Source organism: Lutjanus erythropterus, chromosome 10, assembly GCF_056507025.1.
Source record: "Lutjanus erythropterus isolate fLutEry1 chromosome 10, fLutEry1.hap2, whole genome shotgun sequence".
Taxonomy (NCBI): domain Eukaryota; kingdom Metazoa; phylum Chordata; class Actinopteri; order Lutjaniformes; family Lutjanidae; genus Lutjanus; species Lutjanus erythropterus.
The window spans coordinates 7,543,027-7,685,977 of NC_139326.1; the positions used below are offsets into that span (position 1 = coordinate 7,543,027).

Genomic DNA, 142,951 nt, shown 5'->3' on the forward strand with positions numbered 1-142,951 from the left:
TATAGCCAAGCATTCATCAGGATACGTCCTTTCTCGTCCCTAGATTACTTTCTTCAATTGCTGTTTTGTTCATTTAATTACAACTGACCACATTAACACCGTAATGTATCTTATCACTTGTCATTGGTTCGAGTCTCATGTGTTGATCACAGCTGCGATTAAAGGTTTGGATGAGCCGCAGAACATTTTCAGATTTCAAATTAGGCCGTGGCATTCTTAAGTTTGGGATGGCTGATCTAACTTATAATATAGCTGCTCCCTTTTCCTCTGTTATATCTTGACTCTAGTAAGTCCTTACACACATGAGGCTTGTCAGTTTTCATTAGATTTTATTGATCTGTGTAAACTCTCTGCAAAATCTTTACATGCAAAGTTATTTGCAAACATACATATTTCCAGTGCATGCACTATCTATGTACAAATACAGAGATAAACCAAGAAACATTCCACTGGACTGGCAGAATCAAGTAGAAGACAGCTATAGGTTTAGCTCAGAGAGAAGCCTGTTTAAAAATAAAACTATTGATTATAATTTATGTTGATCATCGTCTGACGATCGCTGTAGCTGAAGTAGCACAACGTAGGACAGTGTGTGATGCTACCGGTGGGTGTTTGAATCGCTGCCACAGGGTTGTGCAGAGAAAACAAGACACTGGAGAGATTTAAATGTGTATGTACAGAAAGTCTCATTCAAAGAGTGAGATTCACCTCAACGTCTGCTACCGATAGAATTGTTTTCATGTGCTCAGTTGATTATCAGTCTATCCTGTGGATGCTATCAGATCAGATTACAACATAGTCACCATAGTCATGCAGAATATGGCCTCTTGTATATAAAGTATTAACAGGAATGTTATGGGGAAAAAGTGTAAACATTAATGGAATTACAATAGCATTAATTTCTTACAAAGTATATATATCTTGAACCACAAGACATTTCATGCATAGGATTTTTTGTTTTTGTCTGTTTTGACATTGGAATAACTTGCAAACAGCGGTATAAATTGAGGTCATTCCACTTTGTGAGGTGTGCTTTCCTTGGTTTGCTGTGATTAGTGAACAAACACACACTAAAGCCTTGAATGATTGGGGCGTGGCAGGAGGGGGAAAGAGCCCTGCTTTGTGCAAAGGGTGCGTTGGGGTAAAAGCGGGCCACGACTGCCCCAGGCACACCAGAGTCACGAGCACAGTGCATGCAGGTAAAGCTGCACATACTTATGACACAAGCCGTTCCAACTTCTCTCTCTCGCTCTTTGTCGAGTGGAGCAGCCACATTTTGTTAAGGAAACCCTGCAGAGAGACCTGGCCGTGTGCATTCAGTGTAAACACTACAGTAGAAAACCTCTGAGGTGTCAGAGTGAACCGCAAGCTTCAGACGAGCAGAGGTAGCAGGAGGAAAATCTTTTTTTTTTCCTGCCAATTCTAACTAAGAAAGAAAAGAATGTTTACTTTTCAGTTCCTCTAATCACAGTTAAGACCAACAAATCAGGATTCACAGCTTGACTAACCGTACATAAAAACTCCTAATGTTTAACGAGGTGTGCTCTAACTTTAAATCACAAATTAACAGCAACTGATGAAAGATTCATCTAGCTCATGGTCCACTGATTTTATGAATCATCTGTATGTCAGATGCCTATCCTAACCTGAGCAATGTATCAGTATGTAAACATTTCTTCATGGAAATATACAATATGTTCAGGACAGTGGGCACAGTTGAAATATCTGAAGGTGCAGCTGCTGCGTGTTTTCTTATGTCTGTGGCTTGGCATGCTTATACAGTTCAAGTGTTACACTACAGCATTATGAAATCACACAAGAGATTTAAAACAAAAAGAACACCCTTATGGTCTAATGGACTTCAGGCATGAGCTCAATTGAGGGTTTCATGACTTTTTGAACGATGCCATAACATATTGCTTTTTCTTGTCCTGTGCCAGTGCAATTCAAACTTCATTTTCTTTTAGCAAAGAATGCGTCAAGTTCAGCACACTACATAACATCACTGACAGGCATGATGGTCCTTGTGCAGCTGACGGACGTCTTGATTACATTGGTAAAATCTCTAATTCATTTATGCCACGATTTGTCCCAGAGGCAGATTAAGTATCAGCACAGGCAGAGAAATTGTTAATAAGAGGAATAAGAGGAAAGAAGAGATATACATCAGGGGAGAGGATGTGAATAAGCCTGTGTGATGGTCAGGTAGTGAAAGAATCGATTAAACAATAAAAGGGTGTTTCTACAACTACAGGTATTTTTAAGTCCCAACAGTTAAACATTTGTCATATGATTCTTGATAAATATATACACAGGGTTAATACACATCTTGACATAAAAACAATAATCATCTCACAACTGTGGTGTTCAGTGTTCAGATATGTAAAATGTTGGGCTGCGCATTTAATCGCAGTATTATTTAAATCAAAATATGGCCATGTGCGAAATTGCAGAACCAGAAAAAAATTGCAAATTTTTGAAAAAAAAATATATATATATACAATGACATTTATATTACTGTTGAACTGATGTATATTAGATCCTCGGATTCAAAGCTAACATATGAGACCTTGCTAGTTGCCATTTATCTGCAAAATTAGCAAAAACGTAATATCCGCAACACGTCTTTATCGCAGCAGTTTTAGGTGTTGTGGCCTTGTGCTGCGTTAGACAGTTTTACAAATGGTAAATGTAGTATTCTTCAACCTGGAGCCTAATTTCCAATATTTTTGTGTCTAAGTGAGCAATGGGGACAGTAATTTGGAAACTGGTCCAGTATTGTGCGAGACCTCAATGTGCTTCAGCTAATGTAAACTATAGCTTACTGTTAAAGATGACATTATTATCATTGTGTCCTTACCAAAAACAATATGCCATTACTGCTTCATTTTAATTATTAATTTGTAAATAATACCTAATTTATACCTAAAGTTACTGTCTAAATTTGAGAAAATCATGAAATCCCCTTTTTTTTTTTTATTTCAGCATTTACAATGATGCATTTAAATGTCTTAAAATTATATAGAAAATAAAAAAAGGGGAAAAATATAAATGTTTGTCCTGACATTATGTTGTGGTACAGACAAATGTTTAAAATTAAAAGCTATACAGGTTGATTTTTTTTTTTTTTTTTTACCAATTTTGCAGAGTCAAAAATGCCTGTCGTTGCAGAAACACCCAAAAATGTTAAAAAGTGCATTAGGAGATGAATGCAAACCAAGTTTGAAGGAAAGAGAGGTTTTAGATCATGCTGTACGGGGTTAATCACTCGCAGTGTGATTCTCATTGTACAAGGTGTGCCAACGCTCAATCTTCTTGTCCTTGTTCTTCAGACACTCATACCAGTGCTTCAGCCGCTCTCCCTTGGCAGTGATACCCAGCTGACACCCACCTGTCGGGGAGGAAATGAGGTGTGAAAGGCAGGTGGTGAGCAGGTGAGAACTTCAGCTTTGTTTAATTAAGGCAACAACACTTGTCAAACATTTACCGATGTAGTCGTTGGACTTCCCGATATCATAATCCCACACAGAGATATCTAAAGTCTTCTTGGCCAGTTCACTGTGTTTGATGTCGTAGCTGAATTCCTGAAATTTCATCAGGACATGAATAATTATTAAGACTATTTCCCAACTGTTTTTTTTTCACACAGATAATGCAAAGTACATAATCAGACTTACTCAATAATAATTTTAAGATTATGGGTTGCATTATGGGAGCATTCATTGTGTATTTTAATGCATTAATAATAGGTGATGACTTCCTGTTGATCCTGTTGCTGATCCCTCTCAGTCGATCACCTGATTGTCACACACCTGAGCTGATTGGTGGGCTGAGTCTACGTAGGCCGGCCCTTTTGTTCAGCTCACTATCTCCCCATCCAGCTGCAGCAGCAGCACAAAGGTGCTCTGTTCAGTTCTCATCCATTTATTTCAATAAACTTTAATGCAGTAAACTGCTCTCCTAGTGTTGCGTCCATTATTTTGCTCGGTGCCAACTCAAAGAAAAGTGAACACCATGAAAATAAAGAATAAATAAAAGTAAAATAAATATCTAAACAAGCATAAACACTGTTCAGTATCAGTGAATTGCTGAATATTTTGATATTGTCAGTCAGTTAGTGGCTGAACAAGAAGTATAGCTGCTCAGTATTTACACCTGCCAGCGAGCTCCTCTTGTCATCATAAATGTTCTGTGCTAATCTAAAATCACCACAAGCATCGTTCCCTGCATATGTTCTGTTAAAAACGTTTTCATATCTGTGCATATCGTAAATATGAATATATCTGTGATAGACTCATATCAGGTGAATTACAGGGCTCTACTTATAAAGCATTAATAATGCATTATAATTCACTATGAATGCCCTGCATAGTCCATCAGTTTTTCCCAAAGCCCAAGGAGATGTCTTTATGTGTCTTGTTTTTCCCACAACCCAAATATATTCAGTTTACTGTCATAGAGGAGTAAAGAAACCAGAAAATGTTTACATCTAAGAAGCTGGAATCTGAGAATTTTTACCCTTTTTTCTTATAAAGTTACTCAAACTGATTGATCGATGATCCAAATAGTTGGTGATTAGTTAAATCATCAGTTTATAACCGATTAATAATTGCAGTTCTACTAACAAACCTCATTAAACTCTGGGTTTAAGGTCCTCTTCTTGATTTGTGTTTTGCACTTGCCCTTCTTCCCCATGTCAGGTTTCAGACATCTGTGAATTGTACACGTATAAAAGTTCATTTACATGTTTTCTAGTGATTTCAAGAGTCATGCCTTCACAATCGTCTCATTCTGCTCTACCTACATTTTGACATAGGGGTCAGAGTAGCCATTGGCATCCATGGCAGCCAGGTGAACGCAGCGCACGACACCCACAATGAGACGGTTCGTCTGGGAGCTGTACATGAGGGACATCAGGATCCGGCCGCGCTCCTCCACTTCTGCACCATCTTTCGGTGGCTAAAATAGAGCAGAGGCAGGAAAATATAGTTCAGCGGGACTCACGGTGAGATTTGTGTGAACTTCTGGAGGAATCTGTCCTGTTTAGACATGCTTGGAAATAAAAGCATTGCCTCATCTTCGTAGAGAGCGATGCCCCTGGCACCCCCAGCTGTTGCGGTTCTCTTCGTCTGTGAGGAGATTACAGCAGGTCAATAACAGATTCAGACAAGGAGAACAAAACATCGTTTGAATGTCACTGAGTTCTCCACTCACCGGGACGACTCTCTCGAGGCACACATTGAAGTTTTTCTTCTGGTTCATCTTCAGTTTCTTCAGTGCCACTCGGGTTTCCCCAATAAACTCATTATGCCCGAACTTGTCTTCATCACAGACAGACACCCTATGCAAATCAAAAGAGGATCATAATCATACAGATCTGTTCAACCTTCAGCTAAAGGCAGAGTAAGTTTGGAACATGAATACAGGGCTGATATAGATAAGTGATTTAAGCTCACCTGAGGGTCTTACGCTGCATGTCCTCATCTGTCAGACCGTGGTAGGTGAGAGTCTCATTCCACGCAGGGTTGCGGGTGTTTCTCAGGGTCTTTGTGCGCAGCTTGTTAGACTGATAGATGTGGGGATAGATCAGGGCAAGGAAATAGAAATATCTCGAGGCAAGTTACCACTACATAAGATCTCAGACATCCGTGGTTTGTGCTGTTTTATTGCAGGCATCTACATGATGCCGTTCCTCATCAAAACATGCTGTTGCAGCTGAGACCTGCCCCATTTTCCACTATGACAGACAACCCACAGTGTGAAGGAGCGTGGAGCAAGTCCAAAAAGTTGGGATGTTGTGCAAAAGGTAAATTAAATGCAATGATTTGCAAAAAACCTTTAGACCTATATTCAGCTGAATACAATACCAAGACAAGATATTTAATGTTCAAACTGATAAACTTCATTGGTTTTTTTTGTGAATATAGACTCAATCTGAATTTGATGCTTGCAACATGTCTCAAAATGTTTGGACAGGGGCGTGTTTACCACTGTGTTATATCACACTCAGTCAGTGTTTGGGAACTGAGGACACTATTTGTTGAAGTTTTGAAAGTGAGATTCTTTCCCATTCTTGCTTGATATGAAACTTCAGTTCAGTATAGGCCAGAGTCTCCATTATATTTTACACTTCATAATGCCCCACACATTTTCAAAGGAAGACAGGTCTGGACTGCAGGCAGGTCAGTCTGGCTCCTGAACTCTTTCGGCACAAAACCACATTGTTGCAACTCGTGCAGACTGTGTCTTGGCATTGTCTTGCCGGAATAAGCAGGAAAAAGATGTCATCTGTCGTCACAGTTTTGAAGTGAATGTCACCCCATCCATGCTTGTGAATGACTGAGCCTTTCAGTCATGATACTGTTACCTGTTACCATTTCACCTGTCTTTGTGCTGTATTCAGTTGAAAAGGATTTGCAAATCCTTGTATTCTTTCCTTATTTATATTTTACACAACATCCAAGCTTTTTTAGAATCAGAGTAGTAATAATATAATTACACTACACTAGAAATGTACATTCACTACAACTTTTATTTTATTCATAATCTATCAATATCATTTTAAAGATATCATCCCCATTCCACCTCTAGGGTTTTGTCAATTCAAACCACAAGGTGTCAGGCTTGAGCTAGCAGAAAGGCCTCTCATCAAACAAGGGGATCTAAAGTCACCTCCCTTCCTTCTCTGCTTAGCAGGGTATTAAGGTAATAAATCTTTTAAAAGAAGTAAAAGCTTAATGTAGGAAAGGTGTGTCTCTTACCTTGCTAGCCCCGGGGAGCAGATGAAGCTTGACATAAGGATCTGCCAGTCCGTTTGAGTCCATGGGCTTCAGTCCCTGAGGAGAGATGGAGCGCCATGTCCATCACATCATCATGCACAGCCGAGAGCAATTAACCCAAAGTGCCATTCAGGAGCATTTTAACATAAACCACTTGATTGTAATTGTCCCTTTGTGCGAGAGAATGAGGAGAATAGCGGTACCTTTGCTTTGAGGATGCTACAGATGAGGCTGTTGCTTTCCTGTTCATAGAGCAGACTGAACTCTAGAGAGCCCAGAGTGGCTGAAAGACACCCAGATCAGTCATTACATTAGACTATGGAGAAACAGCAAGTCTGCTTTTGAATAATTAACAGTGCAAATACAGGGAAAATACTCTTGTAATTAAACAACAAGACTTGTGAACAGAAGTGAGAGGAAGTATCAGCCCAGATAGGACAGAAAGGATGGGAAAAAAAATCTACAAATAAGCCTTCTTTTTACCTTAAGTAAACAACAGAAAAATCTCATTACAAAGCAGGAGCATATAATATGAAAGAATCAAATAAACACTCAAATCTCAAAGGAAGACATTCAGAAAATAAGGTTCTGGGTAAGGAAAAAAAGAGTGAGTGAAAGAGTGAAATGCTGCCCACACACATTTTCTTTGGAGGAGTTTCATGGCTAGTTGGGGGGAGAAAATTATCAAATGTCATTTCTCAATTTCGCTTTTATAACTGTTAACTTCTCTGGGCTGAGATTCACCACCGACTCGCTGCTCCAAAGACGCTAAGAGTCTGCAGCCATGCCAGCAACTCTGCAAGGCTATACAGTACACTGGCACAGCAGTACTTTGAGCTAAGTCAGTTTGCTAACATGCTCACAATGATGCTAACATGCTGATCGCCCAGTGTTGCACCTATTCAAGACGCCATTTTTCTGAGAGCCTGTTATCCTAAATATGAAAGCCCACTGCTCTAAAGGCCCGTCTCGCCGAAAAAACACAGTTAGTTCAGTAATTGCCAGCCCTGTCCATGGTCCTGAATCGGTGAAGGTTTTGCCTTTAATAGACCATCTTTCTGGCCTTACACCAAACGCAATTTCAAACACTTTTACTGTCGCATGTAAATTTAGGGGTGCATCACTGTCATCCAAGTCGTTAGATACTAAAATCAGCCCCTGTAATGTGAAAACATCTGATTTTCACACAGTCAGAGGAAGTAAAAGTGTGTCCCACTATAGTTTAGTTGTAAAATCCCAGTGCACCGTGTCAGATGCCCTGCATGCTCAACGCTCCTTCACGCTGTGAACTGGCAGCCTCCTCATTCACTCTCTGTGATCTTTAGTTACAGTCTTTATTGGACAAAGTATATTTGGAGTTGACAGTAGCAAGTATGCATAATGCTAAACAACCAACCATCAGTGTCTGGGCTTCCTTCAATGACAAAGTGAAAGATCTTCTGTTCATACACTGGATCATAGAACCTATGTCATTATTGTTATGCAAATAATACCATGCAGCTATCTTTGCATGTCAACTTGTCATGTAATCATTTATATTTTTTTCTTTTTTTTTTTCTTTTCTCCCTAATGATTTCTTTATGTTATCCTTTTATTTTGATCTTCTAAAGCCAACTGCAAGGTGATTAGGTTACTGTCAGGGGCTGGTGGTGAGGGTTCATTGTAGTTTATTTGTTTGTCTGTATTTTTATTTCTTTTATTGAACAAACAAAAAACAAACATGCCCAATCAAATTCTATATTACTTTTACATTATATCACTTTTATTAAATTGAAACAACCAAGAATCATGATGAAGTTATAACTACTGAAGTCTCACCACCACATTTCCATAGTGAACCAGCACATGAAACCATTGCTATTTCTGCCATTTCCACTCCCAACACGGGGGATTGGGTCAAACACAAGGGGAATCTATATCCTGTTAGCCCCGTTGTATCTGAAATTATTTGCACAGCTCCGTATTCCCGGACCTCAATAAAATAAATTAACACCCAATCCCCCAGAGAGAGAATAAAGGCCGCCTGGCGCTTCAGGCGCAGAACATGAATGACATGGCACCATTCTCATCATGAAAATGGGATATGGGATACATGGGGGAAAAAACCCAGCTCACACAGCTTATGTATCAGTATTGATTCAGAGATTCACGTCCTGATTCTTCCTCTGCTTTAGTTCCTTGGATATTGATTATCTTGCTTCAATGACAAATGGTGGTTATCATTTGTCATTTTCCACCCAGCTCGATAGACGCAGACAGAATGATACTTTGCTAGGACTATTGGGCAATTTATAGATATGAATTATTACCAGCAGACTAAAAGGCAGGAATCAAGAATCAACATGGTATGACTCAGAATCCCTAAGGGGAATAGAGATGCTGCCAAATGAAGGTAATCTATGGCCAATACTGTATGCTGCGTGACAGACAATATGCTCTGCTTTATTAAGAAAAAAACCCATCTGGTGCCATTTACCTGAAATGAAATGCCAAACTGTACGTGGGGGGAAAAACACGCGACACATCAGCCACCTTACTCCAAGAGGAGACAGCAGATGGTGTACTCACTGGCTTCATCGGAGTCATAGTCGTTGGCTTCCTCCTCCTCCTCAGCTGGGGGAGGCTGCTGTCGGGCGGGGGGAGCGCTGTAGGCAGTGGGCTGCCTCCTGTCGACTGCGGGAGGCGCTCTCTGCTCTGGAGGAGCTGCACCAGAGGAGTAGGCCCCTCCATCTCCTGCCACTGAACCTGCAACCACATTCAATCATCTGAGGCTGCACACAATAACACCACTGGGGATGCAATATGTGATGGAAGGGATAGTTTTGATTATTTGACGCAGGGTTGGATGAGGTATTTATCCATAGCCAGTGCATTGTGTCCAGAAGATGGCAGTTGGCAGGCTTCCAGTTTGGAGAAGCAGAGACTGGCACCAGTACGGAAGCTATGCAATGAACTGTGTGTGTGCAATATACATACTTATATAAGCCAAATATTGCTATCTCCAAACCAACCAAACTCCAAAGACAAAACGAGTAATTTTAACTTACAGAACACGGGAGTTGCTGGTCTACTGCTGTCTTGATTGGTTAGTTTGTTTGTACTGTTGTGTGGCTTCAGTGTTTTAAAAGGAAAGTCTGTGTTCACAGAAGTTGGACAATAACACAAACAATCTGGCAGATCGAGGCAGCGGTAGCTGCGTCATGTGAGGGAAAATTACAGATTTTGCATATGAAGTTTGGCTGGTTTGGAGGTAGCAATATTTGGCTTGAATAACAGAGGTTTCCCATCAGAAAAGGCTACCTGACTGCAAAGTAAAATAGAGAAAATATTCTAAATATAGCACAAACTTAAACTGGTTTTAATGTTTTTTTAAGGTGGATCTTTTAAATCTTTTAAAATACCTTTTGCTTAGCGTCCATACTGCTGACTGACATCCACTGATAGTAATACACAGACTATCAATAAGTACCCAATGCAGCCCCACTTCAAATAATCCAAACTCTCCCACGTTTCGTACTCTTCATAAGAACACTGTGCCACAGCTGTCTCTCACCCTGCTGGGCCAATATGGCCGATGCAGCAGGCTGTGGTCTGGAGCTCTGGACGGGCACCATCTTCTTCATCACCACCGGGCTGCCCTGTCCTGCCTCCTCGGGGCCCGCTCCGCCCGTGGCCATGCGCACAACTGACGGTTTAGGGGCCACAGGTGGGTAACCAGCACGGCCTTGTGGTTCCGGTCCTAAAAATAAGCGTGGACAGCATTTTACAGTAAACACACAGACACACAGTATACATAAGGGAGACATGCATAATCACACCACTTCAGGCTCCTACTGCAGTGGAATCTGTAATACTCCCTAGTCTCTCTGGATACTTTTGATGTTGCAGCTTTTTCGTTGCAAAGGCATTGACCTACATACACTACAACAAGCTGTGGCAGCCCACTACTGTACATGCGGCAGCTATATGGACTGCCTGTCTGCACAAGCTACCCTTTCTCTTTTATAGTGAAATCACATTGCTCAGGTAATCACGCTGAAAGTGTGAAATGATACAATGCGGCCCATCATGCCAGCACCACCTGGAGGCTCATCCCGTGTCACAGCGTGCACCTTCCGACAGCTTAATTGAGCTCTTCATCCCCCTCTTCTGCAACAGTGGGCGGTGCTGCCAAATTTGGGAAGCGGATAAAAGGCCTGATGGTTTGGAAAAGAGCAATGAGAGGCGGGGTTGCAAGAGGACCTGTGTGCAGATGCTGAACTAATGAGACTGAAGATGGTGTTTGTTTTGACTTGTCTACTTATCTGGTCAAAACTGTAATTACCAATTACAAAAAAATAAATGGGGATAACACCGCCTATACTGGTGTTCTCAAGGGGGTGTGAAATATTGGTAGCAATGACAATGTTGGTATTGCTAATTTGATATCTAGGTGGGTGGGGACCTAAAATAGTTAACCAGCTGGAGGAGCAGCGTACCATCTGTGATTTGCACTACCTTCATGACTCCTTCAACTATACTCTGTGTCTGTGTCATAATTCGAGGTGTCATGGGCTATCAACACTGAGGAGTATTTAGACAATCTATAGCGCCGGTGCATGGTGCATGGTGCATGGGCATTTAAGACGTGTCCAACTCCACTTTGCTGTTTAAACAGCACACAATCTTGGCACAAAGTAAGGCACAAAGTGGTTGTATTAAGTCATAGGTGTATTTTGGGCTTAAAATGAATGAATTCAATGAAAGCATAACCTCCAATTCCCTTAAAGAGAGCCAGGTGCGCCTGCACGCAGTCTCATCTTACTGTCTGAATGATACATCTTTTAAATAGCAGGTGTTTGTTGGTCAATGGCACAGTCGCTTTCTGGTGCCTCAAGATAGCAATGCACCAGCAATGCACCTAGCCACAACTCATTGTAAGACCAACACACCCATGGGCCCATGGGTGCAAGTACATTTGCTATCTCCACAAGGAGGTATGCATTGGTTAGAAAATACCTAGTCTAGCTGTCTAGCACTCACCTTCCATGCTAACTTTGCATGAGAAATACAAATTTTACAGCATGCTGAGTCTTCAAAAATGTTGAAAAATTACACTTGCAGGTGCAAATTGATGAAATGCAATTTTGAGAAATAATTAGAAAAATAGCTTTATTATTATTTAGCTTACTTCCTCACACAAAAAGTAAGGAGAATTCAAATGTTAGTTCAAACAACAGGTAACACAGATGAGAAAAATGAAACCTCAGAAGCAGCTCTGGGAGGTTGGCAGATGACGTTTTAAAGACTTTTACATATTGGAAGGTTGCCTGAAACCTGCTGCTCAGAGGCAGCTGGAGTCTCAGACCTTAGAGAGAGATAATGTAAACCATTTGTTTGTGAACACAATCTAGCAGTTTTTTTTAAAGTGGTGCAAAGGATCTGCAAGTCACTTCAGATAAAAATTCTTAATGGCTGAATGACTGCAGAATAAAGCTGAAGGGGTGACACTTGGCTGTGTCTACCTGGTGGTGGTGCTTGTGGTTGGGTTACTGCCTCCCTGGGCTCAGAGGCTGGTGGCGCCTCCCTGGTTTCAGAGGCTGGCGGCCCCTGGGGCTCTGCTGCGCCCTGGGAACTTGCTGTCTCTTTTGGTTTAGATAAGGGCATGGGTGATGGCAGGAAATGCTTAGGAAAACCTTTAAAGAACCAGGCACCAGACCTCTTCCACACCTGAGAAAACAGAGGAAAATGTATGTGTCACAGGGTTTCCAACACACAATCTAGTTCTTTTATTTGGTCACAAAGACGTGAACAGCACTAACCTCTCTTTGTTCTCTGCAGATCTTGCATAGCCACACAGCGCGTGGCCGACTGCTACACTGTGTACCACACTTGGTACACATGTTCTACACGACAGGAGAAAATAGAGATTTCCAGCTGCTCGACATTTACGATGCTATTACAAGCGTACAGCCCATAGACCATGACCTATTATGTTTTGTCAACTTTTGTGTGAATTGCAGCAGAGGAGAGTGTCTGACTCATTGCCTACCTTTTTGCAGTCCTCACACACCACTGAGCTGACCCCAGGTGAGCCCAGCTGCTCCCCACACAGCAAACAGCGGGACATTCCATCGCCGCACACAGTCTTCTTCATGTCATCCAGGCGGTTTATCAAGCGCCTGCAGCAGCACAGGGTGAGATCTTACTTAAAATGTCACCGTTCATTATCTCAGGTCCAAAATATATGCATGCAATCAGTCTCAGCGGGTGATTTCGTGTTTATATGCGCACATTTTGGAGAAACCACAGCATGTTTTACAATCTCTCACCCAATTCTCTCCTGCTCCATGGCCTCCATTTTCTCAGCACGGGCGATCACACTGTTTATAATCTCTTTTTCTTCATCTGTCAGGTCTGGACCAGGACCAGGGCCTGGCTGCATGGTCCAGTTGCCCCTGTCAGCCAAACATATTCTCCAGCTGAGGTTACACTGCTTCTAGGATTTTACTAAATCATATCTAATCAACGCATTTGCATGCACGCTTCATGTTCAGTGTCTGGACAAACGGAGCATACACAATGAATGGATGAATGTGCATTTACGCCATCAACGCATTACACTGCTTTCTGACCAGTTACAGAGCAGATATATGTGATGCAGATAAGAGAGGTGGAATAGGAGCTTGTCTACTTACTGCTCTTTATCACTGTGTCACAGATCACACAACAGAGGGATGCAGGTGAAACAAAGAGAGCACAGTGTAGGGTTAGTGGACTTAGAGAGAAGGTTAAAGGAGCAATATGTAGCATTTGTGCAGGCAAAAATGAGAATAGCAAGTTGGAGCCATAGAATGTGTATTAAATAGGTTGAAATCCTAATCAACATATGATATAGGGTTGAAGTCAATTGTCTGTCAATGTAAAGTTAAGCCTGTAATTCTGAAAACAAAAGCCCACTGCTCTGAAAAAACACACTCTGGGCTTTAAGTGACTACCTGTGTCACTGCCTGTCAGACTCCATTAACATATTGCTCAGTTAAACTGTTTTAAAATCTACGCCTTCTACAAGATAATCAATGATTTGTTACAACTCATAAACAGACACTAACTCATTCAGAGAACATTTGGCATTAATTTGAACTCTAATTCATGTGAAACAGACAAACAAACACAGAAATTTCAAAGGGTTGTTGTCAGAGAAGCAAATATTTCAACTTCATCTCTGATAACATATCATGGTCATTTTATAATTTATTGCAGTAAATATATTACAGATTTCTCCTTTAACAATATGAAAATGTTCTGACAATCTTGCTTACCTAGAATGCATGTTCCTCTGCCTGTCGTTGGACATCCAGCGATCTGAGCTGCTGCTCATCACTGTGTCTGTCATGCCGCACTATCACAGTCTGCAGGTCTGCGGACAGAAAGAAACACTGAGTCTAATTCAGCATTAAATAGTCAAACGTTCTTAAACTGATGCCCTGAAAAAAGCTTTTAATTTGGGCGAGCTTTGGGAGAACATTGCTGACCTTAAATTTGGCAATTCACCAGATACACCCATTGCCACACAGTGATGCAGGCCTAAATTAGAAGAGTCAGTAGAGTAGAACTCAGTAGCGTGCAGATCTCCACCAGGCAACAGATGGTGAAGCACCTACTGCAATGTCAGCACAACTGCAAGACGCAACCAGCAGAGATTTGCAAAGTATTATATAAAGTTTATAATACAACAGTATAGTGCAAGTTTCCTTATATAGCGCTAAAGTGTTTTCTGGAGAGACTCACAAAAGCTGATATACTTTATAATTTATAATTTACACTTGTTGTAGACTGTTCATCAGTTTATTTTTTTTGGAGCATGATGTTTTGGCATAGAGCTGATTAGATCCCCAGTAACTGAATTTAATTTCAGCAAGTAACTGATATCATGTCCAAATTTTCAGGTTTACAACAAATTATAATTAAGTTAGCTACTTTGTAATGAAGTCATCATCTCTCATTTGCTTACTAGCAGCACTTGAAAGCTCCAACACGGCAACCACACAAAAGCATATTAGCAACAGACAGCAGTGGTCAATGAGGTACAGTCAAGATGGCAGGGATTAAAAAATGTTAGGCTGATGGGTCCAGCGGCATATGAGATTAGCTGCAGCCACGATGGTCATGACGATTTCACAATAGTAACCACTATAAGTCACACAAACACTAGAATAGATCAAAATCAATTACAGTTTTCAGAAAAGTAATAATCACGTTTTTCCCTTCATCTACTCACTTCCTATAAATTTACATAATAAGTCTGAAATATCAACAAAATATCAGCCACCAATGGCAATGAAAGCACATTTCCTGGTGCCAGATTTACAGCCTAGTCGGTCCCATCTCCTCCTGCCAAGCCTGTTATCAAATTCTTTTCACAGACATATTCAAGCGATAAACGGACACAGGAAAACATTGCAAAGACATAACACAAACACAATGGATCTGTAAAATACAAGTGTAAACTGTGCAGACGTGCAGTGGTTCTAACAGGGGCAGCGTCGCTCAGCGTGAGTGCTGGAAACGAAACAAAGCGTATGACAAAGCAAGCCCTCCTGCACATTAGTGACAGAGTGAAATGATGCCGAGGAGGGTGGTGGTCTGGCTATTGTAAATTTGTATTTGCTTTCCAAACTGGGGGTGGCAAGACCAATTATTTATAGCAGCTTTAAGTGAAACGGTAAGGAACGTCTTCCAGTTTGTGACTCGACACATTATCAAAGAAACAGATGGTTCCATACAACAGGAGTGGCTCAATTATCCTACGATACAGCAGGAGGAGGAGGAGGAGGAGGAGGAGGAGGAGGAGGAGGAGGAGGTGAGTGTGTACTGACAGGCAGGGATGACTAAGAGTCTTTGTCTCCAGCGTTCCTGATCGTTCATGGTGTGTTCAAGGCTTTTACCCAAAGTGATGTCTGTATTTACAGTTTTAACCACTTTGAGTAATACTGGTGGGACTGGGTGTGTTGTCAGGTGTTACAGGAAACAGCTTATAAGTTATTGTCGCCCTGCGCGGTTAGATCGGGACTGGATTGTTTGTAGTCCAGAAGAGACTGTTGCCGAGGAGGCTGTGTCATCAGAGTATTTTAAGTACACGATGACAGGAGATAAGCTTTTGCAGTCACTCGTGTACAAAAACAGGCTGAGAGCCGAGCCCAGCACTAACGATGACAGTCTCAGAAATAAAGGTTCCAAAAGGGTTCTTCCTGAAAGGCTGAGGTTCTACCCAGAAGCACTTGCTTCTGAAAAAAGAACTTTTTTGAAGAAGGGGTTTGTCAAGGGTTCCATTAAGAACCCTTTTCATCTAAAGAACCCTTTTAGAAGAAAGAGTTCTTCACCGATTATCACAAACCAAAGTGTTTTAAATGGTATTTTTAAATGTCGATATATCTGGGTAGATGAAACCCTTCAAATATATAAGGGTTCTTGGTAGATTCCCCCTTGATTGGTTCTAGATGAAACCCTTGGAATATACAAGGGTTCTCAGTAGATCCTCCTTGATGGATGCTAGATGAAACTCTCCAATTATTAAAGGGTTCTTGATAGATCCCCCTTCATAGGTTCTAAATTAAAAGCTTTGAAATAAAAAAGGGTTCTTGGCACAACCCCCTGGATGTGCTCTAGATGAAAACCCTTGGAATGTAAAAAGGTTCTTGGTAAAACGTCTTTGCTGGGTTCCAGATGAAAGCCTTAAGCTATGCAAGGGTTTTTGGTAAATCCCTCTTGGTGGGTTCTAGATAAAACCCTTGAAATAAAAAAATGGTTCTCAGTAGAACCCCCTGGATGTGTCCTAGATGAAACCGTTGGAATACAAAAGGGTTCTCAGTAAAACGTCCTTGATGGGCCCTAGATGAAACCCTTCAACTATAAATGGGTTTTATATTTTAAGGGTTTCACCCTTAAAATAATAAAATCTAAAAGGGTTCTCGGTAGGATCTCCTGGGTGACTTCTTGTTAGAACCCCAGAGAAAGGGTTGGAAACATTAAACCATAGAGGAACCTAGGGGGTTGTGGGTGGAACCTTGTAGGTATAACCCATTCTTTTGGGCTATGTGTAAAACCCGCCTGGTGGAACCTTCATAAACGGTGCTACCAGGAACCAGAAAGGGTTCTCCTATGGGGAACCAAGCCAAAGAACCCTATGTGGTTCTAGTTAGCACCTTTATTTCTAAGCATGCAGCGAGTTGTCACTGTATCCATGTATGATACACCTGCAGTGTAATTTAATCTCAGAGTGACACAGTTACGATGATACAAAAGAAGTCAAGAGGAATCACATAGGCGAGCGCCCATGGGCAGATCTGCTCTGTGTGTGCGTGTGTGTGTGTGTGTGTGTGTGTGTGTGTGTGTGTGTGTGTGTGTGTGTGTGTGTGTGTGCGTGTGTGTGTGTGTGTGTGTGTGTGTGTGTGTGTGTGTGCGTGCTCCTGTGCAATTGACTTCAAGTGTCTGCCAGACAATACGTGAAGTGATGCTGCAGCAGCCACAGGCCGGAGGACACGGCAGCGTATGTCCTGAGGGGAAGTAGAGGACCAGCGGGCTCTGAGAGGGACCAACAAGAGGAGGTAAAAGCCTCTCTGGAGCCTGTAATGTCAAGATGTGATGGTGCAGGATCAGAGGAAGAGGAGAGTGCAGGTACTGAGATACAATAAGGAAGCATAATGATGAAGGCTAAAAGGAAAATCAATAAGTTTCACTTCTCCTCAGCTATTCACAGCAGGAAAATCTGGCACTATAGAACCTTGGAGAAAGTGAAAGAGGGAGAGAAAGGGAGGGGTGCGCCGCTGTCTCCCTCATTCAGCTGCTCGTATTATGCTGCGTAACGCCAGGCTACATACCTTTTGAGCTCTAATCTGTTGCTGCACTGCCTGCGGGGTTCACAGAATAACAACAAATTCGCTGTGCTATCAATAGACACTCTGGGTGTGGGCTTCTCCCTCTGATGCCGCTGCCGCCGCCGCCGCCACTGCTGCATCCAGCCAACAGTGGCAACACACAGTCCTCCGGGAGCATTTGTCTTTTTCCACTTTTTCAGCAGCAGGCTGACGTCTCAGACATCACTCTGACTGTACAATACAGATATTGTATACACAGAGGCTCTCAAGCGTGGCCATCCTTCACTTGCCAGAATGAATAATCCCACTTTTGTCTAACATGATTGTCCTGGAGAGGTGGATGGAGGGAAACAGATGGGAGGGGGCAGGCAGGCAGGCAGACTCGGGATGGGTAATCACTGACTCAGACAAGTCGTAGCTCTCTGGAGCCGAGGAGAGATGTTACCGCATCACAGGAGTGGACTCTTTGCTGAGGTGACAATCCAATTAGCATTCAGGAGATAGTCTAACAGATCACATACACACTCGTAGAAATAAGATTCTAACTAGAACCTTATATGGTTTATTTGCTTGTCCCCATAGGAGAAACCTTTTCCTGTTCCTTTTTATAAAGGGTTTGAGGCCTTTCAGGCGGTTCTACCTAAAACTCAACATAAAGGCTTATACCTAGAATCGTCTATTAAAGGTTCCACCCAGAACCCCCCATGTGAGGTTCAACTGAGAACCCTTCTATGGTGTAATGGTTCCACCCAGAACACTCTCTAGGGCCTTTTCGACCAACATGGAATCGGCCCTGTCCCAATTCAAGCACCTAATGGTTTGGAACGTGAAAAGTTGGTTCCCACATAGAACTCAAAATTCCTGGAAATACTTGTTGGTTTGCTAGATAGAACCAAGGTTCCAGAGATTTTGACCGGAATCAGTTAAAGAACCAGAGTTTATTTGGTGGAAAAGGGCCCTCTGGTGGTTCTATCAAGAACATTTTTACTTTCTGTGGGTGCTAACAAGAGCCTACCCAGGGGGTTCTACCAAGAACCCCTTTGTATCCCAAAGGTTCCACTACATATACACTGATGGGATGCTGTCAGGGTTCAAAAATTAGCTCTGGTTCTTGAACCAGTTCTTGGAACATTGCGAGCAAACCAGCCTGCCTTTCCACCAGTTTTGAGTCTAACCATTGTAATCAAGGATATCATCAACAGAGGGTGTTGCAAAACAACCTAAAGAACATGACAGAATCTACGGAAGACCCTTTCATATTCCAATGGTGTTATCTAGAACCCACCCAGGGAGATTTAAAAATAGCTTTTTTATAGAAGAAACCTTTCTTTTAAAAAAAGGGTTATTCAGAAGCAAATGGTTCTGGGTAAAACCTCAGCCCTTCATGAAAAACCATTATTTCTAAGAGTGCACACTTTTCTCATAAAGAGCTGTCAGTAGAGGCTTTGCTGCTTCAGACACAGGAAAGTACAGCTCGGTTTCATCTACTGTGCAGTCAGAGAGGGTTTGCGTCTCATGCACATATTCAAAAATGTATCCGAGGCCAATTATAATGGACTGTCTTGACCAAAATGTCATATTGAGCCTTGTTATTCTGCAGCTATGACGTCACTGTGACCCCCAGACTGTCATCCTCTGCGCTGTTGAGGTTATAAATTCAACTAATCTGCGTCATCTGTGCCTCTGATTTGGTGCATCTTGTACGTGTTTTCCTCCCATGTAAGATGACTCAGTCAGGTGGTGGATCCTTCTCTGGGGAGCAGCAGATATTTTCCTGTGTTTTCCTTTCCAAAATGTCATGGAGCCTCGGTGACGAAGCTGTCAGTGGCATGGTGATATGCAATGTGGAGCCCAGGACTGGGCAAGCGACCACAACAACAGAATTCACCAGGCATGAATAGTAGCAGATCGTGTGTGAGATGACAACAGGAAAGACCAGAGGGAGAGCATTGACTCAAGCTAGTCATCTGCCTGATCATCATAAGTCATCCGCCCAGCAGGATCTCTCCTGTATAGGATTTCATATGGGGGTGGAGAGGACCAATTTAGAAACCTGTGTCTCCTCCTCAGGGCCTGAGGGGATAGTCAATACAAATCTGCATCTGTACATCTTCAGGGATGCATGCAATGCATACACAACTCCCAGAGCACACCCTACACATCTTTTCTATCCATTTTTAGAAAAACAGCCATGCATTCTCCTTGGATGCTCGAGGTGAACGCTCGGCATGAGTAACTTACTTTATGTCTTATTATCAGGCACTTGCATAGATTAATGTTGTTATGTGACTTTCAATAGCAGGTGTATGAGTCATTACTGCAGAACGTACGACTGGAGAAGGAATGAGAGCCCCTCGTTATGGCCGACAGCCGGACTCGCTCGCGGAAACAAGAACTGAAGAAAGCAGGAAGAGTGACAACAAGGCAGCAGGGAATTGGTGGATTGATCCAACATGGGTCATTATGGATACAGCACTGAGAGCAGAAGGGGGGTTGGGAACAGAGGGAAGAGAGTCGTCTCCTTTTTACTAAGATCAGCAAAAAAACGATGTGTCAAAGCAAGGTTTTGTTTTTTTTTAAATCTTGCTATTTGTCCTATTGTGTTTTTGGGACTTTCTTTTTAGTGGTGTTTTCGAAATCCCATTGTGCAGGAGAACCTTTCCATATTACTTGCTGAATAAATCTGCATGGTTTCCCTTTAAATAATGAATATTGTGCATTTAAAATGCTGCATAAAAGGAGACTGGATTACTGTTAATTATTCCTCACAATCATTAATTATTAATAATGATTTACAAATCAACCATCTTTAAACCAGGAATACTCTATGGCATAGAGTGTTAATTATTTTATATATTGTTCAGACTGCAGTCTTTAAGGTAATAAAGTACTCAGCGCATGCTTTATTGACCGAGAAAATTGGGTTCTTCCTCTGCAAAATATTTCAGCTTGGATTTCTAGGCTCCGCTATGTTTTGGCCAACAAAAGTAATAGCTATAGATTCGATTGGTGATAACATGGCATGATGGCCGTGGGTGTCACAAATTCACCCGCAATGCATCCTGGGACATGCAAGCACTGCTGCATGGCAGGAAAACTTCTCGATGAATAGCGTACGCACTTATGTTACTTTCCCACAAGGACACACCCCCCTCAGTTGGACTGAGTGACCAACGCGTTCTCATCCCAGCTTGTCACATACCAACAAATTGTCACAACCTCTCAGAATCTGATGCTGAGCAGGAGTTACCCTTTAGCTGCTGTACCTGACGTGGTTAGACAGCTGTTTTTAACACGATTAATGCTGTGAAACTGCCTTTTAAAATGCAATCTCTAGCCAAAATGAATGGATTAGTCTAATCCATGTTCAACCAGGGCCCAGTGGTGGACCTTAGAGCACCATCTAATAGGTCGTGGAGGCAGTGGTTCTGCCAATGGTTAGATTAAGACCATTATTAATATCTCGGCCTGGAGGGGATCATGTAATCGCTTCTGTGTGTGTGTGTGTGTGTGTGTGTGTGTGTGAGCCTGCATCTTGTCTGTAGCTAATCTTGCATACTACCGGACCGATCAGTCAATTTTCTTTGTGCCTCTGTCATTCAAAATTTTTTTAAAAATCTTGAAAAATATTTTTACTGCCTGTATGCTTCCGACAACCACGGCTACAGGCATTACATTTTTGTAATTAAAAGGCATTTACGCCTTGATGGAATTTCTTGAGACTTGATCAAATTGTCCACTTGTCCATACATGTCAAAGGTCAAGATCACTGTGGCCACACAAAACACATTTTTGGCCATAACTCAAGTATTCATCAGCTACTTATGACGAAAGTGGCAAAAAGCAGTGCGGGAAAGTAACTGCTTACATGTAACCAGTCACACATAATTAAATTACAAAATAAATGTAATCGTAATTCATTACAGTTACTGAGAAAAAAGTACTTCTGTAAATTAGAGTTACTAATCAAAACATCAGTGATTTCAAAGGGGTTACATCCAGTTATTCTTTTTGGGTTGCCTGCACACTATTGAGTTTTTTAAAATTCACATTCTTGTCCAGCAGCCCACTTGATTTTCTCTCTTTTGTCATGTTATGTTTTTTCTAATTCGAAGATTTTTTTTCGAATTTTGCATTTGTTGGTAGTTTCTTATCTTGAATTTTCAGTCATCCTCAAATATCTTAAGTACTGATTCCCTCTAACATTTCTGTTTTTGACGCAGATAACAGAATCATTTCTGGAGTTTTGTAATCTATTACATATCCATGATACACTATATTAATCAAGTTACGTTCACTATCCTCCATTTTGCCCTATTTGTAAATGTATTGAATATAATGACATTGAAACACTACATAGCACTACTCTTAAATTCCAGGGCAACAATTCCCTCGCCATCCTCCAAGAAGGACATTTCTAAAAATGGGTTAATGAGAATCGGAGATCAATGCAAAGTCCCACAACTGGCTTCACTTTAATTTATCTTCAATCAGGCCTCCATTCGTATTTTAATGCCTCGAGGTACAACTTACTTGTGTATAATGGAGGTCGCCTTAATGCTCTACCGTAACCACAGCCCAGTCACCAACAAGGCTTACCATTGGCCAATGTAGAGTCCCTGTGGACTCAGATCAGCACTTTTTCTCCAAAACATTTACCAAGGTGCTGATGCTGGGTAGATGCCAGAGGTGATATTCACATTAGCGCAGCACATCCAGCCTACCAGTGATTTAATAATCCTGGTGAAACCGTACACACTTTTTTTCATGCTGCTGTGACCATTAACGTTTCATCGGCTATAGTTCACTGTGCATTTTCTATTAAAGACCCAATAACCTTTGCAACCCATACACAATTTTTCACAAGGCTGCAATGAACTGGCTCAGCCATGACGTTTTTTAAATCTAGCCATTACCAGGCTTACACGATTCAAGGCCTTGTGTGACTTTATTTTCTTAACGGGGTGATATGTAATAATTTTGCATGAAAAAATGAGTACAGCAGTTCAGCACAGTTGGAGCCACAGACGTTATATTAAAAAGGTTGAAATCCTACTTAATATACGATCTATATTTGAAGTGATTTGTTTGTTAAAAGGATCCATGGATGTTTGGCATAAAATTAATGTGACACAGTGTCTTCTTCTTCTTCTTTAGCATACTGTCAGCAATGAAAAATGTGACATTGCGAGTCCTGCCCGGGGCAAAACCTAAACAAAGAGAAGTGGCTTTTAGTCATTATGCAGCATAGTGCTGGAACCAACTGCTTGATGGTCTGAGGAATGCCTCAACCACTGTACACTCTTAGAGATAAAGGTTCTAACTAGAACTGTACAGTGTTCTTCGGCTTGTCCCCAGAAGAAAACCCTTTTTGGTTCCTTGTAGAATCCATTTTATAGGGTCCAACTGGAGCCCGAGAAGATTTTATGTAGATCCCAACATTAAAGGTTATATCAACAACCATCCGTGAAACCTTCTACAATGTAATGGTTCCACTCAGGACCATTTCTGGGGGTTCTATTCAGAACTTAAGGGTGCTAGCAAGAACCCACCCAGGGGGTCCTACTAACAGTCCTTTTACATTCCAAAGGTTTCGTAGACAACCCACTATAGGTGATCTAACAAGAGGTCTTAAATAGTTTAAGGGTTTCATCTAGAAGTTGGAGTTCTACTGAGAACCATTTTATATTCCAAGGGTTTCAGCTGTAACCCACACAGGGGGATCTACCGAGAACCCTTTTACATTCGAAAGGTTTCACTAAAACCCACCAAGGGGGATCTAAAAATATTCTTTTTCTAAGGGTTTCACCTATAACCCTCTTGTCTCCCAAGGGTTCTAAACAGAACCATATTGTATTTTACAGACGAGGCAAAAACAGACCACAAGCAAAATTCTTCTGAAAAGGGTTCTCTGGATGAAAAGGGTTCTTATTTGACAGACCAAAGAATACAAAAGAATTCACAAAAAGGTTATTCAAAAGCAAATGGTACGGGTAGAACCTCAGTGCAGTAAGAACCTGTTTGGAACCCTTTATATCTGAGAGTGTTGTCTTTAAATCCTGACTGAAAACCTAATTCTTCTCGAGCACTCTTCATTTAATTATTTTACTTATCCTTTTGCTTTTAATTTATTTCTCTATACATTTTCACTTTTAGCTTGTTTTTTTCAGTTGTGTTGGTTTTATTTTCTCTGTAAAGCACACTGAATAAACCTCTGTGTATGATACATATTTTACAAAGAAAGCTCCCTTTGTACCAAAATTGAGGAAAACTCTGAAATGCAGTACATAAATTTTCAGGTTCAATATTAAAACTGCAAAAGAAATCTAAATAGCCGGGTTAAAGAGGAGAAGGAGAAACACCATTTTATTTATACTCATTTTTCTCCCTCTGCCATCTGGCCTGGCGGTTACTCAGATTGTTTTATGTATTATGAAACAGAACACAGCCTGAGATCCTCAGACAGGAGAGTCTTGGCTGGTCTACAGTTTCAACTCAAGTCCTGTGGTGATCTGGAATATCGTGCCTGACAGGGAGAACAGATTTTTTTTTCTTTCAAAATCTCTCTCTCATTCACATCTAAAAATACAGACTTATTTGAAAGCCAATCAGAAGTCATATTAACCAATTTAGAGTTTCAGTTATGAGTCATTCACAGACATTCACTAAAATGTTCTAGAAAAACATGAGCTGGTTGACAGTACTTTGACTCACACGTGGGTTACATCAACTAGAAGAGTGCACAACAGATGTTGAACCTCCTACTGCAATGCCGCCACAACCGCCAGATGAAACCAGTGATGATATGCAAAGTTTTGATTTTGTTTTTCATTTTAATGTTTTTTGCGTTGTATAGTATGGTGTAAGTTTTCATATCTAGACATATGAAAAGTTTATAATTGAGTCTTTTTGAATAGTATGGTCTAGCTGTCGTTGCAAAACAGAGCAGTCAATAAAAAAAAAGGTTTTTCAAGGTTTTTTCAGAAATTGTGAATCACAGAAACCATGAGGGGTCCTTGAGCATACTGCCATAAATGTGCAAAAGAAATTTTCATCTGCTGGATCCAGCAATATGTGAGACTAGCTGTAGCCAGAACGGACATCAGCTCCAGCCTTGTTGGTAGCACGACCCATCACATGATCTCCCCAAGACTTGCGTCTGGTGGAGATAATAAAAGTACAGCCAGCTGCTTCTTCACATTCTGTGGTGACACGTGTGGGTTGGTGCCTCTAATAACAAAACTGTTTTTAATAACAAACAGTTTTCATAAACAACAAAATGTCCAGTCTTATAACTGGTACCAGCTTGGTGATTGGACCATAAACACAAGCAGTATACTGTGATGATTGCAGTAATAAAATTTAAAGGGTTAAGAGTCATGATCGACTTTCTGTTGAGTGGATTGTCACAAAACAGATCATTTGGTCTCGTGAACTAACTCCTCGCAGTAGTCAGCTGCTGATGTCTAATGCTGACACACCAGGCATGCAGGGCGAGTGTGGAGACAGGGTAGGAAGGACCAAAGAACACACGAGGTAGCCACCCACTCCCAGTTGTATTGGAACAACTCCATCCATCCCCCATAAAGGGACTGTGAGATGCCAACATAGCAGCACAGTGAGGCCTGGACCTGGGCAAGCTTGTAAAGCACTGCACCAAGAAGCCCTCCACTGCAGGAGGAAAACATCACTCAGCATTTCTTAATTATTTACAACTCCCACCACCCCCATTGCTTTTCACTCTGTGTAAGTCCCCTCTTTAAGGCATTAGTGTGCTCTTTATGTACTGGGATCTCTTATCAGAAATTATGTACGGCGCAGCGGATTTGGGATGAAAAAGATCACACAGAGGGTCGGACAGATTGAGAAATTATTGAACTCTATTTTGGGAAACAGTGAGGATGTTTGTTAGCCTTTTAGGTCCGTGGCATCGACAAATTATCCATGTTTTCAGTCAGACAACGGCGTTGACAGGGACCATCTGTGGAACCATCTGTGAGGACTCTTCACCTCTCAAATGTGAGAGTGTTGCATTGATTCAAATACACACAGCTACATCCTCTCGGCAGGCATGGCTCCAGGTCCCGCATGGCTGGAGAACAAACAGGAAAGACCATCCAGTGACCAACAAGCTACCGTGCTGTTATCCTGCTATCACTGTTGGCCCTGCAACAACAGACCCAAATGGATTGGGCACTGTGAATTTCATTCTTAAATCAACACTGAATTAGCTGTTCCTGTCTTATAGGTCTCAGTTTTAGTAATCACTTGGGTTTGGCCGATAAAGAAATGCCATCAATGCCATCCTCCATCGCGATGGCTGACAGTCATCGACCACTGAGCCGTCTACCATTGGAACATAGTGATTTACAAGCCTAATGTATTTGAGGTTGCTGTAAGGCAGGAGTTGTTGGCAAAGTTTCATTGTTGACATGTGGGAGAGAAAATAAAAGAAGCTGTTGCTGCTGGTCATTGCACTACACCTCCATCAGTGACAGACTCAGGCTGTCAGAGGGGCAGGGGCAAAAAAAATAAAAAGGGCATCAGCTGTATGTGGCGGGGCATCCGCACCAAAATTCATCATGTTTTATCAACTGGAAGGCTCTTCATCCCATTTTGTCCACTGGAAGGGCACTTATATATCTGACAGGGGCATCCAGGAGGATACTTTTGGGGTCTTTTGTTTTTTTTTAAACATGGGGGCACCATTGGTCCACCACTGGTCTCCATTTATTGTTTTCTTAAAACCTTCCCAAAAAGGCGAATCCAGGATGCACGATCGATGGCAGCTGTTTCTTTTCTGCAGGCTGCTGTTTCTGTGTTTCTTTCAATCAGGCTGCTGTTTCTGTGTTTCTTTCAATCAGGCTGCTGTTTTTTTGCATTACTGTTTTCCTCATCAATCAATGAGGAGATACACCTCTGTATAGTATTTACCACTACACCCCAACAGAGATAAGAACATTTGTTGTCTTTGTTTAAAGCTAGAATCAGGTGTGAGGTCTCTTGAATGTTTAATCTTGGGGTTAAGGCAAATAATGGGTTAATAAACAACTTTTTCAGGTTATGGTTTTACTAGTTTATCCAGAAAGTGACAAGTTGACCCAAAGACAGCTGACAAGAATGTGCATCAGTCCCATTTAGCCTCCTCTGCCAAACAACAATATCATCATCCATCATGATGTTTGACTGTGGACATCGTCATCTGCCAATTCGGCAGACATCACCCAATCCTAGTAATCACAATCAAATTCAGCAGAAAAACATCTGCTGACCCACACTGTTCCAGACATTTTGACGTAATTCAGAGACCTCTTTCATCCAGGCCTTATTTTAGAACACAAGTAAATGGCTATCGGACATGGAGGAGCACTCAATTAATTGCACTCCAGCAAGAGCCTGCAGTAAGTCTCAAATTTGCTCGGCTGATGGTGATTCATCCCTGTATGCCCCAGAGGTAAGAGGTGGGACTTTGAGAACTGGCTGCTGATGCATTGACCAGTCATGCTCCTTCAATTTCCTCCCATCTTATCTCCAGGAAACAAGTACTACCAGACAGGGGCATTAAATCAGCGCAGTAAAGGTCCGTTGTAAAGATTATTCCCCCACTAACCAGAAGTGACCTACAGCTGGTGGTCTGTTGAGATAAACCACATGGATCTCTTATAACATATGAAGAAACAAATCACATCTCCTATTGATCGGTCGTTCAGTGGGATGGGCATGATTCTGTCTCTGCAAAGATCTGGCACGGTTCAGCTGCTGGATATCCGACCCTCCCTCTTGTCCCACCAGCAAACTAGCAGGTACAACAATGCCCCTGGGGGTTTTTAGCAGATCTGTTGGCAACCGAAAGCCTGTTCTGGTCTGGAAACGCTGCAACACTAAAAGAGAAGGCCAACTTCTGAGACAGAACCCCCTGTTGGGAGGCTCGGTGGTTATGTGACTTGAAATGCAAAGTTTGTTTATTCAGACGTCACTCTGAGCTTCTGGGGCATTAATGCAGCTACAGCGTATGCACAGAGGTGACTCTAATCAGCTAGATATAAGTGTCAGAGCTTATAAATGGTAGGCTCGTGCTATATAGATTCAACCACAGCCCGATTCTGTTTCGGATTTTTCACTCCTCTCTCTCTTGGGGGAACTTTGTTTAAAGGCCACATTAATTATATCTGTCTTTTCCAATATGCCACAGTGTTTAGGCAGATCTAATCACCAGTTTCAGAGAGGCCGGTGAATCGATTCTCATCCAGCGTTCTGATGAGATTTTGAAGATGAAGCCACTCCCTTCTGAAGCAGAAAAATGTCTCTCATACAAAGAAATTTAGAAATATGCTCGCAAGCAGCAGGGGCACAGAAAGGGACAGATTGGAGTATAACATATGATTTGGGTTCTGAGCTCCATATATGGATTGTGAAGAGCTCAGAGGAACATGGAGTCATGCACCTTTACCAACTGTGGCCATGGTAACGGCAAGATCAGAAGACGAGAATCAGAATGATTAAAAGCCGTGTGTGTGCATGTGTGTGTCCACCAGCCTCTGTGTTTGTAGTAGACTGTACCTGCGCCAAATTTCAAAGCCCGAGCAGAACGGGGCATTGTTGCAGGAACAGTGCCAGTGGAGCATCTCTCATAGCAATAAACAGGGTTGAAATTTGTCAGAAATTATGCATCTTGCTAGGATGGTTCAAGGCAGCATTGTTAGAGAGGAAGACAAGCTGAAAAAGACATGGGATTATGGGTACAGTCGCCTCGTATCCTTCAGCTTTAAATAATGCAGTTAGTGTGCAGAGCACTTCCTCCATTTTTTTCACCTTTTCCCTAAACACCCATATTTCCTTAGTGCTCTCCATCTCTCGTTTTCTCTTGTTTTATGTGATATGTCCAACGAAACAATTTGCCCCTTTTCCCTCTTAATTTCAGTCTTTCTCTGGACAGAAATACATACAGAGAGGTACCAGCATAAAGGGTGTCGTCCAATCACTACTGTGGTTGCTCATGTGAGAGGAGGCAGCTGCAGATATCTCTCAGACTGGTTCATTCAGTCTTTTTCTCCCCTCCCCCATTTAATCCCCATGCTTCAGGTCTGTAGGAGGAGTTGGAGATGGTAGAACCGAGAGGCGGATTCTTTTTTTTTCTGTCCTCCTTCCATATTAACACCAGAAGCAATGAACCAGTTTTGGACCCAATAAGTCTGTTTACAACATGCTCTGCTCTAACCCACAAAGTGTAATATAACCTGCGGATGCAGGATGAGGTAATATCACAACAAGTAGGAGCACCTGTCCTGTGTGGCACAGCTGGAGTTGAGAGATGCCCTGCCCACATCAGCATCTGGAGGCATCAACTAATGTTTTCCTCCTTAAGTCTGCAAGCCCCAGTGTGTGTGCTCCTAAAAATCCTGCAGCAACGCCCAGGGACCGCAACCACAATCTCCCTCATGACTTACCAGGTCTGTTTTCTTATATCAGATCTGCAACAAGGAAGAAGCACCCAGGAGTGCAGCCAGCCACCAGCAAGGAGGATTTAACAAATCCTATCGAGCTGCACCAAGAGTTATATTTACCAGCCATTCATGAGTGCATAATCACAACACCAAAGCATGCTGTAGTAAAATCAATGCAACAATTCAAAATAAGAAGGTAATCAACTCTGTGAGCACCTCTTCATGAATGACAGGAGCATTCTGCTGCAGAGCAATGTTTTCACTGAGACATGTTTTCCATAAAACAAAGGAATCAATCAAACGTTCATTTACATAATTTGTACCTCACATAGGTTAATTAGCAGCAGCTCCATGCACACTGGGCTCCACTGCACACATTCACAAATGTTCCTTTTACATTCAAATGACTCAGTAAGTAACTGCCTCATAAAGACAAAAATGTTTCCCATCAAATTAACAAATAGAAGCAATGAAATGTGTTCCCTCATCAGTGATCATTACAATCCTTCTCTCTTGTGAATGAAATGCTGCATTCATTCAACTTGTAAATGAGAAATTCTAATGCACTGAGTCACTGGCCAAACGCAATATCCTCACAGAGATTTTAGCTTGAGGATGCAATGTTTGAAAATCCTTCGAAGGAGATGATTTATCCTACCTGAGAATCCAGCCCTGCTCTCCTCTCTCCTCTCTCCTCTCCTCTCCTCTCCTCTCTCTCAGGAAGCTGTCAGAGGAATGATGCGGACTAAATTTCTGTGCGGCGCTCGGATCCGAGCACAGAGTCAGTCATTGCGCATGGTGCCTGTCACCAGAACCCGTGCTTTTATTTTTTTATTTTTTGCCTGGAGGAGTAGTCTATTGCTAGAGGCACAGCGGACCTCCACAATGCGTGGGAACTCGTCTTCTCTCCTGCGTGGAGGAGGATGGAAAGCCCTTGGTACCCTGGGAAGGAAACCCCTGGATCTGAAGTGATAACACTGATGCTTTAAGTGGACAGTCATCACCTGATGCGATTGTCTTCCTAACAGCGCATAGTGTCTAAATTTGTCTCATCCTCCATGCAGCCCCATTGACAAGTAATTTTTTATGCTTCATGATGATGTATTGGCTGTGGTAATTTGTAACTGTGCTTTATTGCATTTTAACATACACATAAGAACAAGATCATATGGTTCTTTTAAGTTTTATTCTCATTTGAATGCAAGGGCTTTTAATAGTATTGTGTGACCATTCTATTTTTATCTTAAGTCGCTTTGCTTTTGTTTTGTGATCATTTTTATGCCCCATAACTATGGACCTGCAGAAATATTCTATTATTTTCCAGCAACAAAATAAACTACAGAATTTACCGGCACTTTCTTTCTAGTCACACGAATTGGGTTAATATATTCGTTTGCGGGAACAATTTTATCTCCAAAAAATAACCACTGAATTTTTAAGTGTCTCAGTCATAAGAGCATACCTCCACTTTAATTCCTACTGTGGAGACATTGCGCCATCTAACGGATTAAGTTTTCATTGCAGCAAAGAAAGGAAGAACTGCGTCTCTTTTGCTGTGTTACAAGACAGATTTCCATGTAATATAACTGGGATCGGTACAGAAACATACATTGTGAAAGCATTTTGGTTTTAGAATATTATATGTGGAGGTTTACGTTATTTTTCTATGATTTTCAGTGGTTATAATGAATGTTTGCCACACCTACACACAGGAAAAGCCTACGGGTGAAACAAGATGGTGCATCGTTCGTACTTCCGTATTCGCGTCCTTCATGAAGACTACTCAAATTGGGAAAACGTGCATTCTGATACATGTGATATAAGCAGACATATTATATATATGTTCAATTTACTGTTAGTAGTATGTATGGGAGATGCAGATATTCCTTAAAACTGGTTTTAGCGATGTTGTTTAACGAAAATTTATTTACGCATGTGCAATAGGAATTAGCTGCTTCAAGTCATGGAGGATAGCTATCCTGTTAGCTAGCTAATGAGGTAACTAGTTGGTGTTATTTATGATTATTTCGGACTTTTGCGATATGTTAAGACAATGAGCAGGAAGTTAGCGTGAAGGAATTACCATTCTGGCTAGGATACGGCATGAACTATCTTGACATTGAATCTTCTTTGGTCACGTGACTGAGTTTTACTGATGTGGTCACCTGATTTGTTGTGTTTCTGATAAAGAAACATGGCTGCCCACCTATCGTACGGAAGAGTGAATTTAAACATTCTGAGAGAAGCAGCACGGAAAGAGCTTCGAGAGTTTTTGGACAAATGTGCAGGAAGCAAGGTAATAAACATACAAAAATGTGAAACATGGCTGAAACTGCGACGGTGATCCAGAGAAGTGAATGGGCAGTAAGCTAGTCCCTTCAGCCTCAACGTTATCATGGAGCTGTCAATGGGCGACATAACTTTTAAAATACATAAATACTGCTGGTAGTGTGAAGAGAGAAATGTTTTGAGTGTGGATATATTCAGGCTCACAATATAGTTAGCTACATGCTCATCTGCACGTTGCATAGTTTCCTCAGAGTGACTGTATATCAGTTTCTTATTTGAGTCATTAGCTAATTGCTAAATCATTGGAAAAACCGACAGCAAACATTTCCGCATAAATATATTTTTTCAGATCTTGGCACTGACATACATCATTTAATTTACTTTTTCTCCTTAGGCCATAGTTTGGGATGAATATCTGACGGGACCTTTTGGACTGATAGCTCAGTACTCTCTTCTGAAGGTAAGTGCTTTCTGTGCACAATTTTTTTGTAATAAAATAGTCCAACAGACTAGCAGTGTTGCCAGATTGGTTTGATGTTTTCCAACCCAATTATTGCTCAATATCAGCCCAGAATGTTGCAAAAACACCTAAATCTCCTCTATAATGAATAGTACAATCAATTCATAAACAACAGCAACAGCTTTGTAGTTTATCACATTTTTTAATTAGGCCTGTGTCATATCAAAGTTGTGCTGGATGTGCTTGCATATCTAAGAAATACAATTTATGAATATCTCTTTAATATATACTGTTACTTTATTAATATGTTCAAGGGCAAACTATGCATGATTTATCCCCCCCCCCAAAATAAAACATTGACTTATACAAAACTCAAAACATTTCTATTTGCCATCCTGGGAATGAGACTCAGTCAACAGTGAACTGTCTGTCTGGTGCGTTTACAAACAGCACCTGACGAGTCCTACTTATTTTACCTGCAAATAACAGCCCAACTTATAGTAAACCTACACAAATCCTGTCCACCCATCCAAGTCTACTGGGCAGAAACCAGTGCAATCTGGCAACGCTGTAGACTAGGTCCAGATGACATATATCTGGCATCAAAGGCACAGTGTATAACATAGATTAGGTGTTAATTAATTTTAGACATCAAATACATGTATAATGTTCATGATTGTGTTTTTAAGGAACATGAAGTGGAAAAGATGTTCACCCTCAAGAGCGGCAGGCTCCCCTCTGCTGACGTCAAAAATATCATCTTCTTTGTCCGTCCCAGACTGGAACTCATGGACATCATTGCTGAGAATGTATTCAGGTCCGTTTATTTGTTCTATTTTTAAACCCCACAGTCATTGTGCCTGTCACTTTGCAAAGCCGTCCACAGTATTTAATACTTTTGTCCTGAATTGTGCACCTTTCAGTGAGGACAAGATGCATTCCTCTCGAGACTTCCACATTTTGTTTGTGCCTCGGCGGAGCATGCTGTGTGAACAGCGGCTGAAGGAGCAGGGTGTGTTGGGCTCATTTATCAACATTGATGAGTACATCCTGGACCTGATCCCCTATGATGGTGACCTGCTCTCCATGGAGTATGAAAGTGCTTTCAGGGTGTGTTGAACTTGTACATCCCAGAGTATATAGACCATTAGAAGTATCTCAGTGTTGTTATACAGTGAGGATTAGTTTCAAATCAACAGTACCAATATTTTGACATAACTGTCATGATATTTTAACTCCTTTTTGTCTGTTACAGGAGTGCTACTTAGAAAATGACCAAACAAGCCTTTACCACACAGCCAAAGGCCTCATGACCTTACAGGCGCTATATGGCACCATCCCACAGATATATGGGAAAGGGGATTGTGCACGGGTGAGTGTGATATGAGGTGGAATCATTCTGTATGAAATCTGCTGATCAGTATTATGCTGAAAGAAACTGCTTCTTGCACATGGACAGATGATCAGCAGCAACAAGGAATATGAATTTCTGAATGAAATCCTCTGCTTGTTCTCAGCATGTTGCCAACATGATGCTGAGGATGAAGAGGGAGTTTGCCGGCAGTCAGAATCAGATCCTGCCCGTGTTCGATACCCTGCTCCTCCTGGACCGTAATGTTGACCTGCTCACGCCTCTGGCCACGCAGCTCACCTACGAGGGCCTCATTGATGAGATCTATGGCATCAATAATGGTCAGAATAAACACTGCAACTCTTTCTTATTATGTATGAATGCATAGTTAGAGTTATATCAGCATTTTAAAACCTTTTTTGTTTTATGGTATGGGTGTCTAATAGGTACAAAAACCTTTGGCATTGGTCCACTAGATCCTCTGTCATAGCAGCTGCAAAGTCTGTCCACCAAAATGCTCGTTTTTGCCATGGACAGGCTCAAGTTATTATTCTAAGTGTCTGACAACACCATGGAAACGATAGCTACAGAGATATACCTTTATGTTAAAGAACACGAACCTTTTTGTTTAACTAGAAACAACCGCTATATCGCTCTCTTAAAAGCCATCAGACCCCACTGACAGCAACAGTAACAGTAATTTTAAACTGCTCTGGTTTTGGCACATTATAACACTCCCTTCAAAGTCACACAATAACACAAACAAACCAATTGATTGAGTCAGTGGTCAGTGGTAGACCACCAGCTCCTGTGTTCTGCGAGGTAAAATTTTCATGGTGTTGTCAGACACTTAGAATAACAATCTGAGCACGTCAGGGGCAAAAACAAGTACTTTTAGTGGACGTACTTTGATGGGTACCTTTGCCCCTAAAGGATTATGTTGCAGGCCATTTCACAGGTGCAGGCTGGGGAGATCTAGTGACCAATTCCAAAACTTGTTGTATTTATTGTAATTTAGACCCCAAAATGTGTCAAAAATGTTTGAATCACCCTGTAAGTCTGCATGCATTTGTGTGTTTATTTAATATCTTCTTTTTTCTTTGTGTTTTTATTAATTGCCAGTCCTTGTTTTCACTTTCTCTGACTCGCAGGTTATGTCAAGTTGCCTCCTGAGAAGTTTGCGCAGAAGAAACAAGGTGAGGCGAGTAAAGATCTCCCCACAGAGCCCAAGAAGTTACAGCTCAACTCAGCAGAGGAACTGTATGCAGAAATACGGGACAAAAACTTCAACGCTGTCGGAGCAGCACTCAGCAAGAAGGCCAAAATAATTTCAGCTGCCTTTGAGGTTGGTCTTGCCTCATCTTTAACCTATTATTCACACAGGATAAGTATTACCAGAGGACTTTGTGTGACTTGGAAATGACCCTGCACATCTGTTTTTAGTGTATCACAGTCACACGGGATAAGTGAAGACTGTGTTCTACTCGAATTTATTGACATTATCCCACGGATATGATGTCAAGGCTCCGCCTAACATCAGCTTTTCAGAGGTGGAGCGTCTGTCCTCCAGCAGCCAGATTAATAATATAGTTGAGATTTGTTTTGCCAACTTTCTACATGTGTTAGAGGCATAGATACAAATTTGCAGCTCATTTAGATCAAGTATCAGATAGTTTATGGCTCTACTTGAGCATGGCAAGCTTTTGTTGCTCCTAACCTTCACTGTCACTCATTTTAAAAGTCAATATAGCCAATCTCACAGGAGCTGTTCAGTTGTCTGACAACAAAAAACACATGTAAAAAAAAAAAAAACAGAAATAATGTGCAGTGGAATTTTCAGACATGGCCGATTTACATGTGACTAAGATTGCAGATGACCTCCACAGTTATTTACAAATCACCTGATATCCCCAGATAATACTAGTCCTGTAAGAAGAGGTCACTCTTGCACATTGCATGCACTAAAATGATTATAATGTAATGTTCATCACAAGAATGCTAAATAGATGTAGTTGCAGTGTCTGGTACTTCCAGAGAGCTGCACTAGATCACTTCCAGACATCCCAGCAGAGCTGATCTGATCTGATTGTAATCTGTGGCATTTCACCACAAAGGTCATAACAGAAATCCATGAAGTTAGGGAAGTGATGACAATCACCTGGAGATAAGATAAATTACCAAGTAAAGTGCTTAACAAGGCCAAACATCTTACCATTCTCTCATCAGCTCAGGACTCAGGTACATTGATTTGTAATACAAGTATCAGAGGTGTTCTAACCCTGGAAAATGGTGAGCATTAGCAGACTGCTCTTTGTAAAAGTAAAATGGAAAGACGCTTTCCATTAGAAAGGTTTTCAGGAACTTAATTGATTGTACAAACTAAAATAGTTTATTGAAGAGGGGTTGAACTGTTTTATCTGCAGATATATTTAGATAAAGGAGCAGCAGCTTCCTAACCTTGTTTTTGGTTTTATTTTTTTATTTTTCTTCCATGTCCAAACCTCTTTTACATCTGTTTGAATTTACCGGTGTTCTGCATGATGTACTTTTTTTTGTAATTAAATTGGATTTCATCATTTAAATTCTGTTTTTTTCTGAGCTGCAGTATCAAACATATTAATAGCTCAGTCAGTAAAGTGATATTTTTTGTCTTTCAGGAACGCCACAATGCCAAAACAGTGGGGGAAATAAAGCAGTTTGTGTCTCAGCTGCCTCACATGCAGGCAGCACGAAGCTCGCTGGCAAACCACACTTCTATAGCAGAGCTGATCAAGGACATCACCAGTGCGTAAATCACTCCCTCTTTTCTTTTTAAACTGCTTTTCATGTTTATTTTCTGATGGTTTTATGGATGGTAGAATCCTGTGTTGTCTAGGTTTGTTATAATAATGTGGTCAAATCTAACTTATGTTTCAGCATCTGAGGCCTTCTTTGATAATCTAACAGTGGAGCAGGAGTTTATGACTGGAGTCGACACAGACAAGGTATTCTTCATCTATGTACCCATTGTTTTTCCAAAGCTAATATGTCAGAGAAATGATTCTCACATAAGTATGTACATACATGTGCTATGGTTTCATATGATTTTACTAAATTTACTGAAATCCTCACAATAATCATAAATATTTTGTTGCATTTGTTATTAATGTTTTCTGGTTCTGATTTAATTGAGTGATTTATGTACTTGATTTATGGATGCACTGTAGTTCTGATGACCATTATGTTACGATCCAGGTGAACACATATATTGAAGACTGCATCGCCCAAAAGGATCCGCTGATCAAGATTCTGCGTCTAGTGTGTATGCAGTCAGTCTGCAACAATGGCCTCAAGCAGAAGGTGTTGGACTACTACAAGAGGGAGATTCTCCAGGTAGAGTCAAAGACATAAAGATTTGTTTTTTTGGAGGTGATGTCCTTTCTGTGTCTGTACATTACTGCTGCATTAACAAAGAAAAGTAGGGGCGATTTGCTTTGTACTGTGGACTTTAAAGGTGAAAATGAGATCTTCCCTTTCTCGGTTACCTATAACAGTCAGTGAACTGTTTCTTTCTACGTAAAAAGAACTCAGGACCTTTTTTTTTTCCAGGAAAATACAAAGGATATAAAGTTTGTATGCTTTCCTGAGTGGCTTGTCTGTCTTGTGCAACATTTGCTAAAAAAAGCTTAGAAATGGAGTCTGCTGACATTGACAAACGCCCACCACAGCACATGCCTAACTTTACTTAATTTATCTATCAACATGATAACTGTCAGTCATGTTTAGTCTCATGTATGTCAGGTCATTGTCACGTGCCAATGAAGTGCGAACACAAGTTCACATAAAGGGATAGTTCAGATTATTTGATGTGCAGTTGTAGGAGGCACTAATCGATAGTGTATTAGCTGCAGTAGATGGCGGTCAGCATGCAGGGAGGACAACCAGCATGGAAGCTAAGCAGTGTACCGTTGTGCACAGGGTTGCAGGAAAAGGTATTTTTAGCTACCTAAAAAAGTTTATGATGATAGCGATGAATCAATGATCAGTCCATCAGTTATTAAGAATAATGCAAACAAGTAAAATTTAATTGATCTGCTCTCAAAGATCTGAACTATAACAGAGTTTCTTTTTGTGAGCACACTCCATGTTATCAGATATTAAAGTGTGTGTTTAATATGTAGGCCTTCACTTCTTTATATGTTTCATTGGCAAAGTAATGCTGTCAGAGAATTTGCAACATGTTTCTCTGGAAATAAAACTTAAATTGAGGAGGAACAAAATACGTTTGATATAAACAATTTTTTTGTTTTTTTAATATCAATTAAGTGATTAATTGATTAATGTTACCAATGCTCAATTAAGGAAAGTGCCTACAGTTTTCAGCCCTAGTTAGTGAGTATTTTCAGTGCTTTTCTTTGGTGCTAACCCGCCTTTTCCAGCAGGAAACTGTGTGTAATAAAAACTGCTGCCTGACTGTTTTTTAAATAATTGCTTCTTTTTGTTTTTTGTGAAGACCTATGGTTATGAACACATGCTGACTTTGAACAACCTAGAGAAGGCGGGTCTTTTAAAGCCACAGACGAGCTCAAGAAACAACTACCCAACCATCAGAAAAACCCTTAAACTGTGGATGGAGGACGCCAATGAACAGGTATGAGATTTATGAATGAAGAAACAACTTTGAGGGTTAAACCCAGGCATGCTTGACGGTTTGAGGAGGACCGCAACCTGTTTGTGTTTTTTGATTCCTGCAGAACCCCAACGACATCTCCTACGTGTACAGTGGCTACGCCCCGCTAAGCATCCGTCTGACCCAGGTCTTGGCGAGGCCCGGGTGGCGTAGCATCGAAGAGGTGCTGAAGATGCTTCCAGGCCCACACTTTGAGGAGAGACAGCAGCTGCCTGCCGGGCTTCATAAGAAACGTAAGGACCAGTAAAAACTAGGCCTGCTACTGTTTGCCCCGCTGCTCACTAAACAGAATGAAAGTAAACCGCCTCCTGCCTGCTACGTGTAGATAAGACACAGGCTTTGTCAAATGCTGAACAGCAGCAGATTGATGACACAAAGCTGACAGAAGCACTGTCAGTGTTTGTGGATTTTCTATGCATCTGTGTTGAAGAGAAGGCTAGATAACAACATACTGTGACCACCAGCGCTTTCCTTCAGTTTTCCTCCATCTATTCGTCTTGGCAGTAGGAGGTGTTAAACTGATGTGAATAATGAATTTGATTACACACTCAATTTGAAATGTGCTAATTAGAACTGCGAGTTTGAGCATCAGACAGTTGACTTGTTTCCACATGCCTGCCTTACAGTGGATTTTAAAAGGTGATAATAAAGGACTGTAATCTAGGGGGAGGGTGATTGCTAAATTAGCGTTCTCACATTTCAAAATATGGTGCTTTAGCGAAAAGGCCTTGGTCCTCTTTTGAATTGTAGTTGTATTTTGTTAAAGGGATAGTTGGGATGTTTTTTAAGTGAAGGTTGTATGAGGCATTTATCCATAGATGCTGGCCTGATCCCAGTGTGGTCCCTAAAGCCTTATAAACCCTGAACCCTCAGAAACTTTAGCTGACATCAGTTCGTAGTCTTTGAGTGTCAGAGCATGCAAGGGCTTGAAATGGTATAAACAGGAATGGGACTGTATGACATTCTTTAAAACATTTCTCTAAATGCACCTCAAAAAAGCCTTTTATTAATTCAAGCATGTTTTATTGCCAACATTTCTTATGATTTATGAGTAATAAAACTTTAATTCATTAGGTTTTACTTCATTTTATGTTTGTATTGTTTTAATTGCCTGATATATTTGCCTTATTGCTGTTTTTTTAATCATTGTCAACCATGTAAAGCACTGAAGTAATCAGTTTACTTGTTTTTGTCAAAACAGCATCATACACTGGCATGTAAACTTTGTTTTTGTTGTTTGTTCATAGTTGCTTTTCCCATGTCTGTTTTTTGTAATGCTCCTTAATTCCCTTTGGCATAGTCTGCAGAAATGCGGTCTTATGGAATGTGTTTATAGAGGGCTCGCAAAGTCTGTAAGAGAGCCCACATGGACTTCATTATTTGAAACTGCGACAACACTAAACCCTCGCAGACTTAACAGGAACACACCGCAAAGTCTGTTCAATAATTAGGGTACACACTGGGACTCCGCCAATATATTACCTACGGTAGATGGCAGTCTGCAGTCAGCACACCCCCACTTTGGAGAAGTAGCAGGACTACCAGTGTTGGAAGCTAAGCAATGTATACCTGTGGACAGGGTCAGCAGCAAAATATATTTTAATTAAATGAAAAACACATTTTCAGTTTAACTGTGCACCATATTTAGAATATTTTCACTACTTTACCTTGGCGTCAGACAGCCTTTTTGCGACGGGGAACCATTGTTATATAAGCCAAATACTGCTTTCACCAAAGCCACCAGACTCCTCCAGCAAAAACAGTAATTTTATGTTGCAGAATACAGAAGTATACAAATATACCGAATACAGCAGAACACGGTAGAATGGCAAAACTAACCCTTTAAAACACAGAAGTCAAACAGTAAGACAAACAAACTAACGGATTGAGGCAGCGGTAAACATGCAACTACGGCTGTTCATTGCTTAGCTTCCTGCACTGGTACTCCTGCTGCTTCTCCAAACTGGGGACGTGCCGACAGCCATCTACTGTAGGTAATATGGTGCTCATCATGGATAAGTACCTCATACAACCTAAACATTCAAACTATCCCTCCCGTTAGTGAGTGAAATTTGATGTTTTTACCATGTCAGAGAGAAACGAAGGAAAAGCTGAAATGTCATTTGTCATGCTTGAAGTTTCCCCTTTTAATTAACTTAGCTTTTACATTTGGAGTGACATGCATCTCTTTTTACTGTCATACAGGTCAGCAGGGGGAGAATCGGACAACGCTCGTGTTCTTCCTCGGTGGAGTGTCGTACGCAGAAATCGCCGCTCTTCGTTTCCTCTCTCAGATGGAAGACAGCGGGATGGAGTACATCATAGCCACCACAAAACTCATAAACGGTACAACTTGGATCAAATCCCTCATGGACCGGCCTGAATCTCAGACCCCCTGAGTCACCTGTACACCCACCTGGCTACATCAAACACCTCATCCATCAGAAAACCTCAGCTGCTGTTTTCATGTCTATATCAGTGTACTGCAGGTGTTTCATTGATGTCTGTGCAACAGATGTTAAACAGCGACTCTTTAAAGGTGCCCAGTGGAGTTTTCTTCTAAACAAAAGCATGTTTAATCTCAGTGTTACTGACCTTCAGACTTTGTGCGTATGCTCAACACCCAACATGAATGCATTTCCTTCTTCATAACGTGTAAAGCTGACTTTTTTTTAAAAGCATATTTTAAATCGTGCATTGTTATATCCATGTTTTCTTGCTTGCCTTTTCTGATTCTTTCCTATGCCTCTTTGTATAGCACCACCACCAACTGTGGGTCAATGGAAAGGGCAGGCCAAGAATGATAACTTTAACAATTAGATTAAGCCATTGCTGCTATTAAAGACATAAGCAAGTCTACATTTGGAGGAAATGGACTCTCAGCCTGGGGACTGTGACTTGAGTCCTTTTGTGATAAGAAAAGTCAACCTGGAGTTACTCAAAGTTTTAAGTTGCATACATTTTGTCATGTATATGCTTATTGTAACACCATCCTATCCTATCCTAGACGTCAATAAGGACCAAACGAACTTCAACGCCTAAGACTGTTTTGCAGTATGTCAGGTAAAATGACATTTCATGTGTAATTTGCAGCTTAATATTACATCATGTAAGCGTTTGATAGGTAAGTTGTTAATGACAATATTTTGTGGATTTTGATTGGCTGTCAGTGTCTCTGTCTGAACATGATCCCAACAATATCTAACAATACTCCACCATCCATCTGACTTAGATTTTTTGAAACAATATATTTATAGTCATAGTTGTCGTTCTTGGTGTGGACGGCTCTGAAAAGTGAGACCGGCAGCAGAAATGTGTGTCACGTCACCTGCAGCCTCATGGTTGTGGATGATACAAACAAAACATGGACCCACTCATAAAAACATTGCTCCACAGTGCTTCTAGTGGTCATAAACTCCACAGGGTGCCTTTAATTTTTACCAGTCCTTGACTTGCACCAAGACAATATAATATAAAGCTGGTTAATGCTACTGTAATTCTGCATCCATTTACCCTCTGGCGCTACTGTATATATGTATGTATGATTAAAATCTTTGGGATGTTTGTGATGATGTCATATATAAGACAATTAAAGATGCACTTCTTCGGTTTTTGAAGGCTTTGTCGGCAGTTTTCTGTGGCTTTTGCTGGAGTAAAAATATGTAAATAAAGCCTGTAAACCACTGAAAATACTCGATCATGTGGGAAGCCATTTTGCCTTTTGTTTAGTAGATAATTTTCTGAAAGACAGGGTGATTGTGATAAGGGAGAGCAGATGAAAGGCAGGGATGGGAGTGTATCCGTCAGCAGTGGTCCAGCTCTCTGAAGGAGCAATTAGCGCCGTAACAGGCCTCCCGATCAGCCGGTAATGGCCCTGTGCTGTCTGGAGAGCTCAGCCCACGGCAGCCCATGATTTGACAGCGCAGGACACTGATTGAATTAGGAGGCCATTTGCTCCATGTTCCGGTAGAGGATAACTGTGCTGCGGGAGGGTGTTTGATCTCCTTTTCAGTCAATACCTTCTCCGTGCCTTACACTATGAACACATGGAGACCTGCTGACAGCACTCGGATATTTTAGTGAACTGGCTTAGGTAAATCTATGTTCATTTCCTAGATGTTGATTGGACTCTGATTTAATTAGAAAATACTAATTTTTTGTTTGATGACTAAAATCCTACACTACAATTTCTTTGTTTGAGGAGCAGGTGCGCTGAAGACTTAAACTCCCATTAGGTCAATCCCAGGGGATTCAGATCCTTGTGATCAGTTATTGCTTTTTGGCTCCTCCTCTGCCATAGGGGCTAGAAACGCTCAAGGCTGCACACACCAACTTGGACTTCAGGGCTGGAAGCACAGGAGCCCACTTGCTGATCAGCTCCTGTCCTGCTCCAACAACACCAAGGTATGATTGCTATTGTTTTTTTTATTTTAGAAAGTATACAATGAGCTTGTTTGTGATTCATGCACGTTTAATTTTTCTCCATTTTTGCCTTTACCAGGACGAGATATTAATGTATTTTTAGATAAGACAACAGGCGACACTGTACTGATGTATCTTTTTAAATTAGACATGAAAGTATATTTTTTATTAGCATCATTTTCTGACAAACATGTTTCATATATGAATTTGGCTATAACTGCTGCAGCCCAATGAATAACCACTTTTTCAAAAACATACACAAATATATTCAGTATGTCTCCCTGAAAAGTAGAATTGCAATAGTTGGTTGATTGATTAATTTGTTGATTGAAAGAAAATTAGTTGCAAACTATTTTGATAATTGTTTAATTCACTGTTGAAGCAAAAATGTCAAACATTTCCTGGTTTCAGCATCTTAAACATGAGGATTTGCTGCATTTCTTTATACTTTTATGATGGTAAATGAAGAGTTTGGGGGTTTTGAGCTTTTGGTTGGACGAAATAATTTTTAAGACATATCTCTAGTCTCTGGGAAAATTATGATTCTAAGAATATGTCATTATTATTTTACATTTTATAGAAGGGCCTGACGGATACTGGATGTTTTGGACTGATGCTGATACTGATATTAAGGCATAAAAAATTCTGATATTGATATATTTGCTGATGTTCTTTATACAGAATATCATCCAGAATATATATCAGTATATAGAATCTATCCATGAACACTTGTGACAAAGATATGTAATAGATGCAGGATAAATTACAGTTTACAATAAACGTTATTGTATGAAATGACATCTGGCCACTCAGTCAGTAAACTTTTGCTGGTATTTTTTTTATAATAATTACATTTAAAAAATACAAAGACAGCTAAAACATATGCATGAATGAAACCTGAACTAAGAAAAAGGATCACATGTGCACAAAATGATGCCTATAAAGGTAACAAATAAAAACAATCTGCATTGTTTTCTGTTAAACAAAAATACATTTATAGTCACATATTGGACAACATTCAAGCTCAACCAGCCAAAGGATTGCCTGAGGAAAGCTAATAAATCTAGAGTAATTTTTCATGCAAAATGCCGGGGGAAAAAAATACTGCTTTTCTCTGTTTTATATCATCTTAAACTGAATATCTTTGGACTGACAGAACAAGACATTTAAAGACATCACCTCGGACTCTGAAAAACTGGGAAGGACATTCTTCACTATTTGTGACATTTTACAGACATTGCAGGTCTAGATTAAAAATGACAAATAACTTTTTTTTTACATTAAAAAACTTTCTAGGAGAATAGTTTGTTGGTTCTACTGCAGAAAGAAAATAGTTCCCATATGAAACTGCTCACAACAAGATCTGTGGATTATCTTGAGTAACTGGGTCATGATTTCTGGAGAGACTAGTTTTGAAATTATATATATATTTTTAAATATAAATATATGAGTATATTTTGGTGCTTTGAGCCTCACAAGCCGAGTGCACCAAAAAAAACACAAAAGGCCAGAAGATAAAATATGTATTTTTGATTTTTGGGTGAACTGTCCCTTTAATGATGAACCCTGACATATATGCCAGTACCAATATAGACTGATATAGCTGTGATAGGACAATATTGGGTTGATAATATCTATTTTGTGAACCAAGCAACTGATCAATTAATCATGAAAATAATCAGCAGATTAATCGATAAATGAAGAAATCATTGGCTGCAGCCCTGTAGAAATATCAACAGAAAGGTGGATGCTGAAGATGTTCAGCAGTCTATATTGTTTGTGGCTGTACACAAACAAATCAGATCAATACTGAACCCACTTAGTGCAATTAACAGATAAATTATTAATTCTGCAGCCTCCTCAGCTTCTATAAGGCTGAAAACAAATTGATTTGCACCTCTACAACAGATAAACTTGAACACAATCAATAATACATAAAGCACTAAAAAAATAATGTATTTGCTACTTGAAGTCATTTTGTATTATATTCTGGAATTTGGCGAATGTGTGTTTGCAGAATGGGTCGAGGTGAGAACATGGGACACCTGACTCAACCTGGTCGCAGGCAGAAGACACAGCAGGAGCCTTTGGATGTGGAGCCTTTGTTCATCCGCTTCCTCCGGACGTTCAGGGAAATCCTCAAGTTTGTTCTCTTCAGCTACACGGTGCTGTTTGGTGCTTTGCTGCTGGCCAGATGGACCACTTATTTTATGGTGGGAAAGTAAAAAAGGAGACCCGACTGTGGAAGAATGAGCCTGTTCTCGGACTTGGAGCTCCTTAAAGACACAGACCTACTTTGGATTTGTGGTCCGTGCACTTCCTATAAATCATTAATGTCTCCACAGACAACAGTAACAGCTGGAGTGATCGTGTCTGCTTCCTTATTTGATTCGCACTCTGCAGTAGAGCTCACAGCTTTTGTGCATCTTTATAATTATCTAAACAAGGTGTTGCAGGCATATACAGCAACTCCACAGTGAAACTCATTTTAAACGAGTGAGCTTGCATCAGATGTGTTTGTTGGCGGTGCTTAAATGTGCAATCTAGAAACTGCGATATCTCCTGTGTTGGAAAATGACCACAATGAAAATGTAAAACATGTTTGTATAGCTGTGTAGCATATAAAATCAGTGTATTCTTGATTGATAAAAGCTTTAAAGTTGTTTTTTTTTCAAGGGAAGCACATACAAGGTTTGACAAGAATGTGTAAATAAGACATTTCAGCAGTGCCTATGTCATCGGAGACTGTCCCAATGTCTCCTGGGTGGATTAGTGAAACAATTATGATTGGTTCTGATGGGACATTGTGTGTCTGGGAAAGCTGAGTCATCAGGCAGGGAGGGAGGGACATTCCTGCTGCTCCAGGCTCCCAGAGGGCCTGAAGAGTCCAGGTTTAAATTGTAAATATGGGTGGCAATACTGTATGCACCACCAAAGCACAATAAACACTTACTTCATAATCACGAGGCCCTGTTTTGTAGAGTTAAAATCTACTCATTTCAACTTAAATTGTTCTTTGCAGAATTTTCCTAAAAGCAGTGCACATACATGTTAAAATAATACGTCTCAATCATCACTTCTGACCCACCAGAAGTGTGTGGTGTCGTCTGTTTCTGCAGAGACTCTGCCATCTCCTTCTATTCTCTTATCTCTTCATTATTTTGCTGTGGGACACTTGGGACCAACCAAGACCCAAGAGTCAGTATTTGACAACCTGGGAACAAGACTTAATAATTACAGTTTTTTCTTTTTATGATTGCTTGCGCACTAAAATTAAAAAATAACACACAGTTAGTGGAACCTGACACTCAAGGAGCAAAACCTCAGCCCAGATCTGCACAACCATAAGCACATTCTCAGCCTCACGCTTTCTTGTAAAACACTACACACACTGTTTTTCAAATCACTAAACACACTTCTCTACGTTAGACACAGAAATCTAATATCATGTTACTTCTTTGCCCTTTCAAAGCACTCAAAGTACAACACAGTTCAAACAATGGATCAAACACGGCATGCATGGATGAATTGTCTGATTTTACATTACAGAGAGAAATAATATTTTCATCAGTGTGCAGCACTGTTATGTGTTGTGTTTAATCCATATATTCATGTACTTTACCCGAACACAGTGGTTTCCAAATTGGGGGGCAGAGCCGCTGCAGGGGGGACGTTGAAGGCCAGGGGAGAAATATAGAGTGAAACAAAGTTGAATGAATATGATTTATGTAGGGGAAATAAACAAGTAAGTTTACGGATTCTATCCTTCTAAACTTTTTTTTAGCAGTTCCTCCCCAGATTACCATTAATGATTGATAAAAACTGTGAGGTTAGGGGGCGCAAACTTTGTTCAGCATATGAAAGGGGGGCTTGCCAGAAAAAAAGTTTGAGAACCACTGCCAATGAAAAGCAATGTCCCAACTTTGAGTCTGGTTTGTGACCTTTCCCTCTCCATAGTTTCTTTGTGTCTTCTGCTGGCATCTTATAACAGCTTCAAAATGCCCCCAAAATGATTACTTTTTAAAAACTAAATAAGACTAAGTCTAGACTTGACATAAGTGGTTTGACTTAAGTGATTTTCCTTGGGTATTGCAGTCAGTGCCCGCGGTGAGCATTAGCTTTATGAACAATGTGATAAGAATTAATTGCTGTTCACTCCCAAGCTAAGTGATTGGCTTTGTTTGTTAATCCACTGTTTAGTTCAGCAAATAATATGCGTTTCCTGGCTTCAGTGTCTTCCTCCATTGCTGTAATCTTGTCTTCAAAAATGTTCACTTTTCTCTTTTGGTCCATGGCTGTTCCTGACTAACCCCTCATTTGTGCTGCATTATATAAGGGGGGTTGCTGACTGCGAGGCAGTTGCTGGCAGTTTTAAGTAAACAAGATCAATGGTGCGTAAGTTACAAATAGGCTTCTTATATTCAGTATTTTGTATGAAATGAACATTAGCACGCTTTCGGAAATCTTAAAGCTGTAACGTAACATTTCTGCAGTTTGAAAACGCTGGACTGAGGGTCTGAATCACACATGTATATTGATAACTTCCATTTTGCCAGAAAAATTACATTTAATACCTTTTTTATATTCCCTCAAAGTTACAGGTCAATATAGTTGTTAGTTCCATATTAAACTCCTTTAAAGTCACTCTAAAGTTACTACAGACATTATATGAGTCTGGACAGATATTGATGTAAACTCCAACTTGACTGGTTGGTGGAGACAAACAAATGTGAGGCAGTAAATCTATTTTTTGATAGTTCTGTTTTATGTGCCCATTGACAGCTGACCTCTCTCTTTTCTTAACCAGCAGCAAGTGATCAACAACTGCTTCAGTTTGATCAGTTTCAGCTCAGGACATCGTATGTGGGGGTCATGTTAATGTTGGCAGAACTTTGCAAATCTCCACTGATTGCATGTGACAGTTGTGGTGGCATTGCAGTAGGTGCTTCACCATATGTTGGCTGGAGGGGATCTGCTCTTTACTGAGTGCACTCCTCTAGTTTGATGTATGAACAAAGAGTAAAACACTCCTTTGATGTGTGTGTATGTATGTTTTGGGTAGTCTGTGTTGACATAGTGCAAATATTTTGATACATGTCAAATATATTTCTAAGACATTTCTCCTGTGTTCAGTAAAAGAGTTTTTAAAAGGTTACATTGAATTTAAGGGTACATACATGAGGGGGTCTCTTGTCCCTTGTAAGAGGTTCTTGGCTTTGAAAAACTGAGAAACCTCTGGTCTAGACCATTTGTCTATTTGTCTCTGTTGTTTTTTCGGTTACAACAAACACAACCGGCGGTGACCATTGGTCCAAACTGACCCCCCCCCAACCTTTCCCTCATCTAATTCCAAAGGTTCCTGCAGACACACTATTTCTGTCTGACTGCCATCATGGTGAGTTTTTAAACTGTTAAGTTACAACATTGTTTGTTGGTAGCTGTTTTTGGGGTTTGACATGATAAAGTAGCGTAAATCATGGAGGTGATTATAAAAAGTGATGTTTACCAGTGGATAAAAGTCATATTTAGTTTTGACTCATCATGCTGAGATGAAATATTAAAACTATGATGTTTGTGTCCTTTTTCTTGTGAAGAAATATTTGGTCCTGGTTTTGCTGCTATGCGCTCTGCTGTCACTGTCAAACGCTGGATGTTTTGTCCCAAAACGAGGTAAACACATACCACACACACAGAGACGTACAGCATATTTATGGCCTATACACACAAAAGTTTCCATATCAGAACAATATCAAAAATTAACACATGATGTGATATCATGACTGTGCTGAAAAATATGTTTTTTCTTTCCAGTCTCTCCGACGGATAAGCCCATGACCCATTGTCAGGACCATGTTGACGGCACATGGCATGCTGTAGGATCTTCATGGAGAAACAGTCAATGTATGGACTGCACTTGCAGTGGATGTTGCTCTGCGTAAGTACACAGATCACAACTTGTTCATTTTTAATGGGACAGTTTTGACACATCAAATTGGGACAAATTATTGGACATAGAACCCAATATCATTTACACATAAGATTTTCTTAAAATCATATTTCATGCATTGGGCATTTATGAAAACTCACTGATCACAACAGTTTTTTCTTTTGGGAACAAAACAAACATTCTTCCCTGCTTTTTCACTGCATATTTTTTTTGATTCTTTTATATATATTTTTTATTTTACCTTTATTGTATTGGTATTCTATCACTCACCCGTTTTTTGACCTGTACTTTTCTGAGCTGCTGCAACACGTGGATTTCTCTGGTGGTGGATCGCTAAAGTTTATCTTATCTTATCTTTTGGGAAATGTGGCAGTCAAATAGTTTGGTTCATTTTTAATTTGATTTGTGGTCGGCAAAAACAGCTTGCTCACTATGATCTGAACTAGTCAATATAACAAACTATCAAGTTAGCCAAGAAATTATTTTAGTGAACATAAAAAATTATATTTATTAGCAAGTGCACACTCAGCTTGTGGTGCTCAAAGCACCAAAACATATACTTGAAAACCCCAACAGCAATTGCTTTTCCCAGAATTCATGACCCAGTTACTCAAGATAATCCAAAAAACTTTGTTGTAACAAGTTTCATGTATAGGAACATGTTTAACAATCTGCAGCCAATGACCGTATCACTGCACAGTTCTTTGTGTTGATATATTTGACATTATGAGTTTGGAGCACAGTGAACAAAGAACATGCATGGATAAAATAAGTAATTTAATAAAAACGTATCTTAAAAAAGGCACAATATGCAACATTTTCCTTAAAAAACAATATAGACTCATATAATCATAATCCCTGTCAGTCATCACTTATGACGCTCTGCATGAATTTCCTTTATTTCTCAGTATTCTGCTGTGCTCAGGATGTTTTACCAAATAAAAATGACAGTTCTTCATGTCCTGGGAATGAAACTCAACAATCAGCTAACTTTTTGGTGCGTCTCCGAACAGCTCAGACAAATCCTCCTGATTCCACCTTTAACTGTGTGTTTACTGTGTGATTGCAGGTATTCAACCCCCACGCGGATCCCTGATGACTGTATGACAGTGTTTGACTTAGAGGCGTGTGAATACATAGCGCACAAGAAGGACGACCCAACTGAACTCTGTCCAATTCTTGCTGGAGTAGGAAAGTGAAGATTTTTTTGGTTGATGTTATTGAACTGATGGGGGGAGAGAGACTTGTAAATGAAAATCAAATACTGGCACAAATGAAATAAGAAATAAATCATAGGCCTATGTTTCTTCATTACTGACTTCTTTTTGTGTAACTGTTTGTACGTGAAAGAGGAGAATTTCTTTTTCAGGAAAATCACGAGTCCTCCACTGATTTTAAACATAAAAAAATCAGTTAGGCCTGCTTGTCACAACTCAGGATGTGTAAACTATGGTAAAATGTCTTCTGTGGCTCAACAGGAGGTTTTCCAGACTTTGAAAAAAATACTCCAAACCATAAGCCTTTACACAGGGTTACTTTGGGCTTTTTTTTTAACATAAAGTCAGGATGAGCCAGACTCTTGAAAATCCTCAATAGTCACTGCATGTTAACATGAATCTATGGATGGACCCAGTTTTTCCAAAATAAGCCACCTGACAGTAACTGGATGTTAATAAGGAATTCAGAATGAGTAAAATTAAAAGCCCCATAGAATAACTGTATCTCAACAGGACACAAGGGACAAACCTTGCATTTTTCTAAATAAAAGCCCCAGACAGTAACAGTCTCTCAACAGAGAACTCAGGATTGTGCAGTTTTAATGATGCTTTGCCCCATAGATAAAAGCCCCCTGTATCTTGACAGGAAGCTCAGGATGAGTCTTGTTTTTCAAAATAAATGCCCCTAAGGGCCGCTGTATGTTAACAGAAAGTCTATCTTAAATGGAAAATCAGGATGAGGTTGTTGTCTCAAAATAAAATCCTTAGAAAATGACTATTTTGTGAGTTTTGTGAGATCTGATATAAACACAAAATATTACTTTGAAAAGCCTTTTTATGGCTCCATGACAGCAACATGAGTTAAGAAAAGAGGGTCACACTCACAGATAAAATGATTTCATGAGCTTTTACTTAGCACACTAAACTTTTCGGCCATGCCACCTTCATCAGCGTGATTTATGAACGGTGAAGAACCTGATGTCAACAGTGATGACAATAGTTGTTGTGTTTTCTTATGTGTGTCAGTTATGTTCATTAACAATGTCTGTAAAATCCAGTAGAACATCTGTGTGGAATTGTGAAGTGTGTCAGAAAGATGCGGAGGTCACTCTGTGTGGCTCCATTCTGTGTGAGGTCACCAACATTTGCCCTCACCTGGCAACTCACCTGACGTTTAAAACAGTGGCTGAAGACTTGTATGTGCACACAGTGATGAAGGCCAGATGGCCGAAAACGTTTTGTGTGTTAAGTAAAAGCTCATAAAATCATATTACCTCAGAGTGTGACCCTCTTTTCTTAGGACATGGACATATACAACTAGGATAACGCGCAGGAGGCCAGAGCGCAGTTGTAACCGTGCACTTGGATGCATGCTGACGGCAGTCATGACCACAGGCATCATGTTGTCAGGTCATCCCATTCATCCCATTCCCAGATATGTCAAGAACGCCTCTCTTCAAACTTGATGCAAATGACCACTGGGACTCAAGAATCAACTGATTAGATATTGGTGGCCAAAGGTCGATGTCACTGTGACCTCATGTCCATCCCGTTCTTGTGAAGGTGACATCTCAGGATTACTTGGGAGGGAATTTCTTCAAACTTGACACAAATGTGGTCAGTGGTGGTCAAAGGTCAAAGGTCATGGTTACAGAGGCCTCATTAAATACATTTGTGGCCATGATTAAAGAATTCATACATTAACTTTGACAATATTACAAACAAATATCTAATAGGACAAAATGATGAGGTGATGACGTTTTATATCCAAAAGGTCAAAGGTCAACTTCACGGTGACTTCCTAATGTTCAGTTCTCTATCAGTCTTCTGTCCTCCTCTTTAACAAAATGGTTTCTAGGTGAAGACAGCAAGTTTCTCATTGGAAATTATTCACTGGAATCACACATGTATACTGATAACTTCCATGCAGTAGAACAATAAAGGACACAATGGACAGGCATACAGACAGCGCAGACATGAGATGATAACATAAAGCAGTTCTGATGATGTCAGGAAGCAGAAATTAGGTTAGCTTAGGTAGTTCGTGTGTGTGTGTGTGTGTGTGTGTGTGTGTGTGTGTGTGTGTGTGTGTGTATTTGGATGTTTGGATAAGAGGCAGAGTAGACTTGGGTAAATGACATGTGTGGCATAGAGAGGGTAAATGTAAATTACTAATTTTGTAATGATTATATAATGATAAAATCATTCGCTAACAGCTAGGCTTGGATTTGAAAAACTGAGAAACCTCTGGTCTAGACTATTTGTCTATTTGTCTCTGTTGTTTTTTCTGTTACAACAAATACAACCGGTTGTGACCTTTCCAGTAAACCACTGGAACCAACCTTCCTCTTATCTAATTCCAAAGGTTTCTGCAGACACACCATTTAAAAGACAGACACCTTCATTAAAAATGCAACATATCTGAAACTCTTGCTTAAACACATCACAAACCAGACAAGTCTGACTGCCATCATGGTGAGTTTTTAAATTACTGAGTTATGAAATTGTTTGTTAGTAGCTGTTTTTCTGTTTTGACATGATGAAGTAATGTAAATTATAAACGTGGATGTGTTTATAAAATGTGATGTTTACGAGTGAATAAAAGTGATAATAATTAGTTTCTACTCATTTTATGGGATGGACCTAAAGTCATGGTGGTCAAAATGGTAACAATTTATGTAATCAATAGAGATTACAAATGCATGCTGGGACACATATCTTGATTCAGTATACTGAGATCAAACATTAAAATGATTATTTCTGTTTCTGTTTTCCTATGAAGAAATATTTGGCTCTGGCTTTGCTGCTATGTGCTCTGCTGGCACTTTCAGATGCTTTTTGCATTTCTAAGGCCGTTAGACCAGGTAAAGGAAAAAAAAACAAAACAACCCAAACTGTACACACACAAACATACAGTAGATTTATATGCCCAAGTTTCGTCATTGAACATGTCTGTGCTGAAAAGTATTTACTACTTTTTTATGTTTTTTTTTACACATGCAAGTTTTTTATGAGAACAATATCAAAAATTAACATGATGCTACATTATGACTGTGCTGAAAAATAGTGAGCGCTTTTTCTTTCCAGTCTCTCCGACGGAGAAGCCCATGACCCATTGTCAGGACGATGTTGATAACACATGGCATGCTGTAGGATCATCATGGAGAAACAGTGCATGTATGGACTGCACTTGCGATGGATGTTGCACTGCGTAAGTACACAGATCACAACATGCTCATTTTTAGAGGGACAGTTTTTTGTTTTTTTTTCACATCAAATAATTGCCCGAAAAATCACATTTTTCAATTTTTTTAAATATACATATATGTTGTGGGGGGTTTTTTTGGTAACATATTTTGATACATCAGACATTTATGAAAACTCACTGATCACAACAGTTTTTATTTTAGGAACAACACAAATATTCTTTATTGTGTTTTCATTGCACTTTTTTTTATTTTCTAGATCTTCTACATATCTTTATATCTTTTATCTTTATTGTATTGGCATTCTGTTTATCACTCACCCCCTTTTTCTGCCTGTACTTTTTTGAGCTGTGTTGGATCAATAAATTTTTATCTTATCTTATCCTAGCTTTTGGAAAGTCTGGCACATTTCAAATGGTTTGGTTCCTTTTAATTTTGCCATGTGGTCAGCAAAAACAACTTGGTCACTATAATCTGAAATGGTCAATATAACATACAGTTAAGTTAGCCAAGGAATTATTTTAGTGAAAATCAAAAAGGACACTTATTAGCAAGCGCTCACTTGCTAATAAGTGTTTGCAGCATCCAAGCGAGGATAATACCTGTGCCAGTGCCTGTATAAAAAACCCTATTCAAATATCTCAATTTCCTCTCTAAATTTATTTTACGATGAATTTTCAAACTTGAAGCTACAGCCTCTTGTCCATGGATAAATTTGGTTGACAGTTCTTCATGTCCTGGGAATGAAACTCAACAATCAGCTAACTTTCTGGTGCGTCTCCGAACAGCTCGGACAAATCCTCCTGATTCCACTTTTAACTGTATGTTTACTGTGTGATTGCAGGTATTCAATCCCCAAGAAGTTCCCTGATGACTGTGTGTCAGTGTTTGACTCACAGGCGTGTGCATACATAGTGCACAAGAAGGACGACCCAACTGTACTCTGTCCAATTTTTGCTGCAGTAGGAAAGTGAAGACTTTTTTGGTTGATGTTATTGAACTGATGGGGGGAGAGAGACTTGTAAATGAAAATAAAATACTGGCACAAATGAAATTTCAAATAAAGAAATAAATCATAGGCCTGTGTTTCTTCATTATTGACTTCTTTATGTGTAACTGTTTGTACGTGAAAGAGGAGAATTTCTGTTTCAGGAAAATCACGAGTCCTCCACTGATTTTAAACATAACAAATAAATCTGTTAGGCCTGCTTGTCACAAGAAGTACAACTCAGGATGTGTAAACAGTGGTAAAATGTCTTCTGTGGCTCAACAGGAGGTTTCCCAGACTTTGAAAAAGTAGCCCAAAGAGTAAGATTTTGGGCTTTTTTTTTTAAACATAAAGTCAGGATGAGCCAGACTTCTCTCTTGAAAAAAACCCCAATAGTCACTGCATGTTAACATGAAACTATGGATGGACCCAGATTTTCCAAAATAAAAGCCACCTGACAGTAACTGGATGTTAATAAGGAATTCAGAATGAGTAAAATTAAAAGCCCCATAGAATAACTGTAAGAACTGCAGTTGCTGTGTCGTCTTATTTGTGTCAGTTATGTATAGATGTGTAGACATGACATGATAACATGAAGCAGTTCAGCAGATATATGAACTAAGAGTAAAACACTCCTTTGATGTGTGTGTATGTATGTTTTGGGTACTCTGTGTTGACATAGTGCAAATATTTTTAATACATGTCAAATATATTTGTAATACATTTCTCCTGTGTTAAGTAGAAGGATTTTTTTTTTAAAAAAGGCTACGTAGAATTTAAGGGTACATACATGAGGGGGTCCCTTGTCCCTTGTAAGAGGTTCTTGGCTTTGAAAAACTGAGAAACCTCTGGTCTAGACCATTTGTCTATTTGTCCCTGTTGTTTTTTCTGTAAAACAAACACAACCGGCGGTGACCATTTTCAGCAAACCATTGGTCCAAACTGACCCCCCCCCCCCCCCCACCTTCCTCTTATCTAATTCCAAAGGTTCCTGCAGACACACTATTTAAAAGACAGACATTAAAAATGCAACATATGTGAAACTTACTTAAACACATCACAAACCAGACAAGTCTGACTGCCATCATGGTGAGTTTTTAAACTGTTAAGTTACAAAATTGTTTGTTGGTAGCTGTTTTTGGGGTTTGACATGATGAAGTAGCGTAAATCACGGAGGTGAAGAGAGTGATTCTAAAAAGTGATGTTTACCAGTGGATAAAAGTCATATTTAGTTTTGACTCATCATGCTGAGATGAAATATTAAAACTATGATGTTTGTGTCCTTTTTCTTGTGAAGAAATATTTGGTCCTGGCTTTGCTGCTATGTGCTCTGCTGTCACTGTCAAACGCCTCCTGTTACCAAAAGACCACTAACCTGGGTAAACACATACCACACACACAGAGACGTACAGCATATTTATGTTTTTTTTAACATGTTTTTTATGAGAATATCAAAAATTAACACATGATGCTACATTATGAGTCATAATGTAGCATCAGTCACAATTTATGACTGTGCTGAAAAATACTGAGCGTTTTTTCTTTCCAGTCTTCCCGACGGAGAAGCCCACGACTCATTGTCAGGACGACGTTGATGGCACATGGCATGCTGTAGGATCGTCATGGAGAAACAGTCAATGTATGGACTGCACTTGCAATGAATGTTGCACTGCGTAAGTACACAGATCACAACATTTAGGGTTTTTTTGTTCCAAGAGTATATTCATTGATTTTTGCAGATCAAACAATTACAAATAAAACTGATGTTCCCATAACATCAGTATTTTATGACCCGGCAGAGTCATCAATCACCCATCCTTCTCCAGATTCGATTATTGCACATATAAAGGTAGAATCAGTAGGATTTGTCCAAGATGTTCGTACAAAAACCACAATTATGCTGGGATGTCAAATATTGATATTTTTACAAGCACAGCAAAATAATGAGAAAACAAGAAAATACAGGCAGAGAATAGGGTCTCTGCAGATACAACCACCACCACACACTTCTAGTTGATTTTAAGTGATGATAGAAAAGGATTGTTTATATTAGTCAACGCATTATTTTTTAGGAAAATGTTTTATATTATGCCTTTAAGTATGTGTTGTTCTGCACTGTGTAATTGCAGGTATATGAGACCCGTTCAGATGGCTGAAGACTGTGAGTCAGTGTTCGACTCGAAGGCCTGTAAATACAAGGTGCACAAGAGGGGCAACCCAGATGAACAATGTTCATATTATGCTTCAGTGGGAAAGTGATTGTGATCTGCAGGTCTGAAGTGACAAACGGGGAGAGCGACGATGTGTCGATGTGACCCTTCACTGGCTTCCCACAAGGAAACACTGCTTGTGCTGATTGGAACACACAACTGCCATAAATGGAATTTCAAATAAATAAATAAATCATACTTTTCTTTGTGGTTTGCTTTTTTGCATTAATTTTGTTTGTATGAGAAAGAAGAGAATTCCAGAAACAACTGAAAATGGTAGGAAAATTAAAATGACACAGCTGTTGGGTCAAAATAATTCAACCAGCAGTTCAGCCGCGCATGAATCTCTTACTACCCTTTTGACCCAACAAGAGCAACCCAACAGCATGTTTACAGTAGTGCGTGTATATGCTAGCATGTTGCTGTTTATTTCCAAAGTTAATAAAATCTGCTCTTGCATTTATTTTTTATAAATCATCATAAATTTAAAAACCTAGAAAACATATATAGCATCTGATTATGTCAGGGAGGCTGTTTTATCACCATCTTGGCCTTGCTACTGTAACTCCTCCTCTATATCATAGCGGTGCATTTCACTGTTGTTAGTCATTCTAAAGCTACACGCTTTCACTTCCTTCATTCACTGACATTATGTTATACTATATCTGACTGTGATGTGCAGGGGTTGCTTTGATAATCTTGCATTAGGGCCCAGTGCTGACTCCTTACGCCACTGGGTAAAACATAACATGAATAACACTTCAATACATTACCTTGTCCGTGAACATGACTTTTATCTGAGTCATGTTAGATCAGTTTTCATCAGCAATGGTGATTGTTTTAATAAATCCAGCCCTGGTGCCTTGAGCTCCAGTGGGAGAAAATACACTCTATGCACTGAACTTGGTTATTATGCAAAAGTGACATCTGGCAGGTGGAAGAAACTGCAGCAAATCCCATCAAAGTCGGTAGGCAGTTACAGGTGCCACAATAAGTTTGTTGTTTTAAGGTTGCAAACGACTGACTTTATGTTAAGATTTAGATTCACACAGTCTGCACTATGCAACACTTTTTGTTTTAATGTGTCATATAATTCAATAATTGGTGCCTAACAACATATACATATTATAGATGAAACCATATTTTCCTCTTGAATTAAATCTAAAATCACACTGTTATGAATACCATATTTCCTAACGTAAACTTCCTATCAAATCGAGTTCATTTTTGCTGTGACGCCAAAAACCTGCAAGTGCGGGTTAGTTCGATTATAATCCTTAAAACAATTGACATGGGCGGAGCTTAACGGTTGGTGGGGTTCTAATAAGTCCTTGTTACTTTTCATTGAAAATTAAGCGCTCCATAATTCAATTAACCATGTGGACTCCGGGTACAGAAGGTAAAAACCCATGTCTCCGACGGCGCAAGAGTTGCAACCAGATTAAAATTGCATGATGCGCCCTCTCCGCTCTGTGTTTGATGCCTGCTCAACGCCGCCCGCGCTGCGCCATTTTGAAAGTGTAACGCTGGGAGAGGCAAGTCGTATCTGGAGGAGAACCCCAGACCCGCGAAAGATCTCGCGAGAGTGATCAATTTAACTCAAATTATGATCGCTTCCATACCCTCAGTCAAGTTATTTAATCCATAGCGTATGCAAGTCTTAACAATGGCGTTGTCACGTTAGTTAGTTTGGAAAACGTGCACACTGAAGAACAAAACGTACAAATCTCGCGAGAGTTCTTCACAACAAGGGTTCCCCTGTAGTTGCGACCGGAGAAGCAGTGGCGAGGGAAATCTCAAAGTAGAGTGCAAAGTCTAAAATTCAGTACTGAGGATTGCACTTGACTTTCTTTGGTTGAAAACTGTTTCGTGTTGTCTAAAGAAACTGGGCTGAGGACGTATACGGTGTTCGGAGATCCTAACGGCACTCCCAGGTTCATTTCTCCACTGCCTCTCGGTCAGAACCACCCAGCCGACCCGGGTCAGCACTGCTCCAGTCCAGGGCCGGAGCCCGCTACAGAGACACCCTCTGTCCGAGCCGCTCACCATGGCAGGTAAAACTAACGACAAAGAGCATAGACTGTCAGAGTGTCTGAGGTTTAATAATTTCCCAACAGTTAAGGTCCTGTTTGGCATAGACGATGGGTTTGTCCCTCTGTTTTGGTTAACCAGCGCAGGTTAGCTAGCAAGCTACTTCCAGGATGCTAACATGTCACTGACAGTGTGAAAGTGACTGTTTTCCACAACAAACGTGCTCAAACTATTTCATGTACCTGGAAATGTACTGCTTTAATCAAACTATGTCACTAGTATCGGATCACGGGCTCCCTTGTTCTCATATTGCTGGTTTTAGCTAAGTTAGCACCAGGCTAACGCGTGCAAAGTTTGATGGTGGTGTGTTAAAACCTGGGTTTGTGTTCCGTGCAGGGGTCGGTGATGGGAACAGTGATGTGCAGTGGTGCTTTTCCCAAGTCAAAGGAGCGATAGATGATGATGTCGCTGAAGGTAAGTCCATGTGGTGGTCAGTGAACAGTTGCTAATCTGCACTGTCTGATTGGCATCCTGTGCATGCTTGTTTTGAAGTTAGCTTTAAAGGAGTGTTTCACCCAATAAAGAAAATTCAGTCTTTATCTACTCACCCTAATGTTGATTGAAGGTCAGGTTTAGTTTTTTTGGTCCCAAAAACACTGCTTGAGTTTTACAGGAAAACAGCATTGCAGAATCTTAGAATCAATTGAAGGGAATGGTGACCAGTTTTCAAACGTAAAAAAATAATTTAACATAGGAGACCTCCATACTGCTCTTCTGGTATAATCTGAGTTTCCTAAAGTCCCAACATATTGTTCACTTACACATGCACACCGTCACACCACACGCATCCAGTGCAAATGTTGTGCACATGCATGTGGCTCCAAGCTAAGGATCTACAGTGAAGATTTATCCAAAAAATTTAGGTCACCATTCACATCAGTCTGCATGATGGTGAGTAGATAATGACTGAATTTTCATTTTTGGGTGAACTATACCTTTAATGTGACTGCTACACCTCTGTTGGAGGTATGAAAATCATTAAAAGTTATCCAGAGGTTATTATTTTAGATCAGTTCTCAACCTTTTTCCTTAAGGGAAGGTTACTCATAAGTTACATATTTATGGATATTTAATATTCTATTCAATGCAAAATAATAACAGTACAGACCAACTGAAGCTATACAATTAATCCAAAAGTGAACACCATAACTGCAGGGAGTTTGTGTAAGATGAGGGATTTGGATGCATTTTGAGTCTTTTCACAATCAAACATACTAAATTGGCTTCTTTCTTCCTTCCTTCTTTCATTGGGACCCCCAGTTTTGGAGCCAGTATTTCAGAGCATTAAGCTGTTTGCACTGAAGTAAAAAAGTCAGTGGTGTGGCACATTCTTGCTGATAGTCCAGTAGGCCTGTTATGGAATGGTGAAGCTGGCGGATAAGCATAATTGCTGCAGAATGTCACCAGTCACTACTTTTACAAATCCTCAGAGCGTATTTGTCCAGTGTGTGTAATGTACGATTTGCATGCTTGGGAGTGAAATGTATATGAGGATTGAATAGTTGCAGGCTTTTACCTCTGCAGGACATTATTGAAGCTGTGTGGTTGTTTGTTTGTGTAATCAGTTTGCCTTGGTTTAACGTCAAATGTGTTTCACAGAGTGCATTACGGGCCTACTAGGGTCTGATCAGCCAAGTCAGAAGAAAAACTTGAACCAGCTGGCTGACTCTATTATCTGGCCATGCAGATGAGGTTTCTACTGCAAACTCAATGTAATGGAGGGAATTAAATTTGTGGTGCTCAAAGCATTACAAAATGACATTAATGAAACCCTTGACAGCAAGGGTGTTCTCCACAAACTCTGTCTTGGTTACTTAGGATAATCCACATTCACCACAGGTTTTCATGTACTATTTTGGACTAAGTAGTAGTTCTCAATAAAAGCCACTGATGACAATGATGTCCTTGTTTATCTTGACTAGCAGAAACATTGTTTCTGGAAAGATGCTCTGCTTTTGCAGTGGTTAGATACCACTAGGCTTAATTGAGAAAATGTTAAGTGAGAAAATAGATATTTTTCACACAATGCATGGGATAATTAATGCAAATATGAAGAGAAAATGCGTGATTTTTTTTTTTTTTAATCAAGTTTTTACCTCCATGTGAACAAAAAGACCAGTGGTGGACTGTACTCGCCCCTTCATTGTCCAATGAAAAAATTCTCAAGTGCCTGAAACACGTGAAACACGCATGTTTACAGTACATGATGGACTTACTTGTGGATAAAGGTCCACACAGCTGTTTACAGTAAGCTTTGCCTGAGAACAAGTATAAATGTGAGCTTCTACATGTGTCAATACATAGCAATACATAGACTGAAAACTCAACAATACGGTAGTGTAGTATTTGACTCCTCTGTCCCCTTTTGCTTTAAATAGAGTTTGTATGGGGTCAGGTCGTGTCAGGCACTTTGTGTGGAGAGAGGAACAACACCGGCGTCTATATTAAGGATTGCACTGGCTCAGAATAGTGCCAGCCTGTAAACAGGGATTGATTGTTGTGTTGTAGGATCTGATGAGAATGCTTGTCTTTGAAAGGTGCTGAATAGCTGCACATGGCAAGTTTTTTTTTTTTTTTTTTTTTTTTTTTCCCCTCTGCTCCTAAGAGTGTTTGGTCGACATTTAGTTTTATTGCACGCTGCGTTGTGTGTATATATATATACATGTACGTCATTGCTTTGTTGTGTTCTCACCAAGGTTGACATGATCCCTCATACTATAGGAGGACAAAACAGGAGCAAACACTCAACATCTTTAACACTGCTAGAATAATTTTGTGCATCTTTGGGAGGAAATGAATCATTCTACTACAAAAGCTTTGTAGATCAGTGCAAAATATTTTCACATTGAACACACCTCAGTTTTACATAACAACGAGCTCCATTCTGCAGTAGCAGATTAGACTCTGAAAAAAGGGGACTAAGCTTGATTATATTCTAATTACACTTCTGTATTGACAGCGGACATCATATCTACTGTTGAATTCAACCACTCTGGGGAGCTACTAGCCACTGGTGACAAGGGGGGCCGTGTTGTGATCTTTCAGCAGGAGCCAGAGGTAAGTTTTGGTGACTAAACTAAGGCCCTGTTCAGACTGCCAGCTCAAATCTGTTTTTTGTTACATCCAGATCAAAATTGCCAAGTAGAAAATCCAAAATTGCAGAACCAGAACCAAATCACAATTTTTTGAGGAAATGTGTGAGAGAACATCAGCATCATGAAGTACTGTAGTGCTGCGGAGATGCCCTGGCCTAAACTCTTTCTCAAGATGAAAGAAAACGTTTTCGTGTTTGTTTGGTTCAGACCCCAACAAATATCACATCATCACAATTTTAATAGGATTTCTTTCACTAAAAATGAAAATTGTAATGCAAAAATGATCATTCCTGCTAATTGTAACGCATACCACTATTTCAATCAGCATGATCTCGATATTACTTTTTTTTTCCATGATGTGCAGCCCTGATGGGAGTGCATCAGAGCATCTGAGCAGCATGCAGAACACAGAACAACGGTCTGTGGGCAGACGTTGAAATAAATAGTGTGTTGGCCCTTTGAATGGAGGCTTATGTGTTGTCTCTCTCCATTTCTTATGCTTATTTGTTGGAAAGCTGCATTAGCAGTGTGTGTATGCTGCAATCCATTGTACTCAGAAATTCTGAAAAAAACGACCTGGAAAATGGAAAAGTGCAATCGAATGGTCATTCACTTTGGAATTTCAAATCACAGCAGTATGGAATCATCCACATAAGTAGAAACCTTTCCATCAAATTTTACTATTCTTACTACTGTTAAACTTTTACTTTGCAGTTGCCATTTGCTTGATAGACATCTCTGTGAGTGTGTGCTAGCCTACTACTCCAGTCTCTTTTGAAGTGTTCTAATCTGTTAAATCAGCTGCTGTAGATGCTTGTGAAGTTCAGACAATTCGGGTGTCGGTGTTTTCCCGAGCAGATGTACTGTGACGCATTTAGATTGGAAGCTGGGACTACTGACTTGGAACTATCAACTTCTAGCTATCAGTGGATTGCTGCAGTAGTTACGACGCTTATGTCATTACCACAGCAACCTATGCAGATAGGTTGGTGATGTCTGGACACACAAATCCCATTTGATCACTTGTATATAACAGCGCGGACAGTCTGTCCTATAAATCTGTATTGACAAACAAATCTGATTTGTCTGCAGTCCGAACAAAGCCTTAATGTGTAGTTTGACCAAAGAAAAAACGAATATATGCTCGCAGCATAGCTCTACTTAATCATACATCATAATACTTGAACCTAACTCTGATCTGCGGTCTGTCATTTTTCAGAGTAAGAATCAGCCACAGTGTCGAGGAGAGTACAATGTTTACAGCACCTTCCAGAGCCACGAGCCTGAGTTTGACTACCTGAAGAGCCTTGAGATCGAGGAGAAGATCAACAAGATTCGATGGTTGCCTCAGAAGAATGCAGCACAGTTCCTTTTGTCTACAAATGGTTAGTGAACCACTGTATTTTAATTTATTCACTGTACTTGACTTGGTGATATTTAGCTACTTTTTGGCCGCAAGTAATCTAAATTTACAGTCTCGTCTGTTACTGATGGTGCGATTTCATGACCTCTGCTCTTTCTCTTTGGCAGACAAAACCATAAAGCTGTGGAAAATCAGTGAGCGTGACAAGAGACCTGAGGGCTACAATTTGAAGGAAGAAGATGGGCGATACAGAGATTTCAATACTGTCACAACTCTGCGGGTTTGTATAAATCACTTCATCTCTTTCCAAATATGCTGAACATCCCAGTATGCCAGATTTATAGTCACAAGCCACACTTGCAGCTCTGTACTTGCTTTCCATACATTCCTTGAATTAATAAATTAAGATAAAAGATTAAAACAAACTTGTTTGGCTTGTTTGAAAGATACATGAAAGCCAGTACTTTATTGGTGTGTACAGCATCCTTTTATCCCACATGAACAAAAGTATAGTAAAAGTGCACATGTACATCAAGTGTAATTGAGACCAATCATGTTGCACTTTTAAAAGCTTATTAAATTTGAAATAGTTGAAACAAAGATGGTATTGTATCATTTCTTCTCACTGCTGTCTTACAGTTGTGTGTGTTGTCAGTTGTTTTTGATTCGAGCAAACATACCGACATGTTTCACCAGCAAAAGCACAGGTGTAACTAATAGCACGAATGGCTACATCGCAGGAATGGATTGTTAATGTTATTAGTTCCACCTCCTGTGTTTGACAAGTCACAGTGTCTGTCCTGAGTGGAAGGTCTGTTCAGGTTTAGTTTCACTGCACCTTTTGCTCGCTGGTCACATGCACCTCCACTTAAGGAAACTCAGATCTATATTTATTGAATTGTTTCCAAATTTAGACCCAGTTTAACAGACTTATCTGTTACACTAAGCCTTAATCCCTTCTTTCTTTGTTTAAAGCACAATTGACTGTTTCTATGTGTGTATCGGTATTACCGAAACCCTTCCTCTAGCACTACCAGCAAAGTTGCCAGACTTACATGATGAGGAGTATTTGTAGTAATACCTAACGTCTTCACCAGTGCTACAAGAACAATTTGGGACATTTTCTGTGCTTTGGGGGTTGGGAATCACTTTTACTTAAAAAATAAAAAATGAGGACCATATCATGACCACACAACCTACTGTATTTTCCTTGAAACCCGCTTCTTTCTACAGGTACCCGTATTCATGCCCATGGACTTGATGGTGGAAGCCAGCCCTAGACGGGTGTTTGCGAATGCTCACACCTATCATATCAACTCCATTTCAGTCAACAGTGATTGTGAGACCTACCTGTCTGCAGACGACCTGCGCATTAACCTCTGGAATCTGGAGATCACTGACCGCAGCTTTAGTATCCTTTATTTTAATTCCACACAGCCATCATGCTCTGTAGACCTTAACACGATTCATGATAGTTATTCCTGTATACGTTAATTATGTCTCTTGTGCAAAAAGTTGTTGCACGTTAAGACTTCTAACTGTACTGGGAAATGCAACCTCTAGCTTATATAAACATTTCCCATGTGCTTGGGCATTTTAGTTTCTAAGAAGTAACCTTTCTTGTCATTTGGACATGTTTTTGTTTTTGTTCTGGTCCCCTCTAATTAAGAAAAAAGTTTCAAACTGGTAGTCTATTGTAAGTGAATATATGTTTGTGGGAGTTATCTCCTGTCTGTTTATGTACACCTGCCCACTGCACATCAGTCAGACTGTGCGTCACTTAGTCCAAGCAAAAACTCTGAAACCCACTGCTTTTTATGACACATTTTTCTGATCCATGTTAAGGGAATAAATGAGTTGCTGTTGATCATGTAGGCAGTACAACAATGATTTTGTGGCTGTGTACTGGTGTTTTAAGCTTTGTTTTAAAGGAGACAAGTAGACGGTACTTTTAAAGTAGACAAAGTGTTTGAAGGCTGTCTGAACATTTAAAATGTTTTGCATTGGTGTCTACCACAGTGCTATATATGATAATACCACCAGATGTCCCCAAAGTAAGGAATTCTAACTTCTGTACATATAGTGGTTCTAACAGTTTCAAGTGTGGAAGTTTGACCTTAAAGTAGCATTAGTGTAAAGTAATGCTTTAGTCCTCAGTTGAGCTAACAACATGACATTCTGTTGAGGAAGTTGTCGTCATTCAGAGCAGTGAATTATGTGCCAGACAAATGCTCTTGTTGATGCTGACACCCTGCTAGTTCAGAAAACCTCTAGTAGATGGCATCCAGACTGCATGATCACATACAGGGAAGCATTTTTTTGACCAGTGAATTATTTCATCATACCATTTCCATAGCCATGCAAAACCTTTTGGGCCACTGGCAGTCTGTGTTTATACTCTAAGTAAAACCTTTTTCCTCAGATTGCTGAAGAACTTCTTTCTTTTGTTCAATCATTTTGTTTTCAGTTTGTACTTGGATTCATACATTAATGTTGCCCTTAAAAAGAATGGCACATAACACAAATACCAGGCCCAGATAACTGTACAATCAGACTAATTAACTAACAGGAAAGGAAAAGAAACAAACCGTTTTGTAACAGGGTAAAAACCATATGTTTAGCAACTTTTATTGTAGTTATGATATTGAGGATGGTGATATGTTTGTGTTGTCTGTACTGTCTGTTTAGCCCTTTGACCTTAACTTCACTTCTTCAGATATTGTTGACATTAAGCCAGCGAATATGGAGGAGCTGACGGAGGTGATCACAGCGGCAGAGTTCCACCCCAACCAATGCAACACTTTTGTCTACAGCAGCAGCAAGGGCACCATCCGCATGTGTGACATGAGGGCATCCGCTCTGTGCGACAAGCATGCCAAAAGTAAGCTAATTTAATTTATGTTGTGTGCCTTTAGGGGAGCTGTTGAATTCTAAGGTGTGCCTGTGGTATCCCTAAGGGAACTGGATGATAGACAATGAAACTAGAATAAGTTAAAAAGGCTAAAGGGGGGAGAGATGACTCTGCATCGTCAAACTAGGTTCCCGAGACAGTGTGATCCATACAGTTTGTGCTGCTGTAAGATGGTTTTATTCTGTGAATTTATTCACTTACAGCTCAGCAATTTTACTTACATAACACATATCCCTCAGTTTAGAATCTATATCGCTCATAAGAAACATCATTGGGTAAAGAATCTGTGAAACAGTGATGCTTTTACAGCCAATGTAAGCACCTGGCCAGATTATGAATTCTGCATCTTATCATGGTGATCCAGCCAGGTTAAAAGAGAGCCACCTTTGTGACACTGAAAACTGACTTTAGCCTCAACATGAGAAGTCTTAATTTGAGAAGTGCCATACCTCTGTGTGAGCTGTCAAGCCCTGTGGAAAGTGAAAGGTTGTCAGCCACCAGTTATCTTGATAACTCTTTGGAAAAGAGAGTAAAATCTTTGAGCCAACCACAAAACTGGCAATAATGAGAGTCAAACTTGGGACCTTTAACATCTGACCCAGTACCACATTGGCAAGTTTCCACAAGTCACACTTTCCTGAAGAAAAGTCTAAATTGCCAAATGCCATACACCTGTGTGAGCTCAATAGTCTTGTGAAAGTGTGTTGAGGTTGCTAAATGTGTTTATTGAAGGTGTGCACAGAATTTAAATGAAGTATGGAACCTCAAGTTTAAAAACAGTGAAGAAAGATTCAACCTTTAGCTGCCATATATGGGAGCTTCCCAGTGCCCTCCTTATATTTAAAGGTATAATATTTCCCTAAGACAGTGTGCAGACTTCCTTTCAATTATAGCTCATGACCCACTGGAAGTGCATGGTGGTATCTGCATCAGTAGAAACCCTGTTGGTATTTACTTATTGTCATTTTTTTGCTGTGCTCGGGACAGTTTACCAACTTAAAATGTTGGTATTTGACATCCTAGGAATTATGCTTTCTGGTGCATTTACAAACAGCTCGAGCAAATCCTATTGATTCTATCTGTAAGGGTTACATTTTCAAAACTGCGGTTTCTCATATAGATTTTTAAATTTTAGAGAAAGCAGGCTTGTAGAAACATGTACTATAGTACGTTTGCCAAAATTGTGGGATTGAGATTACAGATAGAACACAGTAGTGCATCCTTATACTATTAAACTGAGTTGTGTATATATTGCTGTATTAAACTGTGCCCAGCTGTATAAAGGGTATACTCATGTCATGCATCCTTCTCTTTCAGTGTTTGAAGAGCCAGAGGATCCAAACAATCGTTCGTTCTTTTCTGAAATCATCTCATCCATCTCTGATGTAAAGTTCAGCCACAGTGGACGCTACATGATGACCCGTGACTACCTGTCTGTCAAAATCTGGGATCTCAACATGGAGACCCGGCCAGTAGAGACATATCAGGTCTGTCACCGTTGCTTTGCTAAGACAAAAGTAATATTGTTATACCTGTTTTTCTGCAGATTGTAAGGCCTGATGTCATTCTACTGTCTCTCCACTGGAGGGCAGTGTTTCGCAGAAGTCATAATGTAATGTTATTTTCACTCTTGCACAACTGTTGATTATGACTACTTCACCTTTATTATTATCATGTTCTCAGGTGCATGAATATCTCAGGAGTAAGTTGTGTTCACTGTATGAGAATGACTGCATCTTCGACAAGTTTGAGTGCTGTTGGAATGGAAACGACAGGTCAGTATCTATATTATATGCACTATTGAGGTAAAAAAAAGATGCCTTCTGGAGAATTTCACTCTGACAGACTAAAATTTACATTTGAACAACTAATTTTTGGGCTTTTCTTGTTTTTTTTTTAAATTATACCTTTGGAATTCCCCACACATTCAACATGCATGACACATGCAAATGTTTTGGGCTGACTGTTATTTGATGCAGCTGAACCCACTGACACTGACCTTATCAATTACTGTGGTTATCTGCTCATTGCAGGTTTGGGTGGCCGAGTGGTATTTTGTACACGTTCCTGTAGTGGTTTGTGACAGAACCTACACTTGTGTAGGGCAGGGGAAATTTAACAATAGTGTGATATGAAACTAGATAACGTTTTAGATTTTGGATATTGTGTTACGGCACAAGCGTTGTGTTTTTCTGGTTTTAAAGCTGCATTGCAGAAAATTTATGTAATGTTTTGTACTTAGCAGACTGTTAAAGCTATTCTATTTTTTGCTTTTACCCAGTTAGTAAAGGGGATGGGCAATATGACAATTTTTGATCATGATCAAAGGCTACCACAGTCTACTTTTTAGGCAAGTCTGTTCCCAAACATGTCTCTTATCTTGCGGCTGACGATACACATTATGTGTACAACATGTTATGCATGCATAAGCTAATTATTAACAAAAGCAGAAGAAAACGGGTCAAACTGAGTGTTAAGGAATTTTGTTGGATCATGTTGGATATGATGGCAAACAATAAATAAATGAACAAGTCAGCAGAGTGTAAACATTTATCATTTTTTAATACTTTGTACTTTATTTGGCCCAGTCTTGTAATTCTGTTAGCTTGTGACCGACCAGCACCAGAGTAATCCTAAAAGTCATCAAAAATAAGCATCTACAACTTTTTTTCTGATTATATTGCTTTTGGCTTCTATTTTTGACTTCAAATCTAATTTAGATTTTAATTGACATTTTGAAATCTGTGTAGTATCTTTAATGCAATATTGCATTTTAATGGTGCAAATGGCGTCTGGCTGTAGCCTGCAGGGTATTTAAGAGCTGAAACAACAGTTCAGGTCATGATTGCGATTAAATTATTATTTTTTGGACGGATTGTCCACCCCTACTTAGCTGTTATGTCCTCATTATTGATGATTATATAAAATCGTTGTGTTTCATGAAAGCACCAAAAGTCCTTTTTACAACATTGTTGTAGTATCATTATTGAAGGTATTTGGCCAAAAATATCATGACATTTCATTTTGTCCGTATCATCACTCACTCATACCTCTCTGTCTCTTTGCAGTGTTGTGATGACCGGCTCCTACAATAACTTCTTCAGGATGTTCGACAGAGGCTATCGGCAGGACGTGACTCTAGAGGCGTCACGGGAGAACAGCAAGCCACGGTCGGTCCTGAAACCTCGCAAAGTAAGCACAGGTGGGAAGCGCAAAAAGGATGAGATCAGTGTAGACAGTCTGGACTTTAACAAGAAGATCCTGCACACTGCCTGGCATCCCCTGGACAACATTATTGCTGTGGCCACCACCAACAATCTGTACATATTCCAGGAAAAAATGAACTAGCATTTGTTGAACCGCTCAGATCCCAGTTTCTGCTTGAGCCCCACTGCTCTGACACATACATACAAACAAAGTATCTGTCTGTCTTTGGTTAAATCCCCAAGTCTTGATATGATCTGCCCTTGGTGATTCTAGTATGAATGTGACAAGACTTGCTCTATCAACAACAAACGGTGGCATTATTACAGTACATCAAAGCAGGCTATCACAAGCACGTTTTCCATGTGTATTACTAATAAAAACATTCAGGGTTTGTAGATCTGAGCCCAGAATTTGGGATTTAGTTTCACAGGTTTTCTCCATTAGGGGAGCACTCCATTCACCAAGCTACTGTTTGCATCTCCACTACATCCCAAACCAAAGGGAAAATGTGTTGATACACACATTTGGGTAGTTTGTTTCGTTATTCTTTTGTGCCATCATGACATAATTAATTTTTATGTCATAGCTACCAATTGTTAAGTTTTTGTAGCTACCATTTTTTTTATTAGTTTTGAATAGGAAATTCTTTCTACTGTTTGTACGTCTTTCTTTCACCAAGTTCCTTTTGGCACCGGCCTGAGACACTGCTAATACAAGCTGTCAACACTCCCATTATTGGCCCCGAGTATATGTCAAGTTGCCAAGTTAACTTACCACTCCGTTCCTGATGTATATTAAAGTGATGCTGTAAAAGGACTATTCTAGTCTTTTATAATGTTTTAGCTCATTTTCAAAAGATACTGTAGAGCCTACATTACTGCTAACCTTTTCCCATAACATACAATATTTTATTGATAAAATTTTGAACTTGAGTGCAGCCAGTGCAACTTCAGTGAAACTGACTTGATGTGTATTCCCTCACAGTGAACTTTTTGTCTTTGATTAAGTCAAAGTAATGTTCGGTAATGTAGTTGCAAGCAGGAAAACTTGAACAGCTGTCAGTCATGATGTGAAACCCCGTTTTTATAGCATCAACTAACTAATTAAAACCAAAGGTAGTGGAAAAATGAATACTTGAACATACCACACATACTACAATAGACCTTTTCCACCATCATGGAACAGACCCAATCCAGCTCACGCACCTAATTTTAAATTTTTCCTAGGGAACCAAAGTGGATGTGTCTTATTCTACAGATCAATACCCTTTGTTGATTACAAAGGTTTGGCTCAAAACTGGTGAAGACATGGACTGGTTGCACCAAGATTCCAGGAATCTTGAATGGAATTGTTTCAATACTGAGAAATAATTTAGTGCAAAAGAGCCCTGTGATAAGAACTATAACAGTGGTGAACAACTCCATTTCATCATGGGCCAAGTCAGCTTTATGGTTGCCTTCAAAAAATCGGTTGTAAATGTAACGTCTTGCCTAGACCACAAACTGTCTATATAGGAACAGTATTACACTCTGTCTACGTTACAAAATGTGGATAAAATAAATTCTCAGTGCCTTTTTACTGGGCATCAACCTCACATTTAAGCACGTATTGTCAAAAAAACTAGAAAAACAAAAACTCAGCTCATGTTTACGGCTGTCAGATGCAGCTGCGACGTGAGACACATGGAGCTGATACAGACAAAATGCACAAAAGCATTTCTGTTGTGTGAGACGTGTGAGTGAAAAATGCGTCTGACTGGGGGGGTAAGATTAAATGTATCAACTTGTTCTCATCTTAAATAGTTACCTCTACATTTGATCATTTGTTTTAGTAATAACTAATATGAAATGAAATGAAAGCAAAAGCCTTTATTCTTTGTTAGCCCTTTGGCTCATGCCCCATTTGCTAAGATGAAGGGGGTGGGGTTTATGAACTATACTGCAACCAGCCACCAGGGGGCGGTAAAGATGTTCTGTCTTCACTTTTGGAGAGCCGTAATGTTGTCCATCTTTATATATGTCAATGCTTTTGAAGAGCTGAAACACAAAACTGTAGTTCTGGCAGCTTAATTTTCAACCTTATTAAATGTTCACTGAGCTGGATTACTCATCTCAAGCAAGATTGAAGTCTGTAAATTGAGGTATTGAAATGGCTACTTTAAGGGAAATGGTCAGCAGTAATGTATAATTTCTAGTTAATGGCCAAAAAATTAGTGTTGCTCTGTGACATGGACACGAGAATGGTGTGCATGCGCATTCGTCAGGTATTTTGGGAGTTAAATGGGGGCTAACCATGCCAAAGTAACCAGTCCTATACAAAGTTATATTCCTTTAAAGCTGTCTTGCAGACAAGGTGCAGACTGGTCACCCTTGCACATGTGTGGACCACCATATGAAGCTCAGGACAAAAGCTTATACAGTATATACGTGAAAGGTTGTGATGGTGTGATGTAGCCTAAATCTCTCGTGGTCTGTGGCACCAAAATTGACTGTCGCTGCCAGCTTCCCCACAAAGCCTGTTGTTTTGCTGCAGATTGATCGACCGCTTTACCCTCTGGATCTAGTTTCTGTTTGTAGTTTTTTTTAAATGATGTTTTGTACTGTACCTGATGATAACAGAAGAAAAATCACTATAGCTGATTTATTTTTGTATAAATTAAGGCAATAGGATTACAGTCTGATCACTGTAGTTTCTTTAGCTGTCTATCTCAGACTGATTGTAGATGGAAGGTTGCCTGACGGTTGGGTAACATTTTTGTCATGACTTTGGGAAATTTTGTTAATTCTGGCAGGTATTTCTTTAAAGGGACAGTTCGCACCCAAATCAAAAATGCATTTTTCCTCTGGCTTGTAGTTCTGTCTATCCATTTAGACAGTTTTGGTGTGAGCTGCAGAATTTTGGAGATTGTGGCTGGAGAGATGTCTGCCCTCTCGTCAATATAATGGAACTAAATGGCACTTGGTTTGAGGGGTTCAAAGCACTAAAAACTGCTTTCTTTGTAGAGTAGAATCTATTAGAACTACAATTTTTTTTTTTTTTTAAATATATTTAGAGCCATTTAGTCCCATTATATGGGAGATAAGGCAGACATCTCTACAGCCAATATCTCCAAAATTCTGCAGTTCACACCAAAACTATCTAGATGGATACATGTCACTACAAGCAAAGGAAAAATGTTTTTGTTTTTTTTGTTTTTTTATTTTAATGTGAACTGTTCCTTTTTAAAAACAAAAGACTTTGTGACATCAAGGAACTGTGTCGTTCCTGACGTGAGATGTCCAAATAAAAGTATTTTCAGGCGTCAGTACCTCTGTAGTCAAAAGCACTATAACAGTTTATTTTTTTAATTTGGCTGACTGTAACTGATGTTTATGTAAAACTTATTTGGATGCTTCAGAGCTGATTTAGATCTTAATGTTCTGTTTTTGTGCCATGGTTTTTGTTTGTGAATCATTTTGCTCGCTGTGAAAGAATTAGGCCTTTTTGTGGGTCTAAATGGGAAAGACATTTTAATGAAAATGAAATGTTAAAACTGTTAACTCGAGTTCTCTCTAAAGGAAGTCAAGTTGGTTGACTAGGCAGAGTTACTGATTTTTAATTATTGTATGAAATGTCTTCTCTCTCCTGTGATGCAGGAGAATATGGACGTGTTTATTTAAAAAGGAGAATTTGTGAAGCACTTGGTTGTTGTATGGAAGCGGTTATTCATGGTGACTGTTTTGGGAAAATACTTAAAGAAATGAACTCTGCTGTTTCTCTGCTGCACTATGCTTCAGTCACATGCTGCCAATTCTCTTCTGGAGCAAACAGGTTGATTATAGCTCAGTTTTCCACTTCATTAAAATTACATTTTGATGACAGATTAAGCCATTGAATCAGGGCATGAAGCTCACTGGTCCATTGGATCATGTTTATGTAAGATGATTTTTGCCATTCCTACCTTAGAGAACTGATGTCCAGTCACAAGGATGCCACCAAAATAACCACCCATCTCTACATGTGGTGTTAAGCTACTGTTGAGTGTCACTCTCTCAGGGCTCTGGGTTATGTCCTCTTGTAATAAGACACTTTACTAATCTCTATTTTACAACCTTTTGAAAAACAACTTTTCTTTGTTGTCTATTATGAGATTGTTTGAAGGTCATTCAAGATGTTTTCCTCATGTCACATATGTATAAACCTGTATAATGTGGCACATTTGTTCCGTTCCACCTTCCAACCTTGACAGGTTTAGCCAATCAATTAGCCATAGGGATGCACAATATTGACTTTTTGCCAATCTCTCCTGCAGTGTAATTAATGTTTTATTATGCTTACTCTTATTTTGATGGCCCACTGGCAGATGCAAACATAAAATACAGTGTTTTTAAAAATGTACACATGTACTGGGCAGAAAAAGAAAACTATTGCTGACAGTTATTTTGCTCTGTTTTTTGCCTCATAAAGTTGTCATAATGATCAAGATGACGGTTCGTAAGCTGGACAGTTAAATTTGTAATGTTGAAGGAATGAGATTTGGCTTCTCCTTGCCAAATACAACTTTGATATCTGTTTCAGACGCATCAAAAAAGCGTCCATGCAGCAGACATTCTTGAGTTGCATGCACATAATTGCCTCTCCTTAAATCCTGCCCCTTTTCGCTCTTATCTCCAATAACAATTGAGAAAGCTTTTTAATCCATCAGAGCCTCAGTCAGCTTTCTCCTTCTGCAGTTTCCTGCACTTGGATATGTGCTAGACTCATCTATGTTGAACAGAACCAAATTTTGTAGATGGTTAAAAGATGTAGGATCCCCATTTGCTGCTACCAGGGTAGCAACTATTCTTCCCTGGGTCCACATATAAAACATACAAAGACATACATCATACATTGCACGCCCCTACCACCACCCAAATTCCCATCCTACCCACCCCACACCCAGATCGTCCCTTACAGTATCATAAGAAAATACACACAAGTGGTATTTTTAGTAAATTGCCAAGCAGCGCTCAAACTAAGAAATATACGGAAAATATACAAAAAACAAGTAGACAGTGGCTAACAAAAAAGGTAGCTAAAGATAGCAAATGTTAGCAAAATGCTATTAACTAATCTATATCAAATGATAGATGTAAATATCATTTCATCTAGATTAGTCACATAGCGTTTTGCTATGCAGTGAAAAAGGGCAGAACATAGGAAGGGTCAATTAAAGCATTGTCTTGCCATAAATGTTCATTTTAGGCTGATACATATTTTATTTTAAAGCTTTTATTGGCAAATAACGATGACGTGCAGATATTATTGTGCATCCCTTCTTAGCCACCAGTCAACAAGGAGAGTTGCCCGTTCAAATTATGAGATCAGTGATCAGCCTTGTCCTGTCAGTCATCCAAAGGAAGCACTCCTTCACTGTTGAATACCTGTTGTTCCAACAACCTGATGAAAGATGTGAGAAATGTATGAAAATGCAAAAAAAAAAAAAAAAATCTGTATAAAAAGTTTTGTATCTGAAGTGGCAAGTTTCCTTTTCAGCTTTTTAAAAAAAACCCACAGATGGTCATCGCAGGCTGTACGAGTGTCAGAGCATTATTGGAAAAACATCACTAACGTTCATAAAAGATAAACAACTAACCAATAATCTTTTTCACTTCCCCTCATATTGTCTTCATAGCTATTATTCAAGGCTATAAATCACAAAGATGTTCAGAAGAACCCTAATGCCTTTCTTATAGCATTAAGAAGAAATAAGATAATCAAGTATGTTTCTTGAACTCTCTGGTGTGCCAGACAGGAGACTGCTCAGGGGAATTTACGCTGCTCTGTGATCAAAACCTTGTATCTTCAAAAAAAAACAAAAAACAAAAAAAAAACAGCAGCTTTTCAGGACTTTATTATTAAAACTGCCTTATTTACAGGTAGAGCATACAGTTTTTGAAATTCAAGTTGCTATAATGTTTTTTTAACATGAACCTTGGATCAACACAACATGAAATCTCAAGGAAACTGTCTAAATTGGAGTTATGAGGTTTTTCCACTTGAAGCAGCATAATGTACATGTCTAATGTATCACAGGAGTTGAAAACAAAAATGCACTTTTTATTTTTGTGAATTTCATTAATTTGTATGTTTTTGTTTATTTCTTTCAAGGGGCTCTCGAATAAAGATTGTAGGAGAGTTTTGGTGATCTGTTTTGGGAAAAAAAAAAAACTACAAATGGTTCATTGTACAGCGATGTTTATCTTTGTCAAATGGAATAAAGTACAATTTAGATGAAAAGTAATAAAGAATTTCAAACCTAAATCTTTTTGAGAAAATGAAGTGTTTTATGGTCTGTGTGTGAAAAATTATGAGAAATTATCACATGATTAGTAGCTTCCTTGAGATAGGCGGCTGCTTTGAATTACAGTAGCATACCATGCTGGTTATAAGTCACAAAAGCATTTCAAAACATGGTCAGGCATTTTAGGACTATTTCATCAGCAAGCAAGAGTTGCTGCAGTGCTTTCAATATATATTTCACATCCCTGCCAGACACTGCTGCTGCTTACTAAAATAATTGTTTAAGAATGTATTTGTGTAAATCACTTTGTGGTAATTATTGCTGCTCAAAGCCATGAATGATGGCGAGACTGGATATAAAACTAGTTGTACACTTGATAGCGATAACTATCGTTAGGTTCCAATACTGTTTATTGAACAAAACAACAGCATGTGCATGGCTACATGGTCAGCTGTGATCGCTGCCACCTGTCCTGGTGAGTTCACCTATTTACCTGCTTGCTTCCATACGCCACCCAGTGTTCAAAAAGAATTATAACAAATAACTCATACTTATGAGTTACTATACATACATACTTACTATACTTACTTACTTCTTACTGCTTGACTCTGTCAGCCCTGTGATAAACTGGCAGCTTGTCCAGGGTGTACCCTGCTGCTCGCCTGACATCAGCTGGAATTGACTTCAGCCCTCTGCAACCCTTCAACCCTTATAATTTAGATAATGGATGGACATCTAATTGCAACCCCTCTGACCTTTCCCAGATTTAGATCTTAAGAGCAGAGAGATGCCACTGATGAATCAATTAGCAAATAATTATTTAACACAGTAGTTTTATGACACTTCCCACCATCTCAATCCTAATGGGATCACTTTCCAGCTCTGGGGGCTGGTTGATAGCGCAGGTCTAGAAGGCAGAAGGTTATTTGACTGCTGTCTCCCTCTATGTAATGTCCATCAGTCAGTAGAGAAGCAATGGTAAAATTTTGTTATGTTCCAAACTTGTGTAGTTACAGTAGATAACTCCACACAAATGGTAAAAAAAAGAGAAATTAAAACTATTACAAGGGTTTCTGGTGAAAGATGGTTGATTGTGGTTAATGCAAAAGTGAGTAAACTACCACCTTGTTTCCCTGTAGAAGCTGTATGAAGGGAACAGGACCTGCTTGAGGGTCTAAAAGAAATTTGACCTCTAATCCAGAAGGCTTGTGTGAAATTAAAGTGAAACGTCTTCAAGAACCTCAAGCTTCGTAAAGCTTCTAGCAAAGACCATGACCTTGATGACTGAGAATCTGTTTTAACACTGCTATTATCTGCTTTACACAGCCAACACTGCTGTTGTCAATAGACTGTATATGACAATATGAAAATACATTACTAGACATTTATTTATCTTCCTGCAAAAAAAAAAAAACTACCAATAGCATCCAATTTATGATTCACCAACAACACGGTTTTCTGAAACTTGAGGAGGGGTGATGTATACTTAACACCAATCATCAAATCTACAGGGAGCGCTACTAATGGATCCCTGCCTCCCCTCATTAATAGTTAAGTCCAGCCACTGCAGCACTTATTTGAAGAGTGAGTGATAGAGGCCAGCCTTACAACTGTCAGTCCTCAAACTCTGCACAAAGGTTGTCATAGTTAACTAAAACAATTTATTTTAACTTATTTCTGTGAAGGGGCTCTTCATAACAACTGTTTGAGATCTGTTTTGGGGAAAATACTGCAAATGGTTCATTATACAGCGATGTTTATCTGTGTCAAGTGGATAGTGCACATGTGCTCTTTCGTTCATAAATTCTATCATATTTTGAGCCTTCCCTTTTTCATATTTTTCTTGCATAAATGCATAAATGAATAAAAGCTGCCCATCACTGATATACAGCCTGCCGTTGGTCTCTTATCTGTCTGGGGTCTGACTGGACTCTGGACAGATTTGGCGCATGCGCACATCGTAGTTTGTGTGCGTGTCATGTTGATGAATGCTGAAACTGGGTAGTCAACATGTCCACCGCCGCTGCTCCACGGAACAATAACGAAGAGCCCGGGCTTCACGGTACGTACCGCTCTCAGTTCCTCTGCACTCCGCATCACAAAGTCTACTTTATCTGTTCTTAACGAGAGTGCGTGTTTACGAGAACAGTCGTTTAATTACGTTTTTATTGGAAAAGTTACATCTGGTACGGCATTTCCTCTTCTCCTGGGAGGGGTGTGGAGGGTGATGTTGTTTGACGTCACCGCGAGCTAGCCAATCGCGTGGTGGTAATGTTTGATTGATGGAACGGCAGCCAATCACGTACCCATCGACGCTGGGCGGGTTCTAGCCAAAATGAAAACAAGTTTGGGACAAAAGACGAAATAAATGTTGCCTTATTTCGCGTTTATTTTTTAACGTTGCCTGATAATCGATCAAAATATTTCCTTTTTTTAGTCGAGTTACCTTTTTATTTAACGAGCCACAGTATTTCGAAATATAAATTTCAAACGAGGATAATGGTAGGATATTAGCTCAAGTGCCTGCAGAATAACAGCTCCGAAAACACATTTAAAGCACAAAACTGACAAAAAGGTGTGTTCAGACAATATTTCTTTCAGATTTTAACCATTGGCTGGAACAGAAAACCGAGTCTTGCGCTTTATATGTGACAACATCACACACACACACAGCTGGAACAGCGACATGTCTGGGCAAACTGTCTTACACTGCACTCCACAGTTATGCAAGCGGTCTCATGGGAGCAGCATTGATGGCAAACTCGTCTGTTAATGTGCACACGGTGATGCAAACGTGCAAACATCGTCGAAAAACAACATTATATTCTATTTTCAGTGAACCACAAATAGGGATTTGAAGCGTACCATGCTATCACAAGGTTTACATTCTGTGCACACCAGCCCACTGCCCGTAAGAGATTACATAACCCTCCGCCTGTCTGGAAAAAAAAATGTGCAAGCTGTTTGTGGGGCAGTGGCACAAAGAAATGCATGCTATCACGGGTGGAGCGCACAGCTAGTTCATTTGAATGCACGTTGTCAGTGGTGCAGGAAATGTAGGTCAGCTGTTTCCATTTGAGAGGAGAAAGGGGTGTGTGTCTGAATGGTATGCAATCTGCTGTTTGGTTTGCACATTAACACAACAAGCTTAATTTCCCTTCCTTCCCTCCTCTTGACCTTTTGTGTTGCCAAGGCTCCTGGGTAGAGCTGGAGCTGAATGGAAACACAGGGGCCCAGGGTGCGCAGACCAACCTGCAAATGACATCCGCTGCAGACCAAAGAAACGCCAATGCTGGCATGAGTCAAACTCTGCAGACCTTGGAAGTGGTGCCTGAGAATGATGAGACCCTTGGAGGACTAGAGCATGTGCCGTCATCCTCCTCTATCCACAATGGAGACATGGAAAAGATCCTCCTGGATGCACAGCATGAATCCAGCCCAAGTAGCTCCTCTTGTGATAGGTAGGGATAAAGGCCATTGTATGCTCTTTAAAGGGATAGTTCAGATTATTTGAAGTGTGATTGTAGAAGGTATTTATCGATAGTCAGTATGTTACCTAGATTAGATGCTGATGGGTACACTCCAAGCAGGGAGAAGCAGCAAGGAGCTTGGAAAAAGCAATGTACTGCTGTAGACAGGGTTGGCAACAAAACATATTTTAGCCACCAAAAAATCTGCATCAGTTTGAGTGTATGGGATGCTATATTTTAAATATTTTCATCACTTTACCTTGCCATCAAACAACCTTTTCTAACAGGAAACTGCCATTGATTAGCCAGATTTTGCTTTCTCATGCTCAGCCAGACTCCATTTGCAAAATCAGTAATTTTACCTCCCAAAACACAGGGGTTGCTGGTCTACTGCTGACTCATTCATCTAGTTTGTTTGTGACTTTGATGACTCTGAACCTTTTAAAACACAATAACACAAACAAACTAACCGATTGAGGCAGCAGTAGACCTGCAACTCCTGTGTTCTGCGAGGTAAAATTACTGTTTTTGCCAAGCAACTCAAAGCACGTCTGACTGCAATCAATCAATCAATTAAGAGATAGTGGTCACGAAAAACATTAATGAAAATTGTTGCAGCCTGCTAATACCTGAGAATCTTACTGTGGCATCAATCACAAGCCTCCTAAATGAACAATAATGGAGAGTGGGGCTCTGAAATTATAATATGGCCTTATAGCTCTAAAGGACTCTAAAGTTAATATAGAAGTATGACCCAAAAATTTGCATCACAATGTTTGAGCCCTCTGCTCTTTCAGGAGGATCACAGTTCTCTTTGGCCAGTTAACACATCTGTCTAAAGGCTTCTCATATGAAAAATTAAAACAGTCCTTTCAAGTCTAAGTCAATTCTCAAGTCATGAATACCAAGTCACAGTCAAAACGAGTGTTTTATCAGTGTTAGTCAAGCAAGTCTCAAGGGCCTTTTTAAGTTGATTAAAATACTTATAGTTGCTGACCCAGCCCACAGCAGTACATTGCTTAGCTTCCATGCTTGTGTCCCTCTGGTTCTCCAAACTGGACGCGTGTCTGCCGTCATCTATTGTAGGTAATACACTGACTATCAATAAGTATCTCATACAACTTCACTTCCTATAATCCAAACTATCCCTTTAAAGCTCAGACAAGTATTTACAGCTGCAAGTTTTTCACCCAGTGTGTTATCTCAGTCCTCACAGGCCACCGAGTCCAGATCAGGATGAGGGTCAGATAACTTTTGATGTGGACATGCCCAGCTCAAGAGGTAGTCAGGTAAAAGAACATCTTTAATTCTAAAGTTAAAATACTTCTCGAGTCTTTTCATTTAACCCTAAAACCTAATCACTTTACCTGCACATTTGCAGTCAGAGGAAGATGGTCCAGAGCAGGACAGAGAGGAAGACATCCTGCTCAACAAAGAAGCAGACTGGGTTGCTGATTGGTCCAGTAGACCAGAAAACATTCCACCAAAGTAAGAACTCTCTTACTTGCAGAATCATTCACTAATACGGGCTCAGAGTATTTAAATGTTTTAGTGTTAATTGGCTGATAATTTTTTCCTCACAGGGAGTTCCACTTCAGACACCCCCGACGTTCAGTATCTCTCAGTATGAGAAAGAGCGGAGTCATGAAGAAAGGTGGCGTCTTCTCTGCTGAATTCCTCAAAGTCTTCATCCCCTCTTTACTCATCTCACACATCCTCGCTCTAGGCCTCGGGTAAGTTGTGTCTTCATGCTAAAACATAATGCACAGCTTGGCTTTGCATTAAAAAAAAAGTCAAATTTTTTCAATCTGCACAGAGGTTTTCCACCTGCCTTTGCCAGTTTGGTATATTAGTTACTCACCGTGTGCTATAGGAGAGGGTTAGTACGGAGCTGTGTTGTTGTCTGCTCTGATGCGGGCCTCATTTATAAAACAGTGTAAGTGGTGAAAATGAGTGGTCGACCAATATGGGTTTTCACTGGTCAATACTGATATTAAGAGAGCTGGGCTGCTAATGGTCGATATATAATGTAGATATAACAAAGAAAAGTCATATAATTTTCTTTCATGGTGATTCAGAACATGACTGGTTTAATGTCAGAAGCAACATGATCAACTGCATTAGTTTTAGATTAGACTTGCTATCATTTAGGGTGGAGAAATGTGTTAAAATTCAGAAAAGATGGAGGAAGGATGCATGAGAAACTCACAAGGGGCAGCTCTAATATTATTCCACAGTATCCACACTGACAAGGCTGCCTGCACGTGTCTGCAGCTGTATTGTAGATTATCTCAAAATGCTAGATAATCAGCCCGATTAATCAGTTGGTTGATTAATCTGACATACATGGTTTCTAAGACCAGTGCCACACTGTGTGGTGGACCTGAGAGGACAAAAAAGGAACCTTATGCAAAATGCATTTTATTTGCATTGAAAATGTTTTCAGATGTTTAAAGAGAAAAAATAACATTTGTAGAAATTTTTGCGGCTGTATCCATCTTTTTAGTATGAGGTGCATTATTTTCATTGATTGATTGAGAAGTTTTGCAAAAGTTTTCAGATTAGATCAGATTTTATTGTAATCCAGTGGACTACATTACTAATTTTTACACGGTAACTGTCTCCATTTCAAAGTAATCTGATCCAAACCTGCCCTTTTTTCACTGTGTGCGAAATGTTAATGCACATTATCCCATTTCTTTTTGACTGGTTTGATTTCATGCTCTTTCTGTTTTTATTTTTGTTTGTTTTCTAGGGTGTATATTGGGAAGAGAATTGCCACAGCCTCCACCAGCTCTTATTGAACAGAAGATGAAGCAGTGCCTGGATGTTTTCCTGTCTCCAAGTCTCTCAACCATCCTCCTGTAGTCAAGCTGTCTCTCTGCATCTATTGTACGCCCCCATTTCTCTTCCAGTCAGCATTAAGAGTCCGTCACATTTTACATGTAGATATAGAGGTATACACATGATGTAATGTGGTTGCACTCCATCACATTTTGACACAGGATAACATTGTACCCAGCAGTTGTCACCGACTTGAACCCAGTAGATAACTGACCCTGTTAGCGCTGGAAAATATTAGTCACCCTGTTCAGCTCAAATATATATGATAAGGATTTGATGTCCGGTGGCTCCAGGGTTGAAGTCTCTCTACTTGTTTTAATATTATGTCATGAGAAATCTGGCCTTCTCCCAAGCTGCATCTCTCCACTGGTGTCTCAGTAGGACGAGTGTATGAACCAAAAATATGCGCCATGTCTGCAATACAAACAAACTGAATTGGCTCTGGGAACAGAAATGACTTTGATCGCCTTAATTTTTTTTAGCTAAACATTCAAGGTGCAGTTACTGGGGGGGTGGCAGGAACAATGCTGCACAGTGGGATTTGTTTTTAAATTCCACGAATAGAGGTTGTATCATGTTGACTCCCAAGGGTTTGTTTAAAAGCTTTGTTTTTTTTTGAAGGTTGGTTGGAAGCTTAAAGGGACGTTTATCCCCAAAATCAAAAATACACATTTTTCCTCTTCCCTCAAGCGCTATTTATTCATCTAGATTGTTTTCTGTGAGTTGCCAAATTTTGGCCACAGATGCATTCTATCCAATATAATGGAACTAGATGACACTTGTCTTGTAGTGCCCAGATCGCCAAAGAAAGATAGTCCACAGACATTGTGAGCAGTTTCATGTCTTTCTTATTGCTGTAAAATCTACCAAAGCTATTTCCCCTGAACCGTTATGGGCTTTATCTGGTTTCAGTTGCATTGCCTGAGTTTGAGAGGCTGCAAGGGGTCAGAATACTACAAACAAGAAGAAGAACTTTGTGGCATATTTAAGTCACACAAATACAAATGTAGAATAAAAAATTAAAATATTACAAGACAATTGCATAAAAATAAAAGGCAGGCATACACAAATATAAATACATTCAGTCAAACGTTCAATAATGTTTTAAAAGCTTAGTACTTTAATTGTTTAATAATGTGAGTGGTCATAAATTCAGTTCAAGGAGAAAAGGTGAGATATTGGATAGTGACTTATTAACTGGCATATAGGAAGACCAAAATAATCAAGAGGGCCATTGTCTACAGCCCTTAAAAAAAAAAAAGAAAGCTTCCTGGGTTCCCTCAGGCAAAGTCTGCAAAAATGCATACTTATGGAAGGTGTGCATAAAGGGCTCAAAAAGACTAGGTGAGAGAGCCCTCATGGACTTAGCGATTTGACAGTGGGACAGCCCGAAGCCCTCACTGACTTAACGGGAATGTGCTTCGAAGTCTGTGAGTCTGTGAGGGTGGACGCCTTTTTTATTCTTGGAGCACCACAAGCCGAGTACCATTTAGTCCAGTTGTATTCTAGAGAAGGCCGACATCTCCAAAATAACTCATACCGAAACTGTCAAGATGGATGAATGGCTCTCCGGGCCAGAGGAAAAATGTGTATATTTGATTTGGGGGTGAACTGCCCCACATTTATCTAGTATGTAGCTGCAAACTTTTTACAATAGGGTTGTTTGAGTACCTATGATCGTGGAACCTAGGCTGGATGGCGATTTACCAGGCCATATGCTATTTTTATTTCTTTTTTGCCTACATATCTTCTTTAACATAACATAGCAGCAATGGCAAAGGTGCCAAATTTGTATCTCTCACCACTGCACATTGGTGATTTATCTTAGACTGTTTTTTATTTTATTTTATGACATGTTTAGGTATTTAAAGATGTAGATGTGAAAAATAATTTAAGCTGTGATCTGCCCCATGTACACCTCTCGACATTGTATAATTTGTTTATACATTGATATTAATGCATATTATATCATTGTTATTATATAGCATTGTGGCAGTGTACGTAATGTGTTTTTGCTGTCGTTTTACTTGCCGAAGCGTCAGTGGCAGAAACCACCACAGTGGAAGGTATTTCCAGGGGCCTCATTTAAGAGTGTTATCTGACTTTTATCTAGAACACACTGTGCAATCATTTCACATAACATGATAAGATAAACAGTGTACAGTTAGTGTGTGTAGAACCTCCAGAGAAACTAGCGGAGCATTTCCTGAAGAAAATGCATGTGATTTCTGTATATTGATGCTGATTGGATGACTGGATGATTCTTCTGTCAGTGTTTGTAAATGGATGACATCGTAGAGTCATATGAAAAATCATTGATCACCATGATGTACAGTATCGGCTGTTTTGGTTTTGAAGCATTTGACATGCGTTCAGGCTGTAATGCATTATGTAACTCATACTAACTCATAAAACTGTCATCATAACAGGCTTATGTACAGTTGATCAGTGTGCAATACAGAGCATTTTGGAATTTGAATAAAGTTTGTACTGTATACAGTGGCTGAGGTATAAATACAAAGATCTTAATGCATTATTTAAGTCATAAAAACTAATAAAATGCACATATCATCCTTATGGGCTTCTGCACAACTGATTATCAGTGAGTAACGGACTTGATAGTGAACACAGTTCAAAGAGGCTGAGACAAAATGTAATTATTGTCCATGGAAGTTAATTCATTTTCTAAACTCATGTTGGTCCCCTTCTAACTCCTCTTCCTATTTTACCCTTAAATGGGCAAGCACAAATAAATATTTTGGAAAATTAATAAATTGCATTTTTCTGATATATCTAGGCTAAAATAACAAAATCTTATCTATTTTTTTTTTTTCAAAATCCAACCTTTAGAGTTAACACTGTGTATCTCCTGAGATGCATTGCCCATAAAATTTAACATTTTCTTGTTGTTTTTTTAATAGTTTGTGTGCCCACCTTTGAAACAGTTTATAAACAATTAAGTAGCTACTTTCTTTTATGTTTTGCATTAAACGTTTTTAAAAAGTGAAAAAAAAAACATCAACAGTAGTTATCAACTAATTTTGTGAATGCTGGAAACAAATGTAATCTTTGAATAATTAATTAGCTTTTAATATTCATAAACAAAACATCTCATTCCTGTTTTTATACCCTCTTATCTGTGGTTCCCCTACAGTAGAAAAATCCTATCAGAAATGGGAGCTGAAGAAACAGGAAAAAAACTGCGACCAGTGACCATGCAAAAATGTGTACACTGGTGAATTAATCAATAATAATAATTATAATACAGGAGCGAGGCAATCCATGGCCTGCATTATATTTAGGAGCTTTTAAGTCAGTACACTCCAGCCAGGCCCTTGAGATCAGCCAATCAAAAACCTTTTGGCTGTTCCTCAGATCAGACGTAAAACTGAGGGTGACCGTGCATATTCAGTGATGGCCCCTTGGCTCTGGAACGGCCCTCCCCTCAGTGTGAGATCAGCAGACTCCACTACAGCTTTCAAGCAACTTCCTTAATCTCACTTCTATAGGATGGCCTATAATTCTTAATGTTTTACTGTTTTATTGTTTTAACGGTTTAATGTTTTGCTTCCACATACTGTGCACTTTCATCTGCTCCAAATGTTCTTTTAAACATGTTTTATGATCTTTTATGCTCCTGATTCTTTATTTAGTTTTGTTCTGTAAATATTTTAATATGAAAAGCACTTTGTGCTTAAGCTTGAAAAGTGCTACATAAGTAAAATTAGCATCGACAGTGATCTTATAGAAGATGATACATTGCAGTAGGTTAAAATACTGTACTAACAGTATATAAAGTAGTTATAATTAGGGTCAACCTTAAACATCTTCAGCAGTAAAATGTAACATACACATTAATACAGCAGAAAGGCAAAATATATAATAGTAAAACACTGACAAAATTACTTTTACTTTTGAATGAATGCATAAGTTTTACTTGTAGTGGACTATTTTCACAGCGTGGTACTTAGCTAAATGATCTCAATACTTTTCCACCACTGTGTAATTACTATAATTGTTAGTCTGTGTAACTATTTTACTCCCTTAAGAACCTGTTGAGTTCTGTGCCCCATGCTGATCTGACACAGTCAATTAAACAGGTGATGCTCAGCCTGTTTCCCCCTCACTGATGAAAACACATCAAAGAAACATGGAGCTGGAGCTGAGCAGGGCGGGGCAGTGCGCATGCGCGGTACCTCTTTGTGGCCCTTCTCTTCTTGGAGCTTGTCTGGTCTTCAGAGACCTATTCCAGCAGTAAATCAAAGGATAGGACTGTTAGGAAAAAGCTCTAACGACTCGTTTAAAATTTTATTTTGGCTGCAGTGTGCAAACGTCCCTCACTGTCGATAGAAATTGTCAGACAGGCACAGAATCATCGACTAGAGCATCCATTCATCCTTTCATTGGCAGCTGAGGTTTTCCAGTCTAGCTAGCTAGCGTTAGCCGAGAGAGAGGCAGGAGACAGCTTTAAAATGTCTGGTTACCAAGGAAAGAAGAACATCCCACGAATTACAGTGAGTATAGTTTCATTGCTTTAAAAATATGGCTTTTATCTTAAGTGTTGCTGTGTTTTATTAACATGCGGTGAGCGTCAGGATTAAATCAAAAGCTAGCCATCGGTTAGCTGCCGTCTCCATTCATTTACAGGGAGGCTGTCAGGAGCAGCAGCAGCAGCCCTGCTTCATATCCACATACTGAGAGGCTGGGCTGAATAATGATAACCAGACAGTGGGTTTGCAGCAAGATCTTTGACAATTCATCATGTGGAGTTTGAGTAGGATTTTTCTATGTAATGAACACTCAGGGCTTGATTAAAGCAGCTCCTTTAGCTCTCCTCCCTTACAGCATCCTCAGTTTGCAGGGTGTAGTTAACAGGTTCAGGCACAGGTTTCTCCACTGTCATCATCTCATCTTTCTTCCTCCATCCTCCATCATCGGTCATCCACTTTATCTCAGTGGTCTGTATCATTGTTTTTCTTTTTCTTTTTTGAGGGAGGAGAACTAGATTTTCTTATGCAAATGCTGCAGCAATGACAAGCTTGTTATTTAACCCTAATTCTGTGATAAACTGGTGAGAATTCAGATTTGACATTATAATGTCTGCTTTTCTGTAGGATTTAATAATCAATCAAAATATGATCAAAATTGTAATAGAGTTGCAACAATAAGCTGTTAATTCATTAGTTAATTGAAAGAACATTAGGTGCCAAATCAAAAATCAATTGATTGCTGCATACATTTTTTAAATAAGTGAGTTTTAGACTGTTGGTAGGACAAAAGAAGGAAATTGAAGACGTCACATTGGGCTCTGGGAAGCTATTGAGCATTTTTCTCAGTTTTTTTGGCATTCAAAATGACTAATCGATTGATTGTGAAAATAATCAGGTGATTACTCAGTGATGAAATGCAATATGGCCAAGTGCAAAATCCAAATCACAGGAGCTGCAATTTTTTAATAAAGATAAAACATGACACAATATACCATTATAAATTAAGCATTGTGGTGCTGCAGAGATGCCCTTGCCTACAAATCAGTCTCCAGACTGACCTGGGCTGGGCAGTAAGGACTAAATCAAATATTACAATATTTTTGACCAAATGCCTCAAATATGCAACAATAATTGTAGGGATGACTATTTGTGCTTTCACAAGACAATTAGATTTTTGATAAATAATCATCAGTAACGTGGATATAATGACTAAGCGGGTAAAGGCAAATATTAGAACGGTCTGATAAGTTCAGAAAATTGAATCATTTAACTATAATGCGGCCTTTAAAAATGGGAACAGACAACACATTTTTGTTTTCACTGAAGAAAATAAAAATGATTAAATCATGATGATGTGACATTTGTTGGGGTCTGTACCAAACAAGCATGTTTTTTTAAACATCTAGAGAACGTGGTCTGGGCATCTCTGCAGCACTACACAACTTTGATATGTTTTCCCTTTATCAGAAAATTGCAGCTCCTGTGATTTGGATCTTGCACTTGCCCCATTGCAATATTGATAATATTTTAATTGTAATTGTGCAGCCTTACTTTTGGGTGCAGCTTTTCGATCAGAAAGCACAGTATTAAGGGCCTACGGTAGGGATGTCGTGATAGTTAGAAGAACTAAAACCTCTTTTGCAAAGTAGGTCATTGGACAGCACCCATCCAAACCTTTTTCCCTAAGCTTTCATCATGCAGCTTTTATAGCCAGAGTGCTGGAGCCTATAGGCAGCAACTGCTTTATTTGATAACACCAAACTGTACTGTGTGATGTATTGACTCAGGGTCAGTTTCTATTTTGTACAGACAGTTGTCGGGTCTCTCTCGCCGGTCGAAGCAGGGTTATAAACATACAGCCCTGACATCCCAGACACAACTTGCAGACAGCAGTAAGTCTGCAGCAAGCCCTCGGGCCCTCAGACACACTCAGTCAGACAGCACTTGTTACTTTGGAATGAAGCAGATAGTTACAGAGCTTTTAAGAAAACACAGAGATCAGGCTTTGTCCCTCAACAACAGTAACTGACTTTGTTCAAATCTAAATATCCAGAGCAGACATGTTAACAATGGTGTGACGGTTGTAGTCAGACAAGCAGGGTTGTCCTTCGTCATCATATTAATTTGTCCAGTCATATCATGTAGACAGTCGATTTATTGTTTAGCTAAATGACAGGAACATGATGATTTTACAGTTGATAAGACAATACCATTCATTGACAGTTAATGTTTTATTGAACATTTGAACCAAATTGCATGAAAAAACTGCATGAACTTAATAATAATCACAAGTTGCAGCCATACATCGATGCAATATTAATGATAATGCTGGTAATGCACCACATTCTATTAATCATTATCATTCAATCATTAATAAATTATAAGAAGCATGGTTTTGTGTTTATTAGCTGCTGCCTTTTAAGCTGTTGTTGTGCCGCGTTACATAACCAAAGACAATAATATACAGCCAGGAAATAATGTTTTATTCATGCAGATTTTTGAATAGGTCCACTTCAGCTGTAACAACCACTCATTTGACAATTGATAGTGCTGCAACGCTTGTTTTCATTATCAATTCATCTGCTCATCATATTCAGCAATAATCAATGAACCATTTAGTCTATAAAATGTCAGAAAAAAAGAGAAAATACTCATAATAATTTTCCAGACCCCAAAGTGACACCTTTAAATTACTTCTTTTGTCAAACCAGCAGTCTGAAAACCCAAAGACTCTTAATTTCTTACAAAAATGACAAAGATATCAGCAAATCCTTACAATTAAGAAGCTGGAACCAGCAAATGCAAACTAATTTTATTTTGATCAGCTAATTAAGTAATCAATTAATTGTTGCAGCTTTAGTCATTTATTAGTTGGGGTGTAACAGTACATCAATCCAGATCGATATCTCACTTCAATGTTCAGAGATTCAATATGGATGCAAATTGAAAATATTGATCTGTATCATCTTAAAGATACACATTTATTTTGTTGAAACTGTTTTGGAGAGGTGTTCATTCAACTTTATGTGCATTTTGGAGGCTGCAGTTTTTCTTCAGTGTCTCGCAACTGTCTCGAATTCTGCTTTAAACTGTTCCAGACTAAACAACCAAAATGTTTCTGATTTATTTATTTATTTTTTTTTAAAACTAACCACTAATTGATCGATAGTATTACCCATCATCAATTAAGGAAAGTGCAACCCTAGTTTTTCCTTTTATTTTTAATATTCTTTCAGTTGAGAATGTAAACATTTAGATTCCCAACATGTGGTCAGTTTATCCAAATAATGCCATTTGGAAATTTGGAAGTTTCTCGACTCTTCCAGAATTATCCCAGACACCGCATCTTTGGCAACTTTTATTGTCACCAGGACAACGGGACATCCTTAATTTCAAGCTCTGGTTTGTGGTGTTGTTGAATTGCATTGCATTATACTGACAGGTGTTCCTATAAAGTTGGCTAAGTAACAGAAACACCTCTGTGCATTAGACTGCATTAGTTTTAGCTTAGTGTACCTGATAACCTGTTCTGTGAATATAACTCAAAATTTCTGCTTATATTTATAGAAACCTGCAATGCGTGACACTTCTTCATAATTGATTAACTTTTCTGACTGTATGACAAGGATCTGTTTTTACTGCAAAGAAGTGCATTTAAAGGGTATATTATATACTGTAAGCCATTTTGAACTGAGTTATATGAGAGTCACTGTCACTGACTGACCACTCTGGCACAGAGAGTACATAGGTTATATGACCCACATATAGGAGAGTAATGGGCTGAGAGTCGATGTCAATCCAGTCACGACCCGTATACCTAATGCATTCCTGCTGTCCGTGTGTCCACCCACACTGCACAGTGGAAACTGAATGTTTCCTACTGTGATGCTGGCAGTAAACCTCTTTTGTCTTCATTAGCTCTCCTTACTGTCCTCAGAGACCCTGGGAAGCCTGTAGGAGAAATAGGCCAGCTTAGCACGCTCTCCTTTCATCTGGTACAGGATGATAATTGTGCCACTCAAGAATTTGTGCTTTTACTTGAGGGTTTCGCTCAAGAATCTTTCCCTCCCTTCAAATGACGTGTCTATTATGTGTAAATACATCATGTGGGAAAATTTGAATCATCATTAGCACAGGATGAGAGTTGGAATAGATTGATCAATGGTTTATGTAAGTAATATGGTAACCATTCTTAATTATTTTTCACAAGCTGGGAGCTGCGTTGAGCTAAACGGATCACTAAAGCGGGCCCAAGGTTCTTTTCTGTTCTAAAAAATTAATTTGACTTTGAAATTAGTCAAATTGACTCTACAATTATACAACTATTAGCTGTAAGGGATCAACTGAGATGATTTCTTGCACTTTTACTCTGCTCAGCAGGTGCTTGAAGTTTTAGTGGTTTATGGGTAATTGTGAAATGCTGTCTCTTCCTTTCAGAGTGACCGTCTCCTCATCAAAGGAGCAAAGATAGTGAACGATGATCAGTCATTCTTGGCTGATATCTACATGGAGGATGGCGTCATCAAGTAAGTGCAGTTTGAAAATTCACAGGGGGAAATTCCTTGAATTGTTTCAGGTTGGCTCCTAACTCTTACGGGGGCCATATGACAAATGACAGAAAAAGATTTTATTAGGCCTATATCTACAAGAAGACATACCTTTTCCATGATTTCTTTGTTCATAACATTGACATTCAAATTCTAAATCAAAATTCAAATGCTGCACAGCTTTTTTTCCTCATGTCTAGTCATTCTGTTTAAACCTGGTATTTCTGCACAGTTACAGATCAAGATTAGGCTACACTATTGTTGTTACTATCATGCTGTTTATTGAATTAGATTCCAGTGGTGACTGCGTTTCCAGCTCATGTGATCAAAACAATAACTCTAGTGTTGTAATGTCCAAAATTCACAACTTATTGAAAAAGAATGGGTGTTATTGTTTCTCAAATTCATAACATGTTTTCAATTTTGGCATGGAGCCTTTCAAAAACAACATTCAACACTGTGGTCACAAAAATAAAATAAAAACCATTCTTTTCTATTTGGTTGAAAATCTCAGAAACTTTCAGAGAGGCACTGGTGTCATCGCTAGATTTAGATTTAGATTCCGATGCAGAGTGCTACAATGCAATGTTAAAACGATTGCTGATGCATCTCAATGCATTAAAATTTTAAGCTTTTAAGCCAGGGGGTGCCGCTCAGATTGCATCCATTTGCAGTTGCTCTGACTCAGCTGTCTTCACTAAAACTCAAGATGTAGCCTAGTTTAAAGGTAACATGATGCACATGTTACATTTAGGGGTGGGGATCTTCTTGTCCAATTTGATTCTTCATTTAATTAATAGAAAATGGGGCACAGTTTTCAGTCTCCTGTTTCAATTCCACTAAAACACAATGGGAAACATAACTGACAATTAAATGGTCCACAGCTTTTTCATTTTAAAGAGTTAACAACATTAATTAATGAATTAATCAATCTGAAAGCATCATACAGTCTCCTGCCTATACGCAAATAACAGACATCTGTGTTAGCATTATGTGTCCAGCAGTGGAGAGCGGCCTGTCTGCTGCACCGTTAGCTCTGGTGAAAGCCATCATGTGCAGGATGCAGAGCAGGCACTGAGTTTTTGAGGTGATACAGACTGAACAGAGATTGATATTCTTTACCACAGAGTTGGCTGAAGGTGTTTAATGCTGCAGTGTGTGTTGTTCGGCTGCTCTTGTTTGTTACAGCTGATCACTGCTCTCCTCCGTTAACGTCTTAACATTAGTCTCTGGGCGATGCTAAAAACTTTTCACAATATACTTATCTCACAAACACAACTATTTAGAAACTAAATTAAAACATGATTGCAGGCCACTGCCTTTTGAGAAGTGCATCTCTCACTTACAGGATAAATCTAGCGTGTGCACACTGCAGACCGTTTGGGTGCCGCATTGCCCCACAGTTTAGTTCTGCCTTTTTGGCTCTATCAACATCACATTATCAACTAACACTTAGAAAATCAATTTTTGACATTCATTAACCAATTCAGTATCCTCCACATCTGCATCGCCATGCAGTTTTCCCCCACTCCTAGTTGTAACTGTCAAAACTTCTTTTCAGGCAGCCAATCATCTATTAGATGGGGACTTGTCACCCGGGTAACCAAGAAAACTAGTCTTTTTCTGGTCATGTCTGTCTATCCTGAGCTTTGTATCAGATAGAAACTATCATAACAGAGGCAGAAAACCATGTTTTGTTTGGGCAGATCAGCTTGACACTGAATGTTGCTGATGAGTGTTGTGTTTTTATCACCCTACGCAGAAGATTGTTGCTAGCTGTGTAGTCAACTCTCAGTTAACGTCACTTTAAGTTTGCTACTTCGCTAATGTCAATCATGTCAAATCCAAGTGCTGCATTTTTCTTTCTCTCAGCGCACAAGCATGCATCCAATCACTCCCCAGCACCCTGCCAGAGCTTTTCTGCCAGAAAACAGCCCCTAAATCATTTAATCCGATTAATCACTTTATTTAAACTGAGGATTTTGTTAAAGGATTTTTTTTAGGTGACAGCATCATAAAATATGATGACATACATTCAAAGCTTAGTTCAAAAACCTCAGGAGCTTCAAAAAAGGCACATTTTATAGCCCTACTTCCTTCATTCATTTGTGTATTTCTGTGTTATTTGTCTCCTTTAGGCAAATAGGAGACAACCTCATTGTTCCTGGGGGAGTTAAGATAATAGAGGCTCATGGGAGAATGGTGATGCCTGGGGGTATTGATGTGCACACCCGATTCCAGATGCCTGACCGAGGCATGGTGGCTGCAGATGACTTCTACCAGGGCACCAAGGCGGCCCTGGCTGGGGGGACGACTATGATCAGTATGTGTCATTGCTGCAAGCGTTTTCAACCAGTTTAAAAGCTCATCCTGTTGCAGGGATCATAACGCTGCAGATGTGTGTGCTTTCATGCGTATGATTTAATCGTGCAGTTTGCTTGTGCGTGTAAAATCCAACCTGTTTGTTTGTGTTTTGTAGTTGACCACGTGGTGCCAGAGCCTGGCGCCAGCCTGGTTGCAGCTTTCAAACAGTGGAGGGAGTGGGCCGATAGCAAGTCCTGCTGTGACTATTCTCTGCATGTGGACATCACTGAGTGGAACAAAGGCACTCAGGAAGAGATGGAGACCCTGGTGAAGGATCATGGTATGCTGTCAAAGTATTCACATTTCATCTGCACATATATCAGGTCTGACATCTTACCGCCACTTTTACTGGTACAGAAAGTGTTTCTCTGACATTGCATGGGGGGAAGAAGTCACCCAATTTTCACAGACCATAAAACAGTAACTAAATGTTTCTGCTTTGTAATTTTTATCCTTTTGGTTTTACTTTTCTGCTTCGCTCTGGGTTTTCCCTCCTTTGCTCTCTTTATTCCACCTTTTGGCTATTTTCTCTCATAAGTTTTCTATCTTCAGGTGTCAACTCTTTCCTGGTCTATTTGGCTTATAAGGATGTTTTCCAACTTTCTGACTCTCAGGTATGCCCTGCAGCTCTGCACGCTCTACTGACCTGTCAGTCATAGTTTTTGTCATGTGTTTTTGAGGCTATTAGATGTCTTCGGCGTAGACGGCTGCCCTACGAGCTGACCAGTATGTATTATTTTCTTTTAGATCTATGAGGTGTTCAGTGTCATCAGAGACCTTGGAGCCATCGCACAGGTGCATGCTGAGAACGGAGACATCATTGCAGAGGTAAATGAACCACTAATGAAGTCGGTCAAATCTCAGCTGTAAGCAGTTATTACCTGCGTTTACATCAACGTATTTTTATGGGGATTTTGAAGTACCACATTAGAAAAGGTTGAGTTAATGTGCTTAATGGGAGTTATACGCTTTATTTATGCCTCTGCACTTGGGACAGCTCTCTCCACTCCATGAACCAAACAGAAAAGTCATATGCTCTCTTCTTCTGCAATGGTAAAATGGTTTATCGATTGGAGAATTGGCACCACCTCCTGCTCATCTCAAGGAACCAACTCCTAATAATCACATAATGATAGCGAATGAAGACAAATTTACTTGAAATCCTGTTTCAATCTCTTAGATCGAGGTAACCGTCATAAAATCTTTAGAATCTGCAATACATTTGGATGGAAACCCAGCTATTGCTATGTTGGATCGTAATGTTCTTGTGTGGATTTTTTTTTAGGAGCAGAGACGTATTCTAGACCTGGGGATCACTGGACCTGAAGGTCATGTGCTCAGCCGCCCAGAGGAGGTAAGGTGGAGGACGTGTTCCTCAGTAACTGTAGCCCAAAGCACTTTTAATAGAAAGCCGGTACAGAAACCAGGCTGCTGCGGCTGATGAATCTGATTTTGTCTGTCTGCAGGTGGAGGCCGAGGCAGTGAATCGCTCTGTCACCATAGCCAACCAGACCAACTGTCCCCTCTACATCACCAAGGTGATGAGCAAGAGTGCTGCTGATGTCATTGCCCTTGCCAGGAAAAAGGGTAAGAAGAGAAATCTTGAACATTTTTCTTTGCAAATGTATTGCACACTTCCACTGTTTTTGCACTGTCATCATCCTGTCCACTCGTGTAGGTGCTGTGGTTTACGGAGAGCCCATATCTGCCAGCCTGGGCACAGACGGTACCCATTACTGGAGCAAGAACTGGGCCAAGGCGGCAGCCTATGTCACGTCTCCACCGCTCAGTCCTGATCCAACCACCCCTGACTACCTCAGCTCTCTGTTGTCATGGTAGGTGCTGTGTGCCAGGACTTAAAAGATAGTTGCAGTATAATTTGATGTTTTGTGCTGGTGTGCTGCATTTTATCTTTACTCAGCTATAGCGATAGAATAATAAATGTCACAGTTTTGTCATAAGTATTTAGTCAAATAAGTGTGATCTAATTGCACATATGAAGCAGATCCTTAGTTTTCTTGCTTTCTTTCTTATCCAGTGGGGACTTGCAGGTGACTGGTAGTGCTCACTGCACTTTCCAGACTTCCCAGCGTGCAATAGGCAAAGATAACTTCACCCTAATCCCAGAGGGCACCAATGGAACTGAGGAGAGGATGTCTCTAATCTGGGACAAATGTGTGGTGAGCTTGACATGACCCACTTTTCTAACACATTCCAAAAATTCCTGTCATGAAGCAACCTACAACAAATGAGCATGTAACCTTTGTGCATGTTTAGATGCTTGGATGTGATTTGTTGTCGTGTCCCTAAAGGTCACTGGTAAGATGGATGAGAACCAGTTTGTGGCAGTGACGAGCACAAACGCAGCCAAGATCTTCAACCTGTTCCCCCGCAAGGGCCGCATCGCTGTGGGCTCTGACGCCGACCTCGTGTTGTGGGACCCAGATGTCACCAAGATCATCTCAGCCAAGAGTCACAACCTGGTCAGATGATTGTCTTTGCCTGTCTCCGTTCTTATCCATAACATCCATAGTCATTTATAGATCTGCAACTTACATTTGCAATTTGCATTAAATCAGCTCTGAGCAGTGTTTTAAGAGTGTTTATCTTCTGATCCAAATCTCTTCATCTCCCAGGCTGTGGAGTACAACATCTTTGAGGGCACAGAAGTGCGTGGAGGTCCTGTGGTGGTGATCAGCCAGGGCAAGATTGTGTTGGAGGAAGGCAGCCTTCACACCATGGAGGGCTGTGGACGCTACATCAGCCGCAAACCCTTCTCTGACCATGTGTACAAGAGGATAAAGGCTCGCAGCAGGGTGAGTTATAATTGCAGGTAGTCGCACCTCACACCCTATTTACACCTGGTATTAAAATGGAATCTGAATCCAGATATGTTATCTGAATAATAAACAATATAGTCTTGCCTTTGCATTTACACCTGGTATTTTTTGGATCACCTCGTTGAGATCAGATCTCTGTCCTCCAGAGCAAAACCTGCCATTTGTATAGCATCATATCATCTCGCACTATACTTATATAACCTATGCTTTTTGTTAGCTAAAAACAAAATCTGTGTCATGGATTCCAGCGCATTGTATAGATAGCATTTACCTGTGATTCAAACACAGTGCACACGGCGTTAATGTATTTTTCTTTAAAGCATGTTCAGGAACAGATCGCACTCTAATACCAGAGAAAATTCAATTCTTACCATATACACATTCTAACATAGGGTATCTGGTGAGCTACCAAGCTGGTGGTCTGATAAACTGTGCCTGTATGTTTAGCTCACAGAGCTGCGAGGAGTCCCCAGGGGCCAGTATGACGGGCCAGTGTGTGAGGTGACTGTGACTCCCAAGGTGATGTCCACGGTCTCCTCAATGAAGACTTCCCCTGCCAAGCAGCAGCAGCAGCAACAGCAGTTTACTCACCAGCCGGTGCGCAACCTTCACCAGTCTGGCTTCAGTCTGTCTGGTGAGTGAAACCACAAGTTTCATTCCTGGGAGTCGGCCTTCATTATCTCCACGCTAGCCTTCAAACTAAGCCTGCTACAGCCTGAAAATTAAGAATCATTGTATTGTTCATTCCTTTTTTAGGCGCCCAAATTGATGACAACGTTCCTCGCCGCACCACTCAACGCATTGTGGCTCCCCCTGGTGGAAAGGCCAACATCACCAGCCTTGGCTAAACGCTGTTCTCGACTGAGCCGGGGATGCAGGCCAAAACGGGACCAGAGGCCACTGTTACTGCTGTCACATAACATCTGGTCATCACCTCTGACTCCCCTCTGCATCCCACCCAAAAGCACTCCATCCATTCTTATTCACAGACCACCACCACGTCACCTCATGCAAAAAAAGACGCCACTATTCCATTTTGTCTGTCTTTCCTGTCATATTCCATCGTCAAGGAAGGATCAAGTGAATTGAAGCAGCTTTTTTTTGCAGTTTTTAAGCCCAGTTTGATTATTGATGAAGTTCATTTGTTTACATTTTTTGTATAATTTTTGCTGTACATGTTTGAGCTGTTTAGTTGCCCTCGTGGCTCAGTAAGATGACAGAAAACTAAGTCCCAAAAAGCGGTCAGTTTCATGAGTGGGCATTTTAGAAACTTCAGGTGTTTACAGTTTTTCTTTATGCGCTGTTCATTTTTTAGATTTAAATTAGAATGTGCTGGTGGTCGTGTCACAAAGCCACCTTCAGCTGAAAGTAAAAACCCTGCATTGTCCGTGTTGTAACACCGTTACACTGTAAGATTTCTGTTTTAGTACAAAGATGTTGTTACATTGCTGCCACAAAATGCTCTAAACACTAATGAAATATAAGACTGTAGAGTACAGTTTCTTCATCTCATAGCACCTGATTTTACCTGACGTTTGCGGTATTTGATTTTTGTGTAGGTACTGTGCAGCTGAACAATTCATTTTGGTCTTCCTTCTGTGTTATAGTTGCACTTTTTTTTTACGTTTATGTTTTTATCATGTCATTTTGGAAAGCATTGACTGCACTGAAAGGAAAAGAAAGGGTATTTTAGGGTTAAACGTCTTGTTCAACTTCGCCCTGAATATGTGGGGGAAAAACAGCTGGCACATTGCATTTTGTCTGAGAAACATGATCCTTTTTCCTCCATTTCATCATTCTGTTTTTCTCCTCATGTTTGTTAAGAGGTTGTCAGGGCACCAAGCTTCCATTAATCAGACCGGTGTATATTGTTTAGAATACAGACCAGACTAGACAGGAGACTTGCCGGCAACCTCTCTGCACCTGGTGCTATATGACCTTTGCTGTGTTCGTGCAGATGACGTCCACCTCCACACAGCAGTCGCTCTATAATAACAGCAGCCAGAGTCGAGTCACCGTGTACCCAGTTTTCGACAGAATTTGTTTTGCACCTGTAACAATCCAAATGGTTAAAAAATGTACGTGAGCTTGCAACTTTTTATTTGTATTGGAAATGTCTGTATGTTTTAGGATATTTGTTGACTTGAACTACTTGCCTGCCTGTTCTGTAAGATATTGATAGCACACTGTATCTATGAAGGCTCTTTAAAGAAGGGGAAACGTGATCTTTGAGACCTGATTAAAAACGCTTCAGTATGTATATGAAATCCCTCACAGTGTGCTGATGATGTGTCCACTGTTCTCGGTGTTAGTGTTGTGAATGAATTACCAGATAATATCCAGTTTTTCATCTCTTACCCCCTCACCAGATTCACTCGAGATAGTTAACCGTGTTCACCGAACCACACTGGGGTTGTCAGTTTCGCGGCACTTTACGGGCCGTACTGTAAAACGCTGGATTATTTCTTCCTCATTGCCTTGTCAAGTGTAGGTTTTGTATGCCAAGCTATAATGTGAAGTGATTTACATACGGGGAAGTTTCTTGGTTATTGAGTTGTGATGTTGAGCACTGTTGTTGCCCCTCTCCCAGCAAGTGTGATAACTCTCTCTTGGTCATGTATGTTTTGTAGGATAAAAGGGTTTTGGGGGGTAAATCATCAGTCCTGTCAGCATTTGACCCTATCTGTGTTGACTTCAGTGGATTAAAATAATAAAAATGAAACTTATTGTACTGACTCTTTTTTTTTAATATACATGAATAACTTAACAACAAAGAATTTAAATGAAATAATTTAATAATTTAACTTGAAATATTCTTAGAAAATATTCAAGTGTAAGTTTAAATCTGACAGTATTCTTGCCAATAGACAAATATTACAGTTTTGTATGTTCAGCCACCGTACTGCACAGTGATTAAATGCATGGTTGAAAGGTACGTGTACTCAGCTACTGTACTTATTGAGTACAGTTTTAAGGTATTTTTGCCAAGGTTATTATAGTTAAAGGAGTAAAAATTCACAAAGGTTACAGTTACCAAAACCAGCCACAATTTATTTAAGTCAACAACAAGACTCACCATGATGACAGCAGACCTGTAGGATTTGAATGCTGGTAAAATAAGACTAAAAATAAAATAAAAAATTATTTTTTTTAAGTCTGTCTGACTGTCCAAGAACGTTTGGAATTAAACAGGAGGGAGGGTGATCTATCCAATCAGCCTGTAACTTCCAGTAAATCAGGGTGAAATTATGTTTATATTGGAAACTGATCAGTCAGCCAAGGACGGATTATCAGTTTATCTGGCACATTACAAGGAACACAATGTTTTTACCTTCAAAACACATAGAGAATGCCAGACCTTTTGGTTCGGCACTATATGAGATAATACCACAGTCTTTGGCAAAATGCTTAACTGATGTTTTATGACTGGGGTCAGGAATAAGACCATGCCACTCTCTCTCAAACTGTATCATCCGAATCTCGCTCATTAAACCACCCGCGCCTCCCCCAAATCAAATCACCTGTGTCTTGTTAATTTGTCATTTGGCGTGGTCAGTTTAGACCAGTGGTTTACTGGAAACGGTCACAGGAAAAATGACAAATACAAATAGACAAATAGTCTAGACCAGAGGTTCTCGTTTTTTTTCTCAGCCAAGAATCACTTGCTGCTGGTTAAGAAAAGTGAAAGGTCAGCTGTCAAGGGGCACATGAAACAGAACGGTCAAAAAATAGAATTACTGCTTCAGGTGTGGCTCTAAGCAAGGTCTCCCTAAAATTAAAACCATAGAAAACAAACTCATCATCAGAACTGCTTTATGTTATCATGTCATATCTGTGCTGTCTATATGTCTGTCTATTGTGTCTTTTACTGTTTTACTGCATCACTGATTTAATATTAACACTAATTTGAAAAATATATAATTAAATATGTTACTGCCCCACAATTTTTTGTCTCCACCAATCAGTGAAGTTACAGTTTACGTCCATGTCTGTCCAGACTCATATAATGTCTGTAGTGAAGACTAAAAATTAATTTAACCTGGAACGAACCACTATATTGGCCTGTAACTTTAAATGAATTTTAAAAAGGTATGAAGTGTTTTTTTTTTTTTTTGTTTTGTTTTATTTTGTTTTGTTTTGTTTTTTTGGTAAAATGGTAGTAATCACTATACATGTGTGATTTCACTGAATAATGTTCAGTGAGAAACTTGCTGTCTTCACCTAGAGACCTATTTTTTACAGAGGAGTACAGAGGACTGATAGAGAACTGAACATCATGACATCCCAGTGAAGTTGACCTTTGACCTTTTGGATATAAAATGTCATCACCTCATCATTTTATCCTATTAGATATTTGTTTGTAATATTGTCAAAATTAATGTATGAATTCTTTAATCATGGCCAAAAATGTGTTTAACGAGGCCTCCATGACCATGATCTTTGACCTTTGACCACCACTGACCACATTTGTGTCAAGTTTGAAGAAATTCCCTCCAAGTAATTCTCAGATGTCACCTTCACAAGAACGGGATGGACATGAGGTCATAGTGACATCGATCTTTGACCACCAAAATATAATCAATCTGACATGGATCCATCTGCAGGGTTAACACTGCGCTCTGGCCCTTCTGTATGTTATCCTAGTTGTATATGTTAATTAATTTAAAAAAGAGGGTCGCACTCTGAGGTAATATGATTTTATGAGCTTTACATTTTGTAACATTTTGTGTTGATATAACATCTAAAACGGTCTAAACTCACAAAATAGTCATTTTCTAAGGATTTCATTTTTAAACAACAACCTCACCCTGATTTTCCATTTAAGATAGAGTTCCAGTTAAGATACAGTGGACCTTGGGGGCATTTATTTTGAAAAACAATCCTCATCCTGAGCTTCCTGTCAAGTTACAGGGGGCTTTTATCTATGGGGCAAAGCATCATTATAACAGCATAATCCTGAGTTCTCTGCTGAGAGACTGTTACTGTCTGGGGCTTTTATTTGGAAAATGCAAAGTCTGTCCCTTGTGTCCTGTTGAGATACAGTTATTCTATGGGGCTTTTAATTTTTCTCATTCTGAATTCCTTATTAACATCCAGTTACTGTCAGGTGGCTTTTATTTTGGAAAAACTGGGTCCATCCATAGATTCATGTTAACATGCAGTGACTATTGGGGGTTTTTTCAAGAGAGAAGTCTGGCTCATCCTGACTTTATGTTTTAAAAAAAGCCCAAAGTAACCCTGTGTAAAATCTTATGGTTTGAGCTATTTTTTCAAAACCTCCTGTTGAGCCACAGAAGACATTTTACCACTGTTTACACATCCTGAGTTGTACTTCTTGTGACAAGCAGGCCTAACAGATTTATTTATTATGTTTAAAATCAGTGGAGGACTCGTGATTTTCCTGTAACAGAAATTCTCTTATTTCACGTACAAACAGTTACACATAAAGAAGTCAATAATGAAGAAACACAGGCCTATGATTTATTTCTTTATTTGAAATTTCATTTGTGCCAGTATTTGATTTTCATTTACAAGTCTCTCTCCCCCCATCAGTTCAATAACATCAACCAAAAAAGTCTTCACTTTCCTACTGCAGCAAGAATTGGACAGAGTACAGTTGGGTCGTCCTTCTTGTGTACTATGTATTCACATGCCTGTGAGTCAAACACTGACACACAGTCATCAGGGAACTTCTTGGGGATTGAATACCTGCAATCACACAGTAAACACACAGTTAGAAGTGGAATCAGGAGGATTTGTCCGAGCTGTTCAGAGATGCACCAGAAAGTTAGCTGATTGTTGAGTTTCATTCCCAGGACATGAAGAACTGTCAACCAAATTTACCCATGGACAAGAGGCTGTAGCTTCAAGTTTGAAAATTCATCGTAAAATAAATTTAGAGAGGAAATTGAGATATTTAAATAGGGTTTTTTATACAGGCACTGGCACAGGTATTATCCTCGCAAACAGTTATAAGCAAGTGAGCGCTTGCTAATAAGTGTCCTTTTTGATTTTCACTAAAATAATTCCTTGGCTAACTTAACTGTATGTTATATTGACCATTTCAGATTATAGTGACCAAGTTGTTTTTGCTGACCACATGGCAAAATTAAAAGGAACCAAACCATTTGAAATGTGCCAGATTTTCCAAAAGCTAGGATAAGATAAATTTATTGATCCAACACAGCTCAAAAAAGTACAGGCAGAAAAAGGGGGTGAGTGATAAACAGAATGCCAATACAATAAAGATAAAAGATATAAAGATATATAGAAGATGTAGAAAATAATTTTTAAAAAGTGCAATGAAAACACAATAAAGAATATTTGTGTTGTTCCTAAAATAAAAACTGTTGTGATCAGTGAGTTTTCATAAATGTCTGATGTATCAAAATATGTTACCAATATATATATATATATATATATATATATATACATATATGTATTTAAAAAAAATTGAAAAATGTGAATTTTCGGGCAATTATTTGATGTGTCAAAACTGTCCCTCTAAAAATGAGCATGTTGTGATCTGTGTACTTACGCAGAGCAACATCCCATGCAAGTGCAGTCCATACATGCACTGTTTCTCCATTTAGATCCTACAGCATGCCATGTGCCATCAACATCGTCCTGACAATGGGTCATGGGCTTCTCCGTCGGAGAGACTGGAAAGAAAAAGCGCTCAGTATTTTTCAGCACAGTCATAATGTAGCATCATGTTAATTTTTGATATTGTTCTCATAAAAAACTTGCATGTGTAAAAAAAACATAAAAAAGTAGTAAATACTTTTCAGCACAGACATGTTCAATGACAAAACTTGGGCATATAAATCTACTGTATGTTTGTGTGTGTACAGTTTGGGTTGTTTTGTTTTTTTTTCCTTTACCTGGTCTGACGGCCTTAGAAATGCAAAAAGCATCTGAAAGTGGCAGCAGAGCACATAGCAGCAAAGCCAGAGCCAAATATTTCTTCATAGGAAAACAGAAACAGAAATAATCATTTTAATGTTTGATCTCAGTATACTGAATCAAGATATGTGTCCCAGCATGCATTTGTAATCTCTATTGATTACATAAATTGTTACCATTTTGACCACCATGACTTCAGGTCCATCCCATAAAATGAGTAGAAACTAATTATTATCACTTTTATTCACTCGTAAACATCACATTTTATAAACACATCCACGTTTATAATTTACATTACTTCATCATGTCAAAACAGAAAAACAGCTACTAACAAACAATTTCATAACTCAGTAATTTAAAAACTCACCATGATGGCAGTCAGACTTGTCTGGTTTGTGATGTGTTTAAGCAAGAGTTTCAAATATGTTGCATTTTTAATGAAGGTGTCTGTCTTTTAAATGGTGTGTCTGCAGGAACCTTTGGAATTAGATAAGAGGAAGGTTGGTTCCAGTGGTTTACTGGAAAGGTCACAACCGGTTGCATTTGTTGTAACAGAAAAAACAACAGAGACAAATAGACAAATAAATAGACAGTTTTTCAAAGCCAAGCCAAGCTGTTAGCGAATGATTTTATCATTATATAATCATTAGAAAATGTATAATATACATTTACCCTCTCTATGCCACACATGTCATTTACCCAAGACTACTCTGCCTCTTATCCAAACATCCAAACAGACACACACACACACACACACACACAGACACACACACACACACACACACACACACACACACACACACTACCTAAGCTAACCTAATTTCTGCTTCCTGACATAATCAGAACTGCTTTATGTTATCATCTCATGTCTGTGCTGTCTGTATGCCTTTGAGTCAAACACTTTCTCACAGTCGTCAGGGAACTGTGTGGGGAAGGAATACCTGCAATCACACAGTAAACACACAGGTGGAATCAGTAGGATTTTCCGAGCTGTTCGGAGACGCACCAGAAAGTTAGCTGATTGTTGAGTTTCATTCCCAGACATGAAGAACTGTTATTTTTATTTGGTACAGCATCCTGAGCACAGCAGAATACTGAGAAATAAAGGAAATTCATACAGAGGAAAGAGTCTCTGCAAATGCAGCTGCCAGCACGCACCTCCAGACGGTCATAAGTGATGACTGACAGGGATTTTGATTAAATGAGTCTATATTGTTTTTCTTGTAAGACAAATGTTGCATATTATGCCTTTGTACAATACTTTTTATTAACTGACTTGTTTTATCCATGTCTGTTCTTTGTTCACTGTGCTCCAAACTTTTATCAGTGTGCGATGTCAAATGTATCAAGACAAAGAACACACCATAACACAGGCATTATATATAGATCCAATATCAATATATTTTGGGTGAAAAAAACGAATCCACTAAAGTAATGATAATCATGACACGTAATGTGATCAGTGAGTGAATTTTATGGCAGTTATTTGATGTGTCAAAACTGTCCCTCTAAAAATGAGCATGTTGTGATCTGTGTACTTACGCAGCGCAACATCCACTGCAAGTGCAGTCCATACATGCACTGTTTCTCCATGAAGATCCTACAGCATGCCATGTGTTATCTTGAGTATCCTGACAATGGGTCATGTCTATAGGTGGGAAGAAAAAAAGTGGTAAATATTTTTTAGCACAGACATGTTCAATGAAGAAACTTGGGTATATAAATATACTGTATGTTTGTGTGTGTGTGTGTGTGTGTACAGTTTGGACTGTTTTTTCTTTTCCTTTACCTGGTGTAACGGTTTTAAAGTAGCACATAGAATCTGAAAGTGGCAGCAGAGCACATAACAGCAAAACCAGAGCCAAATATTTCTAAACAGAAACAGAAATTTCAATGTCTGATGTCAGTATACTGAACCAAGATGTGTCCCAGCATGCATTTGGCAAAACCCCCCAATTGGCAAAACCCCCCCATCCCATAAAATGAGTAGAAACTAATTATTATCACTTTTATTCACTCATAAACATCACATTTTATGAACACGTACACCTGTTAATTTGCATTACTTCATCATGTCAAAACAGAAAAGCTGCTATCAACAAACAATTTCATAACTCAGTAATTTAAAAACTCACCATGATGGCAGTCAAACTTGTCCGGTTTGTGATGTGTTTGGGTAAGAGGTTAAAATGTTTTGTATCTATAATGAAGAGCTCTGTCTTTTAAACAGTGTGTCTGCAGGGACCTTTTGAATTAAAGTGATTTTTAGATTTATCTTTTATTTAATGTCTATATTGAATTTACAGTTCAGATTCATTAAGATGTAACAAAATATAGAAGAAAAACAGGGAGTGCTGCACTGGGTTGAAAAAAGTATTTTTGATCATATAAAAAACGAAAAAATCAACCACTCTTCAAGGATAGGATATCAGTCAGATAAAAATAAAATGAAGAAGGACCGTCAGACTTACAGTAATGGAAGTCAATCAGATCAATCAGATTTTTCTAGACTTAAAACCAATACCTTCTACTTCCATTACAAGCTCATTGTTTAGTCATTGTTTGTTTTATTTTTATCTTGATAAAACATAGTTCTTCTGTGCCATGTCCACTTTTACAAGAATCAGTTGAAGTAAAAATGTCCAATTCTTTTTCAGCCTATTTTAGCTTAAGTGTCACATGACCTGAAGAGACGTTTCATACTTGTTATTCCTTCCATTTCCATTCTCTCTCAAATAAAGCTAAAACTTCAAATATAAAAAAAACAAACAAACAAATAAATAACACCACTAAAAATTAAGATCAAGAGTTCCTCCTATAACATGGGATCAAATGTGGGATATACACTAGAGGCACAATCTGTGGATAGATTTAAACTAACTCTAAAGAGCCAGTGTGGGGGATTTATTGGCATCTAGAGGTCAGTGTCCAGATTGCAAACACCTCATCTCATCCTCCCCTTCCAAGTGTGTAGGAGAATTAACTATGGCTGCAACACACACACACACAAATGTTAAAGACCCACTCTGCCAGTGTTTGGTTTGTCTGTTTTTGGCTACTGTAGAAGGATTAAAGGATAGGTGGATACAAGGCGACTTTATTTATAATTTACAACAAGGTTGTAAAATAAGATTATGATATAGTTCTCTTTTTGTTGATTGGTTGGAATTTTTTGAAAAGAACAAATTAATTTATTTGGACAGGAGGGGGAATTCAGCATTCTAGGAAATAGAAACAAAAAAAACGTGGTGAAACATACAGCCTCATAGAGGATCAATGTCCTCTGTTGATATAAAAGGCTCATTCTAAGGTTATGAAAACACAAATTCAAGTCATACACTAATAAAAACATACATCTGAAAGTTATGTTAAATTTCTGCCATACTTTGCTAACTGATTTTCCTTAATCTTGCTCACTGGACCTTTAAGGTTCTAATTAGTAATGTAAAAAAACAGAACATTTAAATTATGTATTTAAATAGCAACACACTCAACACACTGGATGAGACAATTCACAAACGAGTATTTCTGTGGAGGAATTTTTATTTATTTGTTTTTTTTTCTTTCTTAATTTTTCTTTTATTTTTGTAATTTCTTTATGTTATGTTATGTTATGTTATGTTATGTTATGTTATGTTATGTTATGTTATGTTATGTCTGTAATCATCCAGAGCCTGCTGTAATCCAGTCCATGTTTTGCGTAACTCACTGACGCGCCACAAACTGGGTTGCCAGTTTGGTTAATCTGTAGCGCAGACTGTCCTATTTGTTTTTAACCCGCTGAAACAGGGGGATATAGAGCTTTACATGGCAACAAATCATACAACAAAAGGAAGTGAATCGTGTACGCACTGAATATTTGTGTTTACGTAAACCGAGAAAAACGTCCTTCTTTGGTGTTATTTGGCTCAAAAGAAGACGTTTAAACCATCTCGACAGACATGGAGTAACAGAGTGGCAAGGTAAGCAGCAGAACACAGCGACGATAGCGCCTTTCGCTTAGCTTTTAGCTTGCTATGCTAACGTTAGCACGCCAGGCCAACCCATAGTCAATTTACACTGCGTTAACATCAATGATAAATATTGAGCTAACAGCCATGTAAATGAGTTATCATATGTTAGCGGTTTATGTGTAGTTCCGAAGAACATTAAATTTAACTCGAAGGGCAATGATATTATATAAGCTAGCAATATTAAATGTCTGGCAGTAATGGGTGGTGCTTTCTGTGGACAAAGCACCTGCACTTCAAATTATGCGATGGCAGTAGTGTAATTAACGATTATTTTCCTTATCAATGACTCCACGGATTACTTCCTCGATTTGGCGTTTTGTCTATAAAAGTCCAAGAAATAGTGTAATATATCCATCACTTTCACAGAGTAGTAATTAATACCTTCAGATATATTGTTTTGAACTGTCCAAAACACAACAGATATATAATATGCTATAGTAAAGTTTAATAAACAAGCATATACCCCCATGTATCCAACAAGCTGGAACCAGTGATTTTTGATAATTTATTTCGTACGTTCCTGGTACAGACCCCAGCAAAAATAACATAATTTTATTATTATTTTTTCTTTCAGTAAATATTAATTTGAGCTACAATGATTAATTGATCAAACTATATTGAAAACTATTTTGATAATCAATTTAGCATTTCAGTCGTTTTTCAAGCAAAAATCTCAAACATTTGCTGCTTCCAGCTTCTTAAATGTAAGGTTTCGCTGCTTTTATTTGTTATTTATGATAGTAAATGAAAATCCTTTGGGTTTTGGACTGTTGGTTGAGGAAAACAAGCGATGTGAAGATGTAACTTGGGGCTCTAAGAAATTGTGATGAGCATTTTTCATAGTTTTTTGTATACAAAACAATAAATTGTGAAATAATTGGCATACTAGTCAATAATAAAAATGACCGCTAGTTGCAGCCCTAAATGAAATGCCAAAACTGTCATTCCCACTAAAATCATGACATGTATCACAATATTTTTTTGGCATATCATTTAGCCCAAATTTATTGAAGTCAAGCCCAAGCTGAGTAAACCTTGATTATCTCAGACTTGACAAAGGCCTTCCAGAGCCTCTGAATTATATTGTACACATGCTTTCACACGGGTTGTGTAAAACTACTTATTGACAAGTAAACTGATCTCCTTGTTTTTATCCTTTCAAGATATTAGTTCCTTGGTGTAAGGCAAAAAAAGGAATTTGTTGTTTATTCAGCCTTTCTCAGATAATAAATTTTGGCTTCTCTTCCCCAGTCGTGTGTGAATCCACCCAAGTTGTTAAGCCCTTCCCGGGGCCCTTTGGGGCCCAGGAAGAGGATGCATCGTGGTGGGGATAAGGACTTCCAGATATCAGCGCGAAAGATGGGCACATCCTTGCTTTTCCAGCTGTCAGCTCATGAAAGAGAGCTGGATTTGGTGTTTTTGGACCACAGCTATGCCAAACCATGGAACGCCCACCCAGATGCCAGCAGTGCCCGACCCACAAGGACGCTGTTTGTTACCCCTCGTCGCCAACCTGAAGCTTTGTTGTGAGTCAAAAATCTACTCTTAATCATCTGTAACAGAATTAGATATCATACTACAACTTGAGTTCGTCATCTGCATCCCAGTCTGTTTCTTAGCTCTAGTAAATCAACATCATAGTGATCATACACATCAATTAACTATTTTTCTATCTTGCTGTAACTTAAATTTCTTTTCTTTGTCTGCAGAGACTCTGATTCTGTTATAGATGTGGAGACGGTCACACCGACGCCTGTTCCTCTGTACGATAACCAGAAAGCTCTAAGTGTGATGAAGGAGTGTGAACGGCATGTTCTGTTTGCTCGCACGGTTGCTGAGAGCCCTCCACCCCCTGATGACTGGGAGGAACACATAAACAAGTAATCAAACATCTGGAGCGTTCATTTAATATCTGCTCTTTTACTTGACGTTCACCTTCATTGAGAATAGAACTGAAAGTATCTCAGTCACAGTGCTCTGTTTTGACATTGTCATTGTTCTGTTTCAGGACTGGCTGGTCAGTCGCTCAGAACAAACTGTTCAATAAAGTCCTTAAAGCTCTGCAGGCTGAAAGACTAGCTCGCCTGGCCAATGAAAATGTAAGTTGTCTCATCTTTTCTTGTAATTTAAACACAAATGTTTTCAAACTAATGAATAATCGGTGAAAAAAACTTTAGTTTGGTTAACAGCAGACTGACTGCACATGACTGCTACAACAGGTCTGGACCCCTTGTGAACTGTTCATCGCGTGAGTGGTTTTTATATGAAGCCCTTGTGTTTACTCTTAGGCACCATTTGTGAGTGCTGCTTTGAAACAGTTCAATCTTTATTGCTCTTTGAAATCATCATTTATTGAACAGTGTAAGTTGCAGCAGTGTGTCTGCTTCCTCTCTTGTTTGATAACATGGGCACTGAAAAACAAAATTGATTGAGCAACAGTGACTGACTGGAGTATTTATATATCTTACGTCACAGCTCTGTTGGATTATCATCATGGACTGGATGGTTTCATCAATCATGCATCCAACAAATCAATGCAACCACTGAACCATATCTCAAAGGCTGTTGCAAAACAGAGCGCTCTGTTGGGAGTAAACACAATTTTGCCTGAGAAAGACTTTGTAAACCAGTACAATGTTTGTTTGTTTTTTTTACTCTAAAAGCACTGAGATTGGTTTTGATCTTGTGACAGACCCTCAAGTAAAAAACAAGATCAATAATGAGATTATAAAATGAATCTGCACTACTTTCACACTGGCCAAAATCAATTTTTTTGATGCAGGTAGTTGTTTTTAACTATTTATTATTTTTGATTGTATGTGTGTGGACCCCAGGAAGAATAGCCATGCTTATGCTTGTGCTAATGGGGATCCTAATAAAGACATAAGGCATAGTTTCAGTGAGCATGTGGACTCTATACTAAAGTGAAATCCAGTGTTGAGGTTATTGATAAACCATCATGTATCATCATCTGAAAAGCACCCCTGTTACTTTGAGTTCCACATTTTTAAAGGTAATGCAAAGCTTCGTCCTGTGAAATGATCTAAAGTAGCTTACTGAATTATGGCTGGATCTCTTGTGTGATCTTGTCTCCCTTAGGCTTCCAATGAGCCAATTTTGCGGAGGATAGCCGTGGACAAGTGTGCCAGGAAGGTGCGCCATGCATTAGCCAGTGTAAACTGGGATACCAAACTGACGCAGTGGTTACACACCACCATGATTGAATCCTTAAGCCTAGCCATGCTTGCTGCTTACCTGGATGTGCTGCAGACTCTCAAAAGCAAGGTATGATGTGTGTTATTGCATGAAGAGTAAGAACAGAGGTCTTTGCACACTGGATGCATTTTTTTTTTCATGTGATTAATTCAAAAGTTAATAACAATTTTCAAACTTGTATGTAGTTAATGCAAGCTTTCACATCAACAACAGAATTTGCAAATTGATATTGTGGCTTTATTTTTCAGATCAAGGTTGATTTTTCTAAGGTTTCACTTCAGACATGTACGCATCTGACCAATCAAACTGCATGTTGCTGATAACGTCACATCCAAAACATCCAACATGGCAAAACACTTGTTTCATTGAACTCCTGTTATATATGTGATAAAAGAGAAAAGAATGAGACAACGATTTCAAAGACAACATGTGGAGAGGACTAGGAGATTATCTACAGTATGACAGTGATGTGCATGTTAAGCTTCACCAGCTGGATAAATTTATATCTGCATGCATACATTATTATTTATATTAAATTCATATTGATCATTCAGTAAAAGCGTTTTTGTAATGTGAGTTAGACAAGCAAGCATCAGAAGTGGTGTAAAAATGAAAAAGTAGAATCCAAAAGATGTTTGTTCTTTGAATCCAACAGATTTAGAAAATATTTTAAAGAATACAATACAACCAATATGTACTAGGTTATTTAGTTTATTTAGTTTAGTGTTGTTTTAGAGTTATTTTAGTGATCTGCTCACCTTTTTATTTATCTCAGTTACTCTCCTAAAAGTCGTCCCCCCCCCCCCCCCCCCCCGCCCCTTTTTTTAAGTAAATGGTGCATCAAGTCATCATCACTTGATGTTGATTCCATCTTTTTGTCATGCCATGATTTTAAACCGCGTAATTTATTGGCGTTGCCCTTAATTTGCCTCTAAATTTGCTGCTGTAAATTCACATCACTGTTGGTGTGTAAAGGCCTTTAGTCTATATTTCCTGTCAGATGTCTGCACCACCATCTGCAAGATCTAGGCTTCTATATTCATTACTGTTCCTCTTTGTATCCTGGAAGTTGCCCTTGCTGATTGACAGAATGTTGCTGACGACGACAAAGACTGGCGCTCCGAGTGCAGAGGCTCTGTCGCTGCTACTAAAAAGGCCCTGGGACCCAGCTGTTGGAGTGCTGTCCCAAAATAAACCGGTAACACTTAACCGCCTTCAGTCTGTCATAGAAAGCACTTCGTTCTTCATGATGTGTAACAGTTAAAGACCAGATCCCTGTCTGTTTTCCTTTCAGAGCAAGCTTCCTGGATCCCCGCTCATCCTAATTGCACCATCAAGCCCAACCAATCCTGCCCTCTCTACCTCACGGCGAATGAGATTCTGGCAGTCGCAGCTCTCTTGCTTGGGAAAGGTCTCACTCAGTTAACTCTCTGTGTGTTAACAAATAATTTGGGTTTTATGAATCTCAGAAAAGTGCCTCTAACAGATGTTTGCCTTTGTCAGGTCATCCCAGTGCACAGCCATGTAAACAGTGGAGCAAATATTGGCATCACACAGTGTCTAGAGCACATGTTGGGCACTGTAAGGGCCAAGGTTATGGAGGTAGGATGTTCTGTTTTTATGTGGTCATTATGTAACTGTAGATGCAGTTTGATAACTGATTTGTTTTAATGTATACATTTGAAATGGCGTTTATTGCTTGGAAACAACTTAGCAAAACAAATTCCTGCCTGGATGTGTAAAACTTGAGTTAATCGTTTTATGTTTATGGGCCTATTAGAGAGCAGCTTTTGCTTTTGTCAGACTGGGCTTGGGATAAAGTTGCTGTTGTAGCATATTCTTAATTTACAACAACAACAAAAATTAAGTTCCAACAGCAGGGATTGACTGATGGCCAGTAAAGTCAATCAGCCAGCTGGCTGTGCTTTAAAAAACAAAAGTTAAATTTATTTTCCAGACATTGCTTTGTGAGTGACATTACTGTGTCACTGCAGACTTTGCTCTTCTCTGCCTGTGTATGTCCTTGTGCAAATGAGTAGCGTGACTCCACAACACAGTCTCAGGCAGGCCTGTTTACTTCATAGATGAAATGGCAGTCAATCCTAAAACAGTATACAAGTTACAACACTAAAGAACATTAATTTCATTGTGGAGAAAAAAACATACAACTGCGTTGAGAACGATGACTCATGACAAACCCGACAGTGCATCTGGATGTACTGAGTGCGCGACTTTATCTTTCGGTTTAATGGACAGATAAATTATTATATGCAAAATAAAAAATAATATTTTTTTTTCCACATTGTAGAGTTGAGCCAGCAATATTTGCTGTGTGTGGCAGGAAGGGTATGAAAAAGTAACTATTAACTAAAGCTGTAAGACCTTGTCTTAAAAGTTTCTTTGAACACTTCAGTGATTGTGTGGATGAAATGGGACTGTGTAGAATACAGTTTGTGTGGTGTTTTATGTTTTTGTTTGGTGTGTCTGCAGCTTCATTGATTATGTATTATGAATTTCACCACTAGGTTCACAGTCACTTCCCCCACAAACCCATTATTCTGGTTGGCTGGAACGCTGGTGCTCTCATCGCTTGTCATGTAAGACTTCTTTTAACATGTCACAGTGATCTAATGTGAGGGTACACTCCTGGAAAAATCCAAATGATTGTACTAATGAATACTGCTTCATTGTAGGTATCCCTTATGGAGTATCTGACTGCAGTGGTGTGTCTCGGCTTCCCTCTGCTAACAGTCAACGGGCCAAGAGGGGTAAAAACTAAGGCATTATTTTCCAGTGATATGTGTTTTTTTTCTTTTTGCATGTGAATTCTTCTGGTATTGTTTCTACTAAGAAAAGTGAACTTTGACTTCAAATCAGTTGTTGCAATGAATGTTGATGTGTTACTGGTTTACAGGATGTGGATGACCCACTGCTGGACATGAAGACCCCAGTGCTGTTTGTGGTGGGCCAGAATGCTCTGCAGTGTAGCACAGAGTGCATGGAGGACTTCAGAGAAAAGCTGAGGGCAGACAACAGCATGGTGGTGGTGGGTGGAGCAGACGATAACCTCAGGTCAGTCACAACCTCATGCTGTGGCTTTAAAGACAAAGAAATCATATATAATCAGATTCTTTCTATTTGAGTTCAAAGATGTTAATAACATTCAGTAGTAGCAGTAACACAAAATGGTTTCCCTCCACAGAATCAATTCAGCAAAGATGAAATCGGAGGGACTGACGCAGACCATGGTGGACCGCTGCATTCAGGTTGGATCTTGTGTTTTTTTTCTGGAGTGTTTCTCATCCTCAGCAGTACCTGTTTGAGAACAAATCTTTTATCTCTGATCTGCAGGATGAAATAGCCGACTTCTTGTCAGGCGTCCTCACACGAGCAGAGGGCCACGGCCATGGCTCTGGGGAGATGAGGGATCTGGACACAGAGAAGAAGAAGAGGCCTCGGCGGGAGCTTCCCTTTGACATGGAGAGAGGGCGACCTTCGTCTCCCGCGCTTAGAGTCCCCATCTCACCATCAGGTTCAGAGGTCAGTTAACAGCAGCTAAAATTGCCAGCATTTTTCAAAGGGTGTCTGTTATTATTAGTGTTTAGATTAAACACCAGGGCTGCGTTTTATTATTGAATTAATGTAACAATATTATTAATATAATAGAATATTCCTTTTTCTATATGGAATAATACTGAAACACAGTAGCATCACATGCAATTAACTCTTTGTTTTGTATTTCTAAAACTGGGGTACTTTTAGACTAGTTGTTCAGTCATGGGAAAAATTATGGAAAATAAGAGAACTAGTAGTATTATGATAGTAACTGACATCCTCAAAGGGAATTTTCTTGTTTTTCTTGTCATTTTCTCCTTTTTGCTGAGTGTAAAAAATGCCTGACCTGCCAGATGATGTGAAATTGTAATCTGCCAGCCGCAGAATGGTCACAGTTTTTCGTGACAGGTTTTCACGCCCTCCAGTAACTAGAGTTACAGAATTTGCTGATTAAGATCAGCAAAGTGGCTTTTTGAATGAAACTCATGAGTCCTGGCTCTGATACCTGTCTGCCATACCAACTCTTGATGAAAATGAAACACTGAAAATGTCTCAGAAGCATTAAGAAAGTGAGAATCCCAATTTCTTTCTTTTTTCTTTTGTCTTTGGTTCATGGCACAGTGATGCAAATATGTAATCTCTGGTTTTCATGTAGAATTAAGATTTTGTATACATCATTTGGGAGCACTTCTAATATACAGACGTCATTTGGGCTACCTAGAGCCATGTCCCAATCAAGGTATCATATACTTAATATTAAAAGCAGCATCACTGTGAGTTAACGCTGGACAAGGACTCGGATTCCTTGAGATAACGTTGACAACGTTATTCTTCTTTGTCGTCATGCATTCATCGTACTGCAGTTTGTGTTTTTTTGTAGTAGTTGAAGAAGTTAATTAGTTGTGTTGCTTTGCAGCACAGACAACAGTCTCATGCACTGTTTGTATTTGATTTGTTCTTGTTTAACATCACTTGCCCTAAGTCCGAAATATTTCCAAATAGTGGGTCATGATCAGCTTTGAGGGACTAGTTCTTTGCCTTGTGTCATTTCATTTTTCTTTTGCCTGCTCTCTGCTATATATCAATTTTCTACTCTGGACTGCAGCTGCAGCATCAAGGCATTTTGCAAAGGCTGCTGCTGCAGGGCTGCTGGCTGTTAGTTAAGAATATGCTCAATTTGATATGTAGCAGATTTTTCTATGAATGGAGCATGCATTTTAACTGTGGGAAGCTGAAATCATGATTAATATTCAGTTAATTGTGCAGCCTTAGGTAAAAGGTTTACACTGTCTACATGTGAAATGATTGACTCTGACGAATCATTACTCATCAGGTGTTTCCTCTCTTCACTGTGTCCTCAGGATCTGTCTAGTGTCTGTAGTAGTCCCACTTCAAGTCCCAAACCCAAGACATCCGGCCTGTCTCCAGCACAGAAGTCCAGTCTGATTACAGCCACGCAGCTCCTCAAGACACACATGCAGCGCTCTGGAACAGTACTCACCCACAAACAGGCTCAAGGTTAGTTTGTCACCACGCTCAACACAAAGCACGTGGACCTACACGTTCGCAGTAATCCTTGGTACCTGTGCGTACACAGCTCTCACATTCACCCCTCTTTATGTAAACTTGTCACAATGAGTCATTGACCTCAACTTCTGCTGAATTTCACAAAAAGCTGTGCCAGCAGGGCAGACGGCGTGGTATGTGAGATGTGAAACTGATTGCAAATTAAAATTTTCAAGAGATTATCACGTCACGACATCTGATGGGGCAAGATGGAACGTGACTGAAATACTCTTCTCTCATCCTCTGTCTCTTCTCTTCCTACAACTTTCCTTTCCGGCTTTTTTTCCAATTCATTCCAGCTCAGTTTGCTGCTTTTATGAAACAAAACATGCTTGTGAGGAAAAATCTTCCTCCTGGCACTCCTCCTTGTATTTTTGGTAAGTGTCTGTCCCTCTTCCTTTCTCTTTCCTCTTTGTCTTTTCACTTCTTTCCTTGTTCCCATTGCCCTAATTTTATATGAATGTAACACACACTTAAAATACTGAGTAAACTAAAATATTGCAAAGCACGTTTCAAAGCAGTTTTATATTACAGACAATGGAAAATTGCTTGAAAATGAATGGAAGATTTAAAATCAATGGTAGGGTTACAGAAGAACAGTCTAGCAAGTCAAGTTTATGATTGTGTGTTTGTTTGTTTTGTTTTGTTTGCGTGGTGCAGTGCCAGTAACCAGTGATCAGATGGAGGGCCTGGACAGAGATGAACTGAGGTCCCATGGCAAGAGGAGGCAGACACCGAGTCCCACGCCAAGCAAAGCCTCCAAGAGAGCCAAGATCAAGGTCACCATTGTTTCCCAGAGCGAGTCAGCAGGGGGCAGCATCAGCCCGGCTGCGCAGGAAGGTACGACACCTGATGTCTTGATTTTTTGCTTCTGTACGAGGCTCTACGAGCAGTAATTTGTTAAATACTGTGAGGATTCATTTTGTTTTCTTATAAAGATGAGAAAACTTACCTGACCTTTGTTGTCAGTATGATCAGAGGGAACAGATACTGTACTGTCTTTGTTGTTTTGTGGATTGATAAAATCAGTAGTCTGCAGACAGGAGGGGACATCTGAAATTGTGAGCAGCTCACCTTCATACAGATCCCTAGATGGAATGATAAGGAGAAAAACATGTTTTTGTTTGCTACACTGTAATGTGAAAGAGAAAGTAGGACTTAAAAAAAAACATTTACAGTGGAAACTGCTTAAAGTGCTCGCATCTGTCTGCATTGGTACAAGAGATGATTATTAGAACTATTTAATTCCTTTATTCTTCATGCAAATTGCTATCTAATTGACATTTGTATATTTATTGCATGAATATAAACCAATGAAAGTGCCAGCTTTGCTATGTACTGAATTTTATTGATTGTTTCAAAATACTGTACAGCTGTTTGAAACACTGTCAGCAGCCTCCCTGTGCAGTTTCTTAAACACAGTGGACCTCATGCAAGAACCACTCATACCAACAGATTTGTTCTCATGTGGTTTGTATAAAAGATTCAAGAGGACTTAATGCATTCACCAATTTTCTCCTATTTTTAATTTTATCTTAGGTACAGACACAATTTATGAGTGGCCCAACCTTTCACAGGAGTTCTGTGCAATTAATCTGCTACCCATTAGTTTATCCAAACTGAAGCTTTTCACCAATAATTGTATATTTTATTGATTTAAAGAGTTTGGAAAATGAATTACACTTCATTATTATGCAGACATGATCCTGTTTGACTGTATTTTTAATCATAATTCTAAATTTACTTACACATACAGCACATCAGATGGTTCAATTAGCTGTTACCATTACTGTTGAGCATATTGATAGTAAGAAAGACTAAAGCCCAAAAAATAATCTTAAAAAAAAAAAAGATATGCACAGCAGATCATACAGAGTTGTCTCAAATTATTAGTGTTTGCTGAATCTAATGTGGGTCACTTGTATGAGCCCATTGAATGAAAAAAAAAAAGTAAAAAGAAAGTTTTGATTAGAATACAAAAATGTTCTTGCATAAGGCACAGTGTTCTATGTCTTTTTTAAACTGCTCAAATTAGTCATTGGAAACTTTGAAATTGTCCTCTCCCGGGCTGGCTGGGGCACATTTGTTTTCTATCACTAGCAGACTGTTTCTGGTTTGAGTAGACTACACAACTTAGCCTGAGGAACACCAAGTTTTGCTGCTGCATCTCATTCTTTGGTTTGTTTTTGGCAGCTTGTTCTAAGCGTCAAGGAGGCTACGTTTTTCATTGAGAGAAGATAACTTAATTTTTCTCAGCATGATTTCAATGTGCATGCAGCCAACAGAGGCAGAAGCAGACAGAGACTGCAAGACATGGGAGTAAAGTTAGAATAATAAAATTAACTGAAGCTTTAATTTTTTTTACTGTTAAATTATTTTAATAGCAGTTGTATAGAAGTGTTTCTGTCCCAAGCTTTTTGATCCAAATAAGTGGTTTCCACTGTATTCCTGAAAGAGTATGGACCTGTAATGCATGATTACCTAGTTGTGCATATTCAAGGGATAGTTTGGATTTTTTGAAGTGGGATTGTATGAGGTACTTATCCAAAGGCAGTGCATTAGCTACAGTAGATGCTGGTTGGCACACCCCGAGTCAGGAGAAGCAGGGAGGGGTTCCAGCACAGAAGCTAAGCAATGATTTGAAAGTTCATAAAATGCAAAGTATATTTAGGTACTGGGCTAGTGCTTCAGTTATTGTACAATTGGGTGTATGTTGTAGTACATTAAAAGGTATGAAAGTATCTCCTACAACCCCACATCAAATAATCTGAATTGTCCCTTTAACTATCTCTCTGCTGTTTTTCCAAGTTAAATAACCGACCATCATAACGTGATTCCTTTTCCATGCAGTGGGTGTTTCTGGGAAACCCTTAACAGTAACAGTGGGACAGACTGTGGCTGGAGCCAAGGAGCTCTCTGGACTTCTCACGGGCCAGCGGTAAGCTAGCGTGTCCTGCTGCACACAGGCACATTCAGTATAGAGCGCTTAAACCCCTAATCATGCCTGCACCCTCGCCCACTCCCACCCTATTGGACAAAAGTGTGTTTGGTGCAGAGGGATTGATGAGTGGTGTAACTCAGAGATTTGGGAGCCGAATGATGGCCAAATAGCACTTGCTGGGTTAGCTCCTGAGTAGACTGGTGGTTATGTGTGTCACTGCAGGTCTGGTAGTCTCTCAGAGATGTCTGGTGCCCTGTCCCCAGGCTCCAGCTCATTCAACAGCGTACAGCCTTGCATAGTGTCGGGGTCCTCCACACCAGTCCAGGCGCAAGCTCCGGCTACTGCCCAAGGTATCTCTGTCCTGTCCTGCCCTGCACGCCTGTTTGCACTCTCAGACTGTGCAGCTAATCTCTGCACAGTAGCCCAGTTCTAACCGCTTTGTAGAGTGAGGTTAAAGTTTTGAACACTGGATGAGAACAGTGTGTGAGGACAACATTTTTAAGCAAACATCATCATTGATCACCTCTTGCGCCATCGCTGTCTGTCACTGTCCCAAACCTTACCCTACGGACATGACTTTCATATGGTGTGTTTGTGTGTGTGTGTGTGTGTGTCCATCTAGTTTAGGCCTCTGGCGTGGGGGGCGGGGGGGTTGGGCTGGAAGCAGTTTGTAAAAACAGGAGCTGTTGTGTTAATATTCTTTGGCATTAGTTTCACCCAGATTTCAGCCTGATAAATTCACTGTCTCTGTGTTTGTGTGCAGCGCCTTCCGCCAGCAGTCTGCTACAAGGCCTAAGTTTCAGTCTTCAGGAGATCGTCACCAAAGCTCCTAGTTTGCCCTCCACAGCAGCCAACACAGGCAGCACCCAGGTACTTGCATTACATAACATTACATGAAAGTTTAAACAAGCAAAACATTCCTTGCAGTCATTCAAAGTCCAGTCACAACTCTGTCACTTTTATGGAATCATGTATACAATATTGACAACCATTTCACATAGTATTAAATCTGCACAGTTCTCAAGATAGTTCCGGTTTGAGCCTGTAACTGGTCTGCATGGCTGAATCAACACACACAAATAGTTAATAAACATCTCTTGACAGATACACCAGTCACAATGGATTTAATTTCTTGCATTTTATCTTAATAGGTGTTTTCTGTATACAAAAAAAAATCTAGGTCTGCTAATTGGATTTATTTCAACCATGGGTTCCCAGAGTTTTTCAGCCTGAGACCCAAAAGAGAAATCTGGTTTCTCTCCAGGATCCAAACTTTCCATATTAGGGACATGCCCCTGAGTCTGGGAAGGGATGCTGGAATGTCAAGCGCAGCTATTATGGATGGGTAATGTTAGCTAGCTACCAACACAATAGTCACCAATTAACAGACACAAGAAAAAACAGTAAAAATGCTACACAGACATGTGACTGACCTACTTTTCTGCTGTCAAAACACTGCTTCTTGAAAGTCTGTTCTATACACAGGAAAATTCTTTTGGCTTAATCTGATGCTGAGAATGCTGCATTTGAAGATGTCCATCCAATTAGAAAATTTTAAGCTCTCATTAGTGAGCAACTTCCCCCATGAAGCCAACATTTAAACTCTGACTTACATTTTCCTTTTGACATATTCACACAATCGTGAATGAGGGAATCACAGAAGTCAGGATATATTAATCGGGAAAATGAATTGACACGTCATAGCATTGTTATGCATTTTGAACAGGTCTGTGATTTTTGGTCCCAACCCCAGGTTTGGGAAAGGCTGGTTTAAACTTTTTAAAGAGGTGTTGACTCAACATTTTTTTTTTTTTTTGATTGTAGCTTGTGGTGCTGTTGAGTTATATTGTACTCTGAGTGGTTTCAGATAATTTGCCCCCACAGTTTACATCAATATGGGTTGAATGAACATCAGAATAGAGCTGCAATGATTAGTCAGTGGAAAGAAAATTAGTTGCCAGCCATTTTAATAATCATTTCAGTCATTTTTCAGGCAAAAATGTCAAAACATTTGCTGGTTCCAGTTTCTGAAATTAATATTTTTTCTGCTTTTCTTTGTATTTATAATAGTAAATTGAGAGTCTTTGGGTTTTGGACTGTTGGTTGGACAAAATAAGCAATTTGAAGACATCGCTTTGGGCTCTGGGAAATGGACTGGTAGCACAGCAGACATTCTGACTTGTCAGATCAAGAAAAACATGGATGGACTTAATAACAGTAATTATGGCTCAGTTCCATTAAGTGTCCCAGTAACAGCGACTGTGAACCAGCGTGCACAATTTAAGGATGTCCACTGTGTAGAATGCAACAATCATTAACACTCCTGTGAGTTTTCTGGTATGACATGTCAAAATGTCTGCTACTCCATTGTGATGAGCATGTTTAACAATTTTGTTTTTGACATTTTATAGAAAATATCATCAATTGATTAATCATTAGCTGTACCAAACATCACATTTCGGTTGTAGCTTGGTGTACCTGATAAAATGGCAACTGAATCTGTACATAAAACAGTAAAATGTGTAGACTTTGTTACAGAAGTTTCTGATGGGAGTAAAAAAAAATGAAATTCATCCTCACCCTGTATAACTGATCTGACACTATGTGTTTGTCTTCTCCTCCTCCACCCTCAGGCGGTCTGTGGGAAGCCCCAGGGTCAGGTCCTGAGCTCCATCGGTACCAGCAGCAGCACTCTGCTCCGGGCGGTGCCTGTGGTCACCACAGGAGGAGTGGCTAAAACCACCGCCATCCACCAGTTGCTCACCAACGGCGGGCTGGCCAAACTTGCCAGCAGCTTGCCCGGCTTGGCGCACATCACCAATCAGACCGCCGGTATGTCTCGAACTGCCAAAACACGACGGCCACGTTGAATGCCCAGGGGTCATTCATCCCTTGTTTTGGAAACAGTAGATCAGGATGTCTGTAGGCCAGGGAGGAGTGCCGCAGTAGAGGACCGTAGAGGACAGTTCTGTCAATGTGTGTATAGATAGTTTGCCTGGAAGAACCTGGCTGTTATAAGGTGAAAGTCAGATGTGCAGCTATTTGGCGTCAGAGGGCACAGTGGCGTACGACACGTTTTGTTTTCACATTGAGAAAGAGCCATATGGGAAATGTATGGTCAAAATTCCCAGTTTATGCTTGACACATAATGTTGATGTAGAAATGGATGCAAATGTAAAATATAAATGTATGAAACCATTTGATACTGAAGAATTGTGAATTAAGTTAAAGTCTATGTTGAAAAGGTTGATCCAATTTAACAAGATACTCAAAAGTTCAATCCAGGCCGCTTTTGTATGTCAGATTTGTTTGTTAGCCATTTCATGTTTGTGTTTATTTTGTTTGCCTCTTCATGTAGAAACATTTTGTAAACCCTTCCATTAAATCGCCTGCTTATAATATCCATAAGTGTGAATGAATTTCACAGAGACGTGTTGAAAAGCAATAAAAGTAGCACATGGCATTACCCAAGCTCTGTTCCTGTTGTTCCAATAAAGACTGGAATCAAACTCATGTTTTCATTGCTCCTGTTGTTTTTTTTCTTTCAGTGTGAATCAGTTGTATTTCTCACCCCTCTCACTTTTAACCAGTCCAAATTTGCTTTGACTTCTCATTATGTTCATTGTCCTGCTGTTTTCATTTGCTAACCTAACCACAGAGCAAAAGGGTCATTCGATCACACTGTTTGACAACTTTTGTGCCAAAGATCAAATGCTCAACTCCTTTTCTTAGTGTATTTTGAGGATTTGCATGTGAAGCTGTTAGTGCTGAGCGGTTTTGTTTGTGTGTCAGTAGGGCAGAAAGCCCCCACTTCGATAACGGTGACCCTTCGAGGAGCACAGCCGAGTCGGGTGGGATCTCTCAGTCAAGCTGGTGAGGTCGTGATGCCGGCTCACACCCATGAGCCTAAGGTGTGTCGCATTTAAGATACAAGCATCTAATGGCTCTTAATGTGGGCACGTTTTACTTTGAGCTCTTTATTTAGTTACTTATTGTCTCTAATGTGATGGCACGTGTTGATTCATGCAACATTTTCTGCTTTCACACTGCCCACATTGTTGTCCATAACACCCAAGGAAATTAATATTTTTGGGTAGCTCATGAATGTCTCCACTGCCATGGCAACCACAATGCCATGAAATCATTTTGCAAACCACAACTATTTTTGTGGAGATAGAGCATTATATAATGAATAATTATTAATTAATAATCTTGGTATTTTGTAGCTTAATGTGCATTAATTTAATTGCACACACTGGGGTTTTTAACTGTAAAAACAAAAACACACTGAACAACAGCTTTACTTCTTTTATAGTGTGGTTGTTTTCATAGATGACCTCTTCTTTTAGAGTCAAGAATTTTTGTAAATAGATTAAATTTAAAGGGACAGTTTTTTTTTGGGTGTAAGTTGCTAAGTTTTGGAAATGTAGAGCCATAGAGATGTCTGCCTTCTATTTAATATAATGGAAGTAGATGGCACTTAGCTTTTGTTGCTCAAAGTGCCAAAAAATAAAAATGAAAAACTCAACAGCAATGTCTGTTTCCAGAAGTCATGACCCAGTTACTGAAGATAATCTACAGACTTTCAGTTTCATGTAGGAATCATTTTCTACTGAAGCAGGAAGAGTACATCTACTCATGCACACCATGGATATAAACATTAATGGTGTCCTTGGCTGAGCTGTAATTTTAGCGCCACTAGTGCGGTGAAACGGTGCATTTGAAATGTCCAACTTCTGAACACATAGTCTTCTGCACATTACCAAAGTTAAACAAAAAACATGGCTGACCATGACAAACTTCTTTAGCAAGAGTACATGCAGTTGAACTCTTCACAGTTCAGCCACCTTGCATATATAAATGAAACAGAGTGGGAAATGGTACCCAGCTACCAAATACCATTAGCAAAACATATTGACAAAACTTTACATGCAGAACAGGTTTTATGATGTATTTTCTCAATTAAATGCAGCCAAATACAATTTACATTGCCTAATAATTGATGGTTTACTGTTTACAATGTGCACTTCCATGGGTGATGCCATTATTGTGTGACATTTGTCAACTGCTTCTTCATGAAGTCAGGGTATCATTTGCTCCAAGTGTACAAGTATGAACTTGAAGTTATGTTGCATCCTAGACAATTCCGATCAGAAATAATAAGCGCGAGTTCCAACTTGTAAACTTGGTGCAAATCCATCTACCCCTGCTGAAGACTGACATCACACAACAATGGCAGCACGCATGGAAGCCTAAAACTAATATACTGTTCAGTAAAAAATAATGTATAGTATTTTTTTTATTTATTTTTTGGCACTTTGAACCATCTAGTTCCATTATACCTCTACAGCAATATCTCCAAAACTCTGCAGCTCACACCAAAACAATCTAGGTGGATAAATACACTACAGGTAAGAGGAAAAATATGTACTTTTGATTTGGGGATGAACTGTCCCTTTAAGTAGTTGTTTTTTCATATTTTGATGTACATTTGTAATAGGGAATTACATAAAAAGCTGCCATGACTGCAGAGTGAAAATGACTTCCTCAGCGAAGTGATATCTTGATGGATCTAAATAGGAGGCTGTTTACAGAAAGGGAGCTGCACTTTGGAAAATGTTCATCTGATATGGCTGAAAATATCTTCACATTATTACTGAACATAGTTGCTTCACTCTAAAGTTATTGTCAGCCATAGAAGTAAATGTAAAACATTCCTCTGTCCTTAAGACTTTAATATAAACAACTTTATTCTTCTCTGGTCTGTGAGTTCATTCATTTCACTGTGCCCTTTTACAGCAGTGAAAATCTCGGCGCACAATTACATCCACCTGATGTGCGCTGGTGCTGAGCCGGAGGCATCTGGGAGCCGCAGCCTGCTGCTGAGACTGTACCCTCCCTGCAATGATGAACACACCACCCCACAACATGCAGAACACCTGCCTCACATCCTCCACAGTTCTCCTCCCCTGTTGAGGTGGTTGGAAAAGGCCAAACAGTCACTGTTGGCGGTGGATGAGCCGCTACGATGCTTAACCTCTGTGCAGGTGGAGCACAGTGACTCTACGAACACTGCAGTGGTGGTCTTAACGCTGCAGTCTTTGCTTCCTTCTTCTACCTTTAACTTTAATGAGCAGATTCTAACAGCCATATATACAACATGAGGATGAACTGCAACCTACCTGGACTGTGATAATGCCACTGTACTGGTAACAAAAGGACAGATGTGCAACTCTTCATGCTGACTATACCCTTATATCTTCCCTGAAAAATACTTTTTTTTAAAATCTTTGAGTGAATATTATCTATTTTGCATCTCATGTATGATAGGTCTAGACAAGCATGATTAAATGAGTTTTCAAGTTTGGTACCTGAAACATTTCCAATATGGCCAATTTGGAGATTCTCCCTAAACAAAACTTTTCTAAAACTTCTTTCATGAAGAATGCATATTTTTCTCCTGGCCTGTTGTGTTATTTTTCCATCGAGTTTCGGGGATATTGACTGTACAGATGTCTGCCTTCTTCCCAATATAATGGGATTAAATGGCACTCAGGTTGTGGTGTTCAAAGCACCAAAAAAAAAAATACACTTTAAAAATTCAAAAGCAGTGCCTCTTCCTAAAATATCATGTCCCCTTTCTTTCTGCAGTAGAATCTACCTGAACTACTTTAAAAGCTACTGGAACTACTTTCTTTTATACTAGAAAGGAAGTAGTTCCTACATGAATTATGGATCATCTTGAGTAACCAGGTCATGATTTTTGTTTTTGTTTTTTTAAATTGTCAGATGTATTTTTTGGTGCTTTGAGCACCACAAGCTGGATGCCATTTAGTCCCATTATACTGGAGAGAAGACAGGCATCTCTACAGCTGATATCTCCAAAACTAACAGCACTACAGGCCAGGGAAAAACATGCATTTTTGATTTTGAGGTGAACTGTCCCTTAAACTTTGCTTTGTTTCATTTTATTAGCATCATCGCTGGCGCAGGCAGTGTACAGATTTGGTGCTACGGTTTGCCAGAGCAGTGTTCCCAGTGTCCCTGGGTGTCGGGACCCCCATTTCAGTGGTGAGATAAATTCCAGTGTTGCCAGATGGTCGTGGAGAATAAAATAAAATATTGTGTCAAGCAGCACAGAATGAGAGCCAGGACGCAGCTCTTAGCAACATCAGCACATTATTAACATTCAACATGCGGGACAAGCGCTCAAAAATTATGCAAAATATAGCTGGCCTCAGGAAATGTAACAGCCGTCTCACTAATTGTTAAGACTTTCAGCTAATGGGTAAAAGCATCTGTGTTTCCAGCAGAGCAAAGCTTTGGAAATTTCACCCTGACTTTATGCAATATTGATTTTTATGGGGGTTGTGAACACCAATCTCACCATTCTGGAGGGGGGTTGTGACTCAGAAAGGTTGACAACCGCTATGCTAAAAGTTTGGAGCTGCAACTGCATCATTCCAGAAGGATATCCACTCCAAAAGTGTAAAGTTTCATTAGGACGAAAAGAAACCTCTCATTTATGCTTCTGTGACATATACTGATACTAACACCTCTGCAGAAATCTCACAAGTGTTACCTTTATTATGATGCTAATATTATTCAAATAGATCTTGCAGTTGCAGAGATACAGCCTATTCATTTTGGGCATGTTGTTTTTGAGCAGACTTGAGCCGGGGGGCTGGTGTAACAGGAATGCAGACAAGAATTTTGATGTCGCAATTGGAATATCTCTATATTTGTGAGATGAATAAGTTTAAATGTCAGTCATGGCTTTGATATTATTTATCACGCTAACTATATTCACATCATTGAAGTATTTCATCATAATAATTGCTTAGAAGATATTCACTTTAACATGATGTAAAACAGAGAAAAATTGGAAATTGCCACAACTGAGAGGCTGAAACCAGCATTTTCTGCCATTGTTGCACAAAAAATTACTTATATGATTAATTGATTTTCAAAATAGCTGCCATGGCTCAATTTAACATCTGAAAATCTTTTGTGGCCCACCCAAATCTTTGATAACAACTCCGACCAACGTGACATCAGTTGTACCAATGAGGAGATAAAAGTGACACTTTGGTTTTGATGTGACGGGTCACCAGGAACCTGTCAAACTAGGTGAAGAACAACATGCCATTTAAATCCCACAGCTTTGATTTATTACTTCTAATGATTTCTTTCAAATGAATTGTAAATATTTTATGTTAAAACTTACAAAACTTAAACTGAAAAAAAAAAAAGTTTTATTTATCTATTTTGATTACCTGTCATGGCCCACCTTTGGTACTTTGGGAATCAAGAAGAAGTTGAATATGCACTGTGCTCTCAAAAAGCTGAAATCTGTCAATATTTATGATAAACAGTATTTGTAACATTCCCTATAACCTCATCTTCTGCAGAATAAACGACTGTATAAGCAATATTTCACATCTGCACTCTGTCATCTCTTCACTGTATACAAACTTTTTGATTTAAACTGCCACAGTAAAGAAACTAGAGAAAACAACTGATTTGGCGGAAAACACTCAACTGTGTTCCCTATTTATTAATATAAATATTTGTCCCGGTGTCTTCACTATTTGTAACATTGAGGAAGCTAATAATCTCCTCTTGACCAAAATATAATGAAGGTGTTTACGCTCATGCATGATAGTTATACTGTTGTGTTTACAGCAACAGCATAAATACAGCCCACTCATCTCAGCAGACATCCTGTCTTAAATTCCACACATAGGCAGCCGTCAGATAAGATAAAGAGAGGAGTGTGTGTGTGTGTGTGTGTGTGTGTGTGTCCTCTTCTATAAGCCAGGCTTTGTATGCAGACATGGACAGGATAACTGATGCCAGTCAGTCAGGGAACAACAGAGCTGCTGCTGCTGTGGACCACCATCAGTTTGGCTCTTTGTGATAATTTGAGAAGAAACTGGAGGGGATTATTGTCATTTTGCAGGAACAACAAAAAATGCAGTTACATCATCTTCAAATGGTGCTTGTAATCACACAAATTTACAAATTAAGATTCACACATATTTACAAAGAATAAGTGGACAGAAATAAAAGGTGTTAGTGATAGAAGCTGCAGAAAGTCTTCACTCTGTTACCTATAAAAGATCTGCTTCTTCCCGCACTGACAATACTGACAGAACTTTATATGTACATCTGTTCACAAACGTGCAAGAGAAAAGCAGACAGTAATGGAAAGTCGACAGAAATAAATTAGTACGAGAACAGATGTGATTAATTAATATGATGGACCTGAGACATCAGAGCCAGATGCTCCTGTTACACTTCTAACATTTCAAAATGTTTGTCAAACTCATGACAAACACTTTACCTTCCTTTTTTTTTAAATTTGCTTCCAGTGCAGTCTCTTCGTGTAATGTTCGGTAAATTGCCAACAGGTGGCGCTCCAATCACTTCAATGTGTTAGCGAGTCTTCACATGAGAGTAACGAGTGAAAGGTCAGCCTCAGTCTGTTTGTATGTGTGCGCGTGCGTGTCGCAGCGCGTGAGCGAGCGGTTAGAGTCGAGCGCGCACGTGTGCGTAAAATAGCGCGTGTGTTTCTGCTACTCCACAACTTGTGCGTCCAAAGGAGTTTCAGAGTGTACGAGCTGAATTAAACTGTAAAAGTATTGCTTGCGGAAAGTAAAAAAAAAAACAGTTCGTCATGTAAGTACTGTTTCAGTCTAATTTTGAATTTTAGGGACTTATATTGACAACATGAGAGCCAAAACTGGAAGCCAAGGGGCCACAAGACTGCCCAAGGGGCCAAATATGATGAAAAGTTTACTTTGGTCGATTTAACGTTGAATAAAGGTTCATGAACTATGTATAGAGGACTGAGGAGATAGAAATAGTCATAATTAAAATATACACATATATATATATATCATAATTATGACTTTATATGTTATAATTATGACTGTTTGTCTTATCATTTCGACTCTCATTACAATCTCAGGGTTTTTTCCTCATAATTCTGATTTATTATCATAATTTCTACCTTTAATCTCATAATTATGACTTTGTATCTCAAAATTTCAACTTTTTTCTCATAATTATATGTTTTCTCTCATAATTTCAACTTTATATCATCATTTTTATGACATTATTATGACCTTGTGTCACATAATTTAGACTTTTTTTCTCAAAATTATGATTTTTATTCATTTTTTATTTTCATTTAAATCTCAATTGGTTTGTGTCATACAATTTAGATTTTTCTTTATCTCATAATTGTCTTTTTTCTGTCATAATTATGACTTTAATGTCTCATAATTTCGACTTTTTTTCTCCTATGACTTTTTCTGATAATTATGACTTTACCTCACAACTTTGACTTCATATCTCATCATTTTGACTTTTTATCTCTTAATTAAGGCTCATGGAGACATTTTTTTTCTTTTGCTGGCGGACTTTGGCTTCCATAATAAACAGTGGTCTGTGGTGACAGCAGAGGGAAAACTATCACCACAAATTCACTCTTCACAAAGAGATAATATCTCGTGAATCAAATCACAGTCCCTCACAGGCTCTAAACGGACCCCTGATGGACCGACGGGTGAGCAATAAAAACGCACAGGAGCATCATCACCACCGAGTAAAAGGGCATTTTCACCGCCCCTGTGGAGCTGGAGCTGCCATATCATCAAAGTTTCTGAGCCCGAAGCTCCGGCGGCTGGAGGAGAGAAATCACTGCCCCCAGAGCCAAGAAGACACCGGAGAGAGGCTGGATTTAAAACCCGCCCTCCGGAGGGATCTCGTTTCCCCCAAAAACCTCCCATTTTCTCTCTCTCTCTTTCTCACTCTTCTGTCTCTCTGTCCCTCTCTCGTCCCTCTCTCTTCCTTTACCTTTATCCCTCGCCTTTCGCCGTTTCCCCCACCACAATAATGGATCTCACGGCGAGATGTTTGCTTCTCCTATCCTGTCTCGGCGTGATATTGGCGATCGATTTGGAAGCGATTGATCCGGGCTACTATGTGGAACCCACTGCCACATCAGAGGCGATCGACTATAAGGATCCCTGTAAAGCTGGTGAGATTTTTTTTCCCCCTTCTCTCTTTTTTTTGTAGCTACTACGCTGTGTGATTCACCTTTTTTATGTGGAGAGGTAGAAACATGCCACGAATCTGTTTGTGCAGAAAGAGAGAGAGAGATCGGGCCAGAGAAAACGGCTTTTTACAGAGATGACAGTACGTGGATGTAGTTTTTAAGAGGCTCGGGAGAACATTATGTGCATTTGTTTTGCACTGAGTGACATAGTTTTCCTGCAGTTTGAAACATTTGAAGCACACACACAGAGAGAGTGAGTCGCCTAGGATAACCCAGCTCGAAGAGTGTGGGCTGCAAGGATTGTAAGAATGAAAATAATAATAAAAAAAAATGGATGAATCTGCAGACTTGAAAAGTTTTTGGCTCAAGTGCTCGCTGAAAAGTTACAGCCTGCACTTTTATTCTTCAAAATGTGATCATGTAGCTCCTGCAGGCTGTACTGCTGCTGTGTGTCATTAAAAAAAGAAGCAAACAAAGGAAATGTGCACTTTAATTTTTAAGACTTCTGCTCCCTTTTCTGGTGCTTTTTTTTTGTCACTGCACAAACAGTCTTTTTTTTTCCACCGGCTGTTCACACGGCCACTAAAACAAAGTGGAGGAGGGGAGAGTGGAGAGTACAGTGGAGCTTAGAAATTATGCACATAATTCTGCTGGCTGTTTGGCTGTCTTGTGGCTCAAGGTATAAATATGTCTGCTTCTTCTTCTCTGCTCTGGTGCATATTTTCCCCATTATTCTGGCTAAAGCATATCAGACTTGTCATTGTAATCTTTTTTTTTTTCTGTATGTGTGTGTACGTGTACTGTGAACTCGCTGTCTTGCCAAATCCCTTTGGGGGAGTTTGAACAGATTGTGTTTTCCATCTGGTGAAAGTATTCAGGTTACAGATACAGAGAGTTGGCTTCAGTCAAAATGACCTCTAAAGTCCTGGAAGTGCTCACTGATTTGGCATTTGATGATTTCTGATGTGGCAGTCAGACAGTCGAGCTTGAAACGCCGCTCACTCCTCGAACTCCGTCTGTTTTCGTCATCTTTCCCCCTGAGAAGAAGAGTAAGTGAGTGTCCGGGGAGACATAAAGATTGTGCTTCATACATAAACAATGACAAAGGTCAGGCTGCAGATGAACCATGTCCCCGCGTACAAGTCAGCGAAGATGTTGCTTCCTGTTTAATTTGAGTCATACCAGATTGTTTTGGATGACTTGTATGGATTTACAGGACGTGGACTTGGTGTTCAGATGAATATTTATGCTTTATTTATATTCCAAGTGATTTTTCTGCCAAGAAATTGTTACTAATATTTCAGGGAAGTGTCTCTGAGCAGGGACGTTCCCACTTGATCATCTCGGCTTGCGTTCAATGTAACATTGTCAAAAGTATCCAAGTATCAGTACTTTTTCAATACCACCTGATAAAAACAAATCAAATGTACTGTAGCTATTGAAAAAATTATCTATGTTCTCGTTCAAGACCTCAGTTCAGTTCGGTCTTTAGCGCCCTGCTTGGCAAAATCAGTCCTATTTCGTTTGCCAAGGACTTCTTTTCTTTTTGCCATGGTTTCAAAAATCTCACTTTTTGTATCAAAGTTTAAAACTGTGGTATCGTGACAACTCTAGTCCTATGTACACATCAGAGGAGGCGTTGCTTCCTGTTTAATTTGAGTCATAACAGATTTTTTTTTGGATCACTTGTATGGATTTACTGGACGTGGATGTGCTGTTCAGATGAATTTTTAAGGGTGAGAGGTCAAATGACGAAGGGCTGATGATGCTATGTTTATACTTGGGTTTCAAAGAAATCATTGATATTTCACGGAAAAATCCCAGCAGGGTCAATCCCACTTGCTAAACTCCTCTTGTGTTCGCAAGGTTTTCACTACCACGTGTTTAAAGCAATACAGTGTTGGTCTATTATAGTATTAAAGTACTGTAGCTATTAAAAAATTCATCTAACTGCCCATTCGAGACCCCAGTTCAGTTCACGCTTAAGTGTCGTGTCTGAAATTCGTCTTGCAGCATGGCGAACCCAGTCTAACTATTTTGGGTGCCTCTGTGTGTAAAATTCTGCTGTCGTGACAACTCTACAACTCATTGAGGATGTTGCGTCCTTGACTCATACCGGGTTGTTTTGTATCACTCGTATGAATTTGCTGGACATGGATGTGGTGTTCAGATGATCTTCTAAGACTGAAAAGCAAACTGACAAATGATAGATGACGCTGTGTTCATATCTCCAGTGATTTTTCTGACTTATTTCAAAGAAATCATTGCTAATTTGGGCAGTTGTCTCAGTCAGTGAGGACATTCCCACTTCCCACCGGCTTGAGTTTGGTGTAAGGTTGTCACATTTTTTAAAACACCGTGATATCTGTTAATTTTAGTATCAAAAGTGCTGTAGCTATTAAAAAAATACAAGTGCTTATTCAAGACCTCAGTTCAGTTCAGTCTGTAGTGTCCTGCTTGAACTTTGGCTCGAAGCAACAAAACTAGTGTTCAGTGACCTTTTCTGTACTCTGCACTGTGTGCTGGTTGATATTTAAAAAAAAAGAAAACTATCCTATTTTGTGTGCTAAGAACTTTTATTCTTTTTGCCTTGGTGTTAAAAGAGGTATCTACTATCGTCTTTTTTTATTCTAGTATTGTATAGAAGTTTAAAATTCTGGCATCATGACAACTTTAGTCCCATGTACAGGTCAGTGAAGATGTTACTTCCTGTTCTTGTTTGATTTGACTCACTCAAGTGGTCCTGCCAAATGGTCTTGCAACACTTGTGTATAGATTGAATGGACGCGGACGTGGTGTTCAGATGATAGAAAGGTCAACTGACGAAGGGTCGATGATGCTGTGTTTATATTTCAAGTGATTTTGCTGCCAAGAAATTGTTGTCTCTGTCAGCGGGGACATTCCCACTTGATAACCCCCGCTCGTGTTTATGAGGCTGTCAAAAGAATCAAAGTATCTGTAGACCATCATGACTACTCTTGCCCCATATCAAAGTCAGTTAAGATGTTGCTTCCTGTTTGTGTTTAATTTGAGTCATTCAAGTGGTCATACTTGATTTGTTTTTGCGTCACAAGACACGTATGATTTCTCAAGACTGACGAAGGGTTGATGATGATATTTTATATTGAGTCTTTTGAGATACTAATTATATTATTTTTTCCAAGGGATCGTTGATATTGATATTGATATTGAGCAAAGACATTCCCACTCCACATGTGTTTGGTATAAAGTTTGGGTATCAACATTAATGTTGTTTTTCACTTGCCCGGTTGGCCAAGTGGGTTTGAAATCTACTTGCCCAAAGTGAATTTGTACATGCCCTTGTAGTAATCAAATAACCGCAAAGACTGCCTTTGATTATCCTGTTCAATCTACAGCTTCAATGTCTATAAAATGTCAGAAAATGGTGAAATGTCCATCCCAGTGATGTTTTTAAATGTCTTGTTTTGTTAGCCTAAAACCCAAAGATGTTCAGTATAATATGATAATAAACAAAGAAAAGCTGATATTTGATTATCAAAATAATTTAATTATTTTTTACCACTTGCCCTGTCAGACAAGTGGGCAACCCTTATTATTGAGCCCTTAAAGCTGGCAAAAAATATAATAATAATAATAAAGTGTTGATACTTTTTGAGTAACACATATTTAAAACAAAACAATATTTGTTAATTATAACATTGAAAATATTGTAGCTATTCAAAAAACGGTCGAGGTGCTCATTCAGAACCTCAGTTACAGTTAAGTGTGTGTGCAGGTTGTTAATTTAAAAAATGATTCACATGCCAAGAACTTTTTTCTTCCTGCTTAAAGAGGTATTAAGTGTCATTTTTTTATGCTGGAAATTCTGGTAATGTGACAACTCTACTTCGTCAGGTTGGTGAAGATGTTGCTTCCTGTTTTTTCATTTGAGTCATTATTATATGGATTAACTGGAAATTGATAATTTCTTCAGACTGAAAGGTCAACTGATGAAGGGTTGATGACGCTGTGTTTATGTCTCAAGTGATTTTTCTGACTCAATTTCCAAGAAATTGTTGATATTTAAGGGAAATGTCTCAGCAGGGACATTTCCACTTTGGTTTGTGACTGTCTTACCGTTATTAGTAATCCAGTTTTATATATCATTTGAAATTAAATGCAGGTTTTTATGTTTTTTCTGAAAATGTTTCCACAACACAAAGGACAAAAATGAAGAAAGAGATGAGACAGGTGCACATATGCATGTAAATCCAAACAATGACTGAAATGACAAGCAAGTCCAAGTGAGGTCAAGGAAGGCCCAAGAGAAAGACCAGAAAAATGGAAACCTGTTTAACAACAATACAGAACAGTATAGTCCAATACGATTGGTTGACACCGTTCTCCCCTAATAAAGATCAATTCCACAGACATAAAGGAACTAAGGGGGGGAACATTGAACAAAGTGCACAGAATGTCTTAAAGAAAACATGTCATTAAGCCATTTTTTAAAGGAAGGAAGGGAAACAATCATCATAACCCATCATAAAGAGTGAAAGAATAGATGGAGCAACCCGATAATCATGAAAGACCATCAGGGATGAATGGAGTGCAGTTTTTGTTTATGGTTTCCACTGGGCACGTCTGCAGACAGGTGGTTTGGAGACGGTCACACAAGTACAAACTCCCACTCTCTTAACCCTCCCAGTCTCTAGCTCATCCAACACCCACCTGCTTTTCTCCTTCCTACTAAGCAGCAAAAAATGTCCAAGATCTCTCGGCTCTCCCTTTTTACTCCCTACTCCTCCTCACCAGTACAGCAGAGACAACATTTTGTCACTACAGTCACTGCCACGCTAGTATCTATAACTAGTTAGGACTTGATGATTCTCAGATTATTGATTTTCTCTGTGTTTTTTCTCTCATTTTTCACTGCACTGGGTGTATTTGATCGCTTTCGGTGGCCTCAGGGTCAGCACTTTTATGTCATGCTGCTTCCGCCCAGGAAAATGCTTACGGCCGTGTGAAGTTTCTTATGCAGGAATGCTCTGTGACTGAGGAGTTCATTTCATGCTTGTCCTCTGCATGGCTGTCCTTGCTTAACACCGATCTTTGATGTCAGGATTTCTGCTAATTGACTGAGCAGTGCATGCGTGTTTAAAGTGAGTGTGGTCATGACATATGATGGCTCCTGTTCAGGTGTTTCTGAAAGAAAGATGACTTGTAACAATTTCTGCAGATTATTCTTGAAAATGCACTCAGTAAGTTCTTCGTTTTTTTTTCCCACAATGCATATGTGCCACTCCTCCCCAGTTAAGCCACAAAAATCCCTCAAAAATGTTCACATTTACAAAAGGATTAAATAACTCATCGCTATACCAGACATGATAGAAATGTGCATTGATTGAAGCGAGCAGTGCAATAACACTGAAGTAATGCCATCTATTTAGGAAGTTAACCAGTGGAAAATTCCTTAGTTTGCAGAACTCCAAACTTGGCAGCATCCCAGGAAGTCATTTAAGACTCTTAACAACCCACTGAGATTAGATCCACTCATTTTTAAAATGAAAAATGGATGAGAACCAGTCACGCTCATTGTCTGCCCTGCTTAAATGATAATCATGAAAACAGGGATGTGTATGTATGCATTCATTTATGAAGCAGACATCATAATCTATATAAGACCCTGCGGTGACAGCATCGTCTGTCTTTGCATGTTCAGGCTTTGCATGTGTTTGAGCGTAGCCTCAGCAGCAGACAGGGCAACCTGAGCACCCCCTTCTTGTCGTGTCTTCTCTTACGCAAGTGGTTTTTCTCGTCTCCCCGGGCCCTCTGTCTCTCTCCTCTAACTGGCTCAAACACTTTACACAGACTGTGGGTCATTCACCCCGTGCCAAGGGAAAATGCGGCGGGAAGGTGGAGGGCAGGCCAGTCGAGCTGTGCCACACCAGCCCAGGTGAGGTGAGTGCAGGGCATTCGCGAGGGAGGGCAGTTTGGTCAGGTTATCCACAATCTGCTTGCTGCCTCTGAAGAATTTGTTGCTGTCAACAACAGAGACTTTCCTCTCACCACTCCACGTCGGGCCATTTAAAATACAACAGCTGGATCCTTTTTGATAACTATGTTTCAAGCTTTTAGTCTGTCACTCACTTGCTGCTGTGGGCCTCTGAAAAGCCACTGTGATCAAGCCTACAACATTACTCTTCCGACAGTTGCTGTGCTGGGAGATTTATAATATTATGTCAAAGGCAACATTGTCATATCAACCATAGAGATGTCTGCCTTCTCTTGAATATAATGGGAGTAAATGGCATTCAGCTTGTGGTGCATCAAAGACGCAGCAATGTCTCTCCAGAAGTCATGGCCTGGTTGCTCAAGATAGTCCACAGACCTTGTTGTGAGCAGTTTCATGTAGGAGCTATTGTCTTTCTACCGAACTGCATACACCAACTGTATCATAATGTTAGCTGTCACAAGCCTCTTGTCTGTGAGTAGATACTAGGGTGTCAGAATATTAATAAACAGGTGATTCTCCCAGTACATTTTTTTCCTCACCTACTTGTCTGGAGAATAAACCCAACGATCTCTTGATCTTTAAAATCAGGACTTGATAAACTAAGACTGGTCTGCGAAAGAAAAAAAAGTTAAAATCCTGATCTTAAAATTTACTTAAGTACACTTAAAAAGTGACACCAAATAGTGGATTTGGAGAATCGTGACATCCCTGTTAGACGCACGCATCCTTCTGCACGGTGATTCGGTTGGCTGGTGTAGTTCCGCAGCAAGAAAATAGTTCCCACATGAAACTGCTCACAGCAAGGTCTGTGGATTATTTTGACTAACCGTGTCATGATTTCTAGAAGGGGACCTTGCTGTTGAGTTTTTAAAAAAGTATTTTTGGCACTCTGAGCACATCAAGCTGAGTGCCATCTAATTGTATTATACTGGAGAGAAGGCAGACATCTCTACAGCCAATTTTTTTTAAATTCGGCAACTCACACCAGACCAGTCAAGATGAATAAATAGCACTGCAGGTAAGAGGAAAAATATGTTCTTGAAACATGAATTTTTAACATTAAATTGTGGGTTGTGTTGACTGGGGTTTATGTAAATTGCCTAATTTCAGAGAAAGTTTGGTTTTATTTCAATTTCTGGGTTTTGTTTTGGGGATCTGGCATTCAGGCAGCTGAAAACAGATGACACTCGTTACCCAGCTCCATCCCTCACTCCGGCTCTGTTAATGTGATGGGGCTGTCTGTTGAACTTCAATGATTGGGCCTTTAAGCAACACTTAAGCAGATGCTGTTCTTTTATCATGGTATTCAGGCTGTATAGGCGAGCCCACACTGGGTGTTTTTTTTACATTACAGGACCCCTGCCACTTCTCTCTCCGCAGGGTTCAGGTGATTAGGGAGCCGATCTATTGGCGTGTTCTTGGTGCGTTAGTTGGAACAATATGTTTGTTGTCAGAGCTAAGTAATAACTAATCTTGCATTACATTAATACCAAGTCTGGAGCCTAAGTAACAACAAATGCTTTGGAAGAGCTCATTTAAATGGCTCAAAGGATGCCTAATTAGCCTACCATAATGAGCAGCTTAACAGTCACTTCTTCATTATTTACAGTTTGTTTTTTCTAAATAATTCATTGGGGCTATGTTGCTGTTATTGTTTTTCCATTCCCTCCACCTGTAGTGAATATTTGAGGTGTTTCTTCAGCTATTATTTATGGAAAGTGTTGGGAGTGTGGGTTGGAGATATCTTCCAGATTTAGTTCATCCACAGACCCATTTAAACTTTGTTTTGGACGTCTGTTCTGAGAAAAACCTTGTCTTTCCTCGCACCAGACTGGATGGATATGTGTTAGTCTGCTGTCTAAACCAGAAATATAAAGTCTGGATGGTCAGAATAAGTTTGTCAAAGCTGAACATTCCTGTCACGTGGCGATGAATTATTCATGCATGTTAGGAGCTCAAATACTGTGTATCGTTGACATTAAAAAAGACAAATGGCTGGAGAGCTGATGACTCATTACAGGGGGTTCGGCTGGCAGTCGGGTATATCAGTAATCAGTGGCAGGGATGAGCAGGGGAATCCAATCTGCTAATGGGCTTGATGGAGTGTGAAATGTTAAAGAGGAGGCAGCCTCTTGCTGTGTGTGCCCTTTGCATCCCTCACGTTGTCAATAAGACTGGAGCTGCGGCGTGGTGACAGTAACTCAGTCTTGATCTCAGCTGTGTGGTTGATGAGACTTCAGGCTTTTATTGGAAAATAATTACTCGAATCTCAAGCTGGAGCTTGAGACGTTGCCAGAATCTCTCTGTCTAATTATACCTTAGTTAACTTTTCGAAATGAGCAGATAAGTAGACTTTTTTCCTTCTCTGCCGCCTTAAGCTCAAATTGCAGTGTTAGGAAATGTCAAGGTAAGCATTTGCTGAAGAAATAACAGCTGGTGTTGTTTTTATAGAGGAGAGAGGAACCATATTTACACGACAACAGGCCTGCATAATACAATTCATCATTCTTTAGTTAGGATTATGCAGTTTTTCTTCTTTGTGTTACACAGGCTTTGCTACTTTACTCCTTTTTTCTAGGGCTGCATCTGATTTTTTTCATTTCAGATCAGTCTGATGATTGTTTAAATTAATTGATCAGCTGTTGGTCTATAAAATGGCAGGAATTTTATTGACTTTTCATGAAGATTGTGTTGATAAGAGACAAGATGACACCCTCAAATGTCTTGTTTTGCCCACAATCCAAATATATTCAGTTTACTGTCATAAAGCAGTACAGAAACTAGAAAATATTCTCATTAAAGAAGCTTGAATCCATTCATTATCAATTAGTTGTTGCAGCTCTGCTTTTTTTCCCATGCGACCTTTGGAGTAGAGCTGCAACTTTTAGTTGATTAATTGATTAGTTGTCAGCTACAATTATTGCTAACCTTTTTGATAACTGATTAATTGCCTGAGTCTTTTTTTCAAGCAAAAATGTCAAACATTTGCCGCTTGTAGCTATGGAAATGTAAGGATTTGCTGCTTTTCTTTGTCATCTATCACAGGAAAGAGAATTTTGGACTGTTTTGGACTGTTGGTTGATTAAGAGAAGCAATTTGTAGGCGTCTTGAGCTCTTGGAAATTGTAATGAACAATTTTTTTTTTGACATTTTATAAACTAAACAATTAACTGAAAGTAACTGGCAGATTAATCGCTAATGAAAATAATATTGTTAGTTGCAAACCCTATGTTCTGGTTTCTTTAATTCTTCAAGGCAGTAAACTGAATATCTTTTGAGACATTTTATGAACCAAACAGCTAATCAGTTAAATGACCAGCAGATTGATCAATGATGAAAATAATCTTTAGTTGCAGCTCGGGTTTGAAGGAACAGTGGCTGCGCTGGTCAGCATGTGGCAGAAAGGGCTGGTACCAAATGAAACCTGAAAAGTGATACTTACACTGTCATCAGATGGTAATCACCTTAACGCAATACACTATTGGCCTCCATTGGAATTCAAATGCGGCGTTTGTTTCCAAACACAGGCTGTGAAAGGCGGTGCCAGGGTATTGTGATGCATTCCAGGCTCACATATTGGCCAGGCTTTCTCATCCCTCATCATTAGGCCTTGTATAGGGAAGAGACTGTCTCTATAAGCAGCACAGCGAGGAGTAAAAAAACGTGGCCTCACAGCGGAGCTGGCCTTCTAAATATAGGCTGGTGTTAGTGTCTGTCCAGGCTTAGTATTGATGTTTGTGCAGGTTTCAGTGGCAGATGTCGTGGTCGGGTATTCACGGAAGGAGATTTATGGGAATAGTCCTGGAGTATTTGACACCGCAGAGGTCGAGGTTAGGGCATTACGCGAATCAATGGGATTAATTTGATTGAGATCTCATGTGTAATCTGACTGGATTCGCTGATTGATGGAGACAGTCTGAGATGAGAAGGATTATGATGGTTCAGATTAACTAAAAAAATTCAATGACAAGGAGGGGGGAGTTCAGGCTTCATCACACATCAGATACTGTATGGTCGATCCAACATTTCAACAAAAGTATCAGTTTAGTGTCAGTTTAACGTTTCTTTTAGGGCTGCACAGTTAATCGATATAGATATGGAAATCACAGTGTTACGTTGAGCCAGGATGGTTTAAATTATATCACCTTATAATTTGAAGCACAGACAGTAACTGTACATATCACAGTATATTTGTTTTTCTTAATATAAATGCTTCTGAATGGTTAAAACACTGATATGGCTGCTGTGTGGCAGCTATAACTGTACTCTAAACTGTATTACAAAGGCATATTTCACATAGTACACAGGTATTTTAAACATTTAATGTTCAAAAACAGATTGATAAATTGGAAAAAAAACCTTTTCCCGAGTATATTAAGTATTACCACCCCTTGTAATGAGAGCTCTTTGACATAATTTGCAGATTATTGGTTTCTGCTTGTCCTGTTGATGCTTTTTTTGGTCAAGCAAAGTAAGGGCTTTACTGGTCAGCATGGTATAACAGTTTAGTCAATTTCATACCAGTGTACATCGTTTATACTGTAGTGCAATATTCCAATTGCGCAAGCTGAAATTTTTCGAAAAAGAAAAAATGTATCCTAAAACAGCATTACAATAAAGCATCGTACTTCTGCCAACTAATCTCGTTCTCCAGATTTAAGAAAACATGTTTGGTACAGACCCCAACAAATGTCACATCATCATGATTTTAATGGGGTTTTTTGATGCAAAAATGGTGATTTCCACTAGTCAAACTAATTGTAATATGACTTTTTCAGCATATTGTTCAGCCTTAATTCCTTGTTTTTGTTGTTTTCTCAGACCAAAATTGACATATGACCTAGAGCAGCAATTAAAAACTATTACCTAACTATTCTGCATAGATGTCAGTATTATAGCTGCAGCTGTTGTCATTTAGGTAATGAATAATGTTTGGAAAGAGATGCAGCACTGTACTCTACAGTGATCACTTGCCATCTGCCACATTCACTGGGTTTTAATCTACCGTACAACACACGAGTCTCTCTCATATCAGTGCTCTGTATCTAGATGAGTTTATCACCTTTCTCCATAGCCTGTCCCCAATCCAAGCCTGGAGTTGTGTACAAAAGATTCCTAAAACCGTGTGTCTGTGGATAATTAAAGCCAGGAGACAAGGGGATTAATTCACAATCCCTGCGAGTCTTTCCATAAACCTGCAACAGCGTCTCCAGGACGACTGCTGCGCCCGGGGGAAATGAGTCCTAATGCCGCCGGGGCTGTGCATTTGCTCACTTCAATCTCAACTGTTGTCTGAGAACAATGACACTGCGGATTAACCGGCCGGTCTTCGGCAGCATGGTGGTGGAGGATGATTGGGCAGAGAGCACAGCCCTCTGTGAACCCTCATGGGGGTGGGAGAAAACCTGCACCTCGTTATGTGATCACAGTCTGCACATAACTCTGCTAATATGTGCACATGGACACTAGATGGGAACAGAGATGTCCTCCAATCGTTTTTTTTTTTTAAATACTTTTTCTCAAAAAAAAAAAAAAAAAAAAATCAGTACATATTTTTCCTCTGGCCTGTGGTGTTATTTATCCACCTAGATTGTAGCTCCGGTAGATTCTCCTGCAGAAAGAAAGTAGTTCCTGCATGAAACTGCCCATAACAAGGTCTGTGGATTATCTTGAGTTACTTGGTCCTGATTTCTGTAAAGAGACACTGGTTTTGAGTTTTTCAAGTGTATTTTTGGGGGGCTTCGTGCAACACAAGCCGAGTGCCATTTAGTCCGATCATAGTGTAGAGAAGGCAGACATCTCTACGGCCGATATCTCCGAAACTCTGCAACTCACACCCAAAAAACACAAGATGGATAAATAGCACTATAGGCTAGGGGAGAAATATATATTTTTGATTTTGGGATGAACTGTCCCTCTAAATTCCTTCTAAGGCTGCAAGATTGATCAAAATATTATCAAAATTGCCAAGTGTAACATCCAAATTGCAGAAGCTTTTTTGATGAGAGGTAAAATATGTGACTACAAATCTTGTTCACCAGATGTAAGAAAATATGTTTGTTGGTTTGTTGTTGTCTGTTTGGTGCAGACCCAAACAAATGTCACATCATGATTAGACTATTTTTTTTTTAATTTTATTTTCAGTGAAAATAAAAATCTTGATGCTGAAATGATGATTTCCACTAGTTGTGAATGCCCTCTGTGAACCTTATGGGGGTGGGAGAAAACCTGCACCTCGTTATTTGCTCACAGCCGGCATTTAACACTCATTTGTGCGTGTGACGTGTGCACAGAAACGTCCTCCAGTTGTTATTTGACTTTCTTCTGTCAGTAATGAGTGAAAAAGAGTTTCATGGAATTGTTTTTGAGTACTTTTTCTCAGCGCTTTTGGTCTTATATGACAGCCACTTGGAATGAACTGTTCTTTTCAGCGTGCAGCCAGTTCTGGGAAATCAAATAAAAAACGTGCAGATAAAAGAGAAAAATGTCCTTCTGTTGTCAGCCTATCCATCCTATACTGCACGGCATCTGGTAGCTTCCCCCTTATCACTGCTGTTGTTGGCAGTCAGTGCGAGTGCTGATTGTGTGTAGTCTGTTTTGTGTCTTAGGGATTTGGAGTGAATTAGTGGGTTTTTTTGTTTTTTTGCGAGCACAAATTAGAGGATCTCTTTGACCTCTGGAATTTAAATGTGTCCTCGTGTGCGTGCCCCATCTTGCCGGCAGTGATCTACACCTTTTCTTATTGCTGTCATTAGCCTCTAATCCCAAACACAGTCATTCTGCTGTGCATCCTCTACGACCTGCAGGGTGGAAGACCGGCCTGTGTGTATGTTAGCCAAGTCCAGATTGTTTCAATAATACTCTTCTGGAGAGTAGGGACGCGAGCCAAGTGTTTCTTTGTCTTTGTTTCTATTGTGCTTTTTTCTCTTGTCTCAGACCTCTGTCAAAGTTTTATAGCAGTGCAGGAGATAAAAGACCTTCCCTTTGGATGTTTTTGTGGTGAAAATAGCTATGAGCTGTCTTGAAACTAAATAAAATCAAGCTTATCTACATGTGATGAATTTTCTTGTGTATTTTACAGTATGGGTAGCTTGTATCGCAGTGAGGATTTACAGATCCAAATGTTTGACAAACACAACCACAGTAAATCACTCCCATTAACTCTACAGTTTAGTGGCTCTCCCCTCCGGCTCGGTCTCCCCCCTCCACCACAGTAACCTCCAAACACACATCCAGAAGGCTGTCATTTTCTTTCTGCTCCACATCTGCCTTCCCTATTCAGAGCTGCGGTTTAGGCGGAGGGGATATGCCTTCTCTTCCTTTCCCTCTTCCACTGTCGTTGCCATCTCCTGTTCCGATTACAGTGCCCTGCTCTCCCCCTCTGCTCCTCCCGGAACCCCCATCACTCCCAACAAACCCCCCCCCTCCACCCTCTCATCCCCCCATCTTCTGCATACAAGCCGGGCCATAAATTCTAGAGACGTGCCGGTGTTAAAAGCCTGTAAAACTGAGCACCCTATCCCTGCGGTGAGGTCTCTTCCATAGAAATGGGGCATTTAGTAAGGAATCCCATAAAGCACATTCCTCATAAAGTGGGACTGTTTGGTTATTTTTCCCTCTCCTTGGCCTCATTAAAGAGCTATTACTTGTTCAAGGTGCCCCATATAGTGTCAGAGTCTCACCGTGTCATCTCTGATAGCTCTCATTAACTATCCAAGGACGCCAAAGCACACAGCGTGAGCTCTGTAACATCTGGATTGAAGATGACACAATTAATCACATCAGCGGTCAGGTTTCTGTGCTAATGCTAGAGTTGTCACGATACCAGAATTATAAAACTTTAATACAATAGTGGTGTATAAACGACACTCGATACACGGTTTGTGTGCGTGCTGGAAATCATTGTAAACACTTGAATTTTAATGTCGTATTTTCAAGGTGTAAATAGTGCTTGGACTTTGGATAATGTGCTTGAAACTACTGGAAATTGTAATTTGACAATAAATCACAAACTGACTGAATAGTTAGCTTTTTAGATAAAGACACAAAATAAGTTGGATATTGGCTCAGCCAGGTTATATTGGATGCCAAGTTTACTTTTACACAAGTGACACATTTTGAAACACGTTTCCTTTAAATTCACCCTTATGTAGAATGAAGTCACAACACATAATTACGCTAAAATCAGATGCAGGAAAATTCTTGAAAAGTGCTTGAATTTGACTTTAGAGTGGGTTTAGTTACCCTGTCGATACCACTTTCGATACCAAAAAAGAAAAAAAGTCCAAGACACAAAGAGAAATCAGATTTTTTAAAATTAACAATCTGCAAACGCCGTCTTTTGCTGTGCTGCAAGGCAAATTTCAGGCATGACAATAATGACCAAACTG

General features: G+C 39.5%; 10 protein-coding genes and 1 long non-coding RNA gene across 15 annotated transcripts in view; 9 read left to right on the forward strand and 2 right to left on the reverse strand.

The window, feature by feature from the left end:
- Window positions 1-309: 309 nt before the first annotated feature.
- On the reverse strand, window positions 310-30,009 carry LOC146319965 (rabphilin-3A-like). The gene is made up of 17 exons (XM_084728085.1): window positions 29,738-30,009; window positions 14,081-14,178; window positions 13,091-13,216; window positions 12,811-12,940; window positions 12,581-12,664; window positions 12,284-12,488; window positions 10,333-10,518; window positions 9,348-9,524; window positions 6,983-7,062; window positions 6,762-6,836; window positions 5,457-5,566; window positions 5,215-5,341; window positions 5,073-5,129; window positions 4,805-4,959; window positions 4,630-4,711; window positions 3,488-3,584; window positions 310-3,391 (listed from the first exon to the last, which is right to left on the reverse strand). The coding sequence occupies exons 2-17, from the start codon at window positions 14,152-14,154 to the stop codon at window positions 3,261-3,263; spliced, it is 1,896 nt and encodes a 631-aa protein (XP_084584211.1). The 5' UTR covers window positions 14,155-14,178; window positions 29,738-30,009; the 3' UTR covers window positions 310-3,260.
- A 1,208-nt stretch (window positions 30,010-31,217) lies between these two features.
- Window positions 31,218-41,465, forward strand: vps33a (VPS33A core subunit of CORVET and HOPS complexes). Its single transcript, XM_084728086.1, has 13 exons — window positions 31,218-31,375; window positions 31,763-31,828; window positions 32,518-32,645; window positions 32,752-32,938; window positions 33,084-33,200; window positions 33,346-33,520; window positions 34,331-34,524; window positions 35,837-35,963; window positions 36,096-36,163; window positions 36,414-36,551; window positions 37,672-37,809; window positions 37,913-38,081; window positions 40,054-41,465. The coding sequence occupies exons 1-13, from the start codon at window positions 31,274-31,276 to the stop codon at window positions 40,245-40,247; spliced, it is 1,803 nt and encodes a 600-aa protein (XP_084584212.1). The 5' UTR covers window positions 31,218-31,273; the 3' UTR covers window positions 40,248-41,465.
- A 517-nt stretch (window positions 41,466-41,982) lies between these two features.
- LOC146319967 (uncharacterized) lies at window positions 41,983-45,212 on the forward strand. Its single transcript, XR_014771457.1, has 2 exons — window positions 41,983-42,252; window positions 44,288-45,212. It is a non-coding gene; the product is annotated as an uncharacterized LOC146319967 (long non-coding RNA).
- Window positions 45,213-51,771: 6,559 nt separating this feature from the next.
- LOC146319968 (beta-microseminoprotein-like) lies at window positions 51,772-53,718 on the forward strand. The gene is made up of 4 exons (XM_084729450.1): window positions 51,772-51,909; window positions 52,217-52,298; window positions 52,522-52,645; window positions 53,485-53,718. Exons 1-4 carry the CDS (start codon window positions 51,907-51,909, stop codon window positions 53,612-53,614), a joined length of 339 nt encoding a protein of 112 aa, XP_084585576.1. The 5' UTR covers window positions 51,772-51,906; the 3' UTR covers window positions 53,615-53,718.
- A 923-nt stretch (window positions 53,719-54,641) lies between these two features.
- LOC146319969 (uncharacterized) lies at window positions 54,642-56,036 on the forward strand. Its single transcript, XM_084729451.1, has 4 exons — window positions 54,642-54,717; window positions 54,926-55,007; window positions 55,178-55,301; window positions 55,758-56,036. Exons 1-4 carry the CDS (start codon window positions 54,715-54,717, stop codon window positions 55,885-55,887), a joined length of 339 nt encoding a protein of 112 aa, XP_084585577.1. The 5' UTR covers window positions 54,642-54,714; the 3' UTR covers window positions 55,888-56,036.
- Window positions 56,037-57,535: 1,499 nt separating this feature from the next.
- Window positions 57,536-69,321, forward strand: LOC146319970 (serine/threonine-protein phosphatase 2A 55 kDa regulatory subunit B alpha isoform-like). Its single transcript, XM_084728087.1, has 10 exons — window positions 57,536-57,892; window positions 58,266-58,343; window positions 60,889-60,986; window positions 62,244-62,409; window positions 62,555-62,667; window positions 63,621-63,798; window positions 65,104-65,268; window positions 66,616-66,785; window positions 66,982-67,073; window positions 68,367-69,321. Exons 1-10 carry the CDS (start codon window positions 57,886-57,888, stop codon window positions 68,644-68,646), a joined length of 1,347 nt encoding a protein of 448 aa, XP_084584213.1. The 5' UTR covers window positions 57,536-57,885; the 3' UTR covers window positions 68,647-69,321.
- Window positions 69,322-76,670: 7,349 nt separating this feature from the next.
- Window positions 76,671-81,763, forward strand: LOC146319971 (BCL2/adenovirus E1B 19 kDa protein-interacting protein 3-like). The gene is made up of 6 exons (XM_084728088.1): window positions 76,671-76,829; window positions 77,961-78,228; window positions 79,445-79,526; window positions 79,619-79,725; window positions 79,821-79,970; window positions 80,993-81,763. Exons 1-6 carry the CDS (start codon window positions 76,778-76,780, stop codon window positions 81,039-81,041), a joined length of 708 nt encoding a protein of 235 aa, XP_084584214.1. The 5' UTR covers window positions 76,671-76,777; the 3' UTR covers window positions 81,042-81,763.
- Window positions 81,764-85,258: 3,495 nt separating this feature from the next.
- LOC146319972 (dihydropyrimidinase-related protein 2-like) lies at window positions 85,259-98,044 on the forward strand. The gene is made up of 14 exons (XM_084728089.1): window positions 85,259-85,595; window positions 90,009-90,097; window positions 92,257-92,441; window positions 92,598-92,762; window positions 93,035-93,096; window positions 93,230-93,310; window positions 93,768-93,836; window positions 93,949-94,069; window positions 94,161-94,317; window positions 94,521-94,662; window positions 94,795-94,965; window positions 95,119-95,298; window positions 95,770-95,956; window positions 96,079-98,044. Exons 1-14 carry the CDS (start codon window positions 85,554-85,556, stop codon window positions 96,168-96,170), a joined length of 1,743 nt encoding a protein of 580 aa, XP_084584215.1. The 5' UTR covers window positions 85,259-85,553; the 3' UTR covers window positions 96,171-98,044.
- A 2,753-nt stretch (window positions 98,045-100,797) lies between these two features.
- msmbl (microseminoprotein, beta-like) lies at window positions 100,798-102,733 on the reverse strand. Its single transcript, XM_084729452.1, has 4 exons — window positions 102,596-102,733; window positions 102,207-102,288; window positions 101,861-101,984; window positions 100,798-101,031 (listed from the first exon to the last, which is right to left on the reverse strand). The coding sequence occupies exons 1-4, from the start codon at window positions 102,596-102,598 to the stop codon at window positions 100,902-100,904; spliced, it is 339 nt and encodes a 112-aa protein (XP_084585578.1). The 5' UTR covers window positions 102,599-102,733; the 3' UTR covers window positions 100,798-100,901.
- A 4,742-nt stretch (window positions 102,734-107,475) lies between these two features.
- Window positions 107,476-121,032, forward strand: kansl3 (KAT8 regulatory NSL complex subunit 3). 5 transcript variants are annotated; one of them, XM_084728093.1, is made up of 19 exons: window positions 107,476-107,767; window positions 107,951-108,121; window positions 108,250-108,340; window positions 109,341-109,526; window positions 110,527-110,655; window positions 110,752-110,868; window positions 110,961-111,059; window positions 111,983-112,054; window positions 112,151-112,225; window positions 112,372-112,529; window positions 112,660-112,723; window positions 112,809-112,997; window positions 114,374-114,530; window positions 114,878-114,955; window positions 115,239-115,418; window positions 117,429-117,516; window positions 117,783-117,869; window positions 118,283-118,389; window positions 120,153-120,290. In XM_084728093.1, the coding sequence occupies exons 1-18, from the start codon at window positions 107,556-107,558 to the stop codon at window positions 118,350-118,352; spliced, it is 2,223 nt and encodes a 740-aa protein (XP_084584219.1). In that variant the 5' UTR covers window positions 107,476-107,555; the 3' UTR covers window positions 118,353-118,389; window positions 120,153-120,290. The 5 variants fall into 5 exon arrangements, with proteins under 5 accessions (XP_084584219.1, XP_084584220.1, XP_084584218.1 ...); XM_084728095.1 differs by having other exon boundaries at window positions 107,497-107,767; window positions 117,742-117,869; window positions 120,153-121,032; XM_084728094.1 differs by lacking the exon at window positions 117,783-117,869.
- Window positions 121,033-128,284: 7,252 nt separating this feature from the next.
- Window positions 128,285-142,951, forward strand: part of bmp1a (bone morphogenetic protein 1a) — a 50,931-nt gene continuing 36,264 nt past the window's right edge. The window contains exon 1 of the mRNA XM_084728096.1: window positions 128,285-128,566. Coding sequence (XP_084584222.1) covers window positions 128,422-128,566 — 145 coding nt within the window. The 5' untranslated portion in view covers window positions 128,285-128,421. The remainder of the gene's footprint in view (window positions 128,567-142,951) is intronic.

Coding starts and splice junctions, on each gene's coding strand:
- LOC146319968 (XM_084729450.1), top strand. Junction 52,299..52,521: donor TTCTAAGGCCGTTAGACCAG/GTAAAGGAAAAA, acceptor TTTTCTTTCCAG/TCTCTCCGACGGAGAAGCCC. Junction 52,646..53,484: donor TGCGATGGATGTTGCACTGC/GTAAGTACACAG, acceptor GTGTGATTGCAG/GTATTCAATCCCCAAGAAGT.
- msmbl (XM_084729452.1), bottom strand. Junction 101,985..102,206: donor TTCTAAGGCCGTCAGACCAG/GTAAAGGAAAAA, acceptor TTTTCTTTCCAG/TCTCTCCGACGGAGAAGCCC. Junction 101,032..101,860: donor TGCATGGGATGTTGCTCTGC/GTAAGTACACAG, acceptor GTGTGATTGCAG/GTATTCAATCCCCAAGAAGT.
- LOC146319972 (XM_084728089.1), top strand. CDS start 85,554: ATGTCTGGTTACCAAGGAAAGAAGAACATCCCACGAATTACA. Junction 90,098..92,256: donor ATGGAGGATGGCGTCATCAA/GTAAGTGCAGTT, acceptor TGTCTCCTTTAG/GCAAATAGGAGACAACCTCA. Junction 93,097..93,229: donor TCCAACTTTCTGACTCTCAG/GTATGCCCTGCA, acceptor ATTTTCTTTTAG/ATCTATGAGGTGTTCAGTGT.
- kansl3 (XM_084728095.1), top strand. CDS start 107,556: ATGCATCGTGGTGGGGATAAGGACTTCCAGATATCAGCGCGAAAGATG. Junction 107,768..107,950: donor CGCCAACCTGAAGCTTTGTT/GTGAGTCAAAAA, acceptor CTTTGTCTGCAG/AGACTCTGATTCTGTTATAG. Junction 115,419..117,428: donor CAGCCCGGCTGCGCAGGAAG/GTACGACACCTG, acceptor TTTTCCATGCAG/TGGGTGTTTCTGGGAAACCC.
- LOC146319971 (XM_084728088.1), top strand. CDS start 76,778: ATGTCCACCGCCGCTGCTCCACGGAACAATAACGAAGAGCCCGGGCTT. Junction 76,830..77,960: donor CGAAGAGCCCGGGCTTCACG/GTACGTACCGCT, acceptor TGTGTTGCCAAG/GCTCCTGGGTAGAGCTGGAG. Junction 78,229..79,444: donor AGTAGCTCCTCTTGTGATAG/GTAGGGATAAAG, acceptor GTGTTATCTCAG/TCCTCACAGGCCACCGAGTC.
- LOC146319970 (XM_084728087.1), top strand. Junction 65,269..66,615: donor GTGCGACAAGCATGCCAAAA/GTAAGCTAATTT, acceptor CTTCTCTTTCAG/TGTTTGAAGAGCCAGAGGAT. Junction 66,786..66,981: donor GGCCAGTAGAGACATATCAG/GTCTGTCACCGT, acceptor TCATGTTCTCAG/GTGCATGAATATCTCAGGAG.
- LOC146319965 (XM_084728085.1), bottom strand. CDS start 14,154: ATGACAGACACAGTGATGAGCAGCAGCTCAGATCGCTGGATGTCCAAC. Junction 13,217..14,080: donor CAGAGGAACATGCATTCTAG/GTAAGCAAGATT, acceptor TTTGGCTGACAG/GGGCAACTGGACCATGCAGC. Junction 12,489..12,580: donor TCTGCAGAGAACAAAGAGAG/GTTAGTGCTGTT, acceptor CTGTTTTCTCAG/GTGTGGAAGAGGTCTGGTGC.
- vps33a (XM_084728086.1), top strand. CDS start 31,274: ATGGCTGCCCACCTATCGTACGGAAGAGTGAATTTAAACATTCTGAGA. Junction 32,646..32,751: donor ATTGCTGAGAATGTATTCAG/GTCCGTTTATTT, acceptor TGCACCTTTCAG/TGAGGACAAGATGCATTCCT. Junction 36,164..36,413: donor CTGGAGTCGACACAGACAAG/GTATTCTTCATC, acceptor GTTACGATCCAG/GTGAACACATATATTGAAGA.
- LOC146319969 (XM_084729451.1), top strand. Junction 55,008..55,177: donor CCAAAAGACCACTAACCTGG/GTAAACACATAC, acceptor TTTTCTTTCCAG/TCTTCCCGACGGAGAAGCCC. Junction 55,302..55,757: donor TGCAATGAATGTTGCACTGC/GTAAGTACACAG, acceptor GTGTAATTGCAG/GTATATGAGACCCGTTCAGA.